Below are 144,179 nucleotides of genomic sequence, written 5' to 3'. Positions count from 1 at the left end.
GTCATAGTTATAGCATGTAGAAAAAGTCATAGTATAGTATGTCCAAAACATGATAAAAAGTCAAAAAGTGATAAAAAGCCTATAGTATGGACAGCATGTCAAAAGTCAGTGTATTGTCCAAAAGTGATAGAAAAGTCGAAAAAAAATTGATTAAAAAGTTCATAATGTGATAAAAAAAGTCATATTTATGAAAGTATGTCCAAAAGGGATAAAAAAGTCATAGTATGTCAAAAAAAGTGATAAAAAAGTCATAGTATAGTATGTTGAAAAAATTGTTAAAAAGTTATAGTATAAGCATTCGGGATGGAAAAGTGATAGTATAGTATGTCAAAAAGTGATAAAAAAGTCATAGTATAGTATGTTGAAAAAAGTCAGTGTAGTATGTCCAAAAAAGTGATAGAAAAGTCGAAAAAGTGATAAAAAGTCATAGTCAAAAAAGGTCATTATTATTAAAGTTATTTAGCTGACTCTTTTATCCAAAGCGACTTACAATTGCTATATCTGTCAGAGGTCGCACACCTCTGGAGTAACTAGGGGTTAAGTGGCTTGCTGGATTCAAACCCAGGTCTCCCACACCACAGGAACAGGTCAAATCCACTGGGCCATCACCACCCAGTATGTCGAATGTAGTGTTAAAAGGCACAGTATAGCACGTCGAAAAAAGTCATAGTATAGTATGTTGAATAAAAACATTAAAAAGTCATATTATAGTATGTCAAAAAAATTGATAAAAAAGTCATAGTATAGTATGTCGTAATGGAAAAGTTATAGTAGAGCATGTTGAAAAAATTGTTAAAAAAGTTACAGTATAGCATTTGGGATGGAAAAATGATAGTATAGTATGTAAAAAAAAGTGATTACAAAAAAGTCATAGTAAAGTATGTCGAAAAAAGTTATAAAAAATCATAGTACAGTATGTCAAAAAAGTGATAAAAAAGTCATAGTATAGTATGTCGAAAGAAAGTGATATAAAGTCATAGAATAGCATGTCGAAAAAAGTCATTATAGTATGTCCAAAAAGTGATAGAAAAAGTCGAAAAGTGATGAAAAAGACATAGTATAGTATGTCCAAAAAATCCACAGTATAGCATGTCCAAAAGTCATAAAAGTCATAGTATAGCATGTCCAAAAAGAGTATAGTATGTCCAAAACGTGATAAAAAAGTCGGGAAAAAAGTGATTAAAAAGTCCTAGTATAGTATGATTGGAAAAGTGATAAAACGCGTCATAGTGTAGAATGTCGAAAAAAATTTGTTAAAAACGTCATAGTGTAGCATGTGATAAAAAGTCATAGTATAGTATTATAGTATTAAAAAAGTCTAAAAGTCATAGTATAGTATGTCCAAAACGTGATAAATAGTATTATAGTATAAAAAATTAAAAGTCATAGTATAGTATGTCCAAAAAGGGATAGAAAAGTGATTAAAAAAAAGTATAGTATAGTATGTCGAAAAGTCATTGTAAGTATATGGAAAAAGTGATAAAAGTCATAGTATAGGTATAAGTTGAAATAAGGGATAAAACAGTCATAGTGTAGCATTCAAAAAAAATGTTAAAAATTTCATAGTATAGCATGTCGAAAAAAGTCAGTATAGTATGTCCAAAAAAGTGATAGAAAAGTCGAAAAAAGTGATAAAATAGTCATAGTATAGTATGTCCAAATAAATCACAGTATAGCATGTCGAAAAAAGTCATAGTATAGTATGTCCAAATAAATCACAGTATAGCATGTCGAAAAAAGTCATAGTATAGTATGTCCAAATAAATCACAGTATAGCATGTCGAAAAAAGTCATAGTATAGTATGTCCAAAACGTGATAAAAAAGTCGGAAAAAGTGATAGTATAGTATATTAAAAAAATGATGAAAAACCGTCATAGTGTAGCATGTCAAAAAAATGTTAAAAATGTCATAGTATAGCATGTCCCAAAAAAGTCAGATATAATATATCCAAAAAGTGATAGAAAAGTCGAAAAAAGTTATAAAAAAGAGTATGAGTCGAAAAAAGTGATATAAAGTCACAGTGATAAAGTACAATTATGGTCGAAAATTGTTTAAAATGTCACAGTATAGCAGTTGAAAAGTCAGTATAGTATGTCCAAAAAGCGCAAGAAAGTCTAAAAAGTGATAAAAAATCTCATAGTATAGTATGTCCAAAAAGTGATAGAAAAGTCTAAAAAAGTGATAAAAAAAGTCAGTATAGTATGTTCCAAAAAGTGATAGAAAAATCTAAAGTGATAAAAAAGTTGTTAAAAAAGTTACAAGTTACAGTAAGGCATTTGGGATGGAAAAATGATAGTATTAGTATGTCGAAAAAAGTGATAAAACGTTATAGTATAGTATGTTTTTATTCAACATACTATACTATGTACAGTGTATGTGATGTGAGGCGGTGCTCAGCCCAGTGAACCCAAGGAAGGCTGCCGGACCAGACGGCGTATCCTGGAAAAGGGCTTAAAGAATGTGCTGACCAGCTTACCGCTGTGTTCACCAACATCTTCAATCTGTCCCCGCCCAAGCCACCATTCCATCCAGCCTGAAGACATCCACCATCATTCCGATCCCAAAAAGCCCTCCTCCAGCAGTCCGAATGACTAAAGACCGGTGGCACTCTTTAACGCTTTAAATTCCTGGGAACCCTCATCTCCGGACCAACTGACATGGACGGTAATACCACGGCAGTGGTAAAGAAGGCACAACAGCCCTGTATTTCCTCAGACTTCTTAAAAAACGACCTGTCTGAGAAGCTACTGGTACTCTTCTACCGCTCCTCCATAGAGAGCATCCTGATGTACTGTGTGACTGTGTGGTACCTGGATGCTCTGTCAGCAGACAAAAAACGAATACAGAGAGTTATCAACATGGCACAGAAGATTGTTGGTTATCCTCTTCCCTCGTTAGAGGAAATTGCCAACTTAAGAATGCTCTCAAAAGCCACCAAAATTACAAAAGACTGTTCTCATCCTGGTCACCCACTGTTTGAACTCTTGCCCTCTGGGAGATGCTACAGATGTCTACAAAAAACCTTCCTAGTATAGTATGTCGAAATTATTTTTTTAAAGTCACAGTATAGCATGATGGAAAAGTGATAGTATCTTATGTCGAAAAAAGTCATAGCATAGAATACTGTGTACTGTGTCTGTATTTGGTTACTACCTGATTTGTTTGTAATCAGATTGCTGATTTTAAGATTTAGGATTATGTATTCTCTGGTATGATTGTTGACTATGTATTGTTGTATGTTGTGTCTGAATGTGCCTGACCACAAATGAAGTTCCATCACAGGACAAATAAAGTTCTTTTGATTGTGATTTTGATTGACTATGTCGAAAAAAGTGATTATAAAAAGTCATAGTATAGCATGTTGAAAAAAAGAGATAAAAAGTCATAGTATATCTTGTCGAAAAAAATTCGAAAAAGTCATAGTATACTGTGTCAAAAAGTGATAAAAAGTCATAGTATAGTAATAATAATAATAATAAACATTTTATTTAAAGGCCTTTCATGGCACTCAAGGACGTCTACAAAATTTATAAAAACATTTAAAGAAGAAAAAAGAAAATCAAACCAGTACAGCATCAAACATTAATCACATAAAAGCCTGCCTAAACAGATACGTTTTAAGACGAGGATTTAAAAACTGAGAGACTAGAACTGTTTCGAACTTCCACAGGGAAGAGAGTTCCATAAATGGGGAGCAGCATAGCCAAAAGCTTGTGACCCCATACAGCGCGTCCTAGTCAAAAAGTAGATGTAAAAGTCATAGTATAGTTGATACAAATAAGACAGACCCGAATGCAAGGTTCAGGGTACAGGTTTATTAGGGTAATGAATGGAAGTACGGGAACGGGAAAGGCACTGGAGTCCGGGGGCAGAGGAGTCAAAGTGTGGAAGCGCGCGCGGGCCGGAGACAGAACGGAGCAGGGAGCCATGAGGGGGGACCGGATGGTGAGGCCAGCTGACTGGAGGCAGAGAAACGGAGGAGGGGAGGGTACTGCTAGAAACAAACACAGAGAGAGATTCGCACAAAGGAACTGACAACGGAAAAGACGGGAGTACAGCGCAGGATACTCAGGGCTCGGTTTACACCTATCACCATTTCTAGACATTGGGTGACCATAGGCAGGCTGGGGGGAACTTATATTAATGATAAAAAACCTCATAAAGTGACATTTTCATGCCATGGGAACTTTAACTAATGGAGAACTAAATGAAGTGCAAAGGAATGTAATTGAATTGCCTTGTTGCTGAAAGGTGCTGTAGAAATAAAGTTGCCTTGCCTTACAACCTCAGCCTGTCAGTCAGTCACCAGGGCAGAGAAACCACTGTTGTGCCTGCTTTTCCCAGAGGAAGAGTAACGCGCAACAGCACCGCAAGAAAAATACTATACTATAATACTATACTCACAGGATCAGAGTTTTTCGGTCACTGCCATAAAAGTATCAACATTCGATGTCCAGCCCTAATAGCTACTCAATACAAAGAGACTTATTGTTCCAAAAAGATAAAGTTAACGTTTTCAAAGCTGATGTTTTCTCTTGGTGTCGTTGGCTTCTACATCTTCAGGATGTCCCACTCTGAGAAGAAGGCCTTCAGGAGGAACCCGTCTGACCCCAAACTGTCTGGTAAGTTCTCCTTCAGGCTTAAAGCTGATTAGGATTTGATTACCCTCCAAAGGAAAATGACTGAGGCTGACTGGCTTTATGAGCTCTGTTGTTATCTCCACAGCAGAGTTACAGTATGTCCACAGTTGTTGTCTTTTGTTAAAAAATAACTTTAAGTCTATTCATACCATCCTCTGATAGCTTATTACATACTAATGATAATTTAACCATCTGCTGAAACAGAGCCTTGTTACTAAAACAGAGGGGACTGTCCATGGTACTGAAACAGAGCATTATTACTAAAACAGAAGGGACTGTCCATGGTGCTGAAACGGAGCCATGTTACTAAAACAGAGGGGACTGTCCATGGTGCTAAAACAGAGCCTTGTTACTAAAACAGAGGGGGCTGTCCATGGTGCTGAATCAGAGCGTTGTTACTAAAACAGAGGGGGCTGTCCATGGTGCTGAAACAGAGCCTTGTTACTAAAACAGAGGGGGCTGTCCATGGTGCTGAATCAGAGCCTTGTTACTAAAACAGAGGGGGCTGTCCATGGTGCTGAAACAGAGCCTTGTTACTAAAACAGGGGGGCTGTCCATGGTGCTGAAACCAAGCCTTGCTACTAAAACAGAGGGTGCTGTCCATGGTGCTGAAACAGAGCCTTGTTACTAAAACTTAGGGGCTGTCCATGGTACTGAAACAGAGCATTGTTACTAAAAACAGAGGGGCGCCCCATGGTGCTGAAACAGAGTGTTGTTACTAAAACAGAGCAGCACTGTCAATTTTGCTGAAACTGAGCGTTGTTACCAAAGATCCTCTATACTAAAGATTTCTGCATTTCCAGCAGCACCAGTGGAATGAAAAGGGTACACACTTCCTGTCTCCTACAGGGAGTGGCCTCGATTGAACGCGTGTAGCGAACAAATAACAGAGGATCTGTCTGATAGAGGGGTCTAGAGTGCGACCGCAATTTGTAAGTGTGTGACTAAAATGTTTTCCTAGGTCGCGCGTGTAACAACCGCTGACCCGCCAAAGCGCATCCAACTCGTGCTGGACCTATTCATAATGAGTTAGCCATCACTCTGTGAGTAGCATACTCTTCAGTCCATCGCACCCCCCCTCTCTCCCTCTGTCTCCCTATGTTTGTCTCTGTTCTTTTTTTTTTAAGGAATTATTTTGGTGGGGAGCATTTTCGGCCTTTATTTTGATAGGAAAGCTAAAAACATGAAAGGGGAGAGAGAGGGGGGAATGACATGCAGAAAAGAGCCACAGGCCCGCGCCGAGGAGCAAACCCTACGGCGTCCTCTTTCTCTTTTAATCAGTCTGTTATTGTTGTTGAAAACAAGTGAAAGAGCTTTCTCTCATATATATATTTTAATATATCCTAGGCTATTTATTTCAGATAACTTTCATTTACATGTGTTGCAGCTGTATATTTTCAAACTGAGAAGGAAACCCTGTCTTTGCATTTTATTTTAATCACAATCTGTTTTAATAAAAGAGCTTGTGAAAAGTGGCTTTGACTTAAAACTGAACATTTATCCCACTTTGTAAAAAATATAGAGATATATATCGAGTTTCGCCAATAAGTATTTACCCACACAGAGACAGAGACATAACGTTGGTCAGAGACACACAGAATCTAATGTCTTGACAGAAATTAAAAAGATACTTGGGCTAAAATGACAGATGGAGCCAATGTCTCTTATTCTTGGTCTCCCTGCTAGATATGTATGTGTTAAAAAAACAGAGACTCTTCTGTATTCTTACATATGCAGCTAGGAAGAATCTATTATTGCAGTGGATTAGTGATAAACAGTAATATATAAATAAACTGATAAGATAGATAGATAAACTGTTAAGGGCTGGCATGAAGTGGTGTTTGATTTAGTACCTCTGAATACCTGACATGTGTGATACATTCTAAATCAAACCAATTTTATAAAGTTTGGGAACCTTATCTGAATTATTTGGACCCCATTGTTGCTGACATTATGTTAGGGGGATTTTCTGAAAGGTCATAAGAGAGAGTACTAATATTTCTTTTTTTTAGGGGGGGGGGATGCAGGGGATATGCCCCCCCCCCCCACAATATTTAGAGGAGGTAGATTTCTCCCCCGTCAAAATATATGAAAGACAAGGGTTGCGTTTCTCCAAAAGTTGAATCCCTCTCAACTTTATTACAGTATTAAATGAAAAAATAACGTATATGCGAATCCTTAAATTTAAATTTGAATACCTACTCACCAAACGAATATCCCTATAGTTTGATATTTGGATCCAGCCCTACTTAATACCAGTAAATATATGACCCTCATAGGACCCCCAGACCCCCGGTTAGAATGTGTTGACTTGATTTCTGAATCTGGGGCCTTATCTAGTTCAGTTTGAGCTCTTTGTGTGGAGCAGTCATGTCTCCTGGAAGCATATCCCCGTTGTAGCTCCCTCTGGAACCAGTAATCTGAACATGACATCAGGTCAGTCCCAGGGAGACACTTCTCAGCAAGCTTTGACTTTCTCTTTCTTCCTCACCCACACAATGAACATTTTACTCTTCTGATTGGTTAACCCTCGTGTCGTCTTCCTGTTGACCATCAACTTGTTGTCCTTCGGGTCAATATTTTAAAATGAACTTTTTCTGACGTTTTTCTTGCTTTTTTCAAAGCTTTGTTTCATTAATGGCCAAAAAACCTGACTTAAATTACATCATACCTAATTTTTGAGTTTAAAAAAGCAGAAATTATGAATTATTTTCACTATTAAGATGAGAGGATGTTGAGTGGATTACAGACTGGTTTATGTCAAAGTTTAGTCAGGACACTGTTTTAAAACCATTTTTCTTTTTCAAATGCTATAAAACGTTCATGCATGCATCCAGGTTATTTTGGGGCAATTTGGTTGAAAGAAACCCATATTTGTGATATAAAAAGCTTTTAAAACGAGTTAAATTTGACCTGAAAAAAACACAAGGTTGGTTGACTGATTGTTTTTAACACATAGTAGTGTGTTCTTTATACTAGGACAGGTTTTTATATCTCCTTGCTTACAGTTTTTGTAATACATGATAATATATTAAACAGTAACATCAGTATCATGGCCTATACTGTGGCTATACACAGCCCTAATGCCGTGGTGGTTTAAAATCAGGTACCATATGCCCCTTTTTAACTTTGAGCCCCTGGCCCTTCACAGGTCTCTGCACGGCTCTGTTGTTTCTCTAATACCTGGAACAGTCATTCCCATCCCATAAGCTGCTTTTTGCAATGCAAATGTTGTTAACTGCTCCAGTAAATAGGACGGACCTTAGATACGACCAGGCAACGGGAGAGGGAGGGAGTGACCAACAATGGTCACTTCAGAGAGGAATATCACCCATAATGCTTTGCAGTTATGCCCTTGTGGCTTTTGCCAATTTATGGTGTTACATAATATTAAAGGCCGAGTCTCCATAAGAAAAATACAACATTAGTCCAGCATAGAGCGGCTGAGTGAATGTGGTCTGGACTCTGTGGAGGAGAGTCATGGTTTCAGAGACGCTGTAGTAGGACAGAATACCTGCACTGTGATTCAGGTACACTCCTACTCTGGAGGACAGAGGACCTGAGACGGGAGTTTGGACATTGTTGTAATAAAATGTTTAACTGTTGTTGTTACAATCTAATGTCCAAGATTTGTCATTTTGTCCAAATCTACATTCATTCAACCCCCCTGCTCTGCTGATATTCTTGTATGCGACTGCTACAGAAACTCCTCCTCTCCTCTCCACCTCCCAGTAACAACGTCCAGTCAGACTCTCTCTACTCAGGACCTGAGACCTGTTAATGAATCTGTCTGGGTGACTAGAATAAGATTAATGTTGTTGACTCATTAATGTTGCTTTCCTGGTCCCCTCAGATAATAACAGCCGTGAGTGTGCTGTGTTTGGATCCAGTGTGATTTCATGTGAATATTTTAAGAATCCAGCTCTGGTCTTGGGCTCTGGTTGTGGCAGTAAAACGTCCACTTCAGTCCCAGGACGTCCTGTAGTTTATCTCTGACTTCTGACACGGCCGCTGTCACGTCCTCAAAGCAGCTCAGAGGATGGATATGGATGCTGGATGTTGATTGGCTGAGTGGTGACAGTGAGGGGTAGTTGTGTAGAAACTGGGTGTGATCCTCTGTGTGTGAGAGCTTCTTCAGCTCAGCGTCTTTCCTCTTCAGCTCAGTGATCTCCTTTGACTCGACTCACTTCACTTTTCTGCTGGGATCTGACCTGCTGCTTCACATCAGAGCTTCTTTTCTCCAGGAGACGGATCAGCTCAGTGAAGATCTTCTCGCTGTCCTCCACTGCTTTATCAGCAGAGAGATTGATGGCCTCCGCCTGCTGTTGAAGCAGCTTCACATCTTTCTCTCTGTCCTGGATTCTCTGCTGGATGTTTTGTCGACTCCCCTCGAGCTCTCTCTGCCTCTCAGCTCTCTCTGCTGCAGCTGAGACTGTCTCGTGGCCTTTATGTTCCTCCACAGAGCAGAGATAACAGATAAGCTGCTGATCAGTACGGCAGAACATCTTCATCACCTCATCATGACGAGAGCAGACGTTCTCCTGGAGCTTCTTGTGTTTCTTTCTCTGATTCATAATGAGGCTGAAGGTGTTTATCACAGTAAGAAGCCAGACAGATCAGACAGGACTTGTGTGCTTTGAGTTTTCTCCCGGTGCAGACATCACAGGCCACATCTTCAGCTCCAGCATAGCAGTGATCAGCAGGAGCAGCTTGGAGTCCAGTCTTCTTCAGCTCCTCCACTAAATCTGCTAACATGGTGTTTTTCAGCAGGACAGGCCTCGGTGTGAATGTCTTCCTGACTGAGGACAGCTGTAGATGTACTTACGATCCTCTACATCCCAGTGGCTTTTAATACAGTTCATGCAGTAGCTGTGTCCAAAGAGAATAGTCACCGGCTCCTTCAGTAGATCCAGACAGATGGAACAAGAGAGGGTTCCCCGGTCCAGCTGAACTCCTTTCTGCTCCATTTCACCTCTCAGTGATGACTGTCTGGCTGTGACTTACAGTATTTGTGACTTATCAAGGGATCCAGGTTCCAGGTTCTTTATTGTCATTATACAATACAGGGATGGGGTTATCAACAGCTTTTATTCATGCCAGCATGAGGAATGGCACCTTGAGTTTGGAATTTGTTTCCTCATTTTAAATGACACCTCAGTTAAAACGTCTGTTGTGATTGTTTATGTTTCTTTTTCCTGTTTTATTTTGGTAGTCTGGTTTTCTGTCTTGTCTTGTCTTATTTTTCTTCCTGTCTCTTAGTTTTCCCGTCTTTGTGATTGTCTAATGTGTTCCACTTGTTCCCCAGCCCTGGTGTCACCTATCCCGTGTTGGCTCGTTACCTTTTGTATTCAGTCTCTGTGCTGTCTTTGTCTGATGTGGGATCATTGTTCAATGTTGTCAAGGTCTTTCGTATTCTGTGCTGTCTTCTCTTTGGATTCATTCGTCTCGTGTTCCCTGTGGTTTTGTTTCCTCCCTGGATTTCTTTGTTGTGCTGTCTTCTCTTTGGATTCATTCGTCTCATGTTCCCTGTGGTTTTGTTCCCGGCCTGGATTACTTTGTTGTAAGTTTTTCCTGCCTACATCTGGACAGATTTTGTTGTAGTTTTGGTTAATAAATTCAGAACTCTGAACTGAACTGCATTTGGGTCCTAGCCTTGCTACTTTCCTTGTAACGTCCTCTACATCAGAAAACATGACATTTCTAGTTATAACATACTTCTTTATTCCTCAGGTTTTGTTGATGACTCCATATGTCTCTGACTCTTACTCAAAGTCTCTTAAATGTTCCTTTTACTGGTTTAAAATCAACTGAAAGTTATCAAACTAAACTGTCATAAAACCCTTAAATTGCTGTATAATAATCTCACAATCCTAGAATGTGTGTAAAAGGTGTCAGAGATAAGTTCTCATAACAAGATGACATTTTATCCCCTTTGTTATTTTCTCTGTAGACCACTGAGTTTAAAATCCAACACGGACACTTTAACTTCCTACTTTATGCTGATGATGTGGCGCTGGTTGGCCTTCTGTGTGAGGAGGATTCTGCAAAAGGTCAAACATATTTTAATCATTTCTCTGCAGCGGTGGTGTAAGGAGAGTGTGTTTAACACATAAAAGTTATCTTATGCAGCAACACACAAGACTCTCCTGATAAACCTGAACATTTGGCCATCACTGGGTCCCCTGTTGAAACTGTCAGGAGTTTCAAATATGTCTTTATACAAAGAATCAAGTAAACAACAATAGCACAAAAACATAAAGTGTAATTTTCATAAAGATATGAATAAGAAAAACACATGAAACAATACAAACAATAAAATAAGAGATTAATTACGTAAAAAAAATAAAGCGGTACATGTAAACATATTAAATCACGGTAGCACTTTACATTACACCACGGTAATAAGATGGTAATAGTGGGGTAACAGTGTGATAATGAAGAGGTAATGTATAGGTAATAACATGTAATTACCATGGTAATAACTGGGTAATACATCACAGTAATAAGATGTAATACTGGGGTAATAAGGTGATAAGAAGGTAACAGATGTAATAACATGCAATTACCAATGTAATAACTAGGAAAGGGTTCGATGATAACATGTATAGCTGGGTAATGGTAATATAGTTATATTAATATTGTAATAACATGATAATAATGGGGTAATATATGTTGATGTTTTCACAGTATTATAGGCTACTATCAGCGTAATACCTTCCAAATTAGATAATACTTCTTGGGATTTAAAATTGGTAATTACCATGTTATAATGCTGAAATTCATCCACCCTTTATGTTCCAAATATTTCCCTTTTTATTTCAAGGTAATACTTTGCAAATGATATGTTTAATCTTGTGACTTCTTACCTGGAAACATGTCTAGTAGTTTTTGTGTAACAACCATGAATCAGTGCTGCACAATGCAAAACTGACTGTTTCTATTTTATTACATGTAATAATAGATTAAACAAATTATCCAAAGGCGCAGTGATTACCTGGAAATGCTTCTGGTAGTTCCCAGGTAATCTCTGCACCTCTGTTATTCTAATATTACCATGAAATGTGCTTTGTCTTGAATGCATGTAACTCTGTGCAATCTGACCAGCAGATAAACACTTTCCACCATCAAGCACTGGAGACTGGGATCGTCATGTCTTATCGCATACATTTTCTTTTTACTTTAGTACAAACTGCAGCTGCTCTTACAAAGTACATACTGTTGCCTGCAGTGCAGTCTGCAGACAGTCGGGACATCAAACTGTGATAACATCGCAGCTTGAACTTTGAGCCTCTTGCTCAGATGTGCTGCACAGAGGATTCTGGGTCAGAAACGCATGCTGGCTTGCAAACTGCAAAATGCAACAAGATACATTAGGACATTGTTTGGCGTACTGCATTTGATATACTATGTATTGGAACATATTAAATCTTTCCCTGTTATACTAATGGTAGTATGGGCATTGCAACACACACAGTATCTCTCTCAAAGCACTCCTCTTCCAGGAATGAACAAAGCTTGATAACTCCTCCCTCCTCTTCCTGCTCTCAACCACAGCCAGCTCCACTCTGTGCACATATTTCCTTGTTCCCTCCCCTCCAGATTTACTAATAAGTACAACAGCATATCACTGCTGTCTTTAGAGCAGAGCTCAGACTAGTTACACTTCTCAGGAAGTGAGACTCAGACAGTCGTTGTCACTGAGCGAGAGGTGAAATGGCGCAGAAAGGAGTTCAGCTGGACCAGGAAACCTTCTCTTGTTCCATCTGTCTGGATCTACTGAAGGATCCGGTGACTACTCCCTGTGGACACAGCTACTGCATGAACTGTATTAAAAGCCACTGGGATGAAGAGGATCGTAAGTCCAGCTACAGCTGTCCTCAGTGCAGGAAGACGTTCACACCGAGGCCTGTCCTGCTGAAAAACACCATGTTAGCAGATTTAGTGGAGGAGCTGAAGAAGACTGGACTCCAAGCTGCTCCTGCTGATCACTGCTATGCTGGAGCTGAAGATGTGGCCTGTGATGTCTGCACCGGGAGAAAACTCAAAGCACACAAGTCCTGTCTGATCTGTCTTGTCTCTTACTGTGAGAAACACCTTCAGCCTCATTACGACGTAGCTCAGTTAAAGAAACACAAGCTGGTGGAGCCGTCCAAGAAGCTCCAGGAGAACGTCTGCTCTCGTCATGATGAGGTGATGAAGATGTTCTGCCGTACTGATCAGCAGCTTATCTGTTATCTCTGCTCTGTGGAGGAACATAAAGGCCACGACACAGTCTCAGCTGCAGCAGAGAGAGCTGAGAGGCAGAGAGAGCTCGAGGGGAGTCGACAAACATCCAGCAGAGACTCCAGGACAGAGAGAAAGATGTGAAGCTGCTTCAACAGCAGGCGGAGGCCATCAATCTCTCTGCTGATAAAGCAGTGGAGGACAGCGAGAAGATCTTCACTGAGCTGATCCGTCTCCTGGAGAAAAGAAGCTCTGATGTGAAGCAGCAGGTCAGATCCCAGCAGAAAAGTGAAGTGAGTCGAGTCAAAGAGCTTCAGGAGAAGCTGGAGCAGGAGATCACTGAGCTGAAGAGGAAAGACGCTGAGCTGAAGAAGCTCTCACACACAGAGGATCACAACCAGTTTCTACACAACTACCCCTCACTGTCACCACTCAGCCAATCAACATCCAGCATCCATATCCATCCTCTGAGCTGCTTTGAGGACGTGACAGCGGCCGTGTCAGAATTCAGAGATAAACTACAGGACGTCCTGAGAGAGAAGTGGACAAACGTCTCACTGACAGGGACTGAAGTGGATGTTTTACTGCCACAACCAGAGCCCCAGACCAGAGCTGGATTCTTAACATATTCACGTGAAATCACACTGGATACAAACACAGCACACACACAGCTGTTATTATCTGAGGGGAACAGGAAAGCAACATTAATGAAAAAACGTTTTTATTCTAGTCACCCAGACAGATTCCCTCATTTTCAGCAGGTCAGCATGTGGCAGGTCCTGAGTAGAGAGAGTCTGACTGGACGTTGTTACTGGGAGGTGGAGATGAGAGGGAAAAGAGTTTCTGTAGCAGTCGCATACAAGAATATCAGCAGAGCAGGGGGGTCAGATGAATGTGGATTTGGATTCAATGACAAATCTTGGGCATTAGATTGTAACAACAACAACTATATATTTTGTTACAACAATGTCCAAACTCCCGTCTCAGGTCCTGAGTCCTCCAGAGTAGGAGTGTACCTGGATCACAGTGCAGGTATTCTGTCCTTCTACAGCGTCTCTGAAACCATGACTCTCCTCCACAGAGTCCAGACCACATTCACTCAGCCGCTCTATGCTGGACTAAGGTTTTATTGGCCTTCTGGAGACTCTGCTGAGTTTTGTAAACTGAAATAGACAGAAGTCATTTAAGGGTTAAATTCTGTGTTTTAACTCTTCGACTTATTTAGTCTCCATGTTTGTTGCTGAGAGCTGATTGTTGTGGCCTTTCTTCACTGCACAGAGATCAGCTGTCAATCAAACATTCTGAGTGGTACTTTGACACGTTGTCATTTGTTGTAGTGTAAATGTTTGAGTTTCTTTAGGCGGCGCTCCTTGCTGTGTCTGTTTGAAACATAAAAACTGTTGTAGTGTAAATATTTGATACGATATTTTCTGGCTGTGCACAAATATGCACCAAAAGTGTCTTTAGTGGGAGATATGGGATGGGAATCATGTGAGGCTCGTTGGAAGATATGTATAGCTCAGTTATGGAATTGTTCACTCCATATGGATGTAAATAGGTTGACAAGGCAAATATTTCACTGGTATAAATTCTTGATTCTTGGTCTAAAGATATTTACACATTGTTTTGTAACTATGGGTTTGGTGAGTTGTTTTTTAATAATGAAAAGCTAAATATTGGTTTGTTTCAAGAATCTGTGTCTGCTAAAGACAAAGAGCAACGGGCTGACGATATATGGACTAAGACAAAAATGTGTATTTTAATGATGATTAAACCTGAATATGGCTCAGAGAATCATGTTGTATATAATTAGTCCAAAAGGCAAAGCTCTCTATGTGCTCAGTTGAGATCTGGTGTTTTACCTTTGACTGTTGAAACAGGACGATATGTTAATGTAGAAGAGGAAAGAGGATCTGTCTGATGTGGTGTGTAAATGATATAGAAAATGAGTACCATTTTGTTTTCTACTGTCCTTTTTATTGTGAACAGTGATATGCTTTGTTTTAGTCAGATTAAAACAGATATTGATGTTGTAAATATGGATGATGCTCAAAGACTGAGACGGCTGTGCACATGTTATCTTGAGAAATCCTGAGAGAAGAGAAAAAAGATCTTTACCGAGATGATCTGTAGATATTAGTTGTTGTTTGTTATTCATGTGTTTCTCCACGTTATGTATCTGCGGGACAGGAAGATGTCTGTTAAATAGCGGTGTCTTGTAATCCCATGTGGGACGGGCCAAATGTTTGGCGTGACCCAGAAATCAAATCAAACTAAAAGTGTATTTAGTTTCTCTTCCACTGCATGGCTCTGAAGAGAGAAAGCACCAGACCTCCTTTATCCTACACACTTGGTTTTCTTTGTGGACATTTGTAAAGAAATCTAGATTTACATTTATGTGTTTGGGGGACCAAATGTTGTTATCATAATCATAATCAATAACTCATTCTTCTCTTTTACATAGCTGAGATTCTGGTTCAAACAAAGTGATTGTGTGGATGAAGTGAATGTGTTGATGAAATCATTGAACAAGAGTCTTTGAACAGACTTTACTGATGGGATGTGTGAACAAACTGAAGCTTTACATGATGAATAAACTAACATGAACAAAGTATTTTCTTCCTGTCTTCATTCCAGGGTTTCATACATACCTGACGGAGAAAATGTGAAACTGATATGAGAGTATAACTGAGGCCCTTTTCCTCCTGAAACACCACAAAGTACAGTGTTCATGTTTAGAGTCAGTCTCTGTCCTTTCACCTTTCCTCACTAAAACTGCTCCGTCACAGAGAAATGAGCAGAGTTTTCTATCACTTGTTCACAGCATTTAAGTAGTATATGTTAGAGCTTTTCAATAGTGTATAGTAGTAACTGCAGTAAAAAGTAACAATTTATTTACAGAGAGTTTTTAAAAACACGTAGTTACAAGTTTTTCACACACATGCACAATACATATGAAGAAATAAACATGAATTACAAAATACAAGATAATGTAAAATACTACATGAAGGGAATCTAGCTGTTTACAAGGCTAGTGTAAAAAGTGCAGAGGATCAGTAATTTATCAGTAAAAGATAAAGGAGTTTGTTGGACTAAAAACAGGCTGTGCTCCAGTGTAAACATGCTTAAAGGTGTTGTCAGGGTTGAGGATAAATACTGATAAATCATGGATATGAAGTATATATTTTTCTTTAATTATGTCTGTAAATGTACGATGGTTTCTTTGACACGGTCATGACTTTAAAACCCTGTTTTTATGTTCAGCAGACGAGCGCTGAGTGATCTGGAGAAACACACCTGAGGGAGACGTGCAGAGAGATTGCATAGTGTCGTTTCCCAGCACAGAAGGAAAAGGATGAAGTTACCTAACGCTGAGAGACGTAAACGCACGTGATCCTTCAACATAACGTAACAGCCTGCAGAGGGAAGTCCATATACGGTCAGACAGGTGTGTCTGCAGGTTCACAGCTGTACTGGGAGGGTTTGACCTGCAGAGACAGAGACACACAGAGACAGAGACATAACATCAGTCAGAGATACACAGAATCTAATGTCTTGACAGAAATTGAAAAGATACTTTGGCTAAAATTACAGATGAACCCAAGACTCTTCTGTATTCTTACATATGCAGCTAGGAAGAATCTATTATTGCAGTGGATTAGTGATAAACAGCCAACTGTTAAGGGCTGGCATGAAGTGGTGTTTGATTTAGTACCTCTGAATACCTGACATGTGTGATACATTCCAAATCAAACCAATTTTATAAAGTTTGGGAACCTTATCTAAATTATTTGGATCCCGTGTCGCTGGCATTATGTTACCGGGATTTTCTGAAAGGTCATAAGAGAGAGTACTTTGCTGTGTATGTTTTCTTTCTTTATTCATTCATTTTTATTGTATGTGTGTAGCTGAGCCAATGTTGTATTGTGGTGTTGTGTTTTTGGATGTGTGTGTTTGTTCCTCAGGTCCTGAACAGGACATCCTGCTGCAGCTGAAGAGACCTCGCGTTCCACCTGACGAGACGCCTCACACACACACTCTGCTACTGCAGCAGACCGACCATACACACACACACACACACACACACACAAACACACACACACACACACACACACACACACACACAAAGCCCCACTCGCACCTGTCTCCCACCTGACGCACACACACCTGTCCCAGGCCAGCCCCGCCTCCCTCCTAGTAGTGACATTTGGCTGTAAGTGTAGTGACCCTGTATATGTTTACTGGTATTCTTAATTAGGGCACACTTCAGAGCCATAAGATCATGCTTAGTAGGTGAAGTATAGGCTATACAGTGAAGGGAAATGTTACCTTTCAGTAGTTGACTATGATATTTCTGGATTCATGTTAGCCTGCTGTTACATCAATGTTTATGTTGCACTCACTCTATGTTTCTGTGTGCCACTGCCAAGATTCAACGTTACCTTGTACCTGTAATGTTAGTATGATTTTAGTGAGGTAAGATGTTTTACTTCTTATTTTAAAGCATCGTATAATGAAAAGCACTCTATGAATAATCCCTGAAACTAGCTGATATAGAGGATTTATGATGCTTTTGTGTGCAGCAGCCATCTCTATTGCAGCCATTCAGCGGCGCACTACATCAGGTCAGTCTCACTCAGACACTTAAAGTGATGGTTCGGAGTAATTTCACCCTAGGGTCCTTTGCACCATGACCTCGAGCCAAACACCCCCCCAGAAGCTTTTTCACTATGGGGGGCAAATTGGGAGAGTTAGCATAGAGTAGCCTTATCAGCTGAATAGCGTACGCGCGAGGGCTAATGGATCCAAAGTGTTTGTCTAATTACACCACTACATAATGCCCGAAATGATACCAAACGTCTACAGTAGTACAAATAGGTTATGCTCTCTCATAAAACGATGGATTGTAAGAAGTTTATGAACACTTGCCTGCTGGCTTCTGCTTTCTGCTGCTGCTGTTGCTGCTCTAAGACGAGTGCTTAGGGACATCTACAAATTACAACACCGAAAAGAGATGCAACAAAAATATTTTTTAATTTAACTTATTTTTTAAAGTAAGTACTGTAGAATAACTAGCAGGAGACAAGTTATAATTGAGGTAAGTTTGGAGACATTACCTTATTTAATCATTAAATTAATAAATATTTTTGTTGCATCTCTTTTCGGTGTTGTAATTTGTAGACGGCCCCTAAGCACTCTTACTGCCCGGTAGTAACAGCAGCAGCAGCAGAGAGCAGAAGAGAGCAGACAAGTGTTCATAAACTTCTGGTGTACTTACAAACTTTACAATCCATCGTTTTATAAGTACATAACCTATTTGTACTACTGTAGACGTTTGGTATCATTTCGGGTATTATTAGTGGGGTAATGTTAAGAGACTCTTCGGATCCATTAGCCCCTGCGCTAAGCTATTCAGCTGATAACACTACTCTACGCTAACTCTCCCAATGTTAGACCCGGGTGAAAAAAGCTTCTGGGGGGGTGTTTGGCTCGAGGTCATGGTGCAAGGACCCTAGGGTGAAATTACTCCGAACCTTCACTTTAATAGCAAGCTTTGCATCTGGTCATGCTAACATGTAACACTGGTTTAATCTATTTCCCCCCCCTTCCCCCCATGTTCTTTCTAATGTCTATAGATCAAGTTGCCTGTGATTCCAGATAACAACAGTTTGCTGCTACAGTGATGCTCTGGCTGATTCAATAAGGACAGTATCTTCACTTCAGCCACACTGTGAGTAAAGGGATATATTTTTTTTTTTTTTTTGGGATGCAGGGGATATGCCCCCAATATTTAGAAGAGGTAGATTTCTCCCCCGTCAAAATATATGAAAGACAACCCACTTCTCAAAAAAAGGTAAAAATAACCGTTCAGAGGGTTTATATCCTTCTTAGGGCTGCGTTTCTCTAAAAGTTGAATCCCTCTTAACTTTATTACAGTATTAAATGAGAAAAATGAAAAAATAACGTATACGTGAATGCGAAAATGAAAATCGAATACCTACCCAACAAATGAATATCCCTATAGTCTGATATTTGGATCCAGCCCTACTTCTTACCAGTAAATATATAACCCTCATAGGACCCCCAGACTCTAACCCCCAGTTAGAATGTGTTGACTTGATTTCTGAATCTGGGGCCTTATTTAGTTCAGTTTGAGCTCTTTGTGTGGAGCAGTCATGTCTCCTGGAAGCATGTCTCTGGCTGTAGCTCCCTCTGGAACCAGTAAGCTGAACATGACATCAGGTCAGTCCCAGGGAGACACTTCTTAGCAGTGTCAGCAAGCTTTGACTTTCTCTCTCTTCCTCACCCACACAATATACATCTGACTCTTCTGATTGGTTAACCCTCGTGTCGTCTTCCTGTTGACCATCAACTTGTTGTCCTTCCGACTCAAATATTCTAACCCAAAATTAAAAATGAATTTTTCCCGACGTTTTTCTTCCTTTTTTCAACGCTTTGTTTCATTAATGGCCAATAAACTTAACTTAAATGACATTATACCTCATTTTTGAGTTTAACAAAGCAGAAACTATGAACTATTTTGACTATTAGTTATGATGAGAGGATATGAGTGGATCACAGACTGGTTTATGCCAAAGTTTAGTCAGGACAATTTTATTTTCAAATGTTATAAAATTGAATTAAAAAAAACAAATTCAATGGAAGTAATGATTGATTTTACCTGTAAAGAATGTTGTCTGGGTTCCATACAACATTCATGCATGCATCCAGGTTATTTTGGGGCAATTTGGTTGAACGAAACCCATATCTGTGATATAAAAAAACTTTTCAAATTTAACCCAAGGAAAACACTAAACTTTTTTTGACAGATTTGTTTTTAGATGTAGTGGTGTGTTCTTTATACTAGGACAGGTTTTTATATCTCCTTGCTTACAGTGTTGTAATAAATGATAATATCTCAGCTATGTAAAAGAAATAAATGGGTTATTGATTATGATTATGATAACAACATTTGATTTGGTCCACCAAACACATAAATGTAAATCTAGATTTCTTTACAAATGTCAACAAAGAGAACAAAGTGTGTAGGATAAAGGAGGTCTTGTGCTTTCTCTCTTCAGAGCCGTGCAGTGGAAGAGAAACTAAATACACTTTTAGTTTGATTTGATTTCTGGGTCACGCCAAACATTTGGCCCGTCCCACATGGGATTACAAGACACCGCTATTTAACAGACATCTTCCTGTCCCGCAGATACATAACGTGGAGAAATACATGAATAACAAACAACAACTAATATCTACAGATCATCTCGGTAAAGATCTTTTTTCTCTTCTCTCAGGATTTCTCAAGATAACATGTGCACAGCCGTCTCAGTCTTTGAGCATCATCCATATTTACAACATCAATATCTGTTTTAATCTGACTAAAACAAAGTAGATCACTGTTAAAAAATAAAAAGGACAGTAGAAAACAAAATGGAACTAATGACAAGATGTCAACTAATGACAACATGTCAAAGTACCGCTCAGAATGTTTGATTGACAGCTGATCTCTGTGCAATGAAGAAAGGCCACACCAATCAGCTCTCAGCAACAAACATGAAGACTAAATATGTCAAAGAGTTAAAACACAGAATTTAACCCTTAAATGACTTCTGTCTATTTCAGTTTACACAACTCAGCAGAGTCTCTAGAAGACCATTCAAACCAGAGTCCAGCATAGAGCGGCTGAGTGAATGTGGTCTGGACTCTGTGGAGGAGAGTCATGGTTTCAGAGACGCTGTAGAAGGACAGAATACCTGCACTGTGATCCAGGTACACTCCTACTCTGGAGGACTCAGGACCTGAGACAGGAGTTTGGACTTTGTTGTACCAAAATGTATATTTGTTGTTGATACAATCTAACGCCCGAGATTTCATCATTCATCCACCCCCCCTCCTCTGCTGATATTCTTGTATGCGACTGCTACATACACTCTCCCTCTCCTCTCCACCTCCCAGTAATAACGTCCAGTCAGACTCTCTCCACTCAGGACCTGACACCAGTTAGTGAAACTGTCTGATGGTTCTGGTTCTATAAGGTAACATAGGTAGACTGAGGGGAAATTACACAAAGTTGAAGTTATTTTCAAACCTTCAAAGAGTTGGCTCTTTAACTCAATATGTTTGAAATGTATATCAGAATATAATCTGTTAAATTGATGTGTGTAGAACCACTGTATAGTATGTAACTGAGGCAGCTGTAATGATGTATTTTGTTGTTCAGATGAGAATGTGCTGAAGGACATTTTGGTTTTATTGCTTTTTTTTGTTTTGCAAAAGCGTCTGTTAATGTCGGCAGCCATTACGCTTGTGGAAATGACTGTGCAACTTCTATTGTCTTTCTTCATTACAGACAGAGAAATATGTGGCATCAGATTCATCCTCCTGTCATCAATCTGCACCTGCTACATAAACAAGAGGGAATGAAAATCAGCAGTTTGCTTCAATATATATATATCAATTTATTTTGTCTGTAGTCATTTATGTAATGACTGGAAAAGTAAGTTAAAAACTAGGTTAGGTATGTAATAACAAAGAACATGGGATGTCCTGGCTCGCCATGCTCCTGCATCATCTCTAAATCCAAGTGAAGGTGGTGTTTCCATGGCTTCCACCTCCATTGCTTTGTGAACAACAGGAAGTCCACCGTTCTACTATAGTAAAGGAAGTGTTTCTCACCTTGTTTATACCTGTGTGTAGAAGCTAGAAGGTCTGATACTGTAACTACTGAGGTGGTTGAACCCGGAGTGACCTGGCATTATGTTAACATGATGTGTAGCGTTTAAGAATCGTCTGATGATGTTGCGTTACAGACTAACAATATGTTTATTTTGGTTAAAGGAATATTTCACCGCTGGAAAGCTGAATATATCTTTAAATTGGGTCACTTATGTAGTAGAAATGTGAAAAAAAAATTGAAATTGGTGCCTTCTAGGCCGAGAAAAGCCAGAAAATGTGTTTTGGTCTTATATGGATGAAAAACACCAAATCCCAGAATGCACCTGCTTCGTTGCTTTGAGTCCACTCCCAAGCCACGCCTACCGCTTGACAGACCGACAGAGGCATTCAACTCAACTCAAGCGTGTTTTATTGTCATTTCAACCATATACACGAAACAACGTTTCATCGTGACTCAAGTGGTGTTACACATTTAATATAAAAACGACATTATATAAAAACGACATTATATAAAAACAGGCTACATTTAGTACACACACTTTATAGGCTCCGTAAAGTTCAGCTAACGCATACTAGCATTAGCGCTTGGTGGGCTGTAAACACCGAGCATAAACACAGCCGTGATACGTGTGTAATGTAGAATGGTCGGCATTTAACAGTCACAAACTCCACCAGCAGTTAGGAGTTAAATGGATACAAATCACCACATTTTCGATAGCGTAACACAGCCCACAGCAGTTAGCAGTAGCTAGTTGAGATTTTATTTCTACACCAGCCCCACCTCGACCGCCGGGCGGAAGCAGCCTGGTAGCTGGATAGTCCCGGTTCCGTACACTGTTGTTCAGGCATGTTTCCACAACAACAAAAACACAGCAGTCACTGAACTCACGTTGGGAGTTTCGTGAAAGTATGTAATCCAGCTTGTTGGTTTAATGAGCAGACACTTGCAAGCAGGATGGCTGGGACAGGTGGAGAGCTAGCGTTAGCTTTCCACCTACCGAAGGATGCCCCCTTCCCGCCGGCTAGCGGCATTGAGCGACACCGCTGGTCTCCGTGCAGGCGTAAGCGCGTGGTAATATGGCGTGCTGTAATAACGCGTTTCCATCCATTTCCGATCTGTACCCAAGGTACCATAGTCGTCCGGTAGTTTGAATGCAGATATTTTTGTTGAAAATCCAAAGAGCCTGTTTAGCGAAGATTCAAGATGTAACGCTTTTCATTCTACAAGACTCGCAGTCCAATCCCTGTGTGAAGAATAGTCAACGAATCCCGTTCGTCCCACTGGCAAAAATCGTCATTTTACGTCATCGGAAGATTTTTTCCAGGCCCCAAATGCAGAAATCTCTCGTCTCAGGGGGACATGAGGGAGGGAGGCACGGTCATTCAGAAATACTATCGGGTTTCTACTGATACAAAGCTGAATGCTAAATCGGTGAAGTATCCCTTTAACTGTGCAGCATGAAATGTCCATGTTTTCAGCGTTAAATCCATAAACAATTAGACAACGTTGGAACAAAGGGTTTGGCACTAATGCACTCCAGCGCCACAGCATTAGCGGTCAAAAAACCATTTGTCCTTCCCGGGCCAAACACCTGCCGGCAACAATTTGGATCTTACCTTTATAACCTTGCCCTAGGACGGTAATACCACAGTGACACCCAATATACATACAAGACACAATACCCAAAATCTGAACGCAGAAAAAATCAAAAAATTTGTCCTACACTGTGTATATATACGTCAGACATCTTACCTGGACATGTTGGTATCTTTGCTCTTTTACCTGTTTCTCTCCAACAGTACAGTGTAGAACTGAGTCATTCTTATTTGGTGTTTCTTTATTTCCCCAAAAAAGTCTTTCTGAGCTTTCCCTATATATAATATATATACACAGTATGTGTTCACTAACAAGTGTTTCAGTTAAAATTGCAATCAGCAGTGTTTGAAATGCACCAGACTGAAATCCATTGTGTTTTGAATGGGTGGTTAACAGTTCTGACAGCAGTGTGTTAGCATTTGGACAAAGTGCTGTAAATCTACAGCGTTGTGCAGGTTGTTGTTAAAGTCATGGGATAAGTGTGTAGATTTTTGAAAACTGTTCAAGCGATGAAAAAACCAACTAGAGTTTGGTTCACATAAACTGCTGCTGTGCAGACTGGAGTTAGAGTTTTGCACATGTAGCTCCAGCTGTGCCCACTGTCGTTTATCAATGGAAAACAACTGTAATGTGTAAAGTAACTAGTAACTAAAGCTGTCAGATGAATGTAGTGGAGTAAAAAAGTACAATATTTCTCTCTGAAATGTAGCGTAGAGTAGAAGTAGAAAGTGGCATGGAAAGAAAAGACTCAAATGAAGTACAAATACCTCAACATTTGGACTGAAGTACAATACTGGAGTAAATGTACTTAGTTACATTCCACCACTGCTACCTTCCACACATTTATGACCTTTGTGTGGGGCGCGAGGTGATGAAATTTCACTGAAAAAAAACCATAAAAAACAGTGAACCATTTCAAAGTGTGTTTTTGATGTAGTCCGTTGTTTTAGGGATTACAGCGTCTGTCGCTCAGTTGGTGCCGACTGAAATATCTCTCAAACTATTGGATGGATGAAATCTTTTCAATATCAGAAAACCAATGATTTGTCTCCATCTGCTGGTCGCCGTCATAACGAGCAACATCGGTGGAGTGTCATTACTACACGGTGGAGAGGAACTACGGACATTTACTCTAGTACTGTACGTATCATTCTGAGGTACTTGTATTTTACTTAAGTAGAACTCATTTTATCCAGATGGTAAAAATCTGTAAATGCATCCGTCTCAAAGATAATATTAAATATAAATGTAGGCATTAATTAAGTGATGAAATGTCCATTTCTGGCGCTGGTTAACAACATGTTTTCATGTTTTTTTTTTTGCAGTGTGCAATGGACTTGTGGAGGTTTCTTACTGCTAGACGGCTTGAATCTAGGCTGAGTACTTTCTTTAAATAGGCTTCTCTGCTTTACTGTTACTGTATCTGCTGTCTGACGTTAACTTGACTGCTCTGTTTGAGCTGTTTTTCTTACCTAGGACTGTGTGAGCTAGGATGTAGTTTAACTCAGGTGTTTGAGAGAGATAAGAACCAGTTAGAGTTAAGGTTGCTTTATATTTTACTCTGATTCTGTCAATGGCTGTGTTTGAATGATTATAAACAATATAAACTTTTATTCAATTTAATTACAGGACAACTCAGTCATTTAGTAAACTGGGGACCATCTCCAAACCCTCTGATTCTAATTCTCCTAAAAGCTGAAATAAGCTGCAGCTGCTCTTACAAAGTACTGTTGCCTGCAGTACAGTCTGCAGACAGTCGGGACATCAAACTCTGTGATAACATCGCAGCTTGAACTTTGAGCCTCTTGCTCAGATATGCTGCACAGAGGATTGTGGGTCAGAAAAGCACGCTGGCTTGCATACTGCAAAATGCAACCGGGGTAACAACATCCTGAGGAAGTACGTATCACTGCTGTTATTACATCAGAGCTCAGACTAGTTTCACTTCTCAGGAAGTGAGACTCAGACAGTCGTCACTGAGCGAGAGGTGAAATGGCGCAGAAAGGAGTTCAGCTGGACCGGGAAACCTTCTCTTGTTCCATCTGTCTGGATCTACTGAAGGATCGGTGTTCGTTACACCGTTTGCAACTGCATGAACTGTATTAAAACCCACTGGGATGTAGAGGATCATAAGTCCAGCTACAGCTGTCCTCAGTGCAGGAAGACGTCACACCGAGGCCTGTCTTGCTGAAAAGCACCATGTTAGCAGATTTAGTGGAGGAGCTGAAGAAAACGGGCCGTCCAAGCTGCTCCTGCTGATCACTGCTATGCTGGAGCTGAAGATGTGGCCTGTGATGTCTGCACTGGGAGAAAACTCAAAGCACACAAGTCCTGTCTGATCTGTCTTGTCTCTTACTGTGAGAAACACCTTCAGCCTCATTACGACGTAGCTCAGTTAAAGAAACACAAGCTGGTGGAGCCGGCCCAAGAAGCTCCAGGAGAACGTCTGCTCTCGTCATGATGAGGTGATGAAGATGTTCTGCTGTACTGATCAGCAGCTTATCTGTCTGCTCTGTGGAGGAACTCGGGAGAACATAAAGGCCACGACATAGTCTCAGCTGCAGCAGAGAGAGCTGAGAGGCAGAGAGAGCTCGAGGGGAGTCGACATGACGTGACAGCGTCCGTGTCAGAAGTCAGATATACACTACTGGACGTTCTGGGAGAGATGAGGACAAACGTCTCACTGACAGGGACTGAAGTGGATGTTTTACTGTCACAACCAGAGCCCAAGACCAGAGCTGGATTCTTAAAATATTCACGTGAAATCACACTGGATCCAAACACAGCAAACACATGGCTGTTATTATCTGAGGGGAACAGGAAAGCAACATTTATGAGACAACAACAGTCTTATTCTAGTCACCCAGACAGATTCACTAACTGGTTTCAGGTCCTGAGTAGAGAGAGTCTGACTGGACGTTGTTACTGGGAGGTGGAGAGGAGAGGAGGAGTTTATGTAGCAGTCGCATACAAGAATATCAGCAGAGCAGGGTGGTTGGGTAAATGTTTATTTGGACAAAATGACAAATCTTGGGCATTATATTGTATCAACAACAGTTATTCATTTTGGTCCGACAAAGTCCTAACTCCCGTCTCAGGTCCTGTGTCCTCCAGAGTAGGAGTGTACCTGGATCACAGTGCAGGTATTCTGTCCTTCTACAGCGTCTCTGAAACCATGACTCTCCTCCACAGAGTCCAGACCACATTCACTCAGCCGCTCTATGCTGGACTTTATGTTTATTCTGGAGACTCTGTTGAATTGTGTAAACTGAAATAGACAGAAGTCATTTAAGGGTTGAATTCTGTGTTTTAACTCTTCAACTTATTTAGTCTCCATGTTTGTTGTGGATAGCTGATTGTTGTGTCATTTTTTGTTTTACGCTTTACATGTGTTTACACATTTTTGTTGCTTTTTCTTATTTTTTTGCTTTTATCAAAAAAATTTGTCACTTTTTTCGACATTTATTTGCTTTTCTAAATGTTTTTGTAAATTAGTTTGACATTCTTTTGGCTTGTATTGACGTTTAAGAAGTGATGAGATGTTTTTTGTTGAGAAAAATATTTGGGGAGCACCAGAAGCTCTCAATGTGCTCAGTTGAGATCTCTTATTTTACCTTTGATTGTTGAAACAGGAATATATGTTAAAAAAGATCTTTACCGAGATGATCTGTAGATATTAGTTGTTTGTTATTTATGTATTTCTCCATGTTATGTATCTGTGGGACAGGAAGATGTCTGTTAAATAGCGGTGTCTTGTAATCCCATGTGGGACAGGCCAAATGTTTGCCGTGACCCAGAAATCAAATCAAAGTAAAAGTGTATTTAGTTTCTCTTCCACTGCACGGCTCTGAAGAGAGAAAGCACCAGACCTCCTTTATCCTACACACTTTATTCTCTTTGTGGACATTTGTAAAGAAATCTAGATTTACATTTATGTGTTTGGCAAACCAAATGTCGTTATCATAATCAATAATTAATTCTTCTTTTTTACATAGCTGAGATTCTGGTTCAAACAAAGTTATTGTGTGGATGAAGTGAATCTGTTGATGAAATCATTGAACAAGAGTCTTTGAACAGACTTTACTGATGGGATGTGTGAACAAACTGAAGCTTTACATGATGAATAAACTAATATGAACAAAGTCTTTTCTTTCTGTCTTCATTCCAGGGTTTCATACAGAGCTGAAGGAGAAAATGTGAAACTGATATGAGAGTATAACTGAGGCCCTTTTCCTCCTGAAACACCACAAAGTACAGTGTTCATGTTTAGAGTCAGTCAGTCTCTGTCCTTACACCTTTCCTCACTAAAACTGCTCCGTCACAGAGAAATGAGCAGAGTTTTCTATCACTTGTTCACAGCATTTAAGTAGTGTGTGTATTAGTGTGTTAAATAATCTGTTAAAATAATTTCAATAGTGTGTATGAGAGCGTTTAAAGTAATGGTTTTGAGTAATTTCACCCTAGGCTGCTCTTGCGTACACTCTGACCTCGAGCCAAAAAAACCCCGCCCCCACAAAGCTTTTTGAGTGTCTATTTGCCCCCGGTATCGAATAGCCGCCGCCACACAGCTGAGCTTATTACACCCCGTGACGTAACACAAAAAACGTTGCTCGCGTGTACGAAATCATGGCGGACGTTCATCTTCCATGACCGCAAAACTGGCATATTAGGGGAAGTTTTTCTCTTTAAATTTTATAACAATTGAATTTCTAAATGGATACCGGCAGTTGCGCTTTCTGTCTTCAGTGAAAGCATACAACCGTTAAGTTTTTGTTAGTTAGTACCTATTTTTTATATACAGTATGGTTACCCGCAAACCAAGGCTTGAAGAAACCAATTGGTAAAAGTTGTTCAACTTCCTGAAAGAACTGCTAGGTGAGTGATTAGTGCGCGTTTGCTTGCGAATGGGAGGTGGAGGTTGGTGTTTGATTCCCCTGTGTGGATCTTATTTTTTAAAATTTGGATTGGATAATTTGCATGCAATTGCGCAAGTCAGGACCCGACGCATCATTTATATTTTATTTTTTTGTAGGGGAAGAGGTGGAGGGGGCGCATGAATATGCCTGCTCTGGGGTGGTTAGTTTAAGTTAGGCTTAGAGTTGGGTTATGGTTATGGTTGGTAAGAATGTCCGGGTGATAATATTCCAAAAGGTGTAATACATGAGTAGTATGGATAACTGTGTGTAAATATATGCCAAGGTACTGTTGTAAAAAACAAGGGTGCAAAATAGCATACATTGATATTTGTACCAGGGGTGCAAATAGCAGCTAAAACTCTAATTGTAAAGGGGTGCAAGTACATACACATTCTAATTGCACCAGGGTACAAATAGCATACTGCTAATTGTACCAGGGGGGCAAATAGCATACACTGCTAATTGTACCAGGGGTGCAAATAGCCTCACCCTAAGCTTTTTTGCCTTGTTATAGCGTTGGTCGAGTTAGCGTTATCAGCTGGTTAGCTTAGTGCAGGTGCTAATGGATCCACATTTGTATTTCGTAAAGTACCCCACTAATAATGCCCGGAATGATACCAAACGTCTACAGTAGTACAAATAGTTTCTGTACTTATAAAACAATGCATTAGAAAGTTTGTAACTACACCAGAAGTATATTTAAATAACACTTGCCTATCGTGCGAGATCCTGCACAGAGCATGATATCGGGTGATGACTCAGCACTCCCCTTTCACTCATTTTAACAGATTGCGAAACCTCCTCTCAAACGGAGCTCATACGTTCTCGTTTTTTTTTTTAATAGATTTGAACAGAAAAGTTCACAGTAACATTACAACACACACAAAGTCGACATCACTCCAGCTTGAAACACTAAATTCTCTTAATTAATTCATTCATTCTATTCCTAGAAGCATGCTTTTCTACAGTTTCCTTTTTCCTTTCATCACTTTTTCCTAAATTTTTGCTACCTTTGAGGTGTAGATTTCAATGAGAGGTTACTTCGGACATAAATTCGTCAACCTATGAATCGATTGGTAACTGACAACTGAAGTTTTATTCTACAAACTCCCAGCTTCCTGGAACGTCTCAGTTCCTGGTGCGGACCCGAAAATTCACCTAGTGACTTTCCGGGATTTAGCGGCCCATTCTAAAAATCGCCTCCTTGAGGGCTTTAATTCCCCATTAACGGCGTCCTAATCCTTATTTCCTTATTCCCTCTTGTTTCATTTATTTCCTTTTTTTCATTTATTTATTTATTTTTCATTTCTTTGTAATGTTAACGCTTGATAAGATAATTTACTATGATTTTGACCCATTTTTAAATTGCAGATACACAAAACATATAAAGCAAACCAGGACAAAAACAGGTAAAGCAAAACAAGACAAAAAGACATCAAATATGCAGCACTTGATTCGAAACTGGAGTGGATAATGGTCAGTTTTGAATTGTTTACCGGCTATGTCCCCAATCAAAAAACTCCTAACTCTTTTACTCCTGTGTAACTAAGCTAAACATTCACCCGAACTCCCCCTGTCTTCGTCACCAACTGTCTACAGGGCACTCCAAAATAACTAGCTTTGAACCAGTCAAAACTCCACTTACGCCTTATGCGTCACAATCAGTCATCACATTCATTTCGACTCTGTGTACTGAACCTCTTCCCAAACGAAGCACCAATCACACAGAGAAGTCCGCACCAAAATCACGCACTAATCAATGTCACCCACCATGGGACATCGGTAATAGTTGGGCCACAAACACACCAGGGCTTCTTTCATCCCTATCTGAATCACAAGAAAATAACAGATACGTCTCTGTCCCTCAACGCTTCACCAGACGTTGGTCTTATCACTGTCAGCTAAAAGCGACCCGAATCTTCAAATAACCTCACTCACAATCTATCTAATCGTGTTGGCCAACACTTTGTCACAGGTTATATTTGATTATGCCAACAGCTTCAACAATTCAAACACCATTTAAACATTTTAGAATTTCACTCATTCATTTTAGCGTAACCCAATTTATAATTCCACAGCCAAATCATGTCTCCCTCATTTCAATTCCCGTACCCGGTTCTTTAACAGATATGCAACAAAAGGGAGCAAATTCCATTCAACAAGAATAGACAATTACTCACCTTTCGCTGAATCTGCATCCTGTTCGTGACGCCAAATGATATCGGGTGATGACTCAGAAATGATGTAGGGAGACCTCAAAGATGACGACCAGTCCGATGATTACAAATCAAATGCAGCTTTATTCAAACAGTGAACAAACTTTCATGACACTGGGACAACCGTGAGCATACAGACACGTCTGCCCAAGGATGAACCACATGTACATCATAGTGAATACCTTTTAAACTCTTTTTGTGCTTACACAGCATGAGACATCTATTTCAGTGCACAAGTTTTACTCTTAAACTACACCTTTTATGGCACGTGCTCCTAATAGATTCCCACATTCCTGGCTCCGATTCCTCTGTGTGAAAGTTGTACCCAAACTCATAATAGATTCTACACATTCCTGTGGGTGAAGGTTGTCCCCAGACTAACCTTCTTGTGTGGTACACTACATACAAGATATAAAATACATTTGAAACATGTAGGCTGAAATATCCAACCTATCAGAGCACAACATCTTTCGCTTTTAAACCGCAGCCGGGATATAAACAGCTGTGTGGCATCTTGTCCTATCGCCTCACGCTGCAGTAACTGCTTCCGTTGTCCACTCGCTTCTTGGATCTTCTTCTCCATTAGTCTTTTCTGGCAATAGATGTTGTGCTCTGTGCGTGATCTCGCGCGATAGCACAGTAGCAGCCGAGAGGAGTATCCAACAGGCAAGTGCAATCTTATTCGATGACTGCTTGTATTTGTCTCTATTGCGAATTCCACCTTATGACATTTGAGACTGGAATGCTTTTACAACTTCCAAAAACAGCCTCATATCGATCATAAAGACAGCTATGCAGCAGAATGGCAAGTTTGACTATTTTTGAGATTGCCCGAAACATCACTTTTACTTCTTTCATCCCCTCTCCGATAACCAGTTGTAAACTGTGGGCAAAGCAGGATAGCCGTTGACGGGAACCAAGAAGAAAGTCTGTATTTAGCTGTTCACCAACCATGTCCTCCTCATCCTCACTGTCATCTGAGTGGTCTGCCATAATGACTTTAAAAGACTTCTGCATGTTAGCTGCATTATCAGTGATGATAAAATCTACCTTATCACTGATATTGTAGTCATCTAGTATTTCATCAAATGCAGCTGAAATGTTTTCAGAGCTGTGACGCCCTTTGCATCTCCTGCAGTCGAGCAGGTAAGCGTTCAGAGTGTATCCACTGGCTGAAGAGTTGAGACCATGAGCTGTGACTCCCAGCTAAGATCTCATTGTGCGGTCTGACCATATATGAACAGTTACAGAGATTGATTTCTGATCTACCAGACTGGACTTGATGCACTCTTTCACTCTCATCACTAGTTGAGGTATCTATTTGCTGGTTATAGTTGTTCTGGAGATTGGTGTGAACCTTTCAGAAAATGTCAGAAATTTTAATTTTCCACGATTGATATAGGTAGACAGCAGCCAATGATAAGGTCATGGATGATTGCTTGGTTGACCCTGTGTTTGTAATAATGGGAGAAGACTATGCTTCATTTAATAATAATAATAAATTGAATTTATATAGCGCTTTTCATGGACTCAAAGTCGCTTTACCCTGACACCCTGCACTCGGTCAGTCAGAAAGGACTCAACCCATCTGATGACATCACTATGCACTCCCAACAGCAATAGCCTCTCCATCATAATGTGAGGCCTAATGGTGTTAAATGCAGATGAGAAATCTATAAATAACACGCGTACATATCGTTTGGGCTGAATCAAGATGACAATAAATATTATGGAGCATATACAATAGGGCGTCATCAGTGCTCCTTTCTGTCCAGTATGCAAATTGTAGAGGGTCAATCACTTGGTTGATAGCCTGCTGCCTTGATGATGAAGCATTGTAAACTTGAACTTGCAATGGTCGCTGCTGAAATGCATCATCAATCATTGGCTGTGAATCCCCCTGTTGAAGTCCTTGGAGATACTCCTGCAGGATGGAGATGGAAATACAAAAGCATCTATAAGTGTTGGAACTGAATTACAGGCAGATAATAAGATTTATCTAAAGAGAAGTGAAATCTGTATTTCCAATCATTCATTAATGTCCACTCCATATACTGAGAAAAACTAAATAAAGTTGTTTCTGAATCGTAGAACTTAGCTAGTAAATGGCTTTCATTGTTTATTAAATGTTCTAAGAAACTGAAATGGCATTCAAAGTTGTGTCCAGACACTGACATGAAGGGAGAGCCAGAGGGATTTTGGTCTTTACAGCAGTCTTTTAGTGTTTAACTTAAGTCTGTCTCAAACAAGGTTACAGTATACTTTTTTTCTGACTGGATGTAATCAAAAATGTCTGTTATGTTACAGAAGAGAAATACTGCACACACAGAATATATGCCAGACATAAGTTTTAAATTACCACATAATTGCTATATTCCACATTCAAATGGCAACACAAATATAGCCTATACTTCATTTTTTCGGGGTCGGGTTGATTATTTTGATCTTAAATATAGCATGCTATCAAAAATGTTGTGGTTGCGGTGCCCTTCAGCAGACAGCCTTCCCTTTGAGATTGTAGCCACTCACAATCCCTCATAAGTCAAATTCTATGAAATGCATGTAACCTAACTTACAGTTTATTATGATCAGATCAGATCACTACACACACAGTGATAACATGTTAACAACAAGTATAAAATATTGCTCGGTTCCATTTTCATTTATTTCAGAGACGTGCAGGATATGCTTGTGTCTCCTGCTGCTAGATAAACGTGAATCTTAGTTTGCGCTAGCTTACTCAAGATTTTGAAGAATAATGTTAATAGCTGGTTGTTGCTAAGCCTCTCAACCCATTTAAAACTGAAGAAATCATCACCGATGTCAGATAACAATACCCAATTTAACCACCTTTTTTTTCACGCAAATATGACACAGACACAGCTACTAGCTACCACCGTATGTAAGTTATCGAACTTATAACTTCATGGCATGACGTCAGCCTGATGCAAAGTTTACTTAACCCTAACGTTAACGTTAACGTGAGCGTTCATTTGTAAAAAGACTGAGCACAACCACAAACACGACGATAACCAATCGCGTATACCATCATCGTTTGAATTTGTTTACCTCATGAAATCAGTAATACCAGACGTAAGTTATGATAACTTTATGTCCAAGAACATTACCTTTATCTTCCACTATGTTAGCTAATGTTAACGTTAACACATAGTCAAGGCTAAGCAGCTCCATCTCTTCAGTTAACTTACCGCGATGTGTGATTCCTCTGCAGGTGTCTTACGAAATTTGACGTTGTCCCACAGGTTTCCCGAAATTGTTGCTTTGCAGAATTTGCAGTCTGCACTGTGTTTCTTTTTAAGCACAGCGCTGGGAAATTCCTGGTGATTTTTATAACCAAATTTGATAATGGCAGAATGGCGGACATCTTCCTTTGTTACAGTGTGTGTGTGTGTGTGAATCAATGAAAATTAGCAGGGCGTGCGTGCGAAGATAATCTAGTGTATGATTATTTATTATGATGTTCCCAGTAAGCACACATACGTCGCGGCGACGTATGTGTGCTTACTGGGAACATAATGAAGACACCTGGACTTGGTCGAGACCAAAAAACATATTTGGCAAGACCGAGACCGAATACCAGCGAGTCTGAGACAAGTCCGAGACCATAGAAAAACGGTCTTGAGTCCAAGACGGGACTCGAGTACTACAGCCCTGGATTGGTTTATTGCATGTTACGCCCAAAATACACCTGTGAATTAATGAAGACACTAAGTACAACCCTTTAGAACCATGCGCACGGCGCACAGACCTTTTTTTTTCACCGTCAATCTAGCAAAAGTGGATTTGGACACGCCCTAAAGGCACCTGCGCCAGGCGCTTCACGCCATGCGCTTTGATCGTTAAAATAGGGCCCAGAGACACACAGAAAGAGACACACAGAGACAGAGACACAAAGCTTGTCCCCTCCTGAGAGACCACAAGAACCTCTTGTACCTCTTATAGGACCACTAAATCCTCAAAAAGACCCTAAAACATCCTAAAGAACCTTTAGAACATCACCAGGGGCTACAAAAAATCTTTAGAATAACTTATGTGGCTACAAAAACCACCTAAAAAGACTACAAGGAAGACTTATTGCATATCTTAAAATGTCTTCTCACTTACAGTTTGGTCGACATAAAACCCTAAAAAAGTCAGCCGAAAAATTCCTTAGCCATCATAGAAAAAAGCGTCAGCAAAAGTGACAATAACTTCGGACAAAGTGACAAAAACGAAGTGGGCCAAAATGTATCGTTAACCTAAATTGATATGAGAGCCAGATCAAAATCTGCCAGGGGCCGGATTTGGCCCGCGGACCTTGAGTTTGACACATGTGGCATAAAACATCAGATTTTATAAACTACATGTGTTTTGTGTCCAGAAATCTTAGTTTTTTTCGATTGCTAAATGACAGTCGTCACAACTGAAGCCACGTGTGCCAAACTCTAACCACAGTCTGCATTACCAACAGTCACCTGAACTAAACAGACAGGTAGAGACAGACAGACAGACAAGTAGAGAATCAGCTACACAACTTATTCACAGCAACACAACTCTTCACACACGTCTCAGATCAGGCTAAATGCAGCCAAACACTCCTCACTGAGACAACACACACACACCGTCACCCACAACACACTAGCATCAAACACAAAGACACTAAATACTAACATTTCATCTTTACACTTTGAATTATTTAAGGGACTTTACACTTCACTCAATAGTTTCTTTAAAGAAAAGAGTGAAATTCTGTCACATGAACATTTTTATTTATAAGATACCAGTTTTTTTTATGTAAATGTGGCGCCAGGTTTTGCGGTTAATATGTTACAGTTGTTTCCAATTGCTAACACAATAAAATGACATGCACAGCACAATTATTTAAACTGACACACAGAGAGCAAAACCTCTTCTCAAATCTCCAAAAGTCTAAACACATTTTCTGCTTCATTCAAAATGGCCCTTTTTAAATGCACTGAACACGGTTCTCTGCATAAGACACAACAATCTGACATAAAGTCACATGTTTGCCATTTGAAAACACTGCCATTCAAAATGACAGTACATGAGCTCATTGGCCAATATATGTGTCACCTGACCAAACACTTCAATGGTTCATTAGTGATGGGACAACCGACTCTTTTACGTGAGTCGGTTTAACCTGACGGTCGTTGGTTGGCCTACCGAGTTAATAGATTTGGTCACCGGTTCGCGTGCCCTTGGCAGCGCGGGGGTGGGGGGAGTGATCGCATTCCCCTGCCAGGAACCAAGACACCACGGAAGACTCGGTTGCGGTTACATTCGGTCTCGACATATTATTTACACTCATACTGACCGACACTCATACACTGGCCACGGTTACATTCGGTAGCCTGGTGAGCGGTCTCCTCATGACAGTCTAACTACCATGTAGTAACATTCACTTCTAACATTTAACTTAACATAAATACCAAGATAACATTACGTGTATTTGTATGTGATATAATACTTTCCCCTTGGTAATGTAGCCTATAAATTTCCATGAACACAATTCTAAAATGCACGAGACATAAAGGCTTCTGCTATCGGTAACTCAAACTTGCCGGGAACCTAGACACCCATGATTACATAGAATCATGCATTAGGCACGGTTACGGTCTCTTTCAGTAGCCTGGTGCACGGTCTCCTGGTGACAGCCTACCTATCACGTAACAAACATTTAACTTAAAGTGATGGTTCGGAGTAATTCACCCTAGGGTCCTTTGCACCATGACCTCGAGCCAAACACCCCCCCAGAAGCTTTTTTCACCTGGGTCTAACATTGGGAGAGTTAGCTAGAGTAGCGTTATCAGCTGAAGCGCAGGGGCTAATGGACCCACGTTTGTATCTCGTAAGTTACCCCACTAATAATGCCCGAAATGATACCAAACGTGACGTGCATTTGTATGTGATATCCATCGATAATGTATTCTATGAATTTGTATGTACACAATCATCTAAGATGCACGAGAAATAAAGGCTTCTGGGATCGGTTCAGTGACACGAGTCGGGTTAATTAACTGGCTCTTTGGTCAGTTCGCCAACACTATGGTTCATTGTTACCACTTAAGTCAGGAACTATGAAAAGACCACAGGTGAGCACTTTTTTTGTTACATTTCTGCACATTTTTTTTCTGCAATTTTCTTTTTCAGTTTACTGTTTTTTGTGAGCATATTTTTGTTCAGTCCAGTGTGCACTAACTTGTTTGGTGAATCACACTGTATGTGTGTGTGTGTGTGTGTGTGTGTGTGTGTGTGTGTGTGTGTGTGTGCAAATATTTCTGTGCATGTGAACAATCTGAAGAATTTTCTACAATTTGAACTATTTTAGTATTATGACAAAGCACACTAAAGATGAGAGTGCTTTTCATTACACCCAACAATGTTTAATTGGTTAGACAAAAATCTGGTAATATGAATGAAGTGTGTGCCATTTGGTGCAAAAGTTTGATTTTGATAATGCTATATGTAGTTTTGGTTGCAGTGCTTCATTTTGCAGGATACATATAAGGTATTTTGCAGTTTGGTTGTGTTAAGTATTTTGATAAAACCAGCCTAGTTTGCAAAATCGTGTTTTAGCAATTGGAAAGAACTGTAATGTCGGCTCCAACTTATATTGTCTTTCTTGTGTTAATTACTGTTACATGTGCCTCTGTGTCTTGTTCTCTCTCTCTCTCTCTCTCTCTCTCTCTCTCTCTCTCTCTCTCTCTCTCTCTGTCTGTCCCTTGTTCTGCCCTCCTCCCTCTGCCTGTTGCACACCTGAGCGAAATCAGTGCTCAGGTAGAGTGGGGCAGGTGATAAGAAGGCAGAGAGTAAAGCTACAGAGGGCACACAAGCAGCACACAAGCAGCACACAAGCAGCACACAAGCAGCACACAAGCAGCACACAAGCAGCACACAAGCAGCACACAAGCAGCACACAAGCACCTTTTTTGCCACAAGTAGGTTAGTGTTTCCCAACCTCCATGGATACTTAAGTGCTGGAGTTTTGTTCTTTTAGTTTATTGTGTTAATTTGGGCTGGAGATTACCAGTACTTCAGTTATTCGTCTCTTTTGTTTGTTCTAGGATTAGTTTACCCTTCCCATCTGTAGTTCTTTTTGGCCTGGGTCTACAGTCCCTTTTTGTTTCTTTGTTGGCTACTTTTGGGAATATTTTTGCATTATTTAATAAAGTTTGTTGGTTAAAGGACAATTCAGGGGCAAAATGAACCTAGGAGTTAATAACCTTTCTGTACTGAGTCAAACATTCTCTGGGATATGTTTTCATGTTAATCGAATGTGTCTCTAGCTTTTAATAAGCTACCGCAAACCGGTGGTTAGCTGCTAACGCTAGCTTTCAGGGCACATGTCAAATCACTATTTAATACCACTATCAAGGCTCAAAATAGCACCACACTTCAACGGTAGCATAATGAGGGTCCCTAAATGTTAATCTAAGCATTGAGAACTTTGTAAGTGTACAGACAGTTTATTTAAAAGATAGATTATAAAGACCGTAGCGTTCATGTTTACGTGCAGGCGCCATCTGGGAAAACAGTCATGAGCGGTTGAATCACGAACGCCTTGTCTGAGCTATGTTACTGGTTGCACGGCATTTGTCGTTCGACCGTGCCGAGGTCTGAAGCCAGGCAAGGCATGACTCTGCAAACTCTTTACTTCAGGTAGGATCTACACAAACATGAATATTATTATTGTTCTGAAGGGAGTTTGATGTTTACAGATTCAGGCTGTTGCTCATGAAGCACTTGTACATATAGCTCTGAAAAACACTAATTGGTATGTGTTCCACATATTTATATTTTTGTTACTGTACTTTGTACAGTAGTACATTTATCTTACTGCTGTTGTAGGTAGTTACTTTATTGATCATACATATATACATGAATATAATAATATAAATATAGAAGTTGTTGTTGGCAATAACTAACTTTGTCTATTTCTTACTGTGCTGGGCCGTCGAATGAGCGTCCAAAGCGAGCGTCAAAAATCTTTAAATAAAAAAATAAAACAGAAAAAATACATTGAAAAATGTATCAAAAAGCATCAACAAAAGGCTTGAATGCATCAAAAGCGTTTTAAAAAAGCAGCGAAATGCAGAAAAAAAGCCTTGAGGAGTGAAGGAACAAGGAAATATTCACATTTAACAAGCTGCAATTTAGAGAAGTTTTACTTTTTTTTATAAAAAATGACCCAACTGATTCATTGATTATCAAAATAGTTGACGATTAACTTAATAGTTGACGACTTCTCGGTTAATCTTTGCAGCTCTAGTTTTAGATTCAAAGGAAAATTAAAAAAGTATCTTTCTATTTTATAATCAGAGTATTCCTCGTGATTAAACATGTTTTGGGAGGACGCTGATGCCCAGACACTAAATACAGGTTGCAGAGTGAGAACATACATAAACCTGTCAAGAGAAGTGGAGTTACCCATCAAGTCACACGGCTGCAGAGACAACAGTCATCAGGAAGTTTCCTCTTCAGGTTTGAGAGCTGGGCGTCTCTCAGTTTAGTCAAATCTAATTCAGATGAACTCGTCAAACAGTTCTGCTCCGTAATCAGAGCTGTCACTTTCTGATGTCCTCACAAACATGTTCAAACTAAATAACTCATAAAGACGCTTAATAAGAAGTGAGTGCAAAGTACTGACAGAGTACTTCATGTCCCAGGGCTGGAGCCAGATGTTGTAAACATCCGGGGCTCACTCTAAATCTATTTCTCCCAAGGAGATTTCTATCCCATTTACCGGAGCTATTTGCCCTACATTTCAAGACATTACAGATAATAGAATGACTAAACATCTGTACATCATTTGGCAAAAACAATCTTAATTGGCATAGAAATATCTAATTGTTCTTCAATTGTCTTAATCATTCTGAAACCAAAACACTATAGATTATACACTATTGAAATGCTCTCACTTTCGTATACACTATTAAAATTAGTTTAACATACAACTTAAACACCCTTATATACACTATTGAAATGCTCTCATACACACTACTGAGAAGCTGTCACACACTACTATACACATACCTACATACCATACTATACACACACCCATATACACTATTGAAATGCTCTTTTAAGTCTGTGTAATATTTATTGACTCAGTGCGGAGAGGAAATGTTGGCTGTAAAAAGCAACAAGTGATAGAAAACTCTGCTCATTTCTCTGTGACGGAGCAGTTTTAGGGAGGAAAGTTGAAAGGACAGAGACTGACTCTAAACATGAACACTGTACTTTGTGGTGTTTCAGGAGGAAAGGTGCCTCAGTTATACTCTCATATCAGTTTCACATTTTCTCCATCAGCTTTGTATGAAACCCTGGAATGAAGACAGGAAGAAATACTTTGTTCATGTTAGTTTATTCATCATGGAAAGCTTCAGTTTGTTCACACATCCCATCAGTAAAGTCTGTTCAAAGAGAAGAATGACTTATTGATTATGATTATGATAAAGTTTGGTCCACCTAACAAATAAATGTAAATCTAGATTTCTTTACAAATAAATGTCGACAGACGCAAAAAACGTTTGAAGAAAAGCGCCAAAAACATCTCAACACATCTAAAATGGTGATTAAAGGCAAAAAATGACAACAATCAGCTCTCAGTAACAAACATGGAGACTAAATAAGTCAAATAGTTTGTTACATGCCGTGTTTTGTTTTGCTATGTTGTCTGCCTGTGTGTGTGATTTTCTTCAGGTGTGTGTGCTGGTGATGTCACTCCTGATCTGCTGATCAGGGAAGGTGTTAACCGGTTATACCAAGCCAGAGTGATGGTGAAGCTTCAGTGGAAGCCAACAGAGTGAGCAGAGTGTGAGCCGTGTGAGAAGAGAAGTAATGCCTTGGGAAGCTGTGTAAACCTGAATTGAGCCAGTGACAAAGAGCCAGTAATTGTCTTCCTTCAGTTGCTTTGTGTTGAGTTTTGTCCAATAAATTACCTTATTTACTGTTTGTCTAAATCTAGGTTTATTGTTTTAAATTGTTTGCGTCCTCCACCCCTAGACAATTTGGGAATGTAACACAGTTAAAACACAGAATTTAACCCTTAAATGACTTCTGTCTATTTCAGTTTACACAACTCAGCAGAGGCTCCAGAAGAATAATAAAGCAGAAGTCCAGCGTAGAGCGGCTGAGTGAATTTGGTCTGGACTCTGTGGAGGAGAGTCATGGTTTCAGAGATGCTGTAGAAGGACAGAATACCTGCACTGTGATCCAGGTACACTCCTACTCTGGAGGACACAGGACCTGAGACGGGAGTTTGGACTTTGTTGTAACAAAATGTATAACTGTTGTAGATACAATCTAACGCCCAAGATTTGTCATTGAATCCAAATTTACATTCATCCAACCCCCCTGCTCTGCTGATATTCTTGTATGCGACTGCTACAGAAACTCCTCTCCTCTCCTCTCAACCTCCCAGTAACAACGTCCAGTCAGACTCTCTCTACTCAGGACCTGAAACCAGCCAGTGAATCTGTCTGGGTGACTAGAATAAGACTCTTGTTGTGGCAACATGAATGTTGCTTTCCTGTACCCCTCAGATAATAACAGCTGTGTGTATGCTGTGTTTGGATCCAGTGTAATTTCATGTGAATATTTTAAGAATCCAGCTCTGGTCTTGGGCTCTGGTTGTGGCAGTAAAACGTCCACTTCAGTCCCTGTCAGTGAGACGTTTGTCCTCTTCTCTCTCAGGACGTCCTGTAGTTTATCTCTGACTTCTGACACGGCCGCTGTCACGTCCTCAAAGCAGCTCAGAGGACGGATATGGATGCTGGATGTTGATTGGCTGAGTGGTGACAGTGAGGGGTAGTTGTGTAGAAACTGGTTGTGATCCTCTGTGTGTGAGAGCTTCTTCAGCTCAGCGTCTTTCCTCTTCAGCTCAGTGATCTCCTGCTCCAGCTTCTCCTGAAGCTCTTCTTGACTCGCTCACTTCACTTTTCTGCTGGGATCTGACCTGCTGCTTCACATCAGAGCTTCTTTTCTCCAGGAGACGGATCAGCTCAGTGAAGATCTTCTCGCTGTCCTTCACTGCTTTATCAGCAGAGAGATTGATTTCCTCCTCCTGCTGTTGAAGCAGCTTCACATCTTTCTCTCTGTCCTGGATTCTCTGCTGGATGTTTTGTCGACTCCCCTCGAGCTCTCTCTGCCTCTCAGCTCTCTCTGCTGCAGCTGAGACTGTTTCGTGGCCTTTATGTTCCTCCATTAAGCAGAGATAACAGATAAGCTGCTGATCAGTACGACAGAACATCTTCATCACCTCATCATGACGAGAGCAGACGTTCTCCTGGAGCTTCTTGGACGGCTCCACCAGCTTGTGTTTCTTGAATGTCTCTGATTCATAATGAGGCTGAAGGTGTTTCTCACAGAAAGAAGCCAGACAGATCAGACAGGACTTGTGTGCTTTGAGTTTTCTCCCAGTGCAGACATCACAGGCCACATCTTCAGCTCCAGCATAGCAGCGATCAGCAGGAGCAGCTTGGAATCCAGTCTTCTTCAGCTCCTCCACTAAATCTGCTAACATGGTGTTTTTCAGCAGGACAGGCCTCGGTGTGAACGTCTTCCTGCACTGAGGACAGCTGTAGCTGGACTTACAATCCTCTCCATCCCAGTGGCTTTTAATACAGTTCATGCAGTAGCTGTGTCCACAGGGAGTAGTCACCGGATCCTTCAGTAGATCCAGACAGATGGAACAAGAGAAGGTTTCCCGGTCCAGCTGAACTCCTTTCTGCTCCATTTCACCTCTCGCTCAGTGACGACTGTCAATCTGCAAACTGTAGCTCTGACAGGGGAGGTGAACAAGCAAATATTTGCACAGAGTGGAGCTGGCTGTGTGTGAGAGCAGAAAGAGGAGGGGTTATAAAGCTTTGCTCATTCCTGGAAGAGGATCGCTTTGAGAGAGATACTGGATTGCAATGCCCATACTACCATTAGTATGACAGGAAAATATTTAGTTTTCTCCAATACATAGTATGTCAAATGCAGTATGCCAAATATATGTACTAATGCTTCCGGTTGCATTTTGCAGTATACAATCCAGCGTGCTTTTCTGACACCCAATCCTCTGTGCAGCATATCTGTGCAAGAGGCTCAAAGTTCAAGCTGCGATGTTATCACAGAGTTTTATGTCCCGACTGTCTGCAGACTGTACTGCAGGCAATAGTACGTACTTTGTAAGAGCAGCTGTAGTTTGTACTAAAGTAAAAAGAAAAAGTACGTGTTAAGGAAAGCAGCAACACTTTAAAAACTCTGCTGACTTCAGCTTTTAGCAGGTAAACTGTTTTTAGAATCAGAGGGTTTGGAGACTGCTCCCCAGTTTACTAAATGACTGAGTTGTCCTCTAATTAAGTTGAATAAAAGTTTAAATTGTTTACAATAATTCAAACAGCCAAGTCAAATGAAAGCGACCTTAAAGGTCCAATATGTAATATTTGTACTGTAATAAATTCAAAAATGACACCAATGCCTCATCAGATATTAAGGAAACATGTTAAACTGAAATACTATCTTTTCTGACAACAATGCTAATGTCAGTATTTTTTCTTTTTGAAATTTACATTCCGTGACGGAATTTCTGTTTATGTTTTGATCTGTATGTTGTTATCAACTGCCCAGTATGACAGCCAGGCCGGGTTGCCAGATCTACCTGTAAAAACGTAAACCCAGCGCACTACAGCTGTAATCAACGGAGATAGATTCTACCCGACCTAAAAAAAAGAAAACAGCATGTTTCTAACAGTTGCGTGACCAGAGACGTAACAACCCCCTGGTAAATACTGGAGATGTATTTGAAAGATGGAGACAGCTTAGATCCCAAAAGGACGCAGAATTGGCTTATTTCCTCCTGAACAGCATAGCTTCAGGCTAATTTATCACAGCCACTAGGGACGGGCATTTTATGTCATTTCAACATTTGTGTACTCACATTGAATTATATAGCTACAGTACCCAAGTTGGTTACTCGCAAAAACAATTGAGACACAGCCAGTAAAGTGATCCCGACTGGTCCTGGCTAACGCCGCCATGCTAACCCTGTTTACCGCTAACGTTACCCGGAGGACGAGCCAAGGGGGCCATGGCTGTTTACGCGGGTAGTTCAGCGGCTGGAGCCGACAACGGTGAGTTATTTTTAAACCGACAGGGCTGTAAATCGGAAAGAGAGGACTGTGAGTTTGCAGTGTGTTTTTTAGTGTGTTTGTTGCCATAATTCTAAGCCAATGAAGTGTGTTCCGTCGGCAAGGTAGTGGTTTTTAGCGTTTCGTATTGTAATTCTAAGCCGAGGAAGTGTGCCTGACTGTGTGGGGCAGTTGAGGTTGTTGTGTTTTTAGCGGATCATACTGTAATTTTTAGCCGAAAAGTGTGTCTGTCAGTTGGTTACAGAGCTCTGCGTGAGCACGGGCTTTTATAACTGTCAATATAGCCAGCATATAACGTTAGCTACCCCGCTGTGCTGTGAAGTAATGTCTGGCTATGTGAGACTAGCATCTAACGTTAGCTACTCTGCTGTGCTGTGAAGTAATGTCTGGCTATGTGAGACTAGCATCTAACGTTAGCTACTCTGCTGTGCTGTGAAGTAATGTCTGGCTATGTGAGAAAAGCATCTAGCAACATTGTTGTGAATGCTGCGGTCTCAGCCTGGCAACCCCGTGAACTTATAGTCTGGGCAGGAGGGGGCGGGGCAAACGACTCTCCAGTATTTTGAATTGGTAGTGCAGTAACTATTTTAACCGCTAGCCGTCAGTATTACGTACAATATTACATATTGCACCTTTAAAGGGATACTTCACCGATTTAGCATTAAGCTTTCTATCAGCAGAAACACGGTAGTATTTTTGAATGACCATGCTTCCCTCCCTCATGTCCCCCTGAGACGAGAGATCTCTGTATTGTGGGTCTGGAAAAAATCTTCCGATTATGTAAAATGACGATTTTTGCATCATCAGAAGATCTTTTGCCCATAGGCAATGGACTACAGCCAATAGTAGGAGCTACTTCCGCATTTTTTCAACCCGCCCATAGGGGGTTAGACTGTCGTCTTTCTCCGAAGATTGCCGAAGCAAAACAAGCGTCCGCCATCTTGAATCCTCGCTACTGGCTTCTCAGCAGAAAACTTTTAGATAGATAGATTTATTCATCCCGAAGGAACATGCTGATATAGGAACAATTACGTGCATTCAAACTACCGCACACATGTGTACCACCGGGATACATTGGAACAGATCGGAGAATATGCAGGAAACTTTATTACAGACGGAATACTCCACACACTACGCATGTTTTGCCTGCTACGGTAAGGGGACATCCTCAGCAGTGTGCGGAAAGCGGGACAAGGGTAGGAGTTTAATTTAATTTTATACTGTTTATTGATCCCCAGTGGGGAAATTACAATTGGAGTTACAAGAGTTGGAGCTAGGTGAAAAGCTAACGCTATCCGGCCACCTATGCCAGGTTTCACCTGCTACGGAGACCAGCACATCAGCCTGCGGTGTTGCTCGATGCCGCTAACCGGTAAGGGGGTATCCTCAGCGGTGAAACGCGGAGGATTTCCCTAGCTCATACTCCTTGCTCATATGCAGGAGTATGAGCTAGGTGGAAAGCTGACACTAGCCGGCCACCTGTCCCATCAACTGTGCTTGCAAGTGTCTCTTTGGACAACAAACTGGACTACATCCAACTTCAACGAAACTTGCAAGGCAAGTTCAGAGACTGCTGTGTTTTTGTTGTTGTGGAAACATGGCTGAACAACAGTGCTGCTCTGTCACCGGGTAAAACTAGCTAGTGGAGGTGGGCTTTTTTTAACACGGACTGTTGCAGAAATGGGGTGCTTGTATCCAACTAACTGCTAACTGCTGGTGGAGTTTGTGACTGTTAAATGCCTACATTCCACGCAAATTTACGGCTGTGTTTATACTCGGTGTTTACAGCCCACCAAGCGCTAATGCTAGTAGCTATGTGTTAGCTGAACTTTACAGAGCATATCCTGTGTGTGCACTAAATGTAGCCTGTTTCGTATGTGATTTTTATATAATGTTGTTTTTATGTATTTTAATTGTGTAACCACTTGAGCCACGGTGAAACGCTGTTTCGTGTATATGGTTGAAATGACAATAAAACACAGTTGAGTTGACCGTCTCTCTGTCTGTCTGTCTGTCTGTAAACGGTGGGCGTGGCTTGGGAGTGGACTCAGAGCAGCGAAGCAAGTGCATTCTGGGATTTGGTGTCTTTCATCCACATGAGCCAAAAACACATTTCCTGGCTTTTCTCGACCTAGAAGGCACCAATTTAAAAATAAATTCAGATTTATACTACATAAGGGATCCAATTTAAAGATGTATTCAGCTTTCCAGCGGTGAAATATCCCTTTAACTATAAACGGTTCTTATCTCCCTCAAACACCTGAGTGAAACTAAATCCTAGCTCACACAATCCTAGGTAAGAAAAACATCTCAAACAGAGCTTAACGTCAGACCAGGGACGTCACCAGGATAGAAACCCCAGGGTATGCAAAGTCTTTGCACTCGCATCTTTTGTTACTTATTTCAACAACCAGTGAAGAAGCCAAGATGTTAACGAGTAAAAGTGACAGCCATTTGTCCTCTGCTGAACAAACATCACTGTAATGTTATCTTTTAGACACATCAAAGCTGCATGCGGGGGGTTAATTTAGGCCAGACTGTGCTCCTGCTGAGTTCTTCTGTAGGCTATGACTTAAATGTTATCTGTCTGCTTGTGTAAATGTGTGATAAAGTAATACCAAATCTAATTCCTCTCTCTATTTGATAAGTTGCAGGTCCAAAGAATGCTATTTGATTACACTAATTACTGATATTGCCCTGTAGGGTCATGTTAACATCTAAAATGTCACATCAAGCAGAAATCAGTAAAACAGACAAATAGCAGTACATAGAAAAGAATAAAAGAATAAATAGGCATTGTTGCATAATTTATCATATAAGATGTTGATAAGGATCTTAATTAAAGAGAAACAAACATGAGTTAGTTGGTGAGTTTTATGGCTGCGCCTCGTTCAACCATTTCATGGATCTGGGTAGCATATGCGACTTTCCAGTCTGGCTCTCTACTTAGTTGCTTTTCCATCCTTAAGAAACAAGCCTGGACTGCACCTTTGTTGTTTGGGAGAGAGGACGGAAGGAAACTTTGCATCCCAATGTGGAGTTGGTGTGTGTGAGCATCCCCCTTTTCCTTGTGGGTGAGGACTCCTTTAATGATCCTTTAATGATCTCCAGCTCCCTCTCCTCTGCCATTTCTTTTCCTCCTGGTGGACAGTTTCCACATCGGCATCCTCCACATCTTGGCTCACATGCAGCTCCGATGCTGTCCCAGTGCCTTCACTCAAGGAATGTGAGTGTCTGAATTTATTAACCTGATGGCTGAAGGAATAAAAGATTTGGAGTAACGACTGCTATGTGTAAGCCTATGTATTCATGTAGCCTATGTATGTAGTATTGCTTTCAATGTATTATATTTTAATGTAAGTATCTGTGGGTATATATGCTCATGTATAACCTAGCCTACATTTAGGCAACAGATTTTTGTTTAATTTATTACAGCAAATGAATGCAGAAATGTTAATTGGTCAGAATATAGCATATATAATAAATATGAAATAATTTAGTTCAGGCTATGCTTTGGTGCCTTTACCTGGCAACAAATGCCTGTTAGAAGAAAACCAACCGGCCCCCATTTCCTTAGACCTGTAGACCACTACTGACCTCAATCCGAATCATCTGCCCTGCCAATCTCCTGCTTCTCTCTCTTTCCTAAAATATCTTCCAATGTCCATCTGGTCAATGAACTGAAGGGTATACCGGTACAATAGCATTAACAGGGACACTATGACATTCAGTTTTCAGTGACAACATTCTATGGAGACTGATATTGTTTTTAATACTATAGAGATAGCAGGCTGTATTAATGCTGAATAGAGAGCTTCAGATACCGGTTAGTTCTTGTTTTTCACTCTTTCACTCTAGCTAGGCTTTTGTTTTCCATAGCCAACAAAAATATCCCATTTCCTTTACCTCAAGTTAACGTAGCTAAAGTTAAGCAAGTCATTAAAAACAACTTACAATTTCAATGTGTGTCACTCACTGTGTGTGCAGTAGCAAATTCAGACCAAAGATATTGGACAAGATGAAACCTGCACCTTCTTGCAACGCAGCGATCTGCAGCGTTCTGAAAGCTGCCACTTTACACCAATGAGACGAGACTTAGTCCATACTTTTTATTATTATTAATCCCCAGTGGGGAAATTACAGTTAACACTCTGTTGTTATGCACACTACACACAGGCCTGAAATACACACATGCTCAGGTCCTATTCATGCACAAATAGAGAAATGTTAGAGTGAGTGGGCTGCGACTGCTAACTGGTGCCCTGAGCGTTTGGGAGGGAGGGGGTACGGTGCCTTGCTCAAGGGCACCTTGGGGGTACCTTGGCTGTGCCCAGGAGGTGAGCTGTCATCTCTCCAGCTACCAGTCCACACTCCGTACTTTGGTCCGTATAGGGACTTGAACCAGCGACCTTCCGGTTCCCAACCCTGAGCTACTGCCACCTACAGACGGTGTATCATCGTCATAGCCATTAACGGCTTGTTGTAGATAGATATATAATTTGTTGTTTTTAAATATGAATGTGAATAACGTTAGTGATAGTGAGCTGCTTGCTACAGCTGCATTTTGAGTAATAAATCGGCGAAAACGTTTTATTTCTCAGATTCACTGCTCTGGGTTAATGTCAATTGGCGCTCTCTCTCTTTAATCACTCTCTACGTCGCTCGGCCACATAATGTTACCATGTACGCGGGTGCTCGTTAGCCTCCCTCTAAAACTCTGCCTTTTCCACCAGTTGGCAGTTAGTGAAATAGAAATAAATCATACACACCACAACACAAACACATGAATGGTGAAGGAAGATTGATTCAACGTGATGAGTGGTGAATCTAATCATTATTTTTCTTATTATTATTATTGGGGGGGGGGGACCTTAGGAACTTTTTAGGGTAGCTTCAGCCCCCTAAAATAAGCTTGATGACGTCCCTACCTCAGACAGCAGATCCAGTAACAGTGAAGCAGAGAAACCTATTTAAAGAAAGTACTCAGCCTAGATTCAAGCAGTCTAGCAGTAAGAAACCTCCACAAGTCCAGTGCACACTGCATATTTATTATAAAAGGTTTCTATCAGCCTGAGAACATGTTAAAGGTGCAATATGTAATATTGTATGTAATACTGGCAGCTAGCGGTTAAAATAGTTACTGCACTACCAATTCAAAATACTGGAGAGTCGTTTCCCCCGCCCCCTCCTGCCCAGACTCGAAGTTCACGGGGGTTGCCAGGCTGAGACCGCAGCATTCACAACAATGTTGCTAGATGCTTTTCTCACATAGCCAGACATTACTCCACAGCACAGCAGAGTAGCTAACGTTAGATGCTAGTCTCACATAGCCAGACATTACTCCACAGCACAGCAGAGTAGCTAACGTTAGATGCTAGTCTCACATAGCCAGACATTACTCCACAGCACAGCGGAGTAGCTAACGTTAGATGCCAATCTCACATAGCCAGACATTACTTCACAGCACAGCAGAGTAGCTAACGTTAGATGCTAGTCTCACATAGCCAGACATTACTCCACAGCACAGCGGAGTAGCTAACGTTAGATGCTAGTCTCACATAGCCAGACATTACTCCACAGCACAGCGGAGTAGCTAACGTTAGATGCTAGTCTCACATAGCCAGACATTACTCCACAGCACAGCGGAGTCTTTTATATATGTCAATGAGCGGAGTAGCTAACGTTAGATGCTGGCTATATTGACAGTCAAAAGCCCGTGCTCACGCGGAGCTCTGTAACCAACTGACAGACACACTTTTTCGGCTTAAAATTACAGTATGAACCGCTAAAAACACAACAACCTCACTGTCCTCTCCACACGCCAGTCAGGCACACTTCCTCGGCTTAGAATTACAATACGAAACTCTAAAAATACCACTACCTTGCCGACGGAACACACTTCATTGGCTTAGAATTACGGCAACAATCGCTAAACACACTGCAAACTCACAGTCCTCTCTTTCCGATTTACAGCCCCCCTCTCGTGGCTTAAAATAACTCACCGTTGTCGGCTCCAGCACTGAACTACACGTTGTAAACAGCCATGGGCTGCTTGCCTGGTCCTCCCGGTAACGTTAGCGGTAAACAGGGTTAGCATGGCGGCGTTAGCCAGGAACAGTCGGGATCACTTTACTGGCTGTGTCTCAATTGTTTTTGCGAGTAACCAACTCGGGTACTGTAGCTATATAATTCAATGTGAGTACACAAATGTTGAAATGACATAAAATGCCCGTCCCTAGTAGCTGTGATAAATTAGCCTGAAGCTATGCTTACCTGTTCAGGAGGAAATAAGCCAATTCTGCGTCCTTTTGGGATCTAAGCTGTCTCCATCTTTTAAATACATCTCCAATATTTACCAGGGGGTTGTTACGTCTCTGGTCACGCAACTGTTAGAAACATGCTGTTTTCTTTTTTTTAGGTCGGGTAGAATCTATCTCCGTTGATCCTGTTCGTTTGTGTGCTGCTTTCATGGCTGTACTACCGTTACAGCTGTAGCGCGCTGGGTTTACGTTTTTACAGGTAGATCTGGCAACCCGGCCTGGCTGTCATACTGGGCAGTTGATAACAACATACAGATCAAAACATAAACATAAATTCCGTCACGGAATGTAAATTTCAAAAAGAAAAAATACTGACATTAGCATTGTTGTCAGAAAAGATAGTATTTCAGTTTAACATGTTTCCTTAATATCTGATGAGGCATTGGTGTCATTTTTGGATTTATTACAGTACAAATATTACATATTGGACCTTTAACTAAAACCTGCAGACAAAGTGAGCTGAGGAGCGCTAACCGCCACTACACCCCTGGTTAGCAGGATGAAGGCGCCCTCTTGTGTCTTGCAGCAGTTTTCACATTTCACTTGTTAACCTGCTGGGATGTTCACTGTAGGAAGACATGTCCAAACTTGACACAACTTCAGTAAAGAAACATTTAAATGGATGTAATATCACACTGTGTCAGTTTGATCACAGGAGTCACACCCTGTAACACTGATGCTGCATTCAGGTCTCATGGGAAACATGGGAGAGAAGAGTTGTAAATAGTATTTGGGAATGTCAGATTTGAGGCTAAAGGTTAAAATGTCTGACTTCTTGAAGTGTGATACAAAGTGGAAATGGTTGTAACCAAATGTGAAGAATCAACTACACATCATCTGTTGTCTTATGTGTGTCAGGACTTTTAAGTCTGTGTAAGATTTATTGACTCAGAGGGGAAATGTTGGCTGTAAAAAGCAACAAGTGATAGAAAACTCTGCTCATTTCTCTGTGACGGAGCAGTTTTAGTGAGGAAAGTTGAAAGGACAGAGACTGACTGACTCTTAACATGAACACTGTACTTTGTGGTGTTTCAGGAGGAAAAGGGCCTCAGTTATACTCTCATATCAGTTTCACATTTTCTCCATCAGTTTTGTATGAAATCCTGGAATGAAGACAGGAAGAAAAGACTTTGTTCATGTTAGTTTATTCATCATGGAAAGCTTCAGTTTGTTCACACATCCCATCAGTAAAGTCTGTTCAAAGACTCTTGTTCAATGATTTCATGAACAGATTGACTTCATCCACACAATCACTTTGTTTGAACCAGGATCTCAGCTATGTAAAAGAGAAGAATGAGTTATTGATTATGATTATGATAACAACATTTGGTCCACCAAACACATAAATGTAAATCTAGATGTATTTACAAATGTCCACAAAGAGAACAAAGTGTGTAGGATAAAGGAGGTCTGGTGCTTTCTCTCTTCAGAGCCATGCAGTGGAAGAGAAACTAAATACACTTTTAGTTTGATTTGATTTGTGGGTCACGCCAAACATTTGGCCCATCCCACATGGGATTACAAGACACTGCTATTTAACAGACATCTTCCTGTCCCGCAGATACATAACGTGGAAAAATACATGAATAACAAACAACTAATATCTACAGATCATCTCGGTAAAGATCTTTTTTAACATATCGTCCTGTTTCAACAATCAAAGGTAAAATAACAGATCTCAACTGAGCACATTGAGAGCTTCTGGGGCTCCCCGAATGGTTTTCTCAACAAAGAAAAACATCTCGATTTTTGTTTAATACGCCATTAACAATTAAGGCTAACTCGTTACTTCCAGAGCGGGTTTAAATTCTTCAAAGTTGTTGTTGATGCAGCAACGGTTTTTTTGTGTTCCACTTGCATGGAAGAATCTGGAAACGTCTTCAAAACAGCAACAAAAAACGGAGGATGGACAGGGATGCTGACAGAAGGGACTAAGGCTCCATGTGAAGGCTTTCTTTTAGAACAGAGAAACTACATCTGGACTGCTCACATGTGGCGGTTGTGGGTGCGCACTGCAGCTACTACTGGATACATTCCCCTCCTCTTAACTGCTGCCACGGCACTACCACGACATTACCACAACAATCACGTGAAAGAAAAACATCTCATCACTTCTAAAACACTAATACAAGCAAAAGAAAAACGTCAAACTAATTTACAAAATGTTTTGATAAAAGCAAAAAAAATACAATACAACAAAAACGTGTAAACACATGAAAAACGTCAAAAAAATAGAATATACAACAATCAGCTCTCAGCAACAAACATAGAGACTAAATAAGTTGGAGAGTTAAAACACAGAATTTAACCCTTAAATGACTTCTGTCTATGTCAGTTTACACAACTCAGCAGAGGCTCCAGAATAATAAAGATAATCTCCAAGACAATAAAACCTTAGTCCAACATAGAGAGGCTGAGTGAATGTGGTCTGGACTCTGTGGAGGAGAGTCATGGTTTCAGAGACGCTGTAGAAGGACAGAATACCTGCACTGTGATCCAGGTACACTCCTACTCTGGAGGACACAGGACCTGAGACGGGAGTTTGGACTTTGTTGGACCAAAATGTATAATTGTTTTTGTTACAATGTAACGCCCAAGATTTGTCATTTAGTCCAAATCTACATTCATTTGACTCCCCTGCTCTGCTGATATTCTTGTATGCAACTGCTACATAAACTCCTCCTCCCCCTCTCCTCTTCACCTCCCAGTAACAACGTCCAGTCAGACTCTCTCTACTCAGGACCTGATAACAGCCAGTGAATCTGTCTGGGTGACTAGAATAAAATGTTTTTTGACTCATTACTGTAGCTTTCCTGTTCCCCTCAGATAATAACAGTTGTGTGTTTGCTGTGTTTGGATCCAGTGTGATTTCAAGTGAATATTTTAAGAATTCAGCTCTGGTCTTGGGCTCTGGTTGTGGCAGTAAAAGGTCCACTTCAGTCCCTGTCAGTGAGATGTTTGTCCACTTCTCTCTCAGCACTTCCTGTAGCTTATCTCTGACTTCTGACATGGCCGCTGTCACGTCATGGCCTTTATGTTCCTCCTCAGAGCAGAGATAACAGATAAGCTGCTGATCAGTACGACAGAACATCTTCATCACCTCATTATGACGAGAGCAGACGTTCTCCTGGAGCTTCTTGGACGGCTCCACCAGCTTGTGTCTCTTGAAGTGAGCTACATCATAATGAGGCTGAATGTGTTTCTCACAATAAGAGACAAGACAGATCAGACAGGACTTGTGTGCTTTGAGTTTTCTCCCGGTGCAGACGTCACAGGCCACATCTTCAGCTCCAGCATAGCAGTGATCAGCAGGAGCAGCTTGGAGTCCAGTCTTCTTCAGTTCCTCCACTAAAAGAAACATGGTGCTTTTCAGCAGGACAGGCCTCGGTGTGAACGTCTTTCTGCACTGAGGACAGCTGTAGCTGGACTTACGATCCTCTTCATCCCAGTGGCTTTTAATACAGTTCATGCAGTAGCTGTGTCCACAGGGAGTAGTCACCGGATCCTTCAGTAGATCCAGACAGATGGTACAAAAAAAGGGTTCCCGGTCCAGCTGAACTCCTTTCTGCGCCATTTCACCTCTCGCTCAGTGACGACTGTCTGAGTCTCACTTCCTGGGAAGTGAAACTAGTCTGAGCTCTGATGTAATAACAGCAGTGATACGCTGTTGTACTTCCCCAGCATGTTGGTTACACCCATCTGCAAACTGTAGCTCTGAAGGGGAGGGAACAAGGAAATATGTACACAGAGAGGAGCTGGCTGTGTTTGAGAGCAGGAAGAGGAGGGAGGGGTTATCAAGCTTTGTTCATTCCTGGAAGAGGAGCGCCTTGAGAGAGATACTGGCTGTGTTGCAATGCCCATACTACCATGAGTATGACAGGGAAAGATTTAATATGTTCCAATACATAGTATATCAAAAGCACTATGCGAAAAATGTGTCCTGATGCACCCGGTTGCATTTTGCAGTATACAAGCCAGCGTGCTTCTCTGACCCACAATCCTCTGTGCAGCATATCTGAACAAGAGGCTCAAAGTTCAAGCTGCGATGTTATCACAGAGTTTTATGTCCCGACTGTCTGCAGACTGTACTGCAGACAACAGTACGTACTTTGTAAGAGCAGCTGTAGTTTGTACTAAAGTAAAAAGAAAAAGTATGAGCTAAGGAACGCAGCAACACTTGTTACTACAACAGAGCTGATTTCTCATTTAAAAACTCTGCTGACTTCAGCAGAAACTAAATCCTAGTTCACACAATCCTAGGTAAGAAAAACAGCTCAAACAAAGCAGTCAAGTTTAAGTTCCCATGGCATGAAAATGTCACTTTATAAGGTTTTTTAACATTAATATGCATTCCCCAGCCTGCCCAATGGTCCCCCAGTGGCTAGAAATGGTGATAGGGGTAAACCGAGCCCTGGGTATCCTGCTCTGCCTTTGAGAAAATGAAAGCTCAGATGGGCCGATCTGGAATCTTCTCCTTATGACGTTGTGACGGGTCGCATGGCTGCCGTCACGGTAGCGATGCGTTACCTATTTTATTTCTCAAAAACTGAGTGTAAAGGTTGCCTGTGTATGTTTGTTTAGCGTGTCACTATGTTCTGTTACTTATCACACTGTTTTCAAATTATCTGTTAAACTAGCCATTCATCAAATTCCCCACAGTAATCCTGTAGCTTTCTTGTGCACATATTTATCATCCAATACTGTAGTGATTTATATGAAATAGCTACAACCATCAATACATAATTCCATTATTGTTTAAAACCATATTTTACTTAATTTACTTCACAAACATGACCAGTTATAATAACCAGGCAACACATATGTCTTTGTTAACTACCAGTCTGTTTATTGAGTTTAAAAGGTGGGTAACATATTATCTTAGTCTGTTCTCTTTGTGTATAAAGGAAAGTTCGCTGCGATCAAGCCCATTGTGGGACTGGCTCTAGTGGCTGTAATTCTACACCAAGGCTCAATTTCAGGAAAGAGACTTCAGATACATTATTAGGGGACCACTAAGGTCTATATAAAAGAGACTTCAGATACAGTATTAGGGGACCACTAAGGTCTATATAAAAGAGACTTCAGATACAGTATTAGGGGACCACTAAGGCCTATATAAAAGAGACTTCAGATACAGTATTAGGGGACCACTAAGGTCTATATAAAAGAGACTTCAGATACATTATTAGGGGACCACTAAGGTCTATATAAAAGAGACTTCAGATACAGTATTAGGGGACCACTAAGGTCTATATAAAAGAGACTTCAGATACATTATTAGGGGACCACCAAGGTCTATATAAAAGAGACTTCAGATACAGTATTAATCTTATAAAGACTTCAGATACAGTATATAGCATATAAAAGCTAAGACTTCAGATACAGTATTAGGGGACCACTAAGGTCTATATAAAAGAGACTTCAGATACAGTATTAGGGGACCACTAAGGTCTATATAAAAGAGACTTCAGATACAGTATTAGGGGACCACTGAGGCCTATATAAAAGAAAAAAGGCCATGAAGACTGATGGCGCAGATTACAAAATGAAGAAAGAGCGTAAATAGCGAGGGGCTAAGAGAAGAGACAGGCTGGAGAAAACGACAGAAAGTGTCCAAAGTTTGGAATCAGTTCAAACGTAATTAAAACGAAAACTTTGTACAGTGTGTACTACTGCAAAATGGAACTAGCTTATCAATGCTTCAGCATATCAACAGAAAACATGGAGTCTAACTTAATCCTCCATTCCACCAAGCAGACCCGACAAAATTAAATCACAAAGTCGTATGGACGATGAAACTACACCAAACACAACAACTACCTAAAACAAAGACAAGAGAATATGTAGTGGTGAGCACAATCTGATCTAAAGCGCTGACTTGTTGACTATCCCTTCGGAAAAACAGCTGATTGTTGCGCACCATGTTCTCTCACTCTCTCTCTCCACGGAGAAACAGCTGATCAATGATCTAATAGCATAAGTGTAACAGAGCTGTGTAGCATTGTAATCATAGACATTATATAAAATGGACCACCAGACCCCGTGTCTCTGTACGAGACCAGTGAAGGATATCAGAAGTCTCTTTCCCGGTGCTGGCTGAGCGTTACTGAGCAGCCTCCAACTGAGCTTGAAGACGTAGATGTGACGTGAGCAACGTGTCTGAAAGTGTGAAGTCTTCTGGTAGCTGTGCCGAGAGAAATCTCAATCATTCCCAATCTTACAGAGACGGAGAGCGTAGGTATATGTAAGGAGATAACATAGGCACAGGCTAATTACTGATCACTAACATGCTAGTTAACATTAGTAATTACTGATCCTAACATGCTAGTTAACATTAGTAATTAAACTTAAACAGCTAATGTAAGTCGAAACTGCCTGCGAGGTCTCCTGTACTATACGGTAATTCCTCCACTGTGGGACAGTAAGTCTCGTGGTTATGACCCAATCGTTAGCCTATTGTTATAAAAGCGTCTGCTACGGAGCCATAATGTGAGGTACAAGGTAATGGAGCCTTTTATACATTGTCGTGTTTCTTTAGAAATAAACAATGGACAAATAGTCTTTAAACACTTCAGATGTAAAGTTATTCTCTGTCAAAGTGACATCAGAATGAATGGCAGTCAATGGGATGCTAATGGGGGGGTGAGTGCTTGGTAGCATCAAAATGGGGCCATAGGAGCTACGTGTTGTGAGGAGAGGCTTAGCCCCTTGATTGTAATCAAATATATAAATGAAAATAGGTTGAGTATAATATTAACATATAAGCCTATATACAAATCAGTCTCACATTGAAACTTGTAGTTCTAAAAGTTGAGTTGCACAACTTAAGGTCATGTTTATGTATGTTTAATGTAGCCTTTGCCTTGGTTTGAGGTTGTTATTGCATTTCAGAAAATGTTTTCTTTAAAAACAATGTAATATGTACGGAGCCCCAGACATGACATGTGGGAAAAATAAATAAATTGTGGCCACAATATAGGTATAATGTGCGCACGAAATACTAATTTGTTTCCACAACATACTAATTCGTGGCCACGAAATAGTATTTCGTGCGCACATTATACCATATTGTGGCCACGAAATAGATATAACGTGCGCACGAAATACTAATTTGTGGCCACGAAATATTATTTCGTGCGCACATTATACCATATTGTGGCCACGAAATAGGTATAACGTGCGCACGAAATACTAATTTGTGGCCACGGAATACTATTGTGTGCGTATGTTTTAATATCATGCCCATGAATTACCTGTACACCGCTAGAAGCAGGAAGATTTACACGTGCGTAAGGTGAGTGTCTTTTCTTATTCTGTTATCATCAATATGTTGTTGCACAGCATTTAATCATGCGGTTATTTATATTTTATATTTTGTTTCAACGGGCAGCCTTAATGCCTAATGACGTCTCGCTGCACTTACCAACTTTATCCCGTTACTAGCTTAAATGTTTTTATTAGTATGGGGCCGTAAAGCCTTGCTTGTTCGTGTCTAGGAGCTGCAACACACTACGGAGTGTGCTGAATTGTTTAAATAATAAACTTTGAAATAGTTTGAATTGTTTAATGTGTCACATTACTGTAGCCAGTGTTGTGCCTGAACGCGTTCATTGAATGATAGTTCATGAACTCGTTCATATTTTGGGCGAACGTGAACTGAACGTACTACTGCCTGATGAACGTTACTGTGAACTTGTTCATTCTGGTGTCTGTGAACGCCACGCTCTCTCAGTTTAACTTCGTCCAATAGATTTCTATAGAGCTTTCCAGGAGAAGACCCGGCTAAAACACACCGTAAACAGGCCTTCATATGTAGCGGAAAAAACACCCAATCTGGCAACACCATATGTCAATGGGCAACACCAGCCACCAGCGTCGCACCGCCGCATGCGTCATCAAAACAAAAAGCAGCGTGGAGGCGACGAAGCAGCAAGGAGGCTTCGTATGATCATTCAAATGAGTTTTATGACAAGGTCAGTGAGGATGGAAACATCTGACATTTCTGTGCAAACTTTGCCCGCCGGCTTTCAAAAAGAAAATCCGCACTTCAGTCCCATCCACAGCAAACCTGAAACGGCGCATTGAACTGATTGGATATGAAGGTGAAATCTGACGCATATTTTCAGTGTTAAAACTGATCAAATAATTGCTGTCTGTGGTAGGCTAATAATTTTGAAAAAGAATAACTCGCAGCAACATATGGAAAAAAAGAACTATGAACTAGTTGAAGTTTGAACTATGAACTGAACTAGTTTATTTTAAAATGTGTGAACTGAACTTTGAACTAGTTCATGTAGAAAGTGAACTTTCCCAACACTGACTGTAGCAGGAATAATGTTAATGAAGCCTGGCAGGGCAAACCTATTATATATATTATATATATATATATATTATATATGGAGTAGGAGAAGCAAATCTCCCAAAAAGAATAAATAAAATGACTAAAAAAAGATAGGCTATGGAGGGATACTGAGTGGTTTCTGTTATACCTCGTTTATAAGTTTGCGTTATGCTCTCAAAGATTGAACAACATATTTGTCCAAAACTTTGTTTGAATTTTCAGGGTATTATGAAGATATTTTTCCAATTAGTAGTGCTATTAGTCAGACTAGTGTGACTCTAATAAGTACAGTATATGATACTATTATTTTTATTTCCTGTGGTTTACAGGTGAAAGCATGGATGCCTCGGCCGCGAGAATTTTTGAAGGAGCCCAAATTGAAGAGGATGTGATTCAGAAACTTCAAGATGAAAATGTAAGCCACTAGTTGCTGTGTATGCTTTTGTCAAGTATGTATGTTAAGAACATGCACACCAGAACAGGCATACTGAATGTGCAATGCAAATTGGGGCGCGCATTCAGTTTTTAAAACATTCATTTGACAGCAAAAGTGTACACACTCTAAGAAATGTTACATGTTTTATGTAATGAAATCAAATACAAGAAAAAATATTAATAACATACCCCCTTTACTGAAGCTATATCCTACATTCCTTAAATATACATTGACATTATATTCTAAGATGTATGGCATTCATTCCTTTATTGATTTAGAGTATCTTATATTTTTTCAGATTGATGAAACTGTCATTCCACTAATGACAGACAGTGACCTGGCCAAGTACATCCCTAAAGCTGGGGATAGAGTCTCCACTGTGGCCTTTTGCAGACAAGCAGCACTAACACAACAAGCACCATCCAGGAAAGAAACCATCCTATCAAGGCTACGTCAAAGACTCTCCGGAACTGAGGGGACACCTAGAGCTCCACAAAACAAATCATGTAAGTGGGCAGGAAATGCAAATGCCAAACGGAAAGTGAGGCAGGTTGAGGTTGGCTGGATGGATTTCGATGTGAAAGAGCAAAGGTACAAACAGGTGAAGTCTGTAAGCGGTGGAGGAACCAGGCATCTCTCTGTTGACAAAGATGAAACAGTAGCAGATATCAAAGTTATGGCTGAAAATCTTTCTTTTTTCCCCAATGGCCTTTCCAAAAAAAAAATCTTTCCCACTATTCAACTCATATTGAGAGCTCCCAGATACATGTTAAGATGTCCAATAGAGTAGAAGAGTTGTATAACCAAAGCAAGGTCAAAATTCTCAGACTTTATTTGTGCACCAAAAAGAAAACAGGACCGCAGCCCGCAGTAGGAGAGGAGGATGATCTCTCAGTAACCCAGCCCCCATTGATAGATCTCACTGAACATGAACAGAAACAGGCTGTTGAAGATCTGTTGGTGGAAAACAGAAATTCAGAGTCCCCAAATGTCAATGAAACTAATTATGGAGCTTCCTCAAGTGAAGACTTGGAACTGAATGACATATTACCGGGATGGTCTGCTAACTCTGGGTTCTGAGGCAGTTATTATCATTAAGTGGGGATGACAGGTTGGATGTAACTGTGGATGAACCAAACCTTGAAACACCACACAAAGAGGATGATGTACCTTATCAAACAGTGGATGAGTTACTGTCTGATCCAGTGCTTGGCGGGGAGACCAATGTTCCAGCCCAAGCACTTCCTGAACCACAACCTTCTCCTGTAACGCTGATTGTAAGAAGAGGTCACTGTCTCAGTGACTTGATCAGTGCCTTCAAGGACCCAAACATTCTTACAACCGAGGTCAACATCAAAATGCGTTTACCAAATGGAGAGCTTGAACAGGGTGAAGGAATTGGTGTTTTGCGAGATTGCCTGACAGAATTTTGGATGGATTTCTATGACAGCTGCACACTGGGGGTTGAGGTTAAAGTTCCCTTCATCAGACATGACTTTCAGTGTGAAGAATGGCAGGCTGTAGCTAGAGTGTTTGTACTAGGGTGGAAACAAGCTGGTTACTTCCCAGTGAAACTTGCAGTACCATTTCTGGAAGAGGTATTGTATAGCTCGGCAATCAGTAGTTTCAAGGATTCCCTTTTGCTGTACGTATCACAAGAGGAAAGAGCTGTACTTTTGAAGGCTTTGGAGGACTTTCATTCAGTGGATACAGATGAACTTCTCGATGTACTCGATGCATATGAATGCAAGCAAGTCCCTAACAAGGACACACTGCTCCCTGTTTTAGCACAGATAGGTCACAAAGTAATCATCCAGGCCCCAATGTATGTCATTAAGTGTTGGCGTCCTGTTGTGGGCTCTATAGCCAGTTTACTGCCACCAGAGGGTCTGCATCATTACATTGCACAAAAAAAACCAACTGCAAAAACAGTGAAGCAGCTTCTAAAATTCCCAGAGGAGATGACAACAGCCCAATCAACAGTTTCTCAGTATCTGAAAAGGTACATCGGGGAAATTGATCGCAACACTCTTCAGCTCTTCCTTCGGTTCTGTACAGGATCCGATCTCCTGGATAAGGCCATACTGATTGAGTTCATGGAAACCACCGATTTCCTCCGCAGACCACAGTCCCACACATGTGGATGTGTATTAAAGCTGCCGACTGGTTACCACAGCTACCCAGATTTCCGTAGTGAATTTAACAATATTCTCACAAGCTCAATGTGGGTAATGGATGTGGTGTAGGTAATAATACCAACAATAACACAACGGATGTGACAGCTCCTTGCTGGACTGGATGGTGCTGTTATTTTAGCTCTGTAGTTCTGTGAGCCTCTTATGTGGGGCATTTTATTTCATCTGCTCTGAAAGTAGTTGCTGTGTTCTTTCACATTCAAATGGTTAAAGGGATAGTTTATAGTTCTAGTCAGTGTTTACCTGCAGTAGACAGTGCTCAGCACTCTGTTTGTAGATGCAGAGCATAGTGCAGGAACAGAAAACATATTTAAGCCACCTAAAAGAACCACCACTTTTAAAAAATCATCTGAACGCTATGTTTGAAATATTTTCAGCTTCACCTGGTCATAAAACAAATGTTTCTTTTAACAGTAAAGCTCCTGTATTGTGTAGGTTCATTTGTACCTGCTGCATACTATTCCTCCAGTTAGACTTAAACATATGTTTAAGTCTAGGTAAAGCCCTGACAATATTCCAAGTAAAGTGTACAGTTAAACTGTTTTGGAAGTGGGACTTCTTTTAGGTGGCCAAAATAATGTTTTTGTTGCTGTGTTACTGCCTCTGTTGTTAGCAGTGTATCACTCTGCTTTTAAAAACTGGGAGCTTACTGACCACTGTCTACTGCAGGTAATATAGTGATAATGTACCTCATACTACCTCACTTAAAAAAACAAATTATCCCATTTGTGTTGTTACAATGTTGTTTGTAGCAACCCCATCAGAAACAAGAATGTGAGCCTTGACTGATCGTTTTAAGGTCTTTAAAACTGAGTGAGTTGTTTACACAAGTTGTTTACACTTTATTTCAAGTAACATTATTTTGTAACTATGAACCTGGCTAACAGGAGGCTTGGAACACAGTTCCTATCCTGTTATTATTCGTGTTAGTGTACATACAAAATACATGTGTTGCTTTCAGTTATAGTGTATTTTAAAAAAGGTCAATATACTTTTCAAGTTTGTACAAAAGTTTGATGTCATCTCTGTTACATTCTATACATCTGCACGCTTTTCTTACAACATTGTTTTATACATGCTGTGATTTGTTAGAGGACACAATTTATCCACCGTGGGATTGTTTTGGTTTAATTATTCAGTTTTATTCTTGTCCACCATTATTTAAACATTAGTCTTGCATTGCCAGACCTATTTCCCCGCCAGCGCAGAAAGAACATCATAATGCATGTACATAGGTCTTCTTGTTTAATTGATCATAACAATATATTTGTGTTGTCATTACCAGTCTGTGGGGTTGCTGTCCAGGGTGCTACTGTCCTTGTTAGAGATGAATACATTTTTTTCTGTTAGCATTTGCAGACAGTTTTAATCACACACTAGCTGATGCCGGTAAGAAGTCTGTTTATGTTGATTTTTTTTTACTTAACTCTAAAGCAGAATACCAAAACACATAACAAACATAGCTTTAAATGATATGAACATAAGTATTGTAGCAGTTGTAGTGTTTACAGTTTGACAAGATAATACCAATATGGATCAGCATGAAGGATTATAATTCTAGCTAACAATAGCTATCAGGATGAGTTCAACTATTGACAGATTGCTAAAACAGTATGGTATAAGGTCTTTTCTGATTATTTTGTTTCCAACAAAGGCACAAGAAAAACAAGATATTTCCGTTTATCTAAACTGCCAGCTCAAATAACTGTGGATGAATCGAGTCCCTCAGCTGAACATATAAATCAAGTGACTGGGACATGGTAGATGGGTACTCCAAGCCTGATTCCTCCATTGTTGTTGTGCACAAATCAAACACGTCCGCATCACATGGGACTGAACTTAAAAATGTGCAGCTGTCTTTACATGTGGTCAAATCTTCAGTAAGTGGAACAAGAAAATCTTCTGTCCCCCAAAGGTGAGGGGCCATGTACATGACATCAGGTATCCCACTGGGCACGTTAGTGTTCTTGGAGGGCCGTATACGGTGAGCATTCCAAACATCCCGTATATCATTTAATACCTCCTGTTGAAGAAACAATAACGATTAGGGGATTAGTAGGCCTACAAATTAGTACGCAATTCAAACATGGATTAAGTGAAATGCCCACAAAGCAGGGCTCCTGCCTTATATTGAGTAAGAAAAAATATAGTTTTTGTAAGCAAATCGTATTGTTAGCCTATATGTCTTCTTTCACAACAGTCTAAGAACCAGTAGGCCTACATCACAGATAAACATAAACGCAACTGGCCTACATTTCTAAGCTTACATGAAGGTAATGCAAGTTGACGGCAGAGGTTCTGATGCTTACTGTCATAATATATTTACCTGAATGACTGGCATGAAGCAGTACTGTGTTAAAGCTTTGTCCAGAAAATCCCCAGAGAAAAAACCCTCATCCTTCAGTTCTCCTAGAAGCGTGATCCATTGTTCAATTCCTTCTTTTCTCATCACTCCCCACCAGCTCTCAATTCTCTGGTTTGCTGTACTTGGCCCTGTGATGTAACTTCTCTCCGCTGCTCTGTCATCTACATCATCTCTCCGTAGATACCGCTGAATGTCTCTAACCACCACGCGTTCTCTGTTCCCAAGTCTGTTCATACGAGGCCTTGGGCACCCCCCACAGCGCTCCACTGCTTCCACAAAGTAGCCCCCAATAACTTCCCGGTCGCTGTTCGTTGAAGTGGCCCGCGCCAAATTATATTGCGCGAGAAGCCATCGATGCAGCCATTAATGCATATTCCGTATGGCTTCAATTTGTCGTATGAGTCTATGTGCCACACAAAGTTAGGTCCTTGAGCAAAATACTGCCTCCTTCTGAGACGTCTGGTCTGGCGAGCTTGGGAGCCGATGGGGTCCAGTAGAGAGAGGAGGATCCTGACGTCTTCTTTTCTTATAGAGATGCCTTGTTGTATACACTTTGTATACATCCACCGGTAACCGTGATCCTTTCCAGGGCCTTTCAGTTGGTCAACAATGAAATCTATACCGGCTTCCAAGTCGTACCTTCGCCGGTAAAGCATCCGGGCTTTCAATATTCTGTTTAAATGCCTCAAAGAATCTGTAATAACGATTCCTTGCAATACCAGGCTTTTTAGAATGTCTTTGTCTTTATCCAGCTGGTCTGGAACCATACTTAATCCATACAATCTCTCCCCCCCCCCCTTCCATACAAGTGCCTTGGTTTATGAGTAATAATATCTACATGTTACAGTCTTCTTTTTGTCTTTCTCTTTGTTATTTGTTGGATGGTGTTTAAATGCCTTATGATGTGATTTCTGCTGCAACCTAATTTCCCCACGGGGACAATAAATTATTTCAAACTTCAAACTTTGTAACTCATTCCCAGCCTAAAATACAATTCAATCAAATCATCTCTGTCCATGACTGCATGTTTAGCTTGCTCTGTATAGCCTATGCCCCACACAGGTATAGCAGAACATGCCGCATTATAGTTAGGCCACGTCATTATCCCTAAAATTGTATTTTGTGGCCACAAATTAGTATTTCGTGGCCACAAATTAGTATATTGTGGCCACAAATTAGTATTTCGTGCCCACAAATTAGTATTTCGTGGCCACAAATTAGCATTTCGTGCCCACAAATTAGCATTTCGTGCCCACAAATTAGCATTTCGTGGCCACAAATTAGCATTTCGTGGCCACAAATTAGTATATTGTGGCCACAAATTTGTATTTCGTGGCCACAAATTAGTATTTCGTGCCCACAAATTAGTATTTCGTGGACACAAATTAGCATTTCGTGCCCACAAATTAGTATATTGTGGCCACAAATTATTTTATTTTTTTCAGATGTCATGTCTGGGGCTCCGTAAATATGGCAGTTGACTGCACTAAATATGTTTAGTTTTTGAGAGATGATATTGTAAGCAATGTATTGTTGATGATTGAAGGATGGAATAATCGGTACAATACTTGATTACTAAAATAATCGATAGCTGCAGCCCTAGAACTTACACATTTACTCTTGCAGCAATTTTTCTCCCACGCAAATTCTCTCTCTTTTACAGCAGCCGCTGTGTTGCTTTTTTAACGAAATACATGTTCAAACTCACTGTATGTGCGCATGATTTCCGCCGACCAGTTTGTTTGTGGTTGTTGCCATGGTGAATCGTAGTATCATGGCTCCATTCATGCTGCCTTTTTATAGTGGTGGTGCACGTGCTTAATTATGAGTGAACCTACTCCAAGTTGATTGAACCAACTCTAATCAGTTGTTCTGGAAGTGAAAACTCAAGGACATCAGGGTTAGACTCAGAATCTGTTAAACCTCCTTCCTGAAACTGGCCCCAGGTCTACTGTTTCCTACTATCCTCACCTCTGCTCCTCAGCAATACAAGACAGAAGAGTGATCTCATTTTCTACCATACGTATTTAAAAATTACATTACAGTATAGTATCTCATTCCACTCTTAATGTGCAAATTACTAGCCAACAGCAGCAATTAGAATAGACTGGGAATATCTTTAAGAAGTAGAATCTTACTCTCAAAAGCTGATGGCATATCCAGACTTACTTATGGTGCTCTCTCTTTAGCTGTAGTAGATAGTAGTGTATCCAAACAATTTTATTCAATGTTGTTTAACTTTATATGGAAAAACAGAATACACTATATTAAAAAATATGTTATAATGAACTCTAATCAATGGGGGGTGGAGGGGGGAGTCTGAACTTTTAGACTTCACCACATTAAATAACACTTTCAAAATAAACTGGATAGATAGAAACTTTAAAAACTGGTTTAACAATAACATTACACTTGTTAGACAATTTTTTTATCCGAATGGTAAACTATACGAATACTCAGATTTCCTAAGAAAATATCAAATTCCTAGCCTGGTTGACACCAGACCCTTCTCAGTTGTAATTGAGAAGGGTCTGGGAAAGGTTAATTGACAGTTCATTTCCAAAGGGGCTTCACCAATGGACACCACTCAAATGCCTCTGGGCGCATTGGATAGTCCTTCAACCAATCAGACCAACGATCCGGGTGACGCTGCACTTCGGTAGCCGTTATGATGAATGTAAACAAAAAGCTGCTCGCCGTCGCTGCAATATCACCGTCGCGTAAAGCCCGCCTCAACGGTTGTGATTGGTGTAAAGCCCGCCTCACCGGTTGTGATTGGTGCCTCGATTTTGGGGACATTGGAAATGGGTTTCAATGGGCTCTTCTCCAGACTGACTTGCAGAGCAAATCTCAAATTTGCCGAAAGTTTGTCAGGGTTTACCTAGGCTATCAAATTCCAGTAACAGTCAAGGATTATGCTATTATTTTTGATGCAATTCCCACTGGGATTATAATATTGTTAAAGGGTAATACTCCCCCACAACCACTAATCTAATCTCATCTAATCAAATTAACTGATACTTCTGTGGCTGGTTTGTGCTTCTCAACAAAAAATCGCAGCATTAATAGGAAAATGAGAGCTTTATTCCAGTCTGACATTGTTACTATTCCCTATGTTATTCCAGACTGGAATGGTATTGTAGAGAATATTCCTTGGAAGAAAGTGTGGTCCTTACCTTTCAAATACCTTGTTACTAATAAAGTGAGAGATGTTTTGTTTAAACTAATACACAGGTTTTACCCAGCAAAATTCTTCCTTAAAAGATACAAACAGGATATTGATTCTAAATGCTCGTTTTGTAATAGCACTGAGGAAAACGTGTCACATCTTTTTTGGAACTGTCCCCATACAGTTAAATTCTGGTCCGAGTTCCTAAAATTCATTCACTCAGTATTAAGCCCAGATGTTTTCTTTGGTATGTTTGACTTTGAAGCTGAATATGAAGGTAAACACTTTATTATAAATCTTTTATTTCTATATGCTAAATACCACATCCATAGAAACAAATTCAATGGTTCTAAACCATTCTTTTCTGGTTTTATGACTGAGTTTAGAAATTACATTGATTCAATTAAGTACTCAAACACTAAGGCCGGAAGAACTCTGGATCTATATGAGTTGTGTGTGACTTCAAAGGTTTATTAATAAGGTTTTATTATTATATATTTATTTATTTCTCTGCCTACCAGCTTGTCCACTTAGGCCTATTGTGACTGTGGCTGTACCCCTGTATGCTGTATATCTGATGTAATGTAGTATGTCATTTGTTGTATGTATTTTGTATTGTATTTGTCTGTAATGTTCTGTATGTTTAATTAAAAAAATATATAATAATAATAATAATAAAAAATAGAATAGACTGGGAAAACCTTACTTGAATTATGTTAAACAAGTTAAACAGTCCGTGGGTTCGGGTGACTGCACAGATAACAACAAGAATATAACGTCTAACAAAGAGAGCCACATACCTGCAGAAGACAATATCACATGAATGGCTTCTGGTCTACTGTCTCCTACTGTCCGCTCCTCTGCTCCTAAACATGAAATAACAGAGTTTACACTCTCAACATGGACTGGAGAGCCTCCTCCGTTATTTACATTACACAGGAACAGCAAGAAAACGGCGCGAAAAGGAAAAGAGGTCAACAAAGCAGCGTTACAACTTATATTTAACTGTAAAAACGGCACAACACAGCTGTGTGAGTAATCATTAATTTGTTTTTATTGTATGTATCTGAGATGTTGTAATTTGGTGTTGTGTTTTTGGACGTGTGTGTTTGTTTGAAGTATGGTTGTGTATCAGAGTTAAAAATGCACTTTATCAATTCTAACTTTCAATTTTATTTTATTTTAATCATCATTCAATGATTTGTTGGGTATTTGTGAATGTTATCTCATTGAGTTTCATTTTTTTATCATATTGCTATTGTTTCCTGCGGAGATGTTGCCGCACTCCGCCTCTATTGTCCCTCCTAAACATATTCAGGAAATTGCGAGATTTGTAATGTGCCAGAAACAGTGGAACATGTCTTTATGATATGTAGGAAAATAGAGGGCAGTGGGGTTTTATCCTTAGAGATCTTTTGTCTAAGGCTCCGATCATAGAGTAATAAAGTATATGCTTGAATTTTTAAAGAACACTGGACTCGTTGACAGAATATAGTGTTTTTTTGTTTTTGTTTTTTTTTTAGCTTGCAGGCTATTCTCAAGGATGTAAGCCATAGTGATGATCATGCACAATTTATCTGGAGGGTGGCGGTAGTGCGCTAAGTTAGTCCGCATCCGCCGTTAAACAATCAACGGAAGAAGAAGAAGAAGAAGAAGAAGAAGAAGAAGAAGAAGAAGAAGAAGAAGAAGAAGAAGAAGAAGAAGATTGTTCCTCCTGAGTTGCCGTAGCTTCGGTGTCCTCACAATACCGTCTTGTGATGCTGAGGTAGGTCGCGTTTAAAATGCTGCTGCCCTATTTTGTTGTTTTCTTTGAAAGTTGTGTTGTGACCCTTCAATATATATTGTCTCAAAGTTAATCCGATATTAACTAGCTGTGTTGTGCCTTTTTTACGGTTAAATATAAATCGTAACGCTGCTTTGTTGACCTCTTTTCCTTTTCGCGCCGTTTTCTTGCTGTTCCTGTGTAATGTAAATAACGGAGGAGGCTCTCCAGTCCATGTTGAGAGTGTAAACTCTGTTATTTCATGTTTAGGAGCAGAGGAGCGGACAGTAGGAGACAGTAGACCAGAAGCCATTCATGTGATATTGTCTTCTGCAGGTATGTGGAGCTCTTTGTTAGACGTTATATTCTTGTTAAAATTAAATTTTATTATTAAATTAAAATTATCACTGTTTTCGGTATTATCGCGGTATTTTTTAAAAGTGTGTTCAATATGTTCAGAAAGCACTGATAGGCCTACACAAGCTGAAATAGTTTAAACAAGTGTACCAGTGTTTATTATATCACAAAAATATAGGCAATGGGCTTGTAAAAACTATTGAAAACAGGCTACTGAAACACTGGCCCGCTGTAGGGGGTCCGGTAAGAACTTGAAACAGAGATGTCTGACTCTGAGATCCAGGAAGATTTATTTACAACTCCAACACAAAGTTAACTGAAGTTGTATTTGACATTACATGTGAAGTTGGATGTGGTTCTGAAATATAAGCAAATAATAATGCACATTAATCAGCACCAGCATATAACAAGAAACAATACTAAGAATTACATTCATTTCTCTGTAATAATTAACATAAATATAACATATTTCTCAGTAACACAAACTGAGAATAAGCCACATCTATTACAGCACACACATCCATAACGGAGCAAACAGTGTAATACACCTTTAATAGCTAAGCACGTGGCTCCACAGGCTAGTCCGTTTGCTGGTGATTGCATGTTGCTTGCAAAATGCCCTAAAACAACCTGAATATCAACACGTGGCTGCACAAGTAATATTAAACAATCTGCGCATCTATCAGCTATTCAATAAGAAACACAGCATCAGCAATATTATCAAGGTGATATCTCTCTCGCTCTCTCTCCAAATAAATGTACCATCGTAACACGGCCTAAACTTATCCACATCGTAGCAGAACACTTATTGAAATATGAATAAACTTAGTTTTAACGTCTACACAGATAACGAGGCAGTAAAACCCACGACAGTTTAGCAAGCTACAGAATAGGTTTAACTTAACTACCATCTAGTACACACATTACTTCAACAAGTCCGAAAACTGGGAAGGAAGTAGTCCGAAAAAAGTCCGTTTACAGCTGCTACATTCTGTCCCTTCTCCTGTCTGAACGCGAGTGATTGGCAGCAGATCAAAGCGCTATGGCCTTTTTTTTTATACAAGGCTGATAAACGTCCTGAGCGCTGTTTCCTTCTTTCCGCCATGATTTCAATTAGGCAATGGTTATGGTTTAGGTGCAAAATTAGGAGGAGGAGAGGAGGAGTTGATGTAGCAGTCGCATACAAGAATATCAGCAGAGCAGGGGGGTCGGATGAATTTAGATTTGGACAAAATGACAAATCTTGGGCGTTATATTGTAAAAACAGTTATACATTTTGGTCCAACGATGTCCATACTCCCGTGTCAGGTCCTGAGTCCTCCAGAGTAGGAGTGTACCTGGATCACAGTGCAGGTATTCTGTCCTTCTACAGCGTCTCTGAAACCATGACTCTCCTCCACAGAGTCCAGACCACATTCACTCAGCCGCTCTATGCTGGACTTGCGCTTGTTGGTTATACTGGAGTCTCTGCTGAGTTGTGTAAACTGAAATAGACAGAAGTCATTTAAGGGTTAAATTGTGTTTTAACTCTTCGACTTATTTAGTCTCTATGTTTGCTGCTGAGAGCTTATTGTTGTGACATATTATGTTCGCAATGGTTTTTGTCAGTGTTTTCAACGTGTTTCACGTGTTTACACATTTTTCTTGCTTTTTGTTATTTTTTTTGCTTTTATCAACTTTTTTTACCCTTTTTTTGCTTTTCTAAACGTTTTTGTAAATTAATTAGACGTTTTTTTTTGCTTGTATTGATGTTTTAGTTTGAGAAAAATATTTGGGGAGCCCCAGAAGCTCTCAATGTGCTCATTTGAGATCTGTTATTTTACCTGTAGAGGGAAGTCCATATACGGTTGGACAGGTGTGTCTGCAGGTTCACAGCTGTGCTGGGAGGGTTTGACCTACAGAGACAGAGTTACACGTAACGGACACACGTCTGTCAGAGACACATGTAATGGACACAAAATGTCATCAAAAAAAATTACAAAAAGTATAACAAAAGGGAAATTCTTTCAAAAAACAATGTCTAAAACCCAACATGAATGGTTTAAAAATGCTACAATAAAGTTTTCAACAAGAATATAGTCTGTTAGTTGTAGCCCTGCACCCAACTATGTATGCATTTAAATTCCATTAAAGTGCCCAATCACTTGTGTTTTTGGCCTACAAAGTCGCCTTCCAGGCAGCTGACACTAACCCTAACCCTAAACATACCCATTTCCGCACTACCTGGATGGCGACTTTGGGGACAAAAAACACCAAACACTTGTTTACAGCTGCTCATTCAAACTGTTGTTAAAACTACAAGAGGGGAAACCCTGACACCTGGTGGACAGATGGTGTGTGTGTGTGTGTGTCTGTATATGTGTCTTTTTTTTATTTACTGAAAAACTAAAATTACTTTGTAATATCACAATTACTAAATGAAAAGTTTGAGAATAAAAACTCATTGTGTGTGTGTGTGTTTGCAGTCTAACAATGTGCCGGTGGTGCAGCACCCTCACATGACCCAGCTCCACCCGCTGCTGTCCTACAGCCCGGAGGCCTTCTCCCCTCAGAGGGCCTCGCTAAGGCTGAGCAATTTTATCGATTCTGCGATATAAATCGATATTTTTCCCCCCAAGAAAGTATTGATTTTTATGCCGCGAGTATCGATATATAAGTCAATATATAAGTTCAAATCCCCCGTGTTTACCCACGTTCACGTTGCAGGAAGAGCGATTTGGTCAGCCAGCCGCTAGTGTCGCTGTAGAGCAGCCAATGTCAACTGGCGGCCCGCTGCCAAAGCGTTTAGTCTGGCCTGCAGAATAATCATGAATTCACAAAATGTAAAGAGGAAAAAATGCGTTCTGTTATTTATCATTTCAAGCATTTAGAGCAAAAACCCAGCCCCCTGTATTTACATCTCTATTCACATGCCGGGATTCTGTAGCCTACAGCGATGCCCGAGCTCCCCACACACGGCTGAGCCGAGATGTGTGTGCGTTAAAACACACACACAGCTGAGCGGAGGTGTGTGTGTGTGTGTGTGTGTGTGTGTGTGTGTGTGTGTGTGTGTGTGTGTGTGTGTGTGTGTGTGTGTGTGTGTGTGTGTGTGTGTGTGTGTGTGTGTGTGTGTGTGTGTGTGTGTGTGTGTGTGTGTGTGTGTGTGTGTGTGTGTGTGTGTGTGTGTGTGTGTGTGTGTGTTGTGTGTGTTGTGTGTGTGTTGTGTGTGTGTGTGTGGTGTGTGTGTTGTGTGTGTGTTGTGTGTGTGTTGTGTGTGTGTTGTGTGTTGTGTGTGTGTTGTGTGTGGTGTGTGTGTGTTAGTTAAAGGTTAAAACACGCAGCACCTGACTGGGAACGATACAGAGTTACCAACGGCCGCTGGGGCAGATGAACTCACGCTGGTCTCTTTTCTGTAAATAGGCTACAATTAAACCTTCGTGAGTAGAAAGTCAATACTTATCAATGCACTCACCTGTGTAGACCGGCATAAACATGTAGAAAGCGATATTTCAATCTGCTCAGTCCATCGCGCTGTTTAACCCAAACACAGCTCTACTCTGCAAATAGCGAATTTTTACAAACAAGCTAAAACAAAAGCTGTCGGTTTGTAGTCTAACTGTTTATCTTAGGTTGCCGGGAATCTGGAAATTTTGACAAATTCTTGTAAACCTCACTGCTGGCTGAACAAACCAAACTCTCCGCTAGAGCGGACAATCTGGAGCTACTTAATATGCACGTGAATGACGCGATCGTTATGTTCGAGTGATGATGATGATTATGATGGTTGTATTATTTTGCAACATCGTTTCATTGCAAATGAGGCATACATGACGAGTGCATAGCCTGCTTATCAGTCCATTCATCATTAAAGCTGGGCTTTTGGCTTTTCCACGTCAACTTTTTGCTTCAGCCTCTTTGACAGTGACATGTTTACCTGACAACAGCCTTTCTTTCTGCAAGCATTTTCCACCAATCAGGACGCTGCATACTACAACAATGTTTCCATAATCACAGACTTTAACCATCACTCCTCAGTGAACTGCCTCCTAGTCTGAGATCTTTTTCTAGTTAAAGAGCCAGTTATCATTATGGAGTTTCCATGCTTTTTAGGAGTTTGCTCACACTAATACATGTTAAAAAAAAAAGTAGCATTAATTAAGTAAGAAAGTGAAAATTTCAAACAAGAATAGGCGTATTAGGTATAAATTCATTTTATTTTCTTTATTTGAAAGTCCGGCCGCCAGAGTGCTTAGAAAAATTCTGAAAAAAATGTAGTTGATGATCCCTGCTGTAGACTCTCTGTCAAGTCAGAGACATATATTGTGTAATTGATGTTTTCAGTTCAATTAATTAAATCCAAGTAAATGGAACACTCACAAGATGTCACCAAAATCACTCGGTCCCGTTTAAATCTTTCAGAAAATGATGTAAGTGTATCAAGATATATCGAATCGTATCGTTGGCTGAATATCGGGATATATATCGTATCGTGAGCTGAATATCGTGTATCGTATCGTGAGATTAGTGTATCGCTACAGCCCTAGGCCTCGCCGGGCTTCTCTCCGGACGCAGGTCAGTCTCTCCTCTCCTCCAGAGACCTCCGTAAACACACCACATCCACACGGCTACGCTTGGCTTCAAAAAACACATCGCTTTGCCTACATTTTACTATTTAACCCTCATGCCCTCTTCGGTCATTTTTGTACATTTTTCTCAAGTTTTTTTTTTCATTTCGTGATCATTTTTGCTGTGTTACTTCTTATGGCATGAAATTTTGTAGGAATCCTTCTTTTCAGTCAAATTTTTTAAATCCAGTGTTTTTTACTCTTACATGTCTTTTATACTTAAATGATTCATTTTGTACCCTCTGGACACCTTCGAGGCAAAAATGTCCACGCACACAAAAACTGTTATTAAATCATCATATATCAATATTTTTTTCTGCTTTTTTTTCATGAATCACTTAAACAACTTCTTACCTAATCAAAACCACCAAACATTCAATCATTTTCAGGATTTTAACCCTTTAAATGCCAGTTTATGTATTTGAAGTATGTCATTTTTATTAAAAAAAACACAAAAAATGATTTTTTTTCCCATATAATGAATAATATGTAGATGTGGCTTTGGTGGTGATTAGAGGCTTGGATATGTCAAAGATAAGCAACAAAACTTATTTGATTGCATTAGTATTTTTTATGTAATTCCAGATAACTCCCTCTGGACACCTTCGAGGCAAAATGGCCCCATTGACTTCCATTATAACCACATGTTTTGATCTCACTGCCTTTACAGTATAAAACCATGCATTCTGTAATGTCAGCATTTCATTTGGAAGAAAACTAGTCATATTTGACATTTTTACAGTATTTCACCAGATTCAACCATTTTGCCCTTGTAGGCCGATGCATGAAATTATAGTTATATTATGGAGCTGTGTGTGTGTGTGTGTGTGTGTGTGTGTGTGTGTGTGTGTGTGTGTGTGTGTGTGTGTGTGTGTGTGTGTGTGTGTGTGTGTGTGTGTGTGTGTGTGTGTGTGTGTATATTTGTGTGTGTATATTTGTGTGTGTATATGTATATTTGTGTGTGTGTATATGTATATTTGTGGGTGTGTGGGTTGTGTGTGTGTGTGCATGCATGTATGTATGCATGTCTGTGTGTGAGAGAGAGTTTGTGTAAATCTGTAAACAAACAATGATAATTTTAGTGGTGAAAAAGCACCTTACTTTAGCCAGTTATATTATGGAGCCGTGTGTGTGTGTGTGTGTGTGTGTGTGTGTGTGTGTGTGTGTGTGTGTGGGTGTGTGTGTGTGTGTGTTTTTGTATGTGTGTGTGTGTGTGTGTGTGTGTGTGTGTGTGTGTGTGTGTGTGTGTGTGTGTGTGTGTGTGTGTAAATCCGTGTGGTGAAAAAAGGGCTTCTTTGAAGGATGCATTTCATGTGTCTTTGAAGACGGTGCTTGACTAAAAACATTGTCTCCTGCATTTGTTGTAAAACAAAACAACTATTAGTGTGTTCATGCACCTGGCTCTAGAGAAGGAGAAAGACCTGGAGCAAAGAGAAGGAGCCTTTATCTTCCAGCCAACTGCAGGACTCATCTGAAGATGACACAAGTTTCTGGAGTCTGACAAAATGGTCACTGGTGTCCTCCAACTCTGTGAGTGCCTCTAACCCTTCCTCTGAAAGTGGAGAGGACACTGAAGATCCTGTCCATCCTAACATTGAATGGACAGTGAAGAATTGGCAAGTCTGGTCTCCATCTAATACTGAGACGCTGCGCAACATTCAAGCACCGACCGGCATGATGTCAGAGCCCACGAGATATGCCATATCAAGAATCCATGATGTGGCATCCTCTTTCCACCTTTTCTTCACTCTTGACTTGATCCAGCTGATTCAGGAAATGACAAACCTACACGGGAGGTGTTAAATCTCAGGATGGAGTGATGTGGATGCTCAAGAGATTTTAACATACATGGGACTTCACACTTGGCTGGTGTGTACCGGTCCAAAGGGGAATCCACCCGGAGCCTGTGGGATGTCCATAGTGGCAGACCAGTCTTCAGGGCCACCATGTCCCACAAACCATTTGAAATGATAAGTGCCAGTTTACAGCACATGCAGGAGACAATGTTTTTATTCAAGCACGTCTTCAAAGACACATGAAATGCATCCTTCAAAAGATGCCTTTTTTCAGCCCTAAAATGATCATTGCTTGCTTACAGGTTTACGCAAACTCTCACACACACACATACACATACACATACACACACATACACACACACACACACACACACACACACACACACAAACACACAAACACACACACACAGCTCCATAATATAACTATAATTTCATGCATCGGCCTACAAGGGCAAAATGGTTGAATCTGGTGAAATACTGTAAAAATGTCAAATATGACTAGTTTTCTTCCAAATGAAATGCTGACATTACAGAATGCATGGTTTTATACTGTAAAGGCAGTGAGATCAAAACATGTGGTTATAATGGAAGTCAATGGGGCCATTTTTGCCTCGAAGGTGTCCAAAGGGGAGTATCTGGAATTACATAAAAAATACTAATGCAATCAAATAAGTTTTGTTGCTTATCTTTGACATTATATCCAAGCCCTTAATCCCCACCAAAGCCCCATTCCCCATGATTTATTTTATGGAAAATAATTAATGTTTTGTTGGTTTTTCATAAATAATTGTTACTTCAAAGATTTAAAACTGGCATTTAAAGGGTTAAAATCCAGAAAATTATTAAATTTTTGGTAGTTTTGAGCAATTTACAAGTTGTTTAAGTGATTTATGAAAAAAAAGCAGAAATAATATTGATATATGATGATTTAATATCAGTTTTTTGGACATGTACATTTTGCCTCCGGTGTCCAAAGGGAGTATCTGGAACTATGTAAAAAATACTAATGCAATCAAATTAATTTTGTTGCTTATCTTTGACATATCCAAGCCTCTAATCACCACCAAAGCCCCATCTAGATATTATTCATTATATGGAAAAAAATAATTTTTTGTGTTTTTTGTAATAAAAATGAAATAACTTTAAATACATAAACTGGCATTTAAAGGGTTAAAATCCTGAAAATGATTGAATGTTTGGTAGTTTTGATTAGGTTACAAGTTGTTTAAGTGATTTATGAAAAAAAAGCAGAAAAAAATATTGATATATATATATATATATATATATATATATATATATATATTCGGAAAGGCACAAATAACGTGTTTTTTACGAATACTTATTTCGAACAAATACTTACAAAAATATTTGCATTCGGGAACAAGAAAAACTTTATATCAAAAAGCTGCGTTTCCTCATGAGACCGCAGTGCATGCCCGGATGAGTGAGTGAGTAATGTTCAGGAGTCGGGGGAGGGGAAAAGAGTAAAAGAGGGGACTGACACAGGCTGCTCCACACAGCAACAGAGAGGGCTCGGCTGTAGTGTTAATTTCGTCAGACGAGACGAGACTTAATATGTTCGTCAACGACCTTTTTTTCCATGACTAAGACGAGACGATGACGAGACTGCGCCAATGTCCAAAAACGCTGACTAAGACTAAATTAACATGCATTATTGTTGACCGAAAAAAGACGAGACTAAAATGTTTGGCATAAAATAAAAACTAAGATAAAATCTCTCTTCATTTTCATCTACAATCGTCTCTACTTTTCATCATGAGATAGAATATTCAGCTGTTACTGAGACCGTGCTACGGCACCGACAGGTGCCCTAACCAACCAGTAATCAACCGGACCGAATAGCCTGGCGGCTTCCTCTGATGTCCCTAATCGGACGTTAGAGTCAACTCAAACATCGGCTGCATGGGGCCAGTTAACACCACACCGCAGCAGGTAGACCAGCACACCAATCGCTAGCTAGCAGTTGGATTTAACACAGTTAAAATGCTGACAGCTAAACGGGTAAAGGTTTGTCCCATTCCAACACCCAGATCGCACTCCACAGTCTGTAGTCAGTTGTCTGAAAAACAAACACACGCATGCCCCACTTGAAAACACCACCAGTCTGCATTTATTTTATTGTAAAGCATCCCTTCCCCTCACAGTTTTTTCATGCAATGAAGAGTCATACAAATCTTTATATATATACATATATATATATATATATACATATATATATATATATATATATATATATGTGAGTAGTAGTAGTAGGAGAGAGTAGGTATGTAGTATGTATGTATGTATGTATGTATGATGTAGTGAAATGAGTAGCAGTATATATATGTATATATAATAGTATATATATATATAGAGAGTATGTATATATGTAGTGAGATAGATATAGAATATAGAGGAATAGAGGAGATTATATATATGAAAAGAGAGAGGAGAGAGAGTATATATATATATATGTATAGTAGGTAGAAGATAAGAAAAGGAAAAGAAATGGAGTGAAAAGAAGAAAAAAAGAAGGAAAAAATAAAAAGGAGGAAGAGGAAAAAACAATAAAGTGTAGACAAAAAGTAAAAAAGAAAAAGGAAATAAGAAATAAAAAGGAAAGGAGAAAAGGAAAAAAAAAAAAAAGAAAAGGAAATATGGATGAAAAAGAGAGAAGGGAGATGTAATATAGAGGAAGGAGGATGGAAAGGAATGGAAATGGATGGAGGAAGGAGAGGAAGGCTGGATGCAGTGGAAAGGGATCGACCCCTCGGATGGCTGTAAGTTAGAAAGCCTGCACATTTTCAACAAAGCTTTAATTAGAAAACACTGGATTAAAAATATAAAAGACGTTTCAGTGTTCATCCAAACACCTTCATCAGTTGTTTAGGCAAGGCAAGGCAATTTTATTTGTATAGCACATTTCAGCAGGGCTGCAACTCAATGTGCTTTACATTAAACATTAAAACATAGTTAGAAGTTCAATACAAAATTAAAAATAGTTAACAAGAATTAAAACTATTCATACAAAAAACCCCAATTAAAAATAGATTAAATACAAAAATAAAAGAATAAAATTCCCAATACAGTGCAGTACAAAGAATTAAACATAAGCAGTATCAAAAAGAAACGTCTTCAGGCTTGTTTTAAAAGAGCTGAGCGTGGGTGCCGATCTACAGTTCACCGGAAGTTCATTCCAGATGCGTGGTGCATAGAAACTAAATGCTGCTTCCCCCTTTTTTCTTCTGATTCTGGGGATAGCAAGCAAACCTGTCCCTGATGATCTTAGAGGCCTCTGCGGTTCATAGTTCACAAGTAGATCCAATAGGTAATTTGGCCCTAAACCATTTAGCGACTTATAAGAAGAATTTTGAAGTCTATTCTTTGGTTTATAGGAAGCCAATGTAGAGACTTTAAAATTGGAGTGATATGATCCACTTTCCTTGTGTTAGTGAGGACTCGAGCAGCTGCATTTTGAATCAGCTGTAGCTGTCTGACTGATTTCTTTAGAAAGACCTGTAAGTGTTATGGTTTCTGTGTTTTGCTTTGCATTTTGCCCCTTTTCTGTTGCCTGTTTGTTCACTTCTGTGGCCTTATTGATTTCTGTATGTTTCCTGTGTTTGTATATTCTGTATATTCCTGTTCCCTATTGTGTTTATGTATTCCATTCTGTGTTTTGTGTGTTTCGGTTAATTCCTGTGTTCCCTGTTGTCCCTTGTGTGGTCTAGTGTTGTGTCAAGTTTCTGTATTTAGTGGAATTCATGTTTTCTGTCTTTTCTGTTTCCGTTTTTATTTTGGTAGTCTGGTTTTCTGTCTTGTCTTGTCCAGTTTACTTCCTGTGTTTTCCCTCCTTTGTGATTGTCCTGCCCCGCCCTGATGTGCTTCACCTGTTGTCTCACCTGTTTCTGATTTACCCATCACCTCATGTATTTAGCCTCCGTGTGCCCTTTGTCTCTTGTCAGATCGTCTGCGTTTGGTCCTGTTCGTTCCTGCCTATGTGTTGCCGTCAGCCTGTTGTGGCTATTTGTCTGTTGCTTTTGTTTTTTTCCCTGCGTGACTCTGAGTGTTTTCCTAGTCTTTGTACTGCCGCTTTTTGTTAATAAATCCCTGAGTTCGACCATCTCCTGCCTGCCTGCCTCCCTCTCTCTGCGTTTGGGTCCACATTCCCTGCTCCCACATTACAGTAAGAACACCGTTACAGTAGTCTAGTCTACTGAAAATAAAAGCATGGACAAGCTTTTCTAAGTTTTGTTGACACATAAGTCCTTTTACCCTTGATAGATTTTTAAGGTGGTAAAAGGCTGACTTTGTTATCGTCTTAACGTGACTGTTAAAATTCAGATCAGAGTCCATACCTTCCTTACACTGAGATTTCTGGCTTTGTCTGTTGTTTTTAACATAGTTTGAAGCTGGGCGCTGGTTCTTAGTCGTTCCTCTTTGGCTCCAAAAATGATCACCTCAGTTTTTCCTTCATTTAACTTTTAGAAAGTTGTGGCACATCCAATCATTAATTTGTTCAATGCACCTAGCCCGTTTTTGTATTGGACTATAGTCTCCAGGCGACAGCGTTATATAAATTTGTGTGTCATCAGCATAACTATGGTAACTTATGCTATTGTTTTTCATTATCTGGGCCAGTGGGAGCATATAGATATTAAACAGAAGAGGCCCCAGGACAGAGCCCTGTGGAACTCCACATGTCATGTCTTTGTGCTCAGAAACATAGTTCCCTATGGATACAAAGTATTTTCTATTCTTTAAATAGGATTGGAACCACTTTAATACCAAGCCGGAGAGGCCAACCCAGTTTTCTAATCGATCCAAAAGTATATTGTGGTCAACCGTATCGAATGCAGCATTAAGATAAAGTAATACTAGGACTGTTGTTTTACCACCATCCGAGTTCAAGTGGATGTCATTAAAGACTTTTACAAGAGCCGTCTCAGTGCTGTGGTGAGGTCGAAATCCTGATTGGAAGGCATCCAAAATATTGTTTAGAGATAGAAAACGGTTTAGTTGTTGGAAAACGGCTTTCTCAATAATTTTGCTTAAAAATGGAAGGTTCGAAATTGGCCTGTAATTGTCCATTAGTGATGTGTCTAAGTTGTTCTTTTTTAAGATTGGCTTGATGACTGCAGTTTTCAGGGCCTGTGGGAAGATACCTGAGAAAAGAGATGTGTTTACAATTTGCAGGAGATCAAAAGCCAGACAATTAGAAACAGTTTTGAAGAAGTCCGCCGGTAGTATATCCAGACAACAGGAGGAGGTTTTTAGATGTTGTATAATGTCCTCTAGGTTTTTACAGGTAATCACTAGAAATTGTGTCATATTGGGATTTGTTTTGTCTGGACATTGTGACAAAATATACCCTGTATTTGATTTGGATGCACTGACTGTTTGCCTAATTAGGGCCCGAGCGCCGACAGCGGCGAAGGCCCTATTGAAACTGAAGGAATTATTATTGTTTGTTTGTTTCTTTCTTTCTATTCTTTTTCCCGTCAAATGAATTGGCTTTTTGAGGGGCTTAACATATTCAAAAACTCACCAAATTTGGCGGTCGCATCAAGTCTGGTGAAAATTTATGTATTTTAAGGGTTTCGGGAATAGGCGCACAAAAATGGCTCGCTAGCGCCCCCTAGAAAGTTAAGAAAATTGAGCCCCTGCAGTGCGTTTAATGTAGACTCACGAAACTTGGGACACATATGTATGGTGCTAAAACAGTATCATAAGTATTTGTAACTTGTGAAACCTAATGCACAAATAAATGCAGAGGGATCCGTATCTGTAAGGACAATGCACAAATAAATGCAGAGGGATCCGTATCTGTAAGGCCAATGCACAAATAAATGCAGAGGGATCCGTATCTGTAAGGCCAATGCACAAATAAATGCAGAGGGATCCGTATCTGTAAGGCCAATGCACAAATAAATGCAGAGGGATCCGTATCTGTAAGAGCAATGCACAAATAAATGCAGAGGGATCCGTATCTGTAAGGCCAATGCACAAATAAATGCAGAGCTATTTGTATCTATAAAGGTGTATCTGTGTCCGTGACTCTTATTTGTAACTCGTATTTCATCATTTGTAAATGAACTTAGCATTTTTCAATGTAAATATACGTGTAAATCTCCTTCTATGTGTGTGGGTACTTTTGAGACTGTTTTTCCGCGCGGTTTGTGGCCAGAAGATATTCGTAACTCAGGTGACAATCCCAGCACTCTCCACTAGATGGCGGTGTTAAGTGACGATCCCAGCACTCTCCATAGATGGCAGTAATGCAACACTTATGGATGCCAACTGCTGTTAAACCACATGAAGAAGCCTTGTTAAATGTTTCAGAGAGACGGTTGGCACCATAGACATAATAGAATCTACCTCGTGTTCCTCCAGGTAAGTTGATATTATTAGGACTTTGTCGTCAGATAAATTACATTTATGTTTTCAGCATCATTGTTGCAGTGCATTTGCAATTTCCTTTGTGTTGTTATGGTGGAAGTTTGCAACTTTTTAGAGTGTGCTAACAGCAAATAGCGATGCTAACTTAGCTAGCTCGTTAAAGTCAGGAATTTGCAGTATGAAATATTAAGCGCTGCTTAAATTGTTAGTGGGTCCAGTTGTAAAGCTAGTGAATATATTTGGTAGGCCTATCATATGAAACTAGATGATCTAAGTTAAGCTATATATAATAATAATAATATATATATATATATATATATATATAAACCTATAAAGAATTTAAATTTAACATTTGCTCGACATATTGTAACCATGTTATTAGTACAGTAATTGCAACACACTGGGTTAAATACATGCTTCTCCTGTAAAAACAAAATTATGTGCAGTTGTACACTCTGACAAAAAATGATAGTTTAATCACTGAATCTGCCATGTTTTACAGATCAGATGCTGTCCTGGACACCTGTTTGACGAGGTTTACCTGGACCCACAAGACTCTCCTCACAGTATGAAGGTATTGTGGGACAGGTGCCAGACTTCTGCCAAGTGATGATGGTCTGAAGACAACACAGCAGCATCAGGAAAGATTCAGTATCCACAGGATGACTTCTGTGACCTGACAACCTACATTACCAGCTGACACATCCTCAGTAGAAAATAAACCCTTTAGTCTGGGTGAGGACATGATGTGGACAGTTATCTGCTACTCTGTGCATTATGTATACACACTTTATATTTCCATTTCATTGACCATGAATAAAATGCTTTATTTCTATGCAGGATTTGGTCATTTTTAAATTCAGTAGTAAGGCTCCTTAAGCGTTATATAACATGTTTTTTTCACAAAGACGTTTAAACAGGTGATATGTCTGATTTAATACATGTAGAAGGGTCAAACACTAAGTCCTTTTAACATCCTGACTATAAAAATATAATCCTTTAAGGCAGGTAATAGTGACAGTAAGCAACACAAAACATTTAACAGTTATATACTTTGACAGATGACAATATTAATGAAACTAAAGTATTTTGGAAAGGGTATTAAATCTAATCTGCAGCTTGAAAAACATCTCACAGCATAAATATAACGGACCGATAAAAACAAATTTAAACCTGATTGTCGAAATATTAGTTACGGTGTTGAGAAAACAAGAGATTTCATTCAGCGATGAACGGTCTGCTGACAGCCCCGACAACGGGGTGGTGGAGCGCGGTGTGGGAAAACGGAGGTTGTGTGCCCGCCCTCGCGCCCGTCTCCCGCGACGCCCCCCGCTGGAAACCACGGTGCGTGTACCAGATGTTGTTTGACCGCCACTACAACTTGCCATTAAGGAGACCGGCCTGCCATCATCCGCACCGTTTGAAAGCTGAGTGCTAAATGCTCGTTCCATCACTAATAAGGCGCATGCCATCAACGATCTTTGCACCAAGGAAAAGATGGATTTTATGTTTCTTACAGAAACGTGGCAAAAGGATAAGGAAGCTGTACATTTAAATGAGCTCTGTCCTACAGGCTGCTCTGTGATTGGGACACCTCGAGGCGACGCGCCCGGCGTGCCTTGCTGTTGTGTATCTTGACAGATTCTTATGCAGAGTAATCCACTCTGAATCCTTTACCTCTTTTGAATCACAGATGATTAAGGTCGGTTCTGATAACATATTTTATTGTGTGCTAATTTACCACCCTCCTGGTCCTGCAGGCATCTTTCTTACTGATTTTACTGATTTTTTAACCTCTATAATTAAGCTGGAGAAAGTCTTAATTATTGGAGACTTTAATCTTCATATTGATGATATGTCATGTATTGCAGCTACAGATCTCCTATCCATTACTGACTCTTTTAATTTTACGAACATGTCTCAGGACCTACACACTTAAAGGGGTATACCCTGGACCTTGTTTTCTCACTAGGTCTAGAGATAGTAAATGTGTGTGTGGAGGATGTACATGTGTGGAGTGATCATAGTTGTGTTTTCTTTAACCTGGACTTACCTCGGGACCCTCGCCTCTGAGAATGAAGGCTCAAAGGAGAGTTATTAACCAGGATGTTGCTGGGAAGTTTTCTATGTTGTTTGAGCGATGCAGGCTAAGGGGTTGCAGTGATGCAAATGTGTATGTTGAGTCTTTTAACAGCCAATGTTTAGCAATTTTGGATGAAGTGGCTCCTATGAAATCAAACATGGTCTCTCTTAAAAGCCCTGCCCCTGGATAAATACATCCATTCAGAGCTGTAGAAGTAAACGTTGGAAGATAGAGCTTATGGAAAACAACTAAACTCGAAGTTCACAGGCTTTATCTTAGGGAATTAACTACCTCCCTAAATGAACTTCTGAAAAGTGCTAGAACTAAATACTTCTCTCAGCTAATATCCTCTAATAAGAAAAACCCCAAATTCTTGTTTGACACCATTAATTCAATTGTTTCACCATCTGTCCCTCCAATTGCGGTGTTCTCTTTGTCAAACAGTAATGTATTCCTTGACTTCTTTGTTGAGAAGATTAAAGATATCAGATCTAGTATTTTACCTCCTCCCTGCTGTTCCAAAGCTTGTACTTTGGCGCTTTCTCATCCATGTTTCTCCTTTGAACTAGTGACATTACATGAGGTTACCACTTTGCTAGATAAGTTGAAACCTTCTTGTTGTCACAGTGATGTTCTTCCAACTATGCTGTTTAAGCAGGTTTTTCATAGTATTGGCCCCTGTGTTGTAGAAATGATCAATACCTCTCTTTTAACTGGTGTGGTTCCTGACATTTTTAAACATGCTATTGTTGAACCTGTTCTTAAAAAACCCAGTTTAGATCCATTGCAACCAATGAATTATAGGCCTATATCTAAACTCCCTTTTATGGCTAAGATTCTAGAGAAAGTGGTAGCAGAGCAGCTTACTACTTTCTTAGAGATAAATAATATTTTTGACAAATATCAGTCAGGTTTCCGGAAAAAACATTCTACGGAAACTGCACTAGTTAAAGTTTCGAGTGATATTTTGATGTCAGCAGATTGTGGAAAGCATACAGTGTTAGTTTTATTGGACCTTACATCTGCCTTTGACACTATTGATCACAATATTTTGATTAATAAACTTCAGGATCTATTAGGGATATCGGGATCAGCTTTAAAATGGTTTTCATCTTACCTTACCGGTAGAAGTTTTGGTGTCTTTATCAATCAGATCATGTCAGATACTGCAGGTCTATCGAGTGGTGTTCCTCAGGGTTCTATCCTGGGACCGATTCTCTTCCTTTTATATATACTTCCTTTAGGACATATAATCGGCCAGTACAAGGATGTTATCACTTGTATGCAGATGACATTCAGCTATACTGCTCTTTTAAGCCTACTGAGTTATATAAACTGTCATCCCTACTCAACTGTCTGAGTGGGATTAAGCAGTGGCTAAATGATAACTTTTACTGTTGAACTCAGCTAAGACTGAAACACTAATCATTGCCCCAGAGCAGAGCATCGCTCAGATAAAACAGCATATCGGTGCCTTAGGCCGTCCTGTGTAGCCGAGGTCTCAGGAGCTTAGGTTTTGTTTTTGATGTTTCCATGTCTCTAGAGAAACACTTCCGAAGCAACTTATTAAAAACTGTTTCTTTCAATTAAGGAACATTTCAAAGATAAGAGCTTTGGTGTCAAAGGCCGAATTGGAGATGATTATTCATGCATTTATTTCGTCCCGTTTAGATTATTGTAATAGTCTTTTTATTTGTCTTGATAAGAAAGATCTTTGTCGCCTCCAGACTGTCAGAATTCTGCTGCTAGGCTTTTAACCCACACTAGTAAGCGGGCACACATCACTCCGGTTTTAGCTTCACTTCATTGGTTACCAGTGAAATTTAGAATACACTTCAAGATTTTGGTTCTAACTTTTAGAGCGCCCCCATATATCTCTGACCTGATACAGCTGCGTCACGACCTCCGTAGTCTGAGATCAACAGGTCAGAGATTTTTAGTTGCCCCCGTACACATTTTAAAACTAGAGGGGACGTTCGTTTCAAGCTGTGGCACCTAGGCTGTGGAACTCACTGCCTCCTTCCGTGCCGCTGCTTGGATTCAGTGACAAATTTTAAAACTCAGTTGAAAACTCTTCTTTTTAAAGAGGCGTTTCAATAGACCATAGGGTGATTAGGCCGGTTTTATTGTGTCCTAAGTGTCTTTTCTGATTATGTACTGCAATGTATAAATGTTGTGTATCCACCCATTTGTTGTGAAGCACTTTGTGATTTTTATCTGTGAAATGTGCTATACAAATACATTTTACTTACTTACTTACAATACAGTCCTTACAGTAGCAGTTAATACTTTAGTTACTGAGCAGTTGAGAAGTATGACACCTGTGGAGCAATATCTTCATCCTGATGGTTTCTCATACTTTGAGGAGAGTCTGGTGGGTCCAAGTACGCCTCATCAGTGGTCAGTCAGATCAGTAAAACACAGCAGATTCAGTGTTAGATTGAACTAACTAGGCTATCATTTTTTTATCACGATGTACAACTGCACATACATTTGGTCTTGAATAAAGGAGCAGTGTAGTGAAGGTGCTAGTTCTGGGTTTATCACCAGGTTCACTCAGGTATGTCGGCCAGAACACCACTTAAGGCAAATATTCCAGAGTATGAAATGAAGAGCTGAGAGATGGTTCTTATTCTGTTTATTTCTTCCTTTTTCTTGTTTGAGTTTGAGTGTGTGTGGTTCCTATAAAGAGAGAAACATAATACAAATGAATAAAGGAAACATACTGTTTGTATACACTCATTCCACCTTAAGCAGTAATAACATTACCAAACATAATATAAACAATAGCTGGAATATGGCTATATATCTCAAACTCCAATTCAACCCATTATTATATGGGATTCTCAGATATTTTCGCCCATCTGTTAAGTTACTGCTAACATAGACAACACTTCATGTTATGAATGATACGCTTTAAATCCTCCAACAACAAAACGGCTGGATGCTTTTATTTTGAAAACCTAGCAAAGCCTCGCTAGATACACCTTGATAGCGGTACAGGAAACAATATGTAACACCACTTACTTCTTATTGTACTCAACCACAAAAGTATTGAACAATCCTAACAAGTAGTAAAAGTATAAACATAAACACGATGCTACATGTTTAGACCGACGCGTGCAGTCGAATTGAGCCAAAGGCGAACGTGGATATAATTAGCACAATGGTTGCGTAGCGTAGCAATCCCTTAAACTCCTAGCTAACTCTCATCCACATCAAATAGCAGAAATAACAGCTGGTTTAACGAAGAAATACAATATCACGATGCAGCAGATATACTTACTATTCTCATTTACGCACACTCTGAAGAAAAGGTACCGCTCACAACTACAATCCAACTGACCAACTAACTGTATCATACTTATTAACTGTCATGTTAGCTATAATATAGCTACCAGCACACACTTGGCCACCCTGTTAACGGCAATGAAAAAACGGGAGTAAACGTGAAACATAAAACACAATATGACCAACTGTACTAAATAATAGCAACATTAACATAACTTAGCGCTTAATAATATTTCAGACTGCCATACAAAGACCAAGCAAGCCCATGTTACAAGCCTGACTTTAACGAGCAAGCTAGCTAGCTAAGTTAACATCGTTGATTAAGCTGTACAAGAACGTGAATGTTAGCACACTCTAAAAAGTATCGAACTGTCACTGCCGCCATAACAACACAAAGCGAATTGTAAATGCACTGCAACAATGATGCTGAAAACATGAATGTAATTTATCTGACGACAAAGTCCTAATAATGTCAACTTACCTGGAGGAACATCCATTGACATATATAAACAACATCAAGTAGATTTTGCGAACAGTGTAGCTAGGCTTCTTCACAGCTTTCATTTATTTTAACAGCGGTTGGAATCCATAAGAGTTGCATTACTGCCATCTAGTGGAGAGTGCTGGGATTGTCACCTGAGTTACGAATATCTTCTGGCCACAAACCACGCGGAAAAACAGTCTCAAAAGTACCCACACACATAGAAGGAGATTTACACGTATATTTACATTGAAAAATACGAAGTTCTTTTACAAATGATGAAATACGAGTTACAAATAAGAGTCACAGACACAGATACACCTTTATAGATACGAATAGCTCTGCATTTATTTGTGCATTGCTCTTACAGATACGGATCCCTCTGCATTTATTTGTGCATTAGGTTTCACAAGTTACAAATACTTATGATACTGTTTTAGCACCATACATATGTAACATGTCAAGATGTACAAAAAACGTCATTAGAGCCATACCCTTAACCCAACAGGAAGTCCGCCATTTTGAATTAAATGTTCGAAATTAGTGCGATTTTGGCCATTTCCACATCGTACTTTAACGAACTCCTCCTAGAGATTTCATCCGATGGACTTCAAACTTGGTCGGTACCATCCCAACACCTTAACGATGAAAAGTTATTAAAAGAAAAACTTTTCGTCAGATGGTGTGGGCGTGGCGGACATTTTGAGTGTTTAGCGATGAACAAAGAAGTTGTTGTAACTTGAGTGTACGTTGCGTATCTGCCCGAAATTTCTCACGATTGACAAGGGTCCAGGCCTGAGGACACCTACAGGCCAAAATTGACTTTTGGTCATAGCGCCCCCCGCTGGCAACAGGAAATCTGCCTTATGTGACAAACATCATCCGATTTGCATGAAACTCAGAATGTGTGGTCTACGTGTGATACTGAGCCGCCCCCTATAATATGGCCACGCCCACTTACTCAGGCCACGCCCCCTTTGATAACATTTGAACCATTTAAGGTAGAGTCTTGTGTGAGGTGTCATTGAACTCAGCAGAGAGTTCCTTCTTTATTGGTGATGGTTTGGCCCGCCCCCTATGCATAAGCCACGCCCCCTTTCATAACATTTGAACCGTTTAAGGTATACCCTTGTGTGAGGTATCATTGAACTCAGCAGAGACTTCCTTCTTCATTGGTGATGGTTTGGCCCGCCCCCTATGTTTAAGCCACGCCCCCTTTCATACATGCTGACCCATTTAAGGTAGAGTCTTGTGTGAGGTATCATTCATCTCAGCAGAGGCTTCATTTTTAATTGGTGATGGTTGGACCCGCCCCCTATGCTTTGGCCACGCCCCTTTCACAGCTAATGAACCGTATGACGTAGAGTCTTGTGTGAGCTATCGTCGAACTCGGCGGGGAGTTCCCTTTTCATTGGTGACGGTTTGCGGCGTCTGAGTGCCGCGCGAATGCACGGTCGCAAGGAGCGGCGTCCGCCGGTAACCCCGACGCGCGCAGAGGTGCGAGGGCCCGTCCATCGCTGCTCGCAGCTTTAATTTTTTTAATTTTTTCTTTGATGAAGATGGCAAAATCATTGCAACCCTTGGTGGATGAGAGTTCAGATGCTACTGGCACTGCCATGTTTGTTAACCTATCAACAATAGCAAACAAGGCACGTGAATTATTATTGTTTTTAGCAATGATATCAGAGAAGTAGGACCGCCTTGCATTCCTCAATTCCATATTATATGTGCGTAGTATCTCTTTATAAGTGTCATAGTGGACCTGTTGACACTCTCTTTTTTTTAGATCTCACATGTGTAACATTTCTCCATGGAGATTTTTTTTTTTGCTCAGGAGAACCTTGACCTTAGTAGGAGCAATGGCGTTAATAACATTAGTAATTCTACAGTTGAAGTTATCCACAAGCTCAGTTACTGTGGCTCCAGAAGGGACAGATATGGAAGAAAAAAGTAGAATGAATTTTTCACTGGTGCTTTCAGTGATGTATCGTTTTCCAATTGCCATAGTTTCAACACTTTTTTGCACCGAGATAGAACTGTTAAAAAATATACATGAATGGTCAGAAAGAGCAACATCATTCAGAATAACCTTGGAAATGTTCAGACCTTTCGAGATAATTAAGTCCAGGATGTGACCCTTATTGTGCGTAGGCTCTGTTGCATGTTGAGTCAGCCCATAATTGTCAAAGATACAGCACAGCTCTTTTGTTCCTTTATCCTGAGGGTTGTCAACATGGATGTTGAAATCACCAGCAATAATTACACAATCAAAGTCAACACAGATTATTGACAGTAGTTCAGGAAAGTCATCAAAAAAGGCAGCACAATACTTAGGTGGCCTGTAAATAATTATAAATATAGCTCTTGCTGCGGAGCTTAGCTTAAGAGCCACATATTCAAAGGAAGCAAAATTTCCAACAGATATTTGTGTACATAGGAATAGGTCTTTGAACAAAATAGCAACTCCACCTCCTCTTTTGCCAACTCTATTCTCACTAAACCAAAAAAAAACCAGGGGAGCTGACGCGTCGATAGAGCACCCCCACACGCTACTCTGCTCCAGCCAGGCTTCAGTTAAAAACATAAAATCCAGATTGTGTTTAATAATAAAATCATTGATTAGAAATAATTTTCCTGCTAAAGATCTGACATTTAATAGAGCTATTGTTAGTGCGTCATTTTTGGGGGGCAGGCTGCAGCAAATGGGGAATGGATACCAAGTTGGCTATGTTTGCAGTTGAGTGATTTTTAAAGCGCCCATATTATGCTCATTTTCAGGTTCATAACTGTATTTTAAGGTTGTACCAGAATAGGTTTACATGGTTTAAATTTCAAAAAACACCATATTTTTGTTGTACTGCACAGCTCTCTCTCACTGCTGCAGATCCTCTTTTCACCTGGTTTCTGTTTTAGCTACAGAGTGAGACCTCTTTTCATCTTCTTCTTCTGTACTATCTTTGATTGCACTCGCACATGCACAGTAGCTCAGATGTAGATCATGTCAGCTAGCTAACTCTAGAGACAGTAAAAGAAAGCCTGTTTCACCAACTTTGGTCAGTTACAAGGCAGGATTAGCTGGGAGACTTCACATGTAAGTAGTTCTTTTGTAGATTATGGTGAACTTGTGTGTGTTGTAGCAGTGCTTTGCTATTGAGAACGAAGTAGCATGCTAGCGTTAGCATTAGCGTTAGCATGCTAACGCTACGAGCTAACGGTTGTGGTTAGCCAGCTCATTTCGGACTGTGATGTCACAGTCCGAGCCAATTTTGAACAGCTCACTAGGAGACTGAAAGCAGGACACATTCAGAAACCGTATCTCACTCAAAACAGCATGGATGGATTTTTTTTAAAGTTTGTATGTGTGTGGAAGCACCAGAGACACAAAAGAACACCCCAAATCCCAGAAAAAGTGTTTTTTCATAATATGGGCACTTTAACACTTTGCCGACTCACCAGTATATGTGGTCTATTATTGGTAATGACTGAAATGATATGGTTGGTCTGTGCAGAGTTATTTGTAGAGGAGAAGGAGGTTATTAGAGAGTGCGTCTGGGAAGTGTATTTGGGCATGCGCATTCGAGATGCAAACCATCAATCATAACTCTGTGTCTGCAGGGCATGCCGTGTATTGTCACATAGCATCTGGCTGCCGCGTGCATTGGGATGAATCCCATCCCTGCTAAACAGGGAGCCAGGTTCCCAAAACAGATTAAAATTGTCGATGAAACCTATGTTGTGATGGTTGCAGGTACTCTGAAGCCAGGTGTTAAGGTCTAGAAGTCTGCTGAAAAGTTCTATTCCGCAGCCTAGAGAGGGAAGTGGGCCCGAAATAAAAAACGGCATCTCAGTGCTCTTTAAAGTATCTATAAGAGTGTTAAAATCTTTCCTTGTGTGCTCACTTTCACGGTAGGACATGTCATTGTGTCCACAGTGGACCACGATACGTTTGATGGACGTTGGGAGTGAGGGTATCAGGTCCACAGTTTTAACCAAGATGTCTGCAACCTGGGCTCCTGGAAAGCAGTGTGTGACAGCATTAAAAAAACGTATCCGTCGGGTGATGGAGTCGCCAATAATTAATGTGGTTGGGAGGAAGAGCGGACGAGGAGTGGGGGATTGTGGATGGGCAGTGTCAGGAAGTACCTCACCCGCATCCCGTAGAAGATCCTGACGTGTGGCAGCAGCCCCTTCCCCGCGACGATAGCCGGTGATCCGGTTGTGCAGCAGTCCTCCCCCGTGATGATTGCTGGAGAGCCGGCTGCGCACCGGGGCGAGCTCTGGGACCATCGGAGCCATGGGGAACCAAGGCAATTGCTACCGGGAGGGTCAGGCACTTCACCAACCGCGGTCACCGAGCATGAGTCGGGGCAGCCAGCCAGGTCGGCATCCAGCTCCGACAAAGCGGTTGGAAAGGCTGAGGGCAGGAGGCGAAGCAGCCCCATCCTCGGCTCTCCTCCGGCCGTTGACCACGTTAGTCCAGGACGGCCTGACGGTCGGCGTTGAGCAGGAGGACGGACGTGGGCAGGTGGACCGATCCCAGGGCACTGTATCCTGGAGGCGGCAGATAGCGTTGCAATCCGCATTGACTGATCATGGGCCACATTAAAACAGGCGGTCAGCAGGGCGTCTTTAGTCTTTAACTCCTCGAACGTCCGACGGACATCTTCCTTAAGGTCAGCTATTTCCTTATTGGTATTCCTGAACAGCGATGTTACTTTGCGGGGCAGTGGGGAATCATCAGGAGTTGTGGATGTAGCCATGGCTATAGCACTAGCTTAGCAATGTTTAGCTCTGCTTAGCTAATGTAGTATTGAAAAATTTTCTTCCACATTATTTACAGATCAAATCCACAATAAAAACCCAGCTGGCGAACGTCACAGAAAGGCAGCGCAGCTTCACGCTTACCACACATCAAAGCATTTTGCTAAAGAGTAAAAACTTTAAGCTAAAATTCTAAATGTTTGTAAGCTCATACAGCTCGCAGTACAGCCTGTAGTTTAGTGTGCACAGGAAGTAACTCTGGCCTTAATACACAAGGCAGTCACATGATCTAATGGCATGAAGTGTTAAAAGTGGAGCGACCCTCTTTAGGGGAGGTGGGCTGAGACATCATTTGTCTTCAGCCTACAACATGGTTCTGAAAACCATTCCCAGGTGCTTTACAGACACACCATCCTGCTCCACTTCTTGAGCAGGGGGAGGGGCATCATCTGAAGCTGCTGGGATACCATCTTCTCTGGCAAACAAATGGACTACATCTTAGCAGTCATGTGACTTCATGCCATTAGATCATGTGACTGCCTTGTGTATTAAGGCCAGAGTTACTTCCTGTGCACACTAAACAACTGATGAAGGTGTTTGGATGAACACTGAAATGTCTTGTATTTTATATTTTTAATCCAGTGTTTTTAAATTAAAGCTTTGTTGAAACTACAATTACCTGGATGCATAAATGAATCTCCATAGGCAAACCCTGCAAATGGAAACAGATGTGACCGTTGGAGAGGTAGGCCCAACGTTTTGACTGTTTGTGTGTCTGTGTCTGTGTTTGCAGGCAGGGACAGGCGATGTATCCCCTCGCAGGAGGCTTCTCACTGGCCGCTCTGGCCATGAACGCTTCCATGTCGGGGTGAGTGATGGTTTTCCAGCGCCGAATCTAGACTCCTAGCTCAATCAGAAATAATTCTGAGCCATTTTCAGAAAAAATGCCTGTCAGCCCTTAGTCAAAATCACATAAATCTCTTAATTTTCAAAAGTTATTGATACTGCATTTTGGAAATGTCTGCTTTTCCATAGATAAATATCTGATTTAATTTGTAATACCACCTCACCTTTTGTAGTAACGGCCCTGTGGCTCAGCTTTAAAGTAATTTTTTTCAGAATTGTTGGTGCCTTTCTGGTAAAGAATTCAATGTTTTCTCTATCAGGATGGTCCAAAATGATGTGAAAATGCAAAAATAGCAGAGTAGACCGTTAAAAAACTATGTTAAAAGGGTGCCAGGCACTCCTAAAGCTCTGATCCTAGGATTGCCCCTGATTGCCTTGATTTGTTTATATAATCACGTCAATCCGACTTTTTCGGTTTTAGTTCTCTGAATGTATGAAGGCTTTAACTGGAACATGTAAAAAATAACACAATTAAAGCTGAGAGTGCAAAAACAATATTAACTAAACATATCCGAAAAGGAATAGAAAGAAGGATAACTCTATTTAATCCTAGCCCTTCTCCATTATTCATTAATGATCATCAGAATGGCTTCATATTTATATCAAATCCTATCTAAACATATGCTTTACATTTGCTACACATGTACCGTATTTTCCGGACTATAAGTTGCACTTTTTTTCATAATTTGGCTGGTACTGCGACTTATAGTCAGGTGCGACTTATATATCAAAATATATATAATTTAACATGTTTTTAAATGTTAATTCATACTGAAAACATTACCGTCTAAAGCCGCAAGAGGGTGCTCTAGGCTTGTGGCAACTATATGCTGCTCCTAAAGACAACTGAGAAAGAAAAACCTATTCTGCAGATTACAAACTGCAGGTAGTAAAATATGCAGCTGAAAATGGTAATCGAGCAGCAGAAAGAAAGTTTGGAGTGAGAGAGAAACTTTTTGCCAGTCCCCCAGAGGGACTGGCAAAAAGGTGACTCTAACTGAAGAAAACAAAGAAAGCTAATCTGCTAATCACGGCCTGAAAGCAAGATGGCCAGAGCTGGAGGAACTAGTCCTCAGATGGGTGCTTGAACACCGTGCTGCCGGGAGAGGCTTGTCAACGGTGCAGTTACGTCTCCATGCCCTGGTAGTTGTTCTGTGTGCTATTGTATAGTTGATTAACTGTTAATGTGTTACGTTTACATACCGGACACCTATTAAGCATGTTATTTTATGTGCTATTGTGTAGTTGAATAACTTGCCTTTCCAGGTTAAATGTCTGTTCTTGGTCTTGGATTTTGTGAAATAAATTTCTAAATAAATGCGACTTATAGTCCAGTGCAACTTATGTTTTTTTCCTCTTCATGACGCATTTTTTGACTGATGCTACTTATACTCTGTGTTTCCCACAGATTAGAAAGCAATTTGTGGCGGAGGGGGGGAAAGAGACGCTGTTAGATGCTGTCCTCCTCTCCTACATTAATACCTAAACAAATCTCTCTCTCTCTCTCTCTCTCTCTCTCTCTCTCTCTCTCTCTCTCTCTCTCTCTCGTAGCCCCGCATACCCCCGCAGACCCCTCTGCGTCTACGCCGGACCCTACGCCGTAGCCTGACGCGCACGTCTCGCGTCAAGGGACGCAGACCGCAAGGACTGTGATTGGTCAGTTAATACATAATTTCCGGCGAGTAGCTTTTCCGGTTTTCCCGTCCCTCTATAACGCCATTGTTTTGCCCGGAGTTGTTTGTTTCATAAAAACAACCATGGATCAAGTTGAGGAGTGTTTTATAGAAGAAGTAAGAAAGTACGACCATCTTTATAACTCGTCTTTGGCGCACTACAAAGATTGCCAGATGGTAAAAAATTCATGAAGGGGAATTTCCCAAAATGTTGGAATGGACATCACGGAGTGCACGAAGCAGTGAAAAAGCCTGCGGGACAAATTTGTTCGTCTCCGCAAAAAGCTGGTGGCAAGAAGCGGTGATCCAAGTGGCAAAAAGGTGCCTGCTTTATACCATTTTCTGTCCTGGCTGGCACCCCATGTCAAGCACCAGGATACGAAGTCGAATTTCGAATCTAAGGTAAATGTAAGTTCATTGTTTACCTCTGTTTTGTGTGGGGTACTAAGCTAGCTAGCTAACAATGCTATCAGGTTGTCCAAATACATGTCACCATGGTACATAGTCTGTAACGTCTGTGCAAACAAAATGTAACATAACAGCATGCTGAAAATGTTGGTTTGATGTGCTGTTTTTATAGCGCTAAGTTCATTGTTTACCTCTATTTATGTGGGCTACTAAGCTGGCTAACAATGCTATCAGGTTGTCCATATACGTGTTGCCATGGTACATAGTACACATAGTCTGTAAATGTTGTTGTGATATGCTGTTTTCATAGTGCTTCTAATTCCATATCTTATAACAAACTTCTGGTCGCAAATCACACTGCATAGACCACAAATGTAATTACCTGCACAGACAAAGACCAACCAACTCTCTCTTTGTCTTTCACAAGAACAGACCTCAACAAGATCCTCAGATTCCGACTCTGTGCCATCCACTTCACCTACTGAGTCATACTCGGGGGGGGGGGGCCCCCCCCAGCCACCAGCCTCACCTGCACAGCCATTGCCTACCCAACCACCACCTTTGCCTGCTGTGTGTGGGTCCCCACTTTCAATGCTGCCAGAGTCACCTGTGTCCCGAGTGGAGAAACGGAAGAGGAACCTGGATGACTGGCTGGTAAAGCAGATGGTGCAGCTAGATGAACGCCGGATGGACCTCCAAGAGAAGCTGGTGCAGGACACCGGCGATGAGTGCGGCAGATTTGGCCGGACAGTTACTGATCTGCTACGGAGGGTGCCAGAGGGGCTGAGGTCTGATGTCATGTTCAATGTGCACAAGATGCTGTATGACAGCAGACAGCAGCATGACTGAACATTTGCACCCTTCTACTGATTCAGTGCACTTTTGTAAATAGTTACAACTTTCCTATGTTGTATATTACATTAAAGTTGTTTGTTGTTTTTTATATTTCTTGTACTTAAACCATTGCCCTTTGTTTTTGGCACTTTACTTATTTTTACATTAATAAATCCAAGTTTGTTTTGAAATAAGTTTGTGTATTTACAATTCAACATTCATGGTTACGTCGTGGTATCATAATCAGAAAAAGCTTCATTGCCAAGTACGTTTTTTACATGAGGAACTTGTTTTGGTGTTGTGGCTACATGTCACACATTCTCTAAATGTAAGGAGGTTAAGAAAATCAAGTATTGCAATATAAACAATATAAGTATAGCATATATATACACACAGAGCAGTACAGCAGAGTAAATACAGTGGCATGTAGAGCCAGAGGTGGTGTGTGTGTCTGTGTGTGTGTGTGTGTGTGTGTCTGTGTGTGTGTGTGTGGGTGTATATATTCAATTCAATTTTATTTATAGTATCAAATCATAACATAGGTTATCTCGAGACACTTTACAGATAGAGTAGGTCTAGACCACACTCTATAATTTACAAAGCCCCAACAATTACAATAAGTCCCTCAAGAGCAAGCAGTGCGACGGTGGTGAGGAAAAACTCCCTCTTGGGAAGAAACCTCGGACAGACCCAGGCTCTTGGTAGGAGGTGTCTGACGAGCCGGTTGGGGGTGTGATGAACAGTGGCGATAATAGTCACATTAATAATGGAACAGTGACTACAAATGGTAGTCGTAGTAGTTCATGTCATATCAGGGCGCTGCAGGGCGTTACAGGATGTAGCGTGGCCCAGCAGAGCATGGATGGACGTAGCGGGAAGCTGCAGGGTTCAGCAGGACGCAGCATGACATTGCAGGGCACCGCTGAGCTCAGCAGGGCGTGCTGCAGGACCACGGCGACAGCTGGAACCAGGATCTTGGTGCCAACGTTCTCCAAGGAAATATGCTGGGGGAAAAAACATAAGGACTCCGGGAGTAAACTCCCCATAAGCTAGGATTAGTAACAAGCATTTCTGGGACGGGATAAACATAAATAGTAATAGAAAGGGAGAGGAGAGAGCAGCTCAGTGTGTCAAAGGAAGGAAGTCCCCCGGCAGTCTAAAACTATAACAGCGTAACTATAGCAGCGTAACTAAGAGAGACAGGTCATAAGGAGAGGTAGCTTTTTCGGGCTTAGAACTCTCCCCCTGCCGGATCAGGCTTGACTGGCCTGCCTCCCACTACTTTATGTATTATTAATCTAACAATATTGAAGAGAAGCAGGTGGGCCAGTTAGGTGAGCACTGCAACTCCTCACTCCCTAACTATAAGCTTTATCAAATAGAAGAGTTTTAAGTTCATTCTTGAAAGCGATTACAGTTTCTGCCCCCCGAACCCAGATCGGGAGCTGGTTCCATAGGAGCGGAACCTGATAACTGAAGGCTCTGGCTCCCATTCTACTTTTAGAGACTCTAGGTACCACCAGTAACTCTGCATTCTGGGAGCGCAGTGCTCTAGTGGGACAATAAGGTATTAGGAGCTCTTCTAGATATGATGGTGCTAGACCATTTAGAGCTTTGTAGGTCAAGAGAAGGATTTTAAACTCAATCCTGGATTCAACCGGAAGCCAGTGCAGAGAAGCTAATACAGGTGAAATATGATCTCTTCTCTTAGTTCTTGTGAGAACACGCGCTGCAGCATTCTGGATCAGCTGGAGAGTCTTAAGGGACTTATTTGAGCAACCTGACAGTAGGGAATTACAATAGTCCAGCCTGGACGTAACAAACGCATGGACTAGTTTTTCAGTGTCGTTTTGAGACAGGATATTCCTAATTTTGGCAATGTTACAAAGATGAAAAAAGGCTGTTCTTGAGGTTTGTTTTAGATTGGCATTAAAGGATATATCCTGATCAAAAATAACTCTAAATTTCTGACAGTAGTGCTGGAGGCCAGGGCAATACCATCCAGAGTAGCTATGTCTTTAGATAATGAGGTTCTGAGGTGTTTAGGTCCCAGTACAATAACCTCAGTTTTGTTAGGGTTTAACATCAGAAAATTATAGGTCATCCAGGATTTTATATCTTTAATGCACGCTTGAATTTAGCTAGCTGACTAGTTTCGTCTGGTTTGATTGACAAGTATAATTGGCGTGTCCGCACATAACAGTGAAAGTTAATTGAGTGTTTCCTAATAATATTGCCTAGAGGAAGCATATATAAGGAGAATAGAATTGGTCCAAGCACTGAGCCTTCAGGAACGCCATGGCTAACTTTAGCGTACTTGGAGGATTTATCATTGACATGAACAAATTGAGATAGATAAAATAGGACTTAAACCAGCTTAGAGCAACTCCTTTAATGCCAACTAAGTGTTCCAATCTCTGTAACAGGATTGAATGGTCAATAGTGTCAAATGCAGCACTAAGATCTAGTAAAACAAGTCCTTTGTCTGCAGAAGTTAAAAGGTCGTTAGTAATTTTCACCAGTGCCGTCTCTGTGCTATGATGCTTTCTAAATCCTGATTGAAAGTCCTCAAAAAAACTATTGCTATGTAGAAAATCACATAACTGATTAGCAACCACCTTCTCAAGGATCTTGGAGAGAAAGGGAAGGTTAGATATAGGTCTATAGTTTGCTAAGACCTCAGGATCGAGGGTGGGTTTTTTCAGAAGAGGTTTTATCACAGCTGTTTTAAATGACTGCAGTACATAACCTGTTAATAAGGACATATTGATCATATCTAGTAATGAAGTGTTTACCACGGGTAACGCTTCTTTGAGTAATCTCATTGGGATGGGGTCTAAGAGACAGGTAGATGGCTTAGCTGAGGATATCTTCAACATTAATTGTTGAAGGTCTATAGGATAAAAGCAGTCTAAGTATATGTCGAGACTAGTCGTTATTTCTAGCGACTCTGCGTTTAAAGATGAACCGTTAGAAGTTGACGGCAAAAGGTGACGGATTTTATCTCTAATTGTTGTAATTTTATCATTAAAGAAGCTCATGAAGTCATCACTAGTCAGAGCTAGAGGAATAGATGGCTCAGTAGAGCTGTGGCTATCTGTCAGCCTGGCTACAGTGCTGAAAAGAAACCTTGGGTTGTTCTTATTGTCTTCTATTAGTGATGAGTAATAGTCTGATCTGGCCTTTCTTAGGGCCTTCCTATAGGTTTTGAGACTTTCTTTCCAATCCAAACGAGATTCTTCCACTTTTGTGGAACGCCACTTACATTCGAGGTTTTGCGAGATTTGTTTTAATTTGGGAGTTATACCAAGGTGCTAATTTCCTTTGCTTCATCATCTTCTTTTTGAGGGGAGCAACGGAGTCTAAGGTCGTCTGTAGGCAAGTCGTAGCACCGTCTACAAATGTATCAATTTGAGAGGGACTGAGGTTAACGCAGAGGTCCTCTGTTATGTTAAGGCATGACATAGAGTCGAATGCTGTTGGAATATCTTCTTTAAATTTAGCTATAGCACTTTCAGATAGGCATCTGGTGTAGAAGCTTTTATCTAATTTAATATAGTCAGGTAGTAAGAATTCGAAAGTGATTAAAGAATGATCTGATAATACCGAATTCTGCGGAAATATTATTAAATCCTCAATTTCAATACCATATGCCAGCACAAGGTCGAGGGTGTGGTTAAAACAGTGCGTCGCCTTGTGCACCATTTGACTGAAACTAATTGAATCCAGTAATGAGTTGAAAGCAGTACTAAGGCTATCATTGTCAACGTCCCCATGGGTATTAAAATCACTTACAATAAGTACTTTGTCTGATTTAAGGACTAAACATGATAAAAACTCTGAGAATTCAGATAAAAATTCAGAATACGGACCTGGAGCCCTGTAAATAACAACGAATATAATTGGCTGTAATGTTTTCCATTTTGGATGTTGAAGATTAAGAACAAGACTTTCAAAGGAGTTATAATTTAATTTAGGTTTAGGAGTAATTAACAGGCTTGCATCAAAGATGGCTGCAACTCCCCCTCCTCGGCCTGAGCCTCTAGGAATTTGAGTATTAATATGACTGGGAGGAGTGGCTAACATAGTCTTCATGGCCCAGCCAGGTTTCAGTAAGACAAAATAAATCAATGTTATTATCTGATATCAACTCATTTACCAATAATGCTTTAGAAGACAGAGATCTAATATTTAATAGTCCACATCTAATTTTCCTATTTTGTTCTATCGTTGCAGTCGTTTTAATTCCAATTAGGTTGTTAAGTATAGCGCATCTTTTGTTTACCTTTGATTTAACCGATCTGAGTCGGGGGACAGACACTTATTGTGCTTATTAGACTATGAGTGGGCGACTGCTCCAACGGAAGCACAGAGGGGCGCGTAGTACTGCACCCCTGATTACTAATATCAAACTTGGGTTGTCATGGTTTATGTCCGATAAACTCGGTCAGATTTTTTGTTATGAGAGCGGCACCGTCCCAGGTGGGATGAATGCCGTCTCTCTCCATCAGACCAGGCTTTCCCCAGAACGCCGCCCAGTTATTCACATAGCCCACATCATTAGCTGGGCACCACCCCGACAACCAGCGGTGGAAGGATGAAGTACGGCTGTACATTTCATCATTGGTCAGGTTTGGCAGGGGTCCAGAGAAAACTACTGAGTCCGACATTGTCTTTGCGTATGCACAAAGTGACTCAACATTCAATTTAGTGATCTCCGATTTACGACCATTACCCCCTACGTGAAGTATGATCTTACTGTATTTACGGTTCTTTTTAACCAGCAGCTTTAGATGGGATTCTATATCGCCATCTCTAGCCCCGGGGACACATATGACGTAGGTACGCGTAGAGGTGCTTTTTTTTTTTGGCGCCCGCGCGCTTCACATATCGCAGTATAGAGCTCCCAATAACCAGAATTGGCTTCTCAGCGGGTGTATCACTGAGTAGGGAGAAACTGTTAGAGAGGCGAAGACGCTCCGGTTTAGAGCGACCGTCATCATGTGCACTCCCTGGTTTAGATCTAACGCTATGCTTCCCTCTAACGCTACGCTTCCCTCGGATAGTCACCCACTCGCCCGGCTGCTCGGGGTCTGACGGGGGACAGCTAGCAGAAGCTAAAGTAGCTACAGTATGGTGGTCCGCATTAACTACATGGTGCTGGCTAGCTACGGAAGCATATGATTCTGATTCCATGGTGCGGAGCCGTGCCTCAAACTCACTAAGCCTTGCCTCCAGAGCAGCGAATATACTACATTTATTACATGTATCGTTATCACTAAAGGAGGCAGAGGAATAGCTAAACATTTGACACACAGAGCAAGAAAGAGCAGGACAGGGAGAGGAATTAGCCATTGCTAATGGCTAAGCTAAAGTAGCTAACAGCGTTTTAACAATTGTAAATTCAGCGAGTCAGTCACTGTAAGTGAAGCTAAGTATAAGTGCTTGAGTAAAACAATTGTAATTAAAATGCAATCCAGGCAAATAGCCGCTAATTTAAACAGTAAAGCAGAGTTCAGTAAGTTTTTGCCGGAGCAGCAAACTAGCGTTTGTAACACGGGAACACCGGAAGTGACACAATACGCTCACCCTTACACGTCAGCACGTCCAAGGTTTGTATATATTGTGACGCCATGAGAGGCTACACAGCTGTCAGCGGGGTGGCTCAATCAGTGCAAGGAGACGAGGTTCAAATAATAACAAGGAATTTATTAAAGTTCTTGGAAGTCAATGAAAACATAACAGAATGCAGACATCTTGTTGCTCTTAAAGAGCCACCACACCCGGGTGGTCTTTCCCCCCCTCTTGAAATCATAATTCTCTCCCTCAGGAAAATAAACAGTTTTTCTCAGCCTTACGGTAGTCCAGGCTGCAGCTAGTGGCCAAGCTAGCAGTAAGTCCTTCCAAATGTCTCTCACGTATTTCCACAGGTGAACACTTCCAACGGTGAGTCCCCTCCACAGACAAGTCTCTCTAACTCTTCATACTCCTCATGGCAACAGCAGCACAGCGCTCTCGTCCTCCTGGGAGCCCAGCTTGGAGACCATGTCTCCCCACCACACACAGAACTCTCTAAGTGTGTGTCCATCCCTTAAAAACCCTTCAGCTCATCAGCTCCTGATTTGTCACAGCTGTGTGGGAACATTGGCCACAGAGGGGTGGAGTTCCCGATTATACCAGCGGATGGAGCCATAGCTGTCTGTGCTTGCAGCCATCTCAGGGGGATGTAACGTCCGTCCAGGACACAGCCTCTCGTGACGTCACATATCCCCCTCCTCGAGACCGACGTCCTCGTCGGGGCAAAGGCAGAGAAGACGGCATCACGCCGGGAGAGGGCGTCCGCATTGCTGTGGTGCTTGCCAGCCCTGTGGACAACAGAAAAGTTAAATGGTTGCAAGCTCAAAAACCACCTGGTAACTCTACTGTTTGTTTCCTTGTTCTTGGCCATCCACTGCAGAGGGGCGTGATCAGATACCACCGTGAAACGTCGGCCCAGGAGATAAAACCGAAGGGACTCCAGGGCCCAGGTAACAGCTAGACATTCTTTTTCCACCGTGGAATAGTTCTTCTCTCTTGGAAGTAACTTCCTGCTTAGGTAGAGAATGGGATGTTCCTCACCGTCATGTGCCTGGGCGAGGACAGCACCCAGACCTACCTCTGAAGCATCCGCTTGGACAATGAACTCCTTCTTGAAGTCTGGTGCCACCAGGATCGGACCGGAGCAGAGTGCCCGCTTCAGGTTGGCAAAAGCCGCCTCCGCCGCAGGGTTCCACTTTACCATTCGAGAGTGGCGTTTGATCGTCAGCTCTGTCAAAGGTGCAGTTATGGTAGCAAAACCAGTAATAAAACGTCTATAGTAGCCAGCGAGGCCCAAAAATGACCTTACTTGCTTCTTGGTGATGGGCCGTGGCCAGTCCTGTATGGCCTGTAGTTTGGCTTCCTGTGGTTTGACCAACCCCCGCCCAATGGTGTACCCCAGGTAGTTCGTCTCGCTGAAGGCCAGCTTGCACTTCTTCGGGTTCGCTGTGAGTCCTGCTTCCCTGAGCGAATCCAGCACCGCTTGTACCCGGGGTAGGTGGCTCGCCCAATCCGGACTTTGTATGACGACATCATCCAAATAAGCCGCTGCCTACCTCTTGTGGGGCGCCAGGACTCGATCCATCAGGCGTTGGAATGTGGCAGGTGCCCCGTGGAGACCAAATGGAAGCCGGGTATACTGGTAGAGCCCTTCCGGGGTGGCAAAGGCTGTCTTCTCCTTGGACGCCGGGGTCAGGGGCACCTGCCAATAGCCTTTGTAAGGTCAAGAGTGGTTAGAAAACGAGCATGCCCCAATGTGTCTATTAAATCATCGACACGAGGCATTGGGTATGCATCAAATTCAGATACTTCATTCAACTGTCGATAGTCATTGCAAAATCGTACTGAATCGTCTGGTTTGGGAACTAGTACAATGGGACTTGCCCAGGCACTGTGTGACTCTTCGATTATTCCCAACTCCAGCATCTTCCTTACCTCCTCCTGTATAGCCACTTTACGAACCTCTGGCACGCGGTACGGCCGCTGGTTTACCGTTCGGCCAGGCAGGGTGCGGATCTCATGTTGGACCACTTCTGTGTGACCAGGAAGGGAGGAGAAGACATCCTGGTTCCGATCCACAAGTTCCAGGGCCATCTATCGTTGATGTGGGGACAGATTTGGACCCAGCTGAACCTCATCTCGCGCCGGTTCCTTCGTCTCTGTGGGGGGTAGACAGCTGAACAACGCCTCTCTGGCGTGCCACTTCTTTAAGAGGTTAACATGATAAATCTGCTCAGTTTTTCTTTTATCTGGTTGCCTCACCTTGTAGTTTACTTCTCCCATGCGTTCAATGACCTCATATGGTCCTTGCCAGGTTGCCAGGAATTTACACTCCACGGTTGGTACCAGGACCAGCACCCTGTCCCCCGGCTCAAACTCCCTGGGTTGAGCAGATCTGTTGTAGGAGGCTTGCTGTTGTCGCTGACTGGCCTCCAGGTGTTCGCGCATCATGGGATAGATGGCCTTCATTCTCTCCCTCATGGCCCCGACATGCTCGATCAATGTCCGCTGTTGGCATGGCTGCTCCTCCCAGGCCTCCTTGGCGATGTCGAGCAGTCCTCTGGGTCTGTAGGAAAGTAAGAGCTCAAAGGGTGAAAAACCAGTAGAAGACTGAGGTACCTCTCTCACCGCAAACAATATGTATGGTAACAGCTGATCCCAGTTGCGCCCATCTTCCCCAACCGCCTTCCGCAGCATGGACTTAAGTGTCTTGTTAAAACGTTCGACTAGGCCGTCCGTCTGGGGGTGGTAGACCGAGGTTCTCAGCTGTTTGATTTTCAGTAAAGCACAGTTCTTTCATTACCCTGGACATGAATGGAGTCCCTTGGTCCGTCAATATCTCTTTTGGGATTCCCAGACTAGTTGAGAGAAGGAACAGCTCCTTGGCGATTTGTCTGGATGTAGCCTTCCTCAGCGGAATGGCCTCAGGGTACCGGGATGCATAGTCCAGAATGACCAGAATGTATTGATGCCCCCTGGAACTTTTCGGTAAGGGCCCGACTATGTCTAAGCCAATCCTCTCAAAAGGAGTTTCAATAATGGGCAAGGGAATGAGCGGGTTTCTATATGTGGGCTTTGGCGCGACCTGCTCACACTCAGGGCAATTTCGACAGTAGTTCTCTATCTCTTTGTGTACTCCTGGCCAAAAGAAACGTTGCATGATTCTGTCCTTAGTCTTCTCTACCCCTAAGTGGGCCCCTAGCGGGTGTGCGTGTGCTAGGTGGAGTACTGTGGCCCGATAGGGCTGTGGCACTAGGAGCTGTTCATGCACTTCATCATTTTTTTTCACTATCTGATACACTAACCCCCTGTTTACTGCGAAATGGGGGTAAGTAGGGCTTGTCCTATCACCTAATACTACACCTTCTAATACCTGCACATTTCTTAAGGCATTTGCAAGAGTAGGATCTTGTAATTGAGCTGTACCATACTGTCCTGTGAGAGGGGGAAGCTCCTGGGTGCCTTGGACGTCTTCTTCACTGGAGAACGGAGCACTTTCCTGGGCCCGTTCTCTTCTCCGTGTCTGGACCAGTCTCTGTGTCGGTCTGGGCACCAGCCATCCCTATCAGAGCCCGGCGGGGAGTGAGTAGTATCGGAGGACTGCACCGAGCATTCCCAGGATGAGTCTTGCCTCTCCGTTTCCGTGGTACTTGGGCTATCCTCTCCTGAGACTCTCTCTCCAGAGTGGGCAAAAGCTGGGCAGTCTCGTCCGATTAGGACAGGGACGGGGAGGGAATCAACCACCCCCGCCATCGTGTGTATGGTTCCCCGTGGTGCTGGTCGTTGTGAGTTCAGTAATGGGGTAGTCTCTGGTGTCTCCATGGACACAGGAAACTGGGAGGACTTTCCCCTGGGGTCAGGCACGATGGGCCCACCAGGTCCTTCGCACCAGGGTGGCCCGGCTACCAGAATCCAGTAGGGCCTCCACGTCATGGTGATTCACAGTTACCGGGCAGGTGGGGGCCGATCCGGGCCGCCATCTACGACTCCCAAGAGCGAGGCGAACGTTGTGCGGGTGCTGAGCTGGAGGACTCAGCAGTGGGCATAGGTTCATCGGCTGTTTTCCCACACTGCCAGGAGATATGTCCCATCTCCCCACACCGTAACACTGTCGAAGTTTCCCCTCCTGCTGTACTTGTCCTGGACCCGCCTGGTTTCTGGCTCCCCCTGGAGCGGGTATAGTCCCTGACGGGGCAGGGTTCGGTGGCCTTAGGGTTCTTTTGAACGGTTTCCTCCCCGCTTGTGGTGGGGGCGCACTCCTGGGGTCTTTCGGAAGCACGCAGCATCTCCGCTGTGGCCTGGTACTTTTCCACAGCTTCCACGGTCAGATCAGCCGTGGTCAAAGCCTGTTGGCTGATGAACCGTTTTCCGCCATAAGGCAGGGCGCAGTCGAGGTAACGATCCACCACAACGGCCTCCACCACCGCCGCTGCTGTATTCCTCTGCGGATCTAGCCATTTCCTGGTGATCCGGACAAGTTCATGCATCTGCGCCCGAGGAGGCTGGTCTAGTTGGAAGGTCCAGCTGTGAAAGCGCTGGGCCATACCAAACTTTGTGAGCCCGTTTCTGCTGAGGATCTCGGACTTCAGGGCATCATAGTCGGTAACCTGGTCGGGGCCCAGGTCCCGAACAGCATTCAGCGATTCCCCGGTTAGAAAAGGGGCTAACAGTCCAACCCACTGTTGCTTGGGCCAGGCTTCCCTAGTGGCCGTGGCCTCAAAGGCATGCAGGTATGCCTCAATGTCATCGGCAGCCCCCATCTTAGTTAGAAAGTCACTTGCCTTTATTGGGCGGGTATTTTGGACGACCATCTGTCTCTGCAACTGCAATTCCTCTGCCTTCAGAAGGTTGGCTTTCCTTTGCTCCTCCAAGAGCGCCGCGTTTGCTTGCATCTGGGCTTGCTGGCCAGCAACAAGGGCTTTCAATATGTCCTCCATCGTAGTCGGCGGGGAGCCCACGGCCAACCTGGTAAACTTGACGAGCACAGCTTCTATATCCTCCTGTGACATGCACTAGTTACGCTTGAGGGTGCCCCGCATTCTCCACCATATGTGACGCCATGAGAGGCTACACAGCTGTCAGCGGGGTGGCTCAAGCAGTGCAAGGAGACGAGGTTCAAATAATAACAAGGAATTCATTAAAGTTCTTGGAAGTCAATGAAAACATAACAGAATGCAGACATCTTGTTGCTCTTTAAGGGCCAACACTTCAGGGATGTCTCTTCGGCCTCTTGAAATCATAATTCTCTCCCTCAGGAAAATAAACCGTTTTTCTCAGCCTTACGGTAGTCCAGGCTGCAGCTAGTGGCCAAGCTAGCAGTAAGTCCTTCCAAATGTCTCTCACGTATTTCCATAGGTGAACACTTCCAACGGTGAGTCCCCTCCACAGACAAGTCTCTCCAACTCTTCATACTCCTCATGGCAACAGCAGCACAGCGCTCTCGTCCTCCTGGGAGCCCAGCTTGGAGACCATGTCTCCCCACCACACACAGAACTCTCTAAGTGTGTGTCCATCCCTTAAAAACCCTTCAGCTCATCAGCTCCTGATTTGTCACAGCTGTGTGGGAACATTGGCCACAGAGGGGTGGAGCTCCCGATTATACCAGCGGATGGAGCCATAGCTGTCTGTGCTTGTAGCCATCTCAGGGGGATGTAACGTCCGTCAAGGACACAGCCTCTCGTGACGTCACAATATGTATGTATATGTATATATATATCTCTATCTATCTATCTATCTATCTATCTATCTATCATTGACCAAGTGTGCCACGGCACACTACATCATCCTGCCATGGCACAGTTCCATGTGGAGACTGAAAAAAAGCCGTCAGGTCATTCCGAACAGCTATGGCAGCTCGGGTGGAACAGGCCCTGGACATCCATGTTGGATCTACAGGGGCAAACTTTGTGTCGTCTGTGTAGGTGGGGTAGTTATGCAGTACCACACAGGCTTTAACTACACTCACAGCTTTGTCTGGCTGGAACTCAATTGGTCTTCCAGAATTTTCCACTGTGCAGCATTCCACGGTTTGCGTTAACAAGGAATTTGACTTCGGTAATCTTTTGCTCTCAAAGTACAACACTGACTTAACATATCAGTCCTTCCAGAAAAATGCGGAGTTTTTTTGTGATTGTTGCGGGCAAAAATCCTTGATTATGCGGCACGTTTTCTTAAAAAAATGTGATGGAATATGCGGGATATTTATGCAATTGTATGCACTGAACTTGCAAAAACTGTGGTTTGATGAAAAAGAGAAAAAAAAGTGATTTCCCCCAGCACCCTGCTTTTTGATGATGTTCACATCGTGTAATTATGTCACTTCAAATTGTTCTCATGGCAACAGGGGAAAATGGCTGCTCTTGTGTGAAGTAGACGCAACATTTTTCAACTTTCAGCTAAGATATATGTGACTTTTTTGCAACAAAAATGCGGGGATTAGGAAATCATGCAAGCCCTGCATATTTTGTGCAGAAATCGCAATTTATGCGGCGAAAGTGCGGCATATTTGAAAAATTGCAACAGAGAGGGATCAATCAATCATAAGGTATAACAAACATGTTATGGAAGCGACAATGTACTATGCTTTAATTGTATTTACATACCTGGAAAAGGACGCATGAGATTGCAGTGTAGGGGAAAGGCAGCATCAGCAACGATAACGTGGGGGATTTGGATTCCGGTCCCAGGAAGTTGAGCTGGTTGGGGCAGATTCAACTGGTGGTCCAGCAGCATCGACCCAAATGCACTCTCTTTGAAAATGCCACCGTCGCTCTTCCGTCCAAATCCTCCCACGTCCACCATCATAAACCGATACCTGGCATCACATGTTGCCATTAGAACAATGGAGTGAGCCCCTTTGTAATTAAAATAGTCACTCCTGGCATGTGGTGGTGCCTTGACGTTAACATGTTTCCCGTTGTGGTGTAATTGGTAGCGATGCTGTGATGCTATGTGGAGAGGAATCTGCTGACACTGTTTCTTGATTATAAAGGTTTATTCACATTCAAGAAATCAGCATCAAATTACAAGCCCTGCAGAGCTCGGAGAGGACCGCTTCTCAGATTCTCTAAAGTCTCTCTAAAGTTCTTTGTGTGTGTGCCACATGTGTATATTCCATGAATTGGGGTGGGATCGATAACTGACCAATGGCTTCATGCCAACTGTCTCTGTCCTGGAGGGCCCCATTGATAACACTTTTTCCAGATGTGTCTTCTGAAAGTAGGCTAAAGTTCATCTGGGTTTCTTTGTTACCCAAAGCTTAAATACAAATCATATAGAATATGCAGATACAATAAGATGGCCATATACCTCATATTTCCCCCCTTCGAGACTAATTAAGTCTAGAAACAAAAAGAGTAAGATTATTACAAAATAACAAGTTTTCATAGAGTGTGAACAGTATCAGGAAATGTAAACAAACATTTTATGGAGTGTGAGATCGAAAAACCTGCCTGGCAGCTTCTTTCCAAATATCCATCAATCAATCTAGACAGGAAAATTCTCTCACGGCCCCTCTGCCCCAGGCGACCACCTCGGCACTCCAGATCAATTAGAAATCTTTATATCAATTCATGTAATGTCTCGGTGTAATCAAATACATATGACAGCCTCAGTAATCAAAATAAAATCAAAACATTGTCCCAATTCAGACTGATCAAATCATCGGATCTGTAAAAGGACCTCGCCTTACCTAGACCCCGCTGTCCCTAAGCGTCAAGAAAAACATAAAAACATCTGAGGTCTCCATGTGTATCCCACAACAAAACATTCTTCAAACAATTTTAATACAAAACAAATATAACACAAAGAATGTATCCACTGCAGCTCCTTTGCAGTGTCGAACTTTCAGTGTAGTGTCGATGGAATCTGAACTTTCATCACTGTATCCTTGTTCAGAGTTCTCCAGTCCATTTTATTGTCCATATTCAAGTATTTGAATCCCCTCTGCACATTACCCCATATGCTCTGGAAGAAAAGAAAACACCAACCAGTATCTTTGCAAAACAACACATAAAAGAAAGAAAACATCAAATAACATATCAAAATTACTATGAACTAATCAAAAATAATATGAATGAATCACATATGAATCACATGAATCACATTCCATTTCCCCCTTTGATAAATAAAAACACTAAACAATATTCAAAGAAATGTGAAAATTACAGCAGAATCAGATAAAAATGGAAAACTTTCCATCAATACTGTTAGATTTATCCTCAAATGATAGGATTCAAGATTATGAATGTGTGCATTGTCTCTCTTCACTGTTTATTTAACAGATAGTGGGTGTAATAGATCTCCTTATGTTAAACACCCCTTCTTTCAACCTCATCTACTTGACATTCCTGTATAAACTGGACTGAGGCCGAAAAGTAACATGACACACAGTAGCCACCTTGCCACATCATAAAATTATAACCATGCATATATTAGTCAATACTGAATTCTCATTGCTCAATGCAAACCATCATTGAAATTTAGACTGATACTTAAACTAACATCTCAACACATCAGTGTAACATCTTAAACTGTGAAAATTATCCTAAACTCTTCATACCAAGTCTACTCGCAAATGTAATGGGCAGAACAATCGTTCCTCTCTCTTACATTGTTTCTGTAATTAATAAGCCAAAATTGTAATCTCTATCAAAATTCAATGAATTGCACAGCTCCACTCTGGAGTCTTTGTAAGTTATTTTACCTTCTAACCCTACAGGCTAGAATCCTACAGGCTTCAGTAACACCACTACAACTTATGCAGAATAGTGAAATTCAAATCAGATTTCTAAACCTCTATATAAATGACAAAAGATGCTGATCCATCATTGGGCTGTAATAACTGATTTCCATTCGTGAATCTGTACTTAGAAAGAATAATATGAACAGATTACTGATACACTATAAACAACAAATTAACCAATGTAAAAACTTTTCATTTGACTAAGATATATCTGAGTGGAAGTTGTCTTATCTTTTCTCACATTATTACTGCTACTGTTTTCATGCATCCCATATGTTCCTAATGACACTCGTTATACACCTTGTCCTTCTTTTTGTGTTATAGATAAATTGTTATAGATATATTCATATATATATATATATATATATATATATATATATTTATTTATATATATATATATATATATTTATTATATATATATATATATATGAACAAAATATCATCATGACATAAGCCACGCACACACAGTCTATCACACACCGCAGATCCGCTGTTCACAGACACACACACTCTGTCTCACATACACACCCAATCAACAAAATATGCATTTTGGCCTATCCATAAAATCTCTACCGCCTATCCATAAAATCCCTGGCTACACTAGATTTCCGCCGTTTCCCTCCTTTTTTTTTTTTTTGTATTCCCTACCTTTGAGGCACAGACTCCAATGCGAAATTACTTCGGACACAAATTCGTCAACCCATTAAAAGCGATTGGAAATCTACACTGGAGTCAACCTGCACCCCAGCTCCCAGAGCCGACCTGAACCTTAGAAACCCAGTAATCATCCAGGCTGTATGGCCCACCTAACATCGCCTCGAGAGGATCTCGTCGAGGGCTTTATTACCAATTTAATGGCGTTATCATCCCCATTACCTTATTCTTTTAAAATCCCTACACTAGTTTTCCATTATCCCCTTTATTTTCTCGTGTCCTTTTTATTTTCTCTTAGTCCCTACCAAATTTAAAATGTCCCTTATTATCTTCTCTTAGTCCCTACCAAATTTAAAATGTCCCTTATTATCTTCTCTTAGTCCCTACCAAATTTAAAATGTCCCTTATTATCTTCTTATTCCCTACCAAATTTAAAACTGAACCTCTTAGTCCTTACCAAATTTAAAACAGTCCCAACCACACAGCAAACACAACACGGCCCACACATGGGTTCGAAACGGTGCAGCCCCCCTCAACGCACACACACAGAGACACAGACGAACTGACCAGCGCTCAAAAGTTGTGAGAAAACGCTCACCTTATCAGCCAATGGAGCGGAAATCAGGTCGACCGTGCCCGTGATGAAACGTTGAGACCGGCCCGCAACACGTCCCATTCTCGTCGCCAATTTGTGGTGTAATTGATAGCGATGCTGTGATGCTATGTGGAGAGGAATCCGCTGACACTGTTTCTTGATTATAAAGGTTTATTCACATTCAAGAAATCGGCATCAAATTACAAGCCCTGCAGAGCTCGGTGAGGAACGCTTCTCAGATTCTCTAAAGTCTCTCTAAAGTTCTTTGTGTGTGTGCCACATGTGTATATTCCATGAATTGGGGTGGGATCGATAACTGACCAATGGCTTCATGCCAACTGTCTCTGTCCTGGAGGGCCCCATTGATAACACTTTTTCCAGATGTGTCTTCTGAAAGTAGGCTAAAGTTCATCTGGGTTTATTTGTTACCCAAAGCTTAAATACAAATCATATAGAATATGCAGATACAATAAGATGGCCATATACCTCACCGTCGAGGCTTCCAACGCAGTTCCGGAAGTTCCAAAGTTGCCAAAAATCTAAAGGCATGGCTTCCCACTCGTTGGTTGAAGGGCAGGGCAAATATTCGGGCTGCAGTGCAGTCCACAGCGCTTTGCAGACCTCCGATACTATGGAGGACACTGTGCTTGCAGCCATTTTGTAGCCCAACCCTGTGATCTGTTGGCTTGCACCTGAAGATAAAATCTTCAAAGTCACTGCCAGTCTCTGAGCGACGTCAATAGGCATACGGTGTGTGCTCTGATGGTGTATTAAAGGTTTTAAACGACGAACAACATCGTCAAATTGACCTTTTGACATCCGAAAATACTTGAAGTGCATTTCTTCGTCCAAGTCCCTCAGCGGTGGAACAACCTTAACAAATTCGCCCATCGTTGGTCTCTCTTCCTTCACTGGTCGTACATACCAACTTCACCGACGTCTTCTTTTCCTTCTGCAATTTAACATTTGCAATAAAATAATTTGTTGTTCAATGTCGATCATCTCCAGCTCCAACAACACTCTCTCTCTTTCGCTCGCCATTTCCGGAAATGAAAAAAGCGGAAACAAAACAAACTATCAAAGAGTTTCGCGATTGACCCCCCGGAAACCACACACCCGGCATAGGAGCGACGCTGTAGCTACGGCATGGAGTTGACGCACAACTGTAAAACCCATCTTTCACTGGTTGAAGCCTGAAGTTATTGTAAACAAACTAATAACATATCTAATTATACTGGTCGGACTGTTCAGCTCTGTTTCAGACTGATACCTCTGGTTCAGGCTGGTCCTTATCCTCAACATGTGCCTTTTTCATTCGCGGAAAATACTTTTCAAATACTCATAAATTAAAAATTACTTATTATTTATAATATGTTTATTTGATTCACAGCTGCTACATATAGTGTTTTGACCTCGACAACCCAACTGCAGTTTACCGCAAACTTGCGACTAGTTAACTTTTCTAAAGCGGGCACAATTGCTTGTTCGCTTTTGAGAGCTGAGCATCTCTCAGTTTAGTCATATCTAATTCAGATGTAGTCGTTAAAGAGTCTCTGAGTTCTTCTCCGTAATCAGAGCTGTCACTTTCTGACGTCCTCAAACATGTTGAAACTAAATGATTCATAAAGAAGCTTAATAAGAAGTGTGTGCAAAGTACTGACAGAGTACTTAATGTCCCAGGGGTGGAGCCAGACGTTGTAAACATCCAGGGCTCACTCTAAATCTAGTTCTCCCAAGGAGATTTTTATCCCATTTACCGGAGCTATTTGCACTACTTTTCAAGATATTTCAGATAATAGAATTGTCAGGATTTGTGACGTGGACCCAGAAGCATACTGACAGACAGTACGAAGTTTTACGCAGTTTATTGCTGAGTCAGACAAGGTAGCAGAATGGACCGGTGGGAAAATCCTCGCAGATGACAGAGCAGGTTGTGGACACAGGCAGGGAGACGAAGCATGCAGGACTGGTGACGGCAGGTGGAGAGTGGCGTTAGCAGGCAGGTTGAGAGTCCGTAGAGCAGAGTGGTTTTCCTTCAAACACAAAGAACAGCATTCAGGTTTGCAGGCACAAACAGCAGGTTACAAAAGTACTGTGACAGAATCAAACAGGACATTCACCTACGTGACTAGCCTTAACTATCCAGCACCAAACAGAGAGCAGCCACAGCTTATAAAGCTGTGCTGACGAGCCACGGAAAACAGGTGCTTGATTGGAGATTGCCTGCAGCTGCGAGTTATCCTGGGAGTGGCCAGTCACACACACTGCACTGTGAGAGATGAGAAACAGAGAGAGGAGAGGGAGAGGAAAAGAGAGAGAAGCCTCCAGGGAAGCCCAGCTTGTCACTTCCTCACTAGTGGAGTCGTGACAAGAATGACTAAACATCTGTACATCATTGGCAAAAACATGATAGTTGCCATGGAAATATCTAATTGTTCTTCAATTGTCTTTATCATTCTGAAACCAGAACACTATAGATTATACACTATTGAAACGCTCTCACTTTTGTATACACTATTAAAATGAATTTAACATACAACTTAACCGCCCTTATATACACTATTGAAATGCTCATACACATTACTGAGAAGCTGTCACACACTACTAAACACTCTCATACACACTACTGAGAAGCTGTCACACACTACTAAATGCCCTTATATACACTATTGAAATGCTCATACACATTACTAAGAAGCTGTCACACACTAATAAACACTCTCATACACACTACTGAGAAGCTGTCACACACTACTAAATTGTCTCATATACACCTTTACAATTATTTTAACACACTACTTAAACACTCATATACAATATAGAAATGCTCTTTTAAGTCTGTGTAATATGTATAGACTCAGTGCAGAGAGGAAATGTTGGCTGTAAAAAGCAATAAGTGATAGAAAACTCTGCTCAACACTGTCACAGAGCAGTTTTAGTGAGGGCCTCAGTTATTCTCTCATATCAGTTTCACATTTTCTCTGTCAGCTTTGTATGAAACCCTGGAATGAAGACAGGAAGAAAAGAGTTTGTTCATGTTAGTTTATTCATCATGTAAAGCTTCAGTTTGTTCACACATCCCATCAGTAAAGTCTGTTCAAAGACTCTTGTTCAATGATTTCATCAACAGATTCACTTCATCCACACTATCACTTTGTTTGAACCAGAATCTCAGCTATGTAAAAGAAGAAATAATGAGTTATTGATTATGATTATGATAACATTTGGTCCGCAAAACAAATAAATGTAAATCTAGATTTCTTTACAAATGTCCACAAAGAGAACAAAGTGTGTAGGATAAAGGAGGTCTGGTGCTTTCTCTCTTCAGAGCCATGCAGTGGAAGAGAAACTAAATAAACTTTTAGTTTGATTTGATTTCTGTGTCATGCCAAACATTTGGCCCGTCCCACATGGGATTACAAGACACCGCTATTTAACAGACATCTTCCTGTCCCGCAGATACAGTACATAATGTGGATAAATACATGAATAACAAACAACTCATATCTACACATCATCTTGGTAATTATCTTTTTTAATATATCACAAACAACAACAATCAAAGGTAAAATAACAGATCTCAACTGAGCACAGTGAGAGGTTCTGGAGCTCCCCGAATGTTTTTCTCAACAAACAAAAACATCTCATCACTTCTAAAACGTCAATACAAGCAAAAAAAACCCGTCAAACTAATTTTCAAAAACGTTTAGAAGAGCAAAAAAAACAAGAAAAAAGTGACAAAAATTTAAAAGAAAAAAACAAATAAGAAAAAGCTACAAAAATGTTGAAAAAATATAACGTCACAACAGTCAGCTCTCAGAGACAAACATGGAGACTAAATAAGGTTTATGAGTTAAAACACAGAATTTAACCCTTAAATGACTTCTGTCTATTTCAGTTTACACAACTCAGCAGTGTCTCCATAACAATAATAAAACATTAGTCCAGCATAGAGTGGCTGAGTGAATGTGGTCTGGACTCTGTGGAGGAGAGTCATGGTTTCAGAGACGCTGTAGAAGGACAGAATACCTGCACTGTGATCCAGGTACACTCCTACTCTGGAGGACAGAGGACCTGAGACGGGAGTTTGGACTTTGTTGGACCAAAATGTATATTTGTTGTTGTTACAATCTAACGCCCAAGATTTGTCATTTAGTCCAAATCCACATTCATCCGACCTCCCTGCTCTGCTGATATTCTTGTATGCGACTGCTACATAAACTCCTCCTCCTTCTCTCCCTCTCCTCTCCACCTCCCAGTAACAACGTCCAGTCAGACTCTCTCTACTCAGGACCTGAGACCAGTAAGTGAATCTGTCTGGGTGACGAGAATAAAACTGTTGTTGCATCTTTGCAACAACAGACTGTTTTTTACTCAATGTTGCTTTCCTGTTCCCCTCAGATAATAACAGCTGTGTGTGTGCTGTGTTTGGATCCAGTGTGATTTCACGTGAATATTTTAAGAATCCAGCTCTGGTCTTGTGCTCTGGTTGTGGCAGTAAAACATCGACTTCAGTCCCTGTCAGTGAGACCTTTGTCCACTTCTCTCTCAGAATGTCCTGTAGTTTATCTCTGACTTCTGACACGGCCGCTGTCACGTCCTCAAAGCAGCTCAGAGGACGGATATGGATGCTGGATGTTGATTGGCTGAGTGGTGACAGTGAGGGGTAGTTGTGTAGAAACTGGTTGTGATCCTCTGTGTGTGAGAGCTTCTTCAGCTCAGCGTCTTTCCTCTTCAGCTCAGTGATCTCCTGCTCCAGCTTCTCCTGAAGCTCTTTGACTCGACTCACTTCACTTTTCTGCTGGGATCTGACCTGCTGCTTCACATCAGAGCTTCTTTTCTCCAGGAGACGGATCAGCTCAGTGAAGATCTTCTCGCTGTCCTCCACTGCTTTATCAGCAGAGAGATTGATGGCTTCTGCCTGCTGTTGAAGCAGATCCACATCTTTCTCTCTGTCCTGGATTTTCTGCTGGATGTTTTGTCGACTCCCCTCGAGCTCTCTCTGCCTCTCAGCTCTCTCTGCTGCAGCTGAGACTGTGTCATGGCCTTTATGTTCATCCATTAAGCAGAGAGAACAGATAAGCTTCTGATCAGTACGACAGAAAATCTTCATCACCTCATCATGACGAGAGCAGACGTTCTCCTGGAGATTCTTGGACGGCTCCACCAGCTTGTGTTTCTTGAATGTCTCTGATTCATAATGAGGCTGAATGTGTTTCTCACAGTAAGAAACAAGACAGAAAAGACAGGACTTGTGTGCTTTGAGTTTTCTCCCGGTGCAGACATCACAGGCCACATCTTCAGCTCCAGCATAGCAGTGATCAGCAGGAGCAACATGGAGTCCAGTCTTCTTCAGCTGCTCCACTAAATCTGCTAACATGGTGCTTTTCAGCAGGACAGGCCTCGGTGTGAACGTCTTCCTGCACTGAGGACAGCTGTAGATGTATTTACGATCCTCTTCATCCCAGTGGCCTTTAATACAGTTCATGCAGTAGCTGTGTCCACAGGGAGTAGTCACCGGATCCTTCAGTAGATCCAGACAGATGGAACAAGAAATAGTTACCCGGTCCAGCTGAACTCTTTTCTGCGCCATTTCACCTCTCGCTCAGTGACAGACTGTCTGAGTCTCATTTCCTGAGAAGTGAAACTAATCTGAGCTCTGATCTAAAAACAGCGTGTTTGGGAGGAGTTAACCTGCATTCCTAAAAGAGGAGTGCTTTGTGTTGTAATGCCCATACTACCATTAGTATGCCAAGAAAATATTTAGTATGTCCCAATACATATTAGGCTATGTCAAAAATATGTCCTTGTCAGGGACCAAGCAGTTAGGCAAGAGGAGTCACAAGAGGATTTCAAAAAGGGGTTTTTATTTTACCCACAAAATCATTACAACAAAATAAAGATAAAGTTTGGGCCCTTAAAAGAGGTCAAACAAACAAACCGAACTTAAGCTCTGAACATAACAAACTCAAAAATACAACTGACCTCCTGTAAGAGAAACAAAGGGGACTTATATACTGGCTGATCAAACCAGGTTTGACACCCAGGGGGAGACTTACAATAACATTAATACATAAACTACAAATAACAAAAAAAAAAACTAAAAACTTATTCCAAAAGAAATGTAATCTTAAATAACATTAACCGAACAAATGTACTAAATACAATACAAATCAAAACTCAAATATCTTGGGAAAAAATAAAGCTAACCCCCAGACATAACAAGTAGTGGTAGAGTCCAAATTGGCCACCACCCCTATAAAGCTGCTTTTGTTCCAGATGCCACCCCTTTGTCCCAGCAGCATGCATGCCTCACTCCAGGTCGTGGAATCCGCAACACTGGTAAGCTCAAAAAATATATAGTTATAGTAGAAAGACAATCCAAAACTAATAAAGTATATATGTAAACCAAATCCAGTGTCCTGTACGTTATTTAAAACTAAATAAATGTTTACAACAAAATATATAATGTGTCTGAAAAGGTATAGAAACCAATCTTACGGAAAACAGCATGAACTAAGAGAAATGTGAATGTATGAGGTTACCGCCTTTTAAGATGGCTGTGTGGCCACGGCTGCGGCCATCACAGTCCTAATGCAACCGTTCACATTTTGTGTATGTGTAAAATATTATAATCATTCAATACATAAAAGGTCTTTGTCTGTTTTATTTTTAATATTATTATTTTTAATAAAATGGTACTATGATTTTGCTGTAATTCATTAGGAAAGTTGGCTGGGTTGTCTGATGTGGTACCATGGTATCAACAGCCACCAGGGTGTGGTGATGTTCGGTCTTCTATAAGATTACGTGTTGTTACGTCATCCACACACAACAGCAGTCGGTGGCAGACAGGCAGTCGGCAGCTGCCTTCAGTTTCCTACAGTTTTCCAACAGTTGGCTCTATAGCCTATGTTGTATCTTTGTGTAGCGATGATGTGTCTGAAGAGAAATTCGCTGACGCAGTCTTGATTGTACATAAGATTTATTACATTGAGTTTTCAGCATCAATTATGAACCCTGCAGAGACCGGAGAGTGCACAGCCAATGGACACACTCTGTCTTGCTGCAGCAAGAACAGGGTTTATAAGGGTTTTAGGTAACATGTTCGATAAAACAAACAGATGTGAGTTGGTAAAGTAAAGGTCAGAGACCATCTGAGGGGCTCCAACACTACACATAAGGTCATTGAACCCACTCAACCACTAATCACAGCGCACCACATAGAGCATCATCTTCAAAACATTCCACTCCACTGAGAGGAAAATCATTCAACTTATTTCACTATCACAGTGCTCATGACGGTTCAGCACATTTGAGCTTTATTCAGACTTTAAACTTATAGGCCCACCGATACCACACCTAGTTTCTTAAAATATGGAAACTGAAAAAAGTGTTTTTAAATGAACAGAGATAACTTTCTACATGTAGTCAGTGAGTATGACGTAAAGAAATAGAGCCATATTGAGCTTTTAAAACCGGCTGGAGCTACACATGGTAACCATTGGAAAGCCTGATTATTTCCCTTTTAAATGGGGCCACATTAGTAAGGAGCTTGCATTTGTGAGATGAGCAACAGAGCTGAGTATGTGGGTTACGCCCATGAAAAATTTGCCAAATCTTCTCTGACAATGCCAAACAGCTTTTCTTTGTTGACTCTTGTTTGGTGGATTGGGTGATTGAATTCTGAAGTAACAAGACATATTGGCAATTTCACAATTTATTCATTTAACAAACAGGAGCATGTCAGTAGCATGTGGAAGAACCATACACAGCCACAACAGCCTGGCACCTCCTCCTCATGCTGGTCACACAAATGTGGTACCATTTAAAATGAAAATAATCTGTCTTTCCAATGGTGTAAGATTTATTGGAAAGAATCATTGTTACAACAAAGACATAATCTACCAAACAAATTAGTGGTTGCATTTTGCAGTATGCAAGCCAGCGTGCTTATCTGACCCACAATCCTCTGTGCAGCATATCTGAGCAAGAGGCTCAAAGTTCAAGCTGCGATGTTATCACAGAGTTTTATGTTCCTACTTTCTGCAGACTGAACTGCAGGCAACAGTAATCAGAGGGTTTGGAGCCAGCTCCCCAGTTTACAAAATTACTGAGTTGTCCCGTAATTAAGTGTAATCAAACTTTGGATCATTCAATCCTAGGACAAAATCCTAGCTCACACAATCCTAGGTAAGAAAAACAGATAAAACAAAGCAGTCAAGTTAACCTCAGACCAGGGACATCACTAGGATTGAAAGACAGGGGGGGGCTTAGCCCCCAGGGTATGTAAAATCTTTGCACTCACATCTTTTGTTACTTATTTCAACAATCAGTGAAGAAGCCAATATGTTAACAAATAATAAGTGACAGCCATTTGTCCTCTGTTGAACAAAAATCACTGTAATGTTATGTTTTAGACACATCAAAGCTGCATGGGTGGGTTAATTTTGGCCAGACTGTGCTCCTGCTGAGTTCTTCTGTAGACTATGACTTAAATGTTATCTGTCTGCTCGTTTAAATGTGTGATAAAGTAAAACCAAATCTTAACCTGATGGTGAAAGGAATAAAAGATTTGGAGTAACGATTGCTATGTGTAGGCCTATGTATGCATGGAGCCTCTGATCTAAAAACAGCATGTGTTTCGGAGGAGTTATCAAGTTTAGCTTCATTCCTAAAAGAGGAGCGCTTTGTGTTGCAATGCCCATACTACGATTAGTATGCCAGGAAAAGATTTAGTATGTCCCAATACATAGTAGGCTATGTCAAAAATATGTCCTAATGCAACTGTAACCATTATTATTATTATCATTCAATATATAAAAGGTCTTTTGTTTTTTTTAATATTTATTAAAATGGTGCTATTATTTTGCACAGCAGGGCACAGCATGGTGTTACAGGGTGTAGCAGGACATTACAGGGTGTAGCAGGACGTAGCAGGGCGTTACAGGGTGTAGCAGGACGTAGCAGGGCAAAGCAGGACCACAGCTGAAACCATGACTTAGGTGCCATCCTAATCCAAGGAAAACTGCTGGGTGAAAAAACATAAGGACTCTAAGTTAAGGAGCTAAGTTAGTAACAAGCATTTCTGGGACAAGGATGCACACAGATGGAAAGAGAGAGGAGAGAGGAGCTCAGTGTGTCAAAGGAAGTCCCCTAGCAGTCTAAAACTATAACAGCATAATTAGGAGCTAGTGCAAGGTGAACCTGACCCAGTTCTTTAAGGGTTGGTAGATGAATCTGTCATCTATGAAGAGAAGCAGAGAAGAGAAGTAATTTGCACAACAATAACAGAAGTAGTTAGGCCTCAGCTCAAACAATGCTCATTAAATAAGTAAACGTTTATTTGATTCAAGTTGAATCCTGTAGAGCATTTTAACTTCCTGTTGTAAAAAGTAAACTATTCAGTGGAGGTTTTACTAAATGTTTAATTCAATCAGAACTCCAGTTAAAGCTTCTGTAAAACATTATAAATTGTTATCCTTCTCACTTTCTGCACAGAAAGATGGGTGTCTGGCATTATGCAGTGGATGAAGAAGTCATTCAGAGTGAAGCATGGTGATAAATCCTTGGCTGGACGTTATGAGAAGACGTAGAAACACACAGGCTGCCGAGAGAAGAACATCAGTCATCGGTAAGTTTCCTCTTCAGGTTTGAGAACCGGGCGTCTCGCAGTTTAGTCAAATCTAATTCAGATGAACTCGTCAAACAGTCGCTGAGTTCTGCTCCGTAATCAGATTTGTGAATTTCTGACCACCTCACAAACATGTTCAAACTAAATGATTCATAAAGAAGCTTAATAAGAAGTGAGTGCAAAGTACAGACAGAATACTTAATGTCCCATGGGTGGAGCCAGACGTTGTAAACATCCGGGGCTCACTCTAAATCTAGTTCTCCCAAGGAGATTTCTATCCAATTAACCGGAGCTATTGCAATACATTTCAAGACATTTCAGATAATAGAATGACTAAACATCTGTACATCATTTGGCAACATGATAGTTACCATGGAAATATCTAATTGTTGTTCAGGTGTCTTTATCATTCTGAAACCAGAACACTATAGATTATACACTATTGAAACACTCACACTTTCGTATACACTATTAAAATTAATTTAACATACAACTTAAACCCCCTTATATACACTACATAATAATAATATGTATTGACTCAGTGCAGAGAGGAAATGTTGGCTGTAAAAGCAACAAGTGATAGAAAGGACAGCGAGAAGATCTTCACTGAGCTGATCAGTCTCCTGGAGAAAAGAAGCTCTGATGTGAAGCAGCAGGTCAGATCCCAGCAGAAAAGTGAAGTGAGTCGAGTCAAAGAGCTTCAGGAGCAGCTGGAGCAGGAGATCACTGAGCTGAAGAGGAAAGACGCTGAGCTGAAGAAGCTCTCACACACAGAGGATCACAACCAGTTTCTACACAACTACCCCTCACTGTCACCACTCAGCCAATCAACATCCAGCATCCATATCCATCCTCTGAGCTGCTTTGAGGACGTGACTGTGGCCGTGTCAGAAGTCAGAGATAAACTACAGGACGTCCTGAGAGAGAAGTGGACAAACGTCTCACTGACAGGGACTGAAGTGGATGTTTTACTGCCACAACCAGAGCCCAAGACCAGAGCTGGATTCTTAAAATATTCACGTGAAATCACACTGGATCCAAACACAGCATACACATGACTGTTGTTATCTAAGGGGAAAATGAAAGCAACATTAATGAGACAACAACAGTCTTATTCTATAGAAAGATAAACTAAACAAAGTTTCACCTGTCCCTTGTTTACCTCGTTACCTGTTGTATTTAGTCTCTGTGTTGTCTTTATCTGTTGTCAGATCATTGTATTGTTTTGGGTGTTAGTGTATGGAGACTACCCATTTTGTCTCTGTGTTCCAGTTTTTGATTCCTGTTCTTTTGGCTTCCTCAACATTTTGGTATTATTTTTGCCTGCTGTCTAGAGGACTCCTTTGGTTGTATATCTTGTGATTGTGATTAAATCCTCAAGCTCACCACTGCCTTGCTGTCTCTGCATTTCTCTTGAACTGTCTCTTAAACTCCAAACCAAATCAACATGCTCCAAGAATGGATCTCCACGCAGTAGCAGTGGTTTGAAGAGAGACCTTGGGTGAGTCATTTTGTTCCCCACCTCAATGTGATCAAAGAGAGGCTAGATCGCTATAGTCTTGATGACTCACCCACCAGCCTGCCTGTTTCTCGGCCTGCTAGCGTCTTACCTACTGGTTCACAGTTTATCACCCAGCCTGCCCCTTTGCCTGCTTGCCCTAATCAAGAAGTTTCTCAACCTGGAGGAGAGCCAGAGACTTTCACATTCAAATATTTAGCTAGATGTGCTAAACAGACTGAGGAGGCCAAAGCAGCCAGTCTCCGAGCTCAAGTCAAAAGACCAGTAAATCAACTAGCAGTTCCCCATAACTCTTGTCTGTCGGCCCTACTGCAATCTGGTCGTCAAACGCCCCCAACTATAAGCAGTCCTTTGTGGGGACCCCCCTGGCCATCTTCCCTGGGACCTGTGTAGGTCGTAGAAGGGGAAAGGGTCAACATGGCTCCCGACGCCATGCACTGGTTAAACCGCTCTTCAGCGAGCCAGAGCCCGTGCTGTCCAGTGGACTGGAGCCTCAGCTGACCGTCCTCCCACAGTCTTCGCTGACCAGCTTTCCGGAGTCTCAAATGTCCGGCGTCCCAGAGACTTTGACGGCACCCCAGAGACTTTGCTGTTGTCCAGCCACCCAGAGACTCATGCCCCCCGTGTCCTGTCGGCCAAGGCCGACTCCTGCTCCTGTTGCCTTGATGCCTGTCACTGTTCCAGTTACCTTTGTTGGCGGACCCTGGCTCAGTGGACCCTTGGCCAGGCTCCAGCACAGCGGACCCTCCAGAGAGTCTTTGCCATCGTGCTAGGCCACCAGAGGGGTTCCGCCTTCACCTTCGCCGCCAGAGGGGTTCTGCCTCACACACTGTCTGAGTGCACACACACACACACACACACACACATTGTCTGAGCAAGCACAGACACACGCACACACACACTGTATGAGCAAGCAAACACACACCCTCCAAACTTAACATGTTCTTCATGATTTCCATTTGACCATCAGTACTAAGATTAGGTATCGTTTTTGTTTTTGTTTTTTTTTCGATACTGGTGCAAAAACCAGTACTTTTAACATTTTAACAGTGTTTAAGCGAGCTGCTAGGTAACGTTAGGCTAACATTAACTGCAGCCAAGTGTAATGTTAACTATCAGTGGGCAGAAATAAGCCTTGACATTCGGTCCGGCAGTCTTTTAGGAAACCGGTATAGATAGATACCCAACCCTAATACACACAACAGAGTTCTTCTCCAGAACTTCTTTTTCTGCTGTGTAAGTCGTGCGTTCCCTCTCGTTTAAGTGTGTTATGGGAGTGTACGTGTGTGTGTGTGGGTCTGAACAGCAGAAAGAATGTAAACATGAGGGAGATGACCACTGTTGAACTGCGTTATCTCACCTGTTATCAGACATATCAGCGGATATGTGGCTCAGCAGTAACATCCTGCACACAAAGACACCCCCACAAAGTTAAGTTCCCGTACCAAGACACCAGAGAAAAAGAGAGTACGGATTCAATAAAAGCACGATAAAACATACTCAACAATGATGATGCTGGTTTATGAAGTGAGCGAGTGTGTAAACTTCCCCTGTGTCTCTGTACAGTACCTGACGTTTCAGTGGCCTCTGCTCGACGTCCCGGGACGAGCATCAATCAGAGACTCTGCTACTCCGACACACCTGGTGAGACACGCACACACACACACACACACACACGCACGCACGCACGCACGCACGCACAGAATCACAGACGCACGCACACACATAGATGCACACACACACACACACACACACAGATGCACACACACAGATGCACAGACAGAGACACGCACAGACAGATGCACACACACAGATGCACACACACACACACACACACACACCAAGTGCGGCACACAGTAGGATTAGTAGCAACTGACAATCTGCTGATTATCTTCTCAATTAGTCGTTCGGTTCACAAAAACCTGTAAAAGATGAGTTTGTTTTGCCTTTGTCTTAAAATTAAACCCAGAGATATTTGGTTTAATATCACACAAGACAACGAAAACCTGCAAATTCTAATATTTAAGAAGCTGAAACCAGAAACATGTTGGCATTTTTGCTTAAATCTTTTTTTCTCCATTATAAATAAAAGACTGAATCGATATTCAAAGCGGTTGCCAGTTAATTTGGTGTCGATCGACTCCTCAGTGAATTGACTAATTGTTTCAGTTGTAGAGGAAATATTTCTGCCTTCATTCGCGTTTCAATCGTTCATATCGTGCAGCCCTGACACGCAACGTTCAAATCAGTTATCTGCGAGTCCGAATGAATGAATGAAATCTATTCCCTTGATAGGAGAAGTTACGAGAACACATGTCATAGTTTGAGTCTGCAGCTTCTTTTCTCTTCTCTGTCTCTGATTTGTGCTAATAATAGTTAGACTGGCGTCTCCAGCAGCTTATCACTTCAGCTGTTGCGTACGTGTGTGACCTCAGCACACACAGAGAGCATGATCCGGCGCCGTCGACTGTTTAACACGGGCATGTGTCACAACTGACCTCAGTCACGCAAACATGACAGATTAGATCACTGGTTCTCAGACTTCTTTCAATAATGTGCCCCATTTGAATTGTGTTTTTAAGCCAAGTACCCCCCTGACCAGCGATAGATTTACCAAACAGCAGCAGCCATGTCACTGAAAAACATTTAAATGCTGATGGAAAAAGGCGACAAAAATTTTGGAAAAAAGTGGGTAGAAAGAAGGAAGTAAGGCAAGAACAGGTGGAGAACAGTATCAAAAACATATAAAGCAGCGACAAAAACTTCGTAAAGAGCGACAGACTTGTAAATTAAAAAAACAGTAGAAAGAAGGAAGACAAACTTTGTTACAAAAACCTTGAAAAAGGTGGATTTGTTTTTTGAAAAAAGCGACAAAAACTTCGACAAACTTGGAGTAAAAAAGAAGACAGTAGGAAAAAAGGGAGGAAGGAAGGAAGGCAAGAACAGGTTGAGAATAGTGACCAAAACCGACAAAAACAAACTTAAAAATTACAAACTTCAAAAAAGCGCTCACGTACCCCCTGCAGTCCTCCAAAGTACCCCTTGGGTAGAGCTGGGCAATATATCGATATTATATCGATATCGTGATGTGAGACTAGATTTCGTCTTACATTTTGAATATCGTAATACGGCATAAGTGTTGTCTTTTCCTGGTTTTAAAGGCTGCATTACAGTAAAGTGATGTACTTTTCTGACCTTACCAGACTGTTCTAGATCTTCTATTATTCACCTTTACCCACTTAGTCATTATATCCACATTACTGATGATTATTTATCAAAAATCTCATTGTGTAAATATTTTGTGAAAGCACCAATTCAACACTACAATTTCGTTGCAGTATCGATATCGAGGTCTTTGGTCAAAAATATCATGATATTTGAATTTCTCCATATCGCCCAGCCCTACTCGCAACATAACATAACAAAAATAAACCCAATACGTCAGACAACAGTCAACACCAGCCCAAAACCTCTAACGGACCAGCTGCACTGCACGCCTCACGTAAGCGGAGCGGATGTTCCAAACTTGCTTCCTCTATTATTATTATTATTATTATTATTAATAATAATAATAATAATAATAATAATAATAATGATGATGATGAATCTGGCGACAGTGGGCACAAGAGTAGCGTTAGTGGTGCTGAGCACCACAGAGATCTGCTCTATGTGCGTAATAATGGGAAAGTCTTCTATTTATAATTTTTTACCCGAGGTGTGTGTGTGGCCCTTTCACACAGAAATGAATCATAAAGTGTCTATATGTTGTTTCCCCTCCGTCCCCTGTGTCCTCTGATAACAGCTGACCGTAGGGCTACCGTATCGATATTATATCGATATCGCGATATGAGACTAGATATCATCTTAGATTTTGGATATCGTAATATGTTAAGTGTTGTCTTTTCCTGGTTTTAAAGGCTGCGTTACAGTAAAGTGATGTCATTTTCTGAACTTACCAGACTGTTGTTACTGTTCTATTATTTGCCTTTAACCACTTAGTCATTATATATTATAAGTGTGAAGATATTTTGTTAGAGCACCAATTGTCAACCCTAGAATATCACCGCAATATCGAATATCAAAGTATTTGGTCAAGAATATCGTGATATCTGATTTTCTCCATATCGCCGGCTACAAGAAAACTGGAGAAACGACAACACTCCCAGAGGGAAAGCTCAAAGTGTCGCCTGATCCATTTTTGCGATACGACGTATACGTCCATGTTGGATGAACGCATCACGTGGGTATGGCTACCGACTGTCATGGTGGCTCGGACAGAATACGATCTCATATTTTACGAAAATAGTTCCGCGAAAACATGTTTCTGAAAACATTTGAAGAGAGAAATAGGCCGTGCAGTTGCTGAATCTGTCTTGATTTCAGATCGACACAGGTCAGTTTGAAAGATTTTCGTCTACTTCTGCTGGATAGTCGCGTTGCGTTCAGTGGATTAATTTGCATAAAGATGGGCATTGGCCAGCTTTTTGACGCGCAGCGTTTTTTTCAAACGCAGCGCCGCCTTTCCAAGATGCTTTGCAGGCGCGTTAAAGTCGCTCGACGTCCCCCATAGGAATAAAATGGAACACGATAGAAGCGTCGCACGGACAAATGGATCTGCAGCGCCACACAATCCTACGCCTCGTGTGGCGCTGCAGGTGGAGAAGGTTAAAAGATACATTCACATACGTCCCGCTAAAGGTCCGCATACGTTACACATTCAATATAGCTAAAGCGGATACATGCAGTCGCTCACATAATCATTCATGTCTTCAAAAAGAAAGCCCTAGTCTAGGTCATAAAAAAAGAGAGAGAAAAAAGAAAAAGTATAGCTCTATAAGTTAATTTCAAACTTCACGGTCATTCAGTAAATATATACAGTATGTAACCAATATTATATCTGTCTTCTAGATTTTTTTAATTCTCACTGTTGTGATTGCTTCCATGATTCTGTAGATAGAGAAACTCTTGGGTTGTCAGTCTGGGACCGGCCCGAGCCACCGGGCTTAAAAGTTGTCAGGGGGAAATAAAGAAGAGATTTTCAGACTACATACAGTCATGTGAAAAAATTAGGACACCCCTGCTAAAGTTGACTAAAAAGAGGAATAAAAAAATCATCTTTTGGAAATTGATCTTAATGCCTTAATTAAAAAAATGAGGAAAAATCCAGTCTTTAAGGACACCAATTTTCTTTGTGAATGAATAATGTATCATAAATAAATAAATGTTCTTCCTTAAAATACAGGGAGCATAAGTCAGTACACCCCTATGTTAAATTCCCATAGAGGCAGGCAGACTTTTATTTGGATCCAGGATACTATGCATCCTGATAAAGTTCCCTTGGCCTTGCCCCCAATCATCACATACCCTTCACCATACCTAGAGATTGGCATGGTTTTATGTCGGTTAGCCTAGTAGCTGGTTTGATTTGCATTGAGAGATGATTTTATGGAAAATACCCCATGCCACTCTCTAGGTATGGTGAAGGGTATGTCATGATGTTGGGGAGGGGAGTCTATTTTAATTCCAAAGGCCAAGGGAACTTTATCAGGATGCATAGTATCCTGGATCCATGAAATAACTGGCCTTTCAAAATAAACATCTGCCTGCCTCTATGGGAATTTAACAGGATACATTTATGATACATTATTTATTCACAAAGAATAAATATGGTGTCCTTAAAGACTGGATTTTTCCAATTTGTTTTAATTAAGGCATTAAGATCAATTTGCAAAAGATGATTTTTTTTATTCCTCTTTTTAGTCAACTTTTTAGTCAACATGGGTGTCCTAATTTTTTCACATGACTGTACAGAGGCTTGCAAAAGTATTCCTACCTAGGAAAAATAAATAAATTGTCCCAGAAATTATTGCCATAAACGATAACATTGTTGCTCTGAGGCCATTTTCATCTAATATAATGATAATGGCATACTAATGCTTTTTTTGATTTTGGATATTGTAATATGTTAAATGTTGTCTTTTCCTGGTTTTAAAGGCTGCATTACAGTAAAGTGATGTCATTTTCTGAACTTACCAGACTGTTATAACTGTTCTGTTATTTGCCTTTACCCACTTAGTCATTAAATCAGTTCTGGTGATTATTTATCAAAAATCTCATTGTGTAAATAACATTTTGTTAAAGCACCAATAGTCAATATAATAATATATAATTTTGTCGCAATATCGACATCGAGGTATTTGATCAAGAATATCATGATATAGGATTTTCTCTATATCGCCCAGCTCTAATTCTGTGTGTGTGTTTGTTCCTCAGATCCTGAACAGGACTTCCCGCTGCAGCTGAAGAGACCTCGCGGTCCGCCTGACGAGACGCCTCACGCACACGCTCCACCCCCACAGCAGACCGCGCACACACACACACACTCGCACGCACTGCCCCGCTCCCACCTGTCCCAGCCGCACCCCGTCTCCCACCTGACACACACCCACCTGTCCCAGGCCAGCCCCGCCTCCTCGCTGGACTCCCCGGCTACGCCAACCACCGGCGACACACACCTCGCCGTACGCCGAGCAGCTGCAGCCGCTGTCCCTCACCACCAAACCGCACCGGACGGCCCTCGTTCTGGGCCACGGCCCGGCCGCCGCCATCGTCGCGTCCGGGCCGTCCACACCGACGTCGTCCTGCGGCACCCCGGCCTCCTCGCCACACGCCCTTTTTTTATAGACATATCACGTTTTATATTAGTATGAAAAGGACAAATAATTGGTCAATATTTGACCGCATCTATAACTTCATGAAATGTATTTTTTTTTGTCACTTTTTTTTCTAATTCCTTTCTATCAGTGGCGGCTGCTGGTCATTCAAAGAGGGGAAGCTCATTTTTGGCCTACATCATACAAATTGTCCATTTATTTATGTTAATATCATAATATTGTATATATATATATATATATATATATATATATATATATATATATATATATATATATATATAATAGTAATGCAATAATTTAATTGTATAATAATAATAAATAATAATGTAATTATTATAATTTATAATATCCATGGGAAGGTTTCATCAAGAGGAATGGCAGGCAGTACATTTTCTTTGACACAGCACAGCCAGCTAACTTTGTCATACCAGGAGAGCTGAACAGACCTGTTACTTTGCCCTGTCTTTTGCACTAAATCAATCTTAAGTGTTGATCTAACCCTGCTGTTTAATTATAAGTTTCTCCTCATAAGGAAGACTTTCAAATGGCTTCGCCAAAATCAGGTCGACAATATTAGCAGTGTCTGGCATCTTGTGCAGTTTGCTAGCTGGCTAGCTCACCCCTACAACACTAGCCTAGCCTACTGTATGAATGAATGAATGAACAATCTAACGAAACGATATTAAACTCGAAAGGAGGAAATGTAGGAATTAGGTTAAACTGAAACAAGGAATGTGGTGTATAATTGTATGAAATGTATGATGAAAATTGGCTAGCAATTTCGCCAAGCAAATACCAAGAAACAGGTTGCAGCAGTTCATCTTTCAGCTAGACTTGTAAAATCCGCGATGGGACTGAGCTGAGCTCTGCTTGAAGTTGAACAGCTTCGACTTTTTATAGTACAAAATCGCTGTCAATCAAAAGGAGATACAGTCCTCCAATCATCACGCAGAAGCCCAGCGTCCAGGCCAGCCCCCTGCTCCATTGACCTCCAGAGACGCTGAGCGTCCGTGGGCGGGACATAATCGCAGCATTTATCCAATGACCGTCTAGTTTCGAAGCACTGAAAAAAACTGCTCAAAGCAGCCCCGTTGAAGTCAACGGATGCAAGGCATCAACAGGGAAATGCACTGAGACGCTACGGGAATGTATGAGAAGGAAATCGAGTCAGCCAATTCTGAACCAACTCGTCTTCGAGATGAACGTATTCTAACGCATTTTAGTCAATAAAATGTTAACACAATAGTACATATTTGACCATTAAAATTTTAGGGGAAGCTGAGCTTCCCTTGCAGTCTTAAAGAAATCGCCACTGCTTTCTATGAATGATCAACTTGTTGTAATTTGAAAGCGAGGTGTGGCACGAGGGTTTGTTTGTTCCAAATGTGTTATTTCCCCCCCCCCCACCTGGTAGTTGTTGAGTGTAAATCTGTGTCCTGGTTCCTCTGTGTTAATAAATCTTCACTGAGTTCTGACACGCTGCCTGTGTGATGATGGGAGTTGTAGTTCTTCCGGAGAGCTTTAGGCTACATGTGCATCGCTACGATTTGGTTTAAAGGTGCCCTGCCACACATATTTCATGACATTGTGGTAATGTCTGAAGGTCTACCATGGACTCTGTAACCTTGGTTACCTTTTTTCAAGCCATTCTAGCGTGGTATAGAAAGCCTGCAGGAAGACTCAGCTCGATTTCTGCCAGTTCTCATTAATATTCAATGAGCTAAGCTGTTTGAATCTTATTGGCTAACAGCTAGCCAATGAGAGCCTGGCTGTCGGCATCCTTTACCCAGCCCAACTGGGCGAGCTCATGAATAGTAATGAGCTCAGGCAACATGATGTCAGACTGACCACGGGCCTATACCATGAAGCTGGTTTAGGTGGCTAGCCAGCTATGTTTCAGTTTAGTTTCCACCAACCCTGGGTTTTAGGTACTATGAAAGTAGCTCGGCTTTAATCGGTGTTCGTTGTCATGGTATCTTACGCTGCACGGCTAACCTGCTCCGGGGCAGGTTATGTTCTGGATTCGAGATCTCAGTCTGAAGTTTGACCAATCAGCGGTGAGCAAAGAAACATATAGGTGACGTAATTAATTCCCAGCTTCTGTTCTCTGTTGCAATCATTGCAATGGCTTCACCTTTTCTTCCAAATCCTGTGGACATCTCAGTGCAAATTGTTAGACCCTAACCCTTTTGTTGCAAGTGGTACATACTTGTATGCGGTCGGTGATGCGGAGAACCTAGGGGAAAACACGTGTGCCGAACCAATTGCAAGGTGGTCCTCGCACTGCAGGGGTACATAAATAGCTTCATTGTGTTCCCTGGACATTTAACGACCATGTCCATAAAAGAGGGATTTTATAAAATTGCCGGTAAGATATATTGATAGGGTGACATGAACAAATTTAACCTTTCACAATCAGTTTTTTTTTTCCTTCAAAAAGCAGCTTGCACTTAGAGCACTTAAGTATTATACAATAGTCTACAGTAGCTACATGTTAAGAATGGTTTTTAATATATATATATATATTTTCATTTTATTTAATACATTTTTAATATGATTAGCCTATATTCATAATTTTACATGGCCTATAGAATGTATTTCTTTAACTTACGCATTAACGCAATCAGCAATCTTCCTCCAAGATTGTTCTCTTGCTTTGGCAGCAGAGACGGTATTACTGCGTGCTTGAAAAACATTTTTATATTCTTCATATTTCTGAAGAATAATTTCTTGCTCTTCCGCGGAAAAATATATTGCTCTCGCTCTATCAATATCGAATGTGATTGGTTGTTCGGTGCAGACGTCACTCTTTTATGTGCTCGCGCGCGGGGAGTAATCAGAGTTTAAGGATCAAAGCCTGAGTTGACAGAGAAAGTTGATGAGCTGCGTCATGGTTCCAATAGAGCCTGATTGCATCAGTTTGGTTTTGTCAACTCTAAACCAATCCTGCAACCCTGAGTTTGTTCAACTACCATCATGGTACAGGCCCCAGCTTTTGTAATTGGTCAGATTTCTCCGTTTATTTCTGTTCAGTGGCTAGAGCTGACAGAGGAGGTAGCAGTTCATTTTCACATTCACAACATAACACACACACATATGGACCGTACAGATTTAAAAAAAATGCAAGGAAAAATGGTTTTGTATGGCAGGGCCCCTTTAAGAACAAATATCTTTTTCTACGTTTACAGCTCACGTTCAGGGTCCAAAATGAACACTTGAAATAAATCAAGAGCCCATTTTAGAAAGTGGAAACAATCCAAATCAACTTTCTTTATCTTTCGGTCTTTCTTTCTGTCTTTCTTTCTAAAAGTGTGTACGTATTGAGGAAGTTTCTTTTGCAGTAGGAGTAGAGTTTTCAAAGTTTAGTAAAGTGAAACAAATAAAGACAGTAGGAGACTAAACCAAGTTAGGTTTTTGTATTTTATTAAGATATATTTGCAAATATAGGAGGAAGACAATTTCACAAAAAGCACATCAGCTCAGTGTGGAAAGATTCTCGAATGAGTGAACAGAAACACTAGGCTTATATGCATCTTCAAGGGAAAAGGGAGTGACAATCACACATGTTCTTGTTTAACATGACTTTACATCTTCTCACAGGCAACATAAAGATAAAGATACAGCTATATCTCAAGAGACCTCATGGAGCCACTTCATCTAATCCCCTGTGCCCCACTTTCTCCCTGAGGTCACATGCCCCGTACATCTCAGCTGGCAAGGGAGGAACGGATCTGGGAGAGGGATAGGTTACTGTGGTCTTGTACCTTTATCAGTTCAAACAAAGGCCATACGCATTCGTCTCTAGACTCGCTGTCTCCACAGTTAAGCAGAATCAAAATCAACGTGAGAATGAGATAAACTCGATTTCAGTATTTGTGAGAAAATACAATGTGCTAATAAAAAAATAAGAATATAAGGAATAATGCTTAAATTTAATTTTGCCATTACAGTATCGTCAGGAAAATGTAATTAAAGTATTAAGAGTAAAGGAACAGTTGTGTGTTTAACAGTGTGATCATCTCAGCTGGACTTGGAGGCCGTTTGGAGCGGAGGATTAATCCACATTTTATGCTCTAGTGAGTATTTGTGGCAGCAATGTTGAGGCAGTATTTGCCCTTGTTGTTTTAACTTTAACTTTTATTTAATCATCTTGTTTCTTCACTTTGAGCCTTACCCCTCTGTAAGAAAGGTGCTGTTTTAAATAAAGTCTGTTCCTATTATTAATACTGTATCCTTACAGCGACTCAAGCTTCTGCCTCGGGGATAACTGAGCTTTGACTGGAGCTATAAATAACTGATGAGCTTCTTTTTCTCGTTTCATAGTGTGGTATTCTTGTGAATGTAAAAGCAGCGTAATAATAATGATCAGTGTCGTCCATCAGCACAGATGTTCTCTTAGAGCAGGGGTGTCAAACTCAATGTCACTATGGGCCACACTGGAAAAAGAGAATCACATCAAGGGCCAGACGTGGAGTATATCAACATGCTTTTATTTAATTGAAAAAGTAAAATATCTTTGACTCAATTATTGCATGTCTCATATAGTCTTTTCACTTACAGTTTGGTTCACATAAAGCCCTGAAAAAGTCAGCGAAAATGTTCCAAAGCCATCCTAGAATTTAGCAAATCAAGCAAAACAATGATTACATTTTCTAAGTAGGCTACCACCCAGCTGACCCACAACAAGCTCTTTCACAGCTGGAACATGCAAACTCTCTGCTTCTGTGGGAATTTCTGAGTCTCAAAGTCGGCAAATTTGCCAAATTCTGCTTTGAGTGTCACCTAATTGCAAGTTGAAAAACAGTTTACAATGTTTTTGGTTTGGCGCACAACTAGGTGGGCCAAAATTGATTGTGAACCTAATTTGATATGCGGGCCGGATCAGAATCTGCGAGGGGCCAGATTTGGCCCGCGGGCCTTGAGTTTGACACATGTCTTAGAGAGACATGAAACCAGCGGGATGCACTTTAAAGACCGACTGAAAGGTCACAAATACACCATGGGTGGAGTGGGATTACTACACGCTGGAGAGCAACTACGGACATTTACTCCAGTACTGTACTTTAGTATCATTCTGAGGTACTGGTGTAATGGCAGAAAATTACATTTAAGCATTATTCCTTGTAATTATTATTTTTTTATTAGCACATTGCATTCTCTCACATTATTGAAAGTTTCACATGTTGATTTGATTCTGCTTAACTGCTGAGACAGAGAGTCTGGAAGACGAATGTGTATGCCCTTTGTGTGAACTGATAATCTACAAGGCCACAAGTGAACAATGTTCCTTCCCCAGATCCATCCCTCCCTTTTCAGTTTAGATGTACGGGGAGCGTGACCCCAACTGTGGAAGTAGGGAACAAAGGATTAGATGAAGTAGGTTTTATTACATTTTCCGGTCTTTTTAGAAAGTGTCTGGCAGGATCTATATCTTTATGTGCCTGTAAGAAAATGCAAAGTCATGTTTAGAAAAGATCATGTGTGAATGTCACTCCCCTTTTCCAGTGTTCATTAAAGCTCACGGTTTCCTCTTACTCATTTGAAGAATCTGTCCACACTGAGCTGTTTGTGCTTTTTGTGAATCTGTATTCCTCCTATATTTGCAAATATATCTTTAATAAAATACTAAAAAACTTGGTTTAGTCTCCGACTGTCTTATTTGTTTCAATTTACAAAATTTGAAAACTCTCCCCTGCTGCAAAGGAAACTTCCACAACACTGGTATTCAGTATTGGGGAAGTTACTTTTAAAAAGTAGTGTTTGCTCGTTACTTCTTAACCCTTGTGTTGACTTCGGGTCACATCAACATTTTTTTCAAGGTTAACGGGAAGACAACACAAGGGTAATCCGTTACTTTACTTAGTTACCCCCTATGGAAAGTAACTTTTTACATTACTTTTACATTACTTTCATGTTTGTTTTTTGGGCAGAACCCAATATCTGTTCCTAAATGTGTAGGCCAGAGATGTTCACAAGTCATTTTTTGGAAGTCCAAGTCGAGTCTCAAGTCTTTGAGCTTGAGTCCAAGTCGAGTCTCAAGTCTCTGGCCATCTGATCTCTCCCTAACACTATTGACTATTAACTACTATTGTTAAATCTTATGAATTCAAAGCATGTCCTGTAGCTACCATCCATACTGTACAATATCAAAATCAGTTGTAGGAGAACTTTATGGGGTCTACTTAACACATCCCTCTAACCCTCGGACCTGGTGAAATATTAACTGTCACATCATATGGATACAACTATAAAGATAATGATGATATATGCTAAATGTAACGTCTCTTTCACTAAAAAAAATGTCTATGTTGAAGTGGAAATCAAGAGAGTAGTGGCAGCGCCTCACCAGTTACAGAACAACATGCATCTCACTGCACGCACGCAGCGTCAGTCCAAATTACACACAATAAGCAATTTGAACTCACTGATGTAATGCCATTTATTTATTTTCTAAGTGTTAGTAGGCTCAGTGAAACTGAGTCCAGCGCGAGGGAGACCCGACTCAGAGGAGGAGAGGTTTGTGAGGCCAGCGTCTCCACGGCAGGTGACAGTGCGCATGGATCCGCTGCGCCACGCATGGATGAAATAATGAAATAGTAAATAGGACTACAGTAACAGAAATATGTGCAGAATTAAGACAGTCAAGACGGCCCAGTGTTTGGTGGACCGCGGTACACCTTGTTCACTTAATAGCCTACAAATCATCCACGGGATCAATTAACGCATCACATGAGTTTGCCCCCCTGACACAGCGTTTGCTCCTGGGGAGATGGATTTGTGCATCCCGCCTCCTGTGCACCATGGATGTCTGAGCCTCAGCTACTACTAACTATAATTATATATAATATATTGGAGATGCCTGATGAAGTTCCACATTGTTGATCCGGTGCCACACACCTTGCATGTAGCTGTTGGCTTACTGCCACCATTTACAGAGTTATTGAAAGCAAAACTAATGACAAAAGGCTCAACTCCGGGAGGACTTGGTGTCACCATCGGGAATGCATTTTTTGATATGTGAGTGCGCGCACATAAGGCATAGCGCATGCGTTAAAGTTGTACTATGGAAGACATAACGGCTATTTCTTTTGTGCTCTTAATTATAAAAAAATAGTATCAATAGGCTCCTTAGGAAAAAGACATTTTGGCCAAAATAAAATCAAGCACCTAAAGCATGACTAGTCTCAGAATTAAAAAAGGCTATGTTAACTGAATATGCACTTGTTCACAGTATGATGGCAGATAGAAAAGAGGATATTAGGCATAGGCTTGAGCTATGTCTACAGCATGGGTGGCAGGCAACCTATTCCACATCAGCACAAAATGGGTGATTATACCTCATCAGGAGCAGTCTTTAAAAAACATTCATCTGAAAGTCTGTTTCTTCTGGGGGTAGAGCACAAGACCTCCCAGGCTGAGCAGCCTTTCCACCGGTGCACAGGATGGTGTGGCAGTGTTGTATTTCATGAACACAGCTTTCACGCGGGGGAAACAGTTGAGAACTTTTAACTCTGAGCCTGATCTCATGTACTCAAGTACCTCTGAGTCTGCACTAAAGGACATTGGCCCTCATTTATGAAACGTGCATATGACATAAAACAGGTGTAGGACGGGCGTACGCCAATTCCTACGCAAAGCTCGGCATTTATCAATTTGAGTGTGAGCGTAGGCTGCGATAAAACCTGACGTTTGGTCTGAACTCATGTACGCAAGTTTTCGAGTCAGTGTGGACTTGCGGTGCAGCATATAATCAGTTCAACAGGAGAAAGAAAAGTCATCAGTTGATCACTTATCAGCAATGGCAGATTTGGCTCTTTTAGAAGACCTCTATGCGCCGGTACAACGCACACGTGCCACGGTGGAGCTCTCCATCGGATTGATTAAGGGCAGATGGCTCTGTCTTGCATCAGCGGGGGGGACCTTACTATAAATGGCAGAAAAAGTCTGCAAATTGTTTTAGCCTGTGTGGTTCTGCACAACATCGCGCAGGAACACTGGGTGCCATAAATGTAGTGATGGAGCCAGATGACCCGATGCCCAGAGAGCAGTGTCCAGCACAGCCTCAACTGGGGGCTATACGAAGGAGACAGGATATTATTTCTCGCTTGTAAAAGGTATAGTGTTATTTTTGGCAATGATACTCAGGAAACGATTTATTTCTGCCATTGACAATTATTTTGGCTTGTTTTTCCAGCCCCTCTGCTGTCAGGAGACAGGGTTGGGGTGGTGGTCCAGCATGGGGGTCGGAGGACACACGCTCTTCCTCACAGCTGTTGCCTCGTTCTGAATCATGAAAAAAACATTTGTACTCTAAAAGGCATAAACTCTGCTACTGTGTATTTATGTAGGCCTAAGAGATTGCAATATAAGCCTGTATAATATGTTTAGGACTATAACATACATATGTCAAGGATGTATAAATTAAATAAACTTCAGCTGGAGTCCGATTTACTACAGCAACACTGTTGACCACATCAGTGATCTCTTTCCATTCCGCCTTCTTTCTACAGCCTTTAATACCAGTTTTCAGGCTGCCAAATAGTACACACGTTGGTTCAAATGAACCTGAGACATCAGACATCTGAAAAGTGACGCTTCTCAGCCGGATCATGTCTCGCCATGTCATACATTGCAGGGGCGAGGCCTCAAAACCAAGAATATATTGGGGCGTGATATTGAAATTATGATCGTTTCCAGCCGCTGCATTTATCAATGTACGACCATGGAGCTTGTGACTATTGTGCAAGCGCGCAGCTAAGTAGGCAGTGTCGCTGTCAAATCTATCCCTGGAAAAAGTAACGTTGCGCCAAATTGAAAAAGGAACTAAGTTTTGTTACCAAATTTGTTACCAAATTTACACTACTTTTTACCCGAAAAAAGTAGTCACACACAACACTGCTTACCGTGGTGATGTTACTTTGATGGTTTATCTGTGTTTTAAGCCCTCACATATCTCCTTCCAGGCAGCGGTGCCTGGAAGGCAGGACTTAGACTTATACTTTAACTCTTTTTCTGTTGCAACTGAGGTTCCAAACCTGGCCTCCCAGAGGACTTTATCAGTTCCAAACTGATCCTTCTTGCCACCCATCTTGGTATGGAAAAAGTACTGTTATTTTAACATACTGTTATTTTATAGTCGTCACTATAAGTCTTAGTTTCTTTCTTGGAAAAAGCTTGTTTCTTATTAAACCCACACAATGCAATCTGGAATAATGATGACAACATTAAAGAGCAGTTAAAAATTTACAGTGATGACTAAAAATGTAGTCGCAAAATGAAAAATAGATAGAATATGAAAATAAAAGTTACTGTGCAGTATAAGAAATTAAGAAATCCCTTTTCTATTCGTAAAAGGTAATTTCTTATTAAGCCCACACAATGCAATCAGTTACAGTGCGGTATAAGAAATGAACAATTATTTAAAGAAAAGCAACATCAAAAAGAAAGGTCTTCAGCCTTGATTTAAAAGAAGTGAGAGTTGCGGCAGACCTGCAGTTTTCTGGAGTCCATGACGACACCCAGATTTCTGGCTTTGTCTGTTGTTTTTAACATTGTCGTATGAAGCTGAGCGCTGACTTTTAATCGTTCCTCTTTTGCTCCAAAAACAACCACCTAAATTTTTTCTTCATTTAATTTAAGAAAGTTCTGGCACATCCAGTCGTTAATTTGTTCAATGCACTTAATCAGTTTTTGTATTGGATTATAGTCCCCTGGCGATGAGGTTATGTAAATGTGTGTGTCGTCCGCATAACATGAAATTGTGTCATTGGAATTTGTTTTACCTGGGCACTGTGACAACACATATCCTGTACTTGAAATGGAGGCACTGAATGTCTTATTTTCTGAATTTTGTCTTTGAAGAAGGAGGCAAATTCATTACAGGCCTCGGTGGAAAGAAGTTTGGATGCTACTGGTACTGGAGGGTTTGTTAACCTATCGACAGTAGCAAACAAAGCACATGAGTTATTATTGTTTTTAGCAATAATGTCCGAGAAGAAGGACCGCCTTGCATTTAATATGTTTCGGTCATATAATATTATTTCGGTCTTACCGGTGAAATATTACAGTAAATAAGACAGAACAGTAGGATACGATACGAGCCGAGCTGGGCGCATTCAAAGCCGATGTCCCAAGATGCAATGCGGGCATTCATTCACAGAATCAGACAGCGATCAGCGGGTCTATAACGCCAGTATCGCTTCAATGTACGTAAGGGATAATGTAGAGCGTTGTTATAGTGAATACAACAACGATGGTTGAACTACAAGTGCTCAAGCTTTGTAACTGATTTTGGACCACGTCTATAGTGGGAGTTGTAGTTTTTAAATATATTGGTATATTTCTCATAAGTAGAAGTTGGTAGTGTAGAATTTTGGATACACCCTGGGGTTTTTCTGGGATGGGGAACACACTGGTGTCATCAGATTTTAAAAATAGAATCGTTAAATAGGTGAAAATAGCTTATTACCATATTTGACAGTGCTTACAGTGGGTAAACTTTGGAGACCATATCTACATGATGGCTGAGGTCTAGAGTTTTCTATAACAGCTGGCTTTATGTGTGTAGCACCTTCTGTTGCTAAATGACATCAGCTAAAGACTCCGGAAGTGACGTAGTAATTACCACTCAGCGGATAGAAAAGATTGCTGCACGTAAAAAAATAAAACAAATCGCTGCACGTTGTATTTGAGAATTTATACAATAAAAATACCAATAATGAAAAAATCGTGTTTTATGCTAAGCACTTTGATTTGCCTTGTCGCAGAAAAATACTAGGCCTATATAAACAAACTACAGTTGAGTGTTTAGAACTACAGCCTAATGGCTTGTTTGACTAATGTGCATTTGTTTTGACTTGTAGGCTACTGTTGTGAAAAACAAAAAATAAACTACTTACAAAGAGAAGCATTTTTCATTTTATTTTCCATGCATAGTTATTTAAAAATGCAATTGCATCACAATTGCATTATTAGTTGTTTTAAATAACTGACTTTTTTTTTAAAATAATGTATGGTAGGCCTATCATATTAATTATTATTCAGAAGATGATCCTCATATCAATCAGCATGGTTACAGTTTGTAGCTATAACCTTTGTAGCCTTTACTGAGACTACCTTTTCAAAATTAAGAAGGGGCTAGTTTTAGGAAGCATTTTAAGCAGATTTTTGCTGAGGTTTTATTATATAGCTTTGTATAGGTACGTGTACACAAACGTGTTTTGGCATTTTTGGCACACTTATACCTCAGCTTACTGCACACAGACACAAGTACTTTTGCATATTCTGCTAAAATAGAGACCAGAATGTGGTGCCATACCAACAATCTCATTCAACCATTTCACAAAATGAGGAGTTTCATTCATTTCATTTATTTGTATAGCACAAGTAAACACAACAGAAGTTGACCACTGTGCTTCACATAACAAGAGTCAGGAAAGATAATAGAATAAAACATCCTTCAGACAGCAGAAAACATAAATAAAAATAAGAATTTTGAGAAATGCATGCTCCAAGAGATAAAACTTTAGTTTGAGTTTAAACTCATGTAAAGAGGACCGCGATCTCAAGGAGACGGGGAGGCTATTCCACTATAGGACCAACAACAGCGAAGGCACGGTCCCCTCTTGACTTTAGACGCGAGCGTGGCTGGGACAGATTATAGTTGGCACAGATAATATGGTCTGATCAATCTTTATTCTCCATGCCAAGTAGCTCTTATCCTCTGGCAGAAGAAATGGGTACCCTAATGTAAACTAAATAATTCTAAACTATAGCCCTAATTTAAATAATGTTGCTTGAGGCTGCAGGGAATAGCTTCATGATATGATGCATATAGGGTTGTGTGTTGCTCACTGTTTGTGAAAGATGAGCAATAGATTGTGGCTGTGTGATGTGCTTCAATCTGACTACATATCACTTTGTTTATTTTTTTTATCGTAAGTATGTCATCTGTATGATAAAACAATATGTCAAGTATTATTTGTGAAGCATTTGAACTCAAGGCAAATATCCCTCTGGGGACAATAAAGTATAGCTTGCAAAATGGTCCCTATGATATGTGAAAATGAAAACCTTGTCGTAGGACTATAGCAAACACATCGTTGGAAAGGTCTCAACCTGGACAGTAACATATGTCAGTCTGAAGAGGATATATTACTCCTGCTTTGAAATATTGACCTCTGAACCTTCAACCCAGTCCATGTTTGAAGGGTGGTCATTTAGCAACAGAAGGTGCTACACACATAAAACCAGCTGTTATAGAAAACTCTGGACCTCAGCTATCATGTAGATATGGTCTCCAAAGTTTATCCACTGTAAGCACTGTCAAATATGGTAATAAGCTATTTTCACCTATTTAACGATTCTATTTTTAAAATCTGATGACACCAGTGTGTTCCCCATCCCAAAAACCCCCAGGGTGTAGCCAAAATTCTACACTACCAACTTCTACTTATGAGAAATATACCAATATATTTAAAAACTACAACTCCCACTATAGACGCGGCCCAGAATCTGTTACAAATCTTGAGCACTTGTAGTTCTTCCGGGGTGGGTGGGAGGACGTGTTCGGCTCCTGTTTCTGCTGTCTGCCGTGAGTGGGCTTCGTTCCATTTCAGATCTCGGCTGCCCGCCGGCCGGCCGAGCAAACAGTACATGAGACAAATACATGAAACTGTATTTTATTATTGATGCTATCTTTATTGTTTAACTCCTCAAATACAACGTTAGACAAAAACATCATTATTATGAATATTATGTATTTGTATCTTTTCTACCTACCGAGCGGTAATTACAACGTCACTTCCGGAGTCTTCAGCAGATTTTTTTTAAATGTTATTACGATGCATAACTTACTGGAACAAAACTGAGCAACGTGTTGTTGCTGGTGACAAAACTACTGATATATATATTTATTACATGGCTTGCTTATATTCTAATGTACAATGCGGTCTGTTATTTTCTTGATAACAGACCGTTGCTAAGTATAACACACCTGTAAGTGCTGTTAAATATGTGCTGTGTTTATGATGCATAATTAATGCAAAATTCATAGTAAATTTATAGTTTATATTCAGTCTCATACAGTAAATAAATAGGAAATGTGTTAATGTAAAGGTTAAAATGAATGTGATGTAATAGTTAGATTTTAGTCCGTTGTGTTTTTGTTTCTCTCGGAACAAAAGTTCTCTGTTGTGGTTTCCGCTGCTGCGGAATTTGTCAATGGACAAAAGGAAACCTAAGGTGTGCACATGTTACGGCGCTCTGCTAATTAAGTTGGAGTTTCACTGTTGTCGGAGGTCAAAGCGAACTGTGAAGGATTTTCCGAGGATTTAAGAACCTCTTTTCAGGACAAGCAGCAAGGTGGTATTTTATCTTATATGTGAAACTTTGTTTATATTCTCGCCAAGCGGAATTTGTACTTTATTTTCTTCGGTAATGTATAATTAATTGGACGTGCTTACTGTGTTCATTCATGTAGTTTTCACGGCGTGATGTGGATGCATTAAGGACAGAAGAGCAAAGCAATAAACGCCCGTTCCAAAGAACCAACCTGTGTCTGTGTTGTCGTGAGTACCGACTCATCCAGCAGATCAGATTAAGCGATCCCATGACGTGGTTACCATAGCGAATGCAAGCAACGGTGAATAGACTGTGTTGAAAGCGCAACCTTTCAAGTTGAAGCCAAGAAGCGCTCCACCAGTCAAGTTAAAGTGGTGAGAAGTGGTTCAACTTGGAAATTGCAACTAAGGACTCGCAGCTCTATTAACTTTGCATTACAGTGCCTAGGCTACATGTTTTGGGGATATATCTATTGTGCTGTGGTTTCTAGCTGTTACATGCTACAAGGTAAATGGGAATTTAACTCCATAAGGGAGTGAATAAGTTTGAGTATTAAAGTGAAAGAAAAGAACATAAGTTTGAATCAAGATTTTAAATGTTGTGCTTAATGGAGAGTAATGCTAACCAAGCCTAAAGAGCACCTTAAGTGAAGTTCAAAGGGCACCTCTGCTGATGTGAAAATATTTCTTATGTAAAGTGATACATTAAATAATTCATTTCTAAGCTCACTGATTAAGGTGTACAAGGTATTTATCTGTCCCAAAGTAATGTCTTATTTTCATATATTTTGAAATTGAAGTCAACTTGAAGTGAAGTTAAGTTTAAATTCTGATAGTTTTCTTGATGCAATATTGAAGTTTGCCAAAGTAATGTCTAATTTTCATGTTTTGAAATTGAAGTCAACTTGAAGTGTAGCTAAGTTCTGATACATTCTGATACAGTTTATTGATGCAATATTGAAGTTTAAGTTTAAAAATTAGGCTCATTTAGTCTTCACACAGTTAATTCATATTGCTTTTAACCTTCCTAGTATCCCACATTTAGGCTTACTGTAGCCCACATTCACACAGCCTAATATAAATCTAACTCAATAATTACACACACCATAGCCATCTCAAAATGTCAGACATGAGCACCTGCCGTGAAAATACCCCATCACCTGCTCAACCCGAAGTTACAGACACTGAGTCTACAGAAGAAGTGGAAAGAATACGAAGAAGTGAAAGAACCCGAACACTAACAGAGAAAGGAAAAGAACTTCAAGAAGAAAGGCTGAAGAGAGTACAGCGTCGGTACAGAATCATCCATGAGAAATGGAAGTATCATGCAAGAATAGGCAAGGAGATATTGACTGATGCGGCCTCTGAGGAAGAATTAAATGAACTGATTAAGAACATAAAAGGAACGTGTTCTGATGTACAAGCCATTTATGAAGAGTTACGTCAAATGCAAACTCCCGAACCAAGCCAGCGACGCAGAGTTGACCTGTGCATATCTCTTTCAGGATTCATCATTCAAAGGGCAGAAAGACAACTTAAAGGGCATACTGCAGATGAGGAGGATGAACCTTGGCCCGATGTCGGCTCCATCCTAGACTCAACAGATTCTTTATCAAAGTCACGCTCTCGTCATTCAAAATGTGGATCTACTCGCTCTAGCATTCACTCAGTCAGAAGAAACGAAGCTGCAGCTGAAGCTGCCGCATCCAAGGAAGTTTTGGCAGTGTTGGATGAACAAGAAAGGGAAGAGACAGAGCTTCAAAGGCTAGAAACCGAAGGTAAACAGCTCCTGGCACAATTTGAATCTGAGAACCTAGTTAGAAAACAGGCGAT

The 144,179-nt window shown here is 40.9% G+C and overlaps 2 protein-coding genes and 2 pseudogenes across 7 annotated transcripts; 2 read left to right on the top strand and 2 right to left on the bottom strand.

Moving 5' to 3' along the window:
• The first annotated feature begins 12,319 nt into the window (after positions 1 to 12,319).
• On the top strand, positions 12,320 to 14,206 carry LOC120545702 (annotated as a pseudogene).
• A 25,480-nt stretch (positions 14,207 to 39,686) lies between these two features.
• Positions 39,687 to 42,054, bottom strand: LOC120545705 (annotated as a pseudogene).
• Positions 42,055 to 67,962: 25,908 nt separating this feature from the next.
• On the top strand, positions 67,963 to 129,193 carry LOC120545725 (RNA-binding protein 33-like). Of its 6 annotated transcripts, none has more exons than XM_039780282.1 (5): positions 67,963 to 68,023; positions 68,291 to 68,356; positions 120,681 to 120,813; positions 123,899 to 123,976; positions 128,606 to 129,193. In XM_039780282.1, exons 3-5 carry the CDS (start codon positions 120,735 to 120,737, stop codon positions 129,040 to 129,042), a joined length of 594 nt encoding a protein of 197 aa, XP_039636216.1. In that variant the 5' UTR covers positions 67,963 to 68,023; positions 68,291 to 68,356; positions 120,681 to 120,734; the 3' UTR covers positions 129,043 to 129,193. The 6 variants fall into 6 exon arrangements, 5 of the variants coding, with proteins under 5 accessions (XP_039636216.1, XP_039636219.1, XP_039636218.1 ...); XM_039780285.1 differs by lacking the exons at positions 67,963 to 68,023; positions 68,291 to 68,356 and adding exons at positions 92,595 to 92,657; positions 94,247 to 94,351 and having other exon boundaries at positions 120,685 to 120,813; XM_039780284.1 differs by lacking the exons at positions 67,963 to 68,023; positions 68,291 to 68,356 and adding exons at positions 92,595 to 92,657; positions 94,247 to 94,351.
• Positions 114,559 to 116,782, bottom strand: LOC120545697 (tripartite motif-containing protein 16-like). The gene has a single exon (XM_039780250.1). The coding sequence runs from the start codon at positions 116,770 to 116,772 to the stop codon at positions 115,069 to 115,071; it is 1,704 nt and encodes a 567-aa protein (XP_039636184.1). The 5' UTR covers positions 116,773 to 116,782; the 3' UTR covers positions 114,559 to 115,068.
• Positions 129,194 to 144,179: the final 14,986 nt, after the last annotated feature.

Source organism: Perca fluviatilis, chromosome 17, assembly GCF_010015445.1.
Source record: "Perca fluviatilis chromosome 17, GENO_Pfluv_1.0, whole genome shotgun sequence".
NCBI classification, from domain to species: Eukaryota; Metazoa; Chordata; class Actinopteri; order Perciformes; family Percidae; genus Perca; species Perca fluviatilis.
This window is presented reverse-complemented; position numbering and strand designations above follow the sequence as displayed.

Coding starts and splice junctions, on each gene's coding strand:
- LOC120545697 (XM_039780250.1), bottom strand. CDS start 116,772: ATGGCGCAGAAAAGAGTTCAGCTGGACCGGGTAACTATTTCTTGTTCC.
- LOC120545725 (XM_039780282.1), top strand. CDS start 120,735: ATGGTGATAAATCCTTGGCTGGACGTTATGAGAAGACGTAGAAACACA. Junction 120,814..123,898: donor GAGAAGAACATCAGTCATCG/GTAAGTTTCCTC, acceptor GTCTCTGTACAG/TACCTGACGTTTCAGTGGCC. Junction 123,977..128,605: donor CTGCTACTCCGACACACCTG/GTGAGACACGCA, acceptor TTTGTTCCTCAG/ATCCTGAACAGGACTTCCCG.